The sequence below is a fragment of the Sander lucioperca genome, chromosome 4 (assembly GCF_008315115.2).
Source record: "Sander lucioperca isolate FBNREF2018 chromosome 4, SLUC_FBN_1.2, whole genome shotgun sequence".
In the NCBI taxonomy this organism is placed as follows: Eukaryota; Metazoa; Chordata; class Actinopteri; order Perciformes; family Percidae; genus Sander; species Sander lucioperca.
Window position 1 is genome coordinate 32,293,818 of NC_050176.1, and position 130,917 is coordinate 32,424,734.

The following is a 130,917-nucleotide window of genomic DNA, read 5'->3' on the forward strand; positions in this document are numbered from 1 at the left end:
CTAGCAGCTAACGGCTAACGGCTAACGGCTATCAGCTAGCAGGGCAAGCTAGCTACCGGCAGGATCGAGACAGGGACCAGGGTAGGTGAATTTAAACAATGTCTGAGTTGAAAACGCATCTTGTTGACACATAAGGGCCCTGTTCATGTGGCACAGACATATTAATTGCATTTTGTGTCAGTTAAGAGGCACAAAGGCACTCTAAAACTTGCCCCGACAACTGCTGTTTTAGCTCAGGGGACTCTTGTACATGTAGCTGCAGCTTCTCCGTGTTGCCTGCACTGATTCGGGTCGGGGGTTTTTCTATCGAAAGTACTCACGTAGCTATAGCGATCAAGATTAACGTAAAAATTGGCCGGAATTCTCCTTTAACTTTCGGTACGTAAATGCCAAAGAACTACTAAAATAAGGAGGCATTTACAGGTGAAAACCAGCAAATCAAATTGTCTGTCAGTGCTCTCCAAAAAAACAACCCCTGGTACTAATGACCTATATGTGACACTAACAACCTTATTGCAACACATGAGCGTTTTCTGATTTTTCAAAACACATGGATCTGTTTTCTGATCTATGGTTAACAATTGGGAAAGATTTTGGTTGTCATGGTTAAAAGAAACAATGTTGACTGTTGGTAGAAGACTGGATGCGGACTGAAGTTTGGGGTGTCAAAGTCAGCTGCTTTAAGTCATTAGGGGTGGTGGGATAAATCTCCCTTATTACCACCACTGAGGTAGCCATGGCCATTAATCCACAACTGCTCCAATTGTGGATTCCCAATCAGATCAGGGGTTTGCAAGTTTACTCGTAGATTGCAAGTGGCGGCGGATTCCTGTTTCATGAATGATTATCGCTTGCAAATTGCATATAAATGAACAAGGCTCATGCATGGGTCACAATGATTAGCCTCAGACAAGCCCCAGATTGTGGTGCCTCAGTAAAACTTCCCTGAATAAATAAAGGTTAAATAAACTGGGTGGTTTAAGTGTTTAAATGCTGTCATTTATTTGGCGAGGAAAAACAAATATATCTTGAAAAACAAACATGGATGTATGAAATGAAGTGTAAATTACAACAGTATTTTGCCTATAAAAACTATAGAGAGGGAGATATTTAGCGTAGTCTGCAGATTCTCACTTCTTCTTGTTTTTGCTTTGCTTCAAGCAGTTCAGAATCTGCACAACTTTTTTCCTGTAATAACCACAGACCAATAGAAGAAAATATTTTCTATTGTTCCACTCTATAAGACTAGCTGTGGTAATGACTAAATAGAATCTGGAGTGTCATCTCCAGACAGAAGTAGAGGAAAGAGTGTTCCTCTCACATTACCTACTGCTACATTGGCAAATGATTAGGCTGCTGAAAACATCTCATTATCAGTATTTATGAGGGAGTGCGCCAGCCAGAGTAATGACAGCTTTACTCCAAAGTGGCACTCTCTCTTCCCTTCTCTTTCTCTATGTGCACACACACTCTCTCCCCTCCCTCCCACTCTCTATGTCTTACACACACTCCGTTTATTTGTATGCCTACAGGAGAGATATAAATCATGCAGATATAGATAGATTCAGATACTGTAAATGTTATCTCACTGTAGTACATTAATGCATTATTCTCTCCCTCTCTTACCCTGACCCTCCTTGCATGGGCCACTTTTAAAGAGAGCTTTTATTCCCCGCTGTGTTTGAGAGCCTGTCTGAGTTTGCATGTGTGTGCTACCATACTGTATGTCTATCTTTGTGAGAGTGAATTTTAGGTTTTAAGATTATGGACATTTTTGCCAGACCTCATTCTTAAAAGAGGTTTTTATCATTTGGTTTTTGAGTTATAGTGTTTAGAAAGAATATTGTATTTAGTCAGTAAGGGTCCTAGCATGTAACAAAAGTGTGTGGACATAGGTATGTGCATGTTAGTTTGCTTATTTCTTTACCAGAAATTACGTAACATCAGCTTCAGCAAGATTATTGTATGAAGCTATATCCATGTCCAGCCAGAATTACGTTCCCATGCCATTCAACAAACCTGCATTCTCAATTACATTTTGAGGGAAACGTATTTTGTCCCGGATGATGTTTGTCTTTGACATATGACAAATACGTTTATATTTGGGTTCCCCAGGGCTCAATTCTTGGCCCCATTCTGTCCTCTTTATATATGCTGCCTTTAGGGGCTATTATAGGAAAGCATAAACTGTCATTTCATTGTTACGCAGATGATTTGCAAATCTATTTGCCTATTAAAGCAAATGACAGTGTCGCACTAAACTCCCTGCTTAGTTGCATCACTGATATTAAGCTGTGGCTTTCAGAAAACTTTCTTAATTTGAATGAAGATAAAACAGAGTGTATTATTTTCAGTACTTCAGGCACGCAAAATGGTCCAGCTTTGAGTTTGGGAGCTCTAGCATCCTACACTAGGTCAGCTGTCAAAAATTTGGGGGTTACTTTTGATTGCAGCATGAAATTTGACAAGCAGATCAGTGATGTTGTTAGAATGAGCTTTTTCCAGCTTCGTCTCCTGGCTAAAGTTGAGCCTTTCCTCAACAGGCACGATCTAGAAAAGGCAATTCATGCCTTTATTAGTTCTAGGTTGAATTATTGTAATGCTCTTTACGTTGGTCTGAATCAGACCTCCATCGCACGTCTTCAACTTGTGCAAAATGCAGCTGCTCGCTTTTTAACAAACACATCTAGACGTGCACATATCACTCCTGTTCTCTACACCCTTCATTGGCTCCCTGTGCGTTTTAGAATCAATTTTAAGATTTTATTGTTTGCTTTCAAGGCCTTAAATGGTCTGGCCCCGGAGTATTTGTCCGAAATTTTAACTTTGCGGGAGCACAACCGGTCATTGCGGTCTTCAAACCAGCGACTTTTAGAAGTGCCAAGGTCTAGATATAAACGGTGGGGTGACCAGGCTTTTGCAGTTGCTGCTCCGAGACTCTGGAACAAGTTACCCCCTGATATCCGCACTATTACAGATGTAGCTCTTTTTAGGTCCAAACTTAAAACGCATCTGTTTAGTCAGGCTTTTAATACGTAGCAGTGGTGTGACGATTTCATTCTTCTGTTTCTCTGTAACTATTTCTGATTTTACATGTTCTTTCTTTATTTTGTATGATATAGCGCTTTGGATACCTGCCGGTTATATATATAAAAGTTTGATTGATTGATTGATAATCAAAGTCCGCTTACGTACGAAACTGAAATACAACAATGAAAAGGAAAATGGCTGACTCTCTTCTTACCAACTCTCTTTTTTGCAAACAGAGTCACAGATCGGTTACCCGTGCTCACTGTTAACACTTACTGCCCCTTAAGGCAAATCTGTGATTTGTAATTTTGGGTTATATAAAAAAGAATTTAATTGACATATTCTGTGTTTCAGTACAGCCAAACACAACTTTCATTTACATTTTTCTCTGTTAATTAAGATCAATAATAAAATATTTTATTCAATTGCAGCTCATATATGCACTTCTATACTTTGACTATGAATATAATTATTATTTTACACATGCAAACTTGTCAGATAACATAAACATTAATACAGAACTATAAGAACACCTGTATTATTTGTTCAGTTACATTGGCATTCAAATGAGCACTTAGAAGCAAGAGAAAAGTGGCTTTATAGATATACATCAGCGTTTTGGGAAAGCTTTTTTTTCACCATCCACACCACCACACAACACCAGCGTTTTTAGATGTATCTACTCAGGAGATTTTTTGAAAAGCTCAGTTTTGGGGTGTGAAAAACTTAGTTTGGACAGAAAGCCAACAGAGAGGAAAAGATAATATTTTAAATTAAACCGGCTCAGTGTGGACATAGATTACCATTCTCCTCAAGATCTGTCAAAATGTCAACTTCTTTGTTGGAGGCTTCAGTTATAACTTAGCGAACTTGTTGAAAATCTGGTTTCAGTCACAGATACATTCTATCTCTGCACTAATCATTTTTTTCATCTGTAGACTCAACCCGAGAGACAGAGGAGATTTCTTATTAGTTTGGATCCTGTTGCCTGAGGGGCCAGACAACAATGAGATATTTGACCAAACAAAGAAACCCAATATTTCATCCATCGATTAGGAGGGCTGAGCACCATATTGGACACATAGGTGGCTACAAAGAAATTAAAAAGCCGCAACAAATGAATGGAAGAAATCAAAACTGGGGCCTCTTAAATCTCTTTGTCTCTCCACCACAAGTTGAGTGTCTGTTTGTTTGTTTGTTTGTTTTGTATCCCCCGGGTTGAGGGCGTGTTGGCTGCCTGAAGAGGAGGTCACAATAGTATACATGTGTGGGCCATGAACCCAAGATCTCTCTAGACTGAAATTGGTGATTTTTTGGTGCTTATGAGTGATCTTCAGAGTACGGACCTTTAATCTTGTTTTTATTTAATTTGATGTTTCTTTTGAGCTCATGCTATTGTTTTTTTCTCTCTTAAATTATTTTGATATCTGGGATGTTTGATAGTTTGGGGCATCTCATGTGCATAAATTCAATTAGTATATACACTCAGTTGTCAGTTTATTACATAGACAGTAAAATTAATGGACAAAGCAACGCCGTAGACTTGCAACGGAGACCAGTGAAGTCTATTAGAAGCACTTTTCCGGTGATGGCTGAGCGTTACTGCGCAGCCTCCAACTGAGCTTGATGTCGTAGATGTGATGTGAGCAACCTGTCTGAAAGTTGTAAATCTTCTGGTAGCTGTGCCAAGAGAAATCTCAATCATTCCCAATCTTGCAGAGACGGAGAGCATAGGTATATGTAAGGAGATAACATAGGCACAGGCTAAATATTGCTAGCTAAAATGCTAGTTAACATTAGTAATTGAACTAAAACAGCTAATGTAAGTTGAAACTGCCTGCAAGCTTCTCCTGTACTGTATGGTAATTTGTCTACTATGCGACAGAAAGTTGCGTGGTTATGACACAATCTTTAGCCTATTTTTACAAAAACGTCTGCTACGGAGCCATGACGTGCGATACAAGGTAATGGAGCCTTTTATACATTGTTGTCTTTCTTTAGAAATAAACAATGGACAAATAAAGTCTTTAAACGCTTAAGATGTAAAGTTATTCGCTGTCAAAGTGACACCAAAATGAATGGCAGTCAATGGAATGCTAACGGCAGGTGATGGCTTGACAGCATCAAAATGGCTCCATAGGTGGTACGCTTTGTGGAGGCTCGCGGGGGTAACCCTTGGTTTATTAGGTACACCTAACTAAAACAAATGCAATCTAATACAACAGTCCTACAGTAAATCTTGCCTTAATGAGTGTATATACTTTTTGTTTATAACTTTGGTACTTATTTAGTCAAAATTGTAAACACTGCAATGATAGCTCCTCCAACATTAGATTTCATCAGTGGGCATGACATTTTGGTTCAGTGCTGTATAGAGAGGCAAAGTCCCTCCTCTTCCGGTGTCTCCCAAAGGACCTTATTTTGGAAAACAATATGTATGGTAGTCAACGGCAAGAGACAAAAAATGTTTTGATCCCGTCTGAATTGTGCCATGAATTACACAAGTACAACTTTGTCAATTTAAAACATAATTTTGCAAGTCAAGAAAGTTTGTCGTAGTACCCTTTAGTTTCGTGTGAAATAGCTTAGTGAACTACATCTGTTGTCTTGCACAATATACTGCACCTTGCTTGCTAGCTAGGTAACTATTAGCTAGCTATGTTCCACACACAAATGCAACGTAATCTGTGTGTTTTATCCAGTGACTGCCGGTCTTTTCATCAGCCAGGAAGCTAATGAACGAGACCCGTTGCTTGTGTGAGTACATCCCCGTATGAAACACACAGGCATCATAGCTTTAGCGAGAGAGAAAGTTATGTCACTTACACGACTTTCTGGTGTGTAGTCCTTCTAAGTTTTAAAACAAACTGTGACTTACTTGACTTCCAGAATTATCTTTTAAATTTACAAACATCATATTATGTGTAATTCATGGCACAATTCAAACAAGATCACAAAATTATTCATCCTTTGCCTTTCACTATCATGTATATTTTTTCGAAATAAGGTCCCAAAGTGGTCCACTGAAAGGGGAGGGACTTCGCTTCTCTATACGGTTGGTACTGTAATTTGATTCGTTCAGTATGGTTGGGTACTAGAAATGGTTTGTAATATAATTTCAATTGATGCCCTATGAAAGAGAGCCGACTAACGTTAGCTAGCCCCTGTCAGTGACTCAGCAGGTATTGATATAACATGAACGAAAATGTTGTGTAGTTGAAATTAATGCTAACGTTAGCAAGCTAGGCTAGTAACGCACCACTTAAGCTAACAGCACATTTCCCAGCAACGCCAGCTCTAAAATGTCAGTCAACCGCTGCAATGGAAAAAAGGCCAGAGGCTAAAAGCTTTAACACAAATATGTCCAAATTATAGTTTATGACTAAACTTAATTTCAACTTAATTTTTTTTTAAGTTACTAGACATTGATGACATTGACTAGACATTATATGTAATCTGTACAAAGACTCTATTACTGTAAAGTAGAGATGAACAGACACAACTTCACAGCTACCTTTCACAAAGTGGCAAAGCTTTCTTAATTTCATCTATATTTAACTTTGACAAGAGGGAATGAGTATGTTTGTGTTGTAAATACTAAGTGTGCAGGCTATAATATGAATTGGCTGCAACTGGATACATGTGACTAGGGGGCAAATGGATCTAATGGTAGTCTTAATGCTGGCCTTGAATAATGAGGCCTTTGTCTAATAAAACTGGAAAGCCTCCAAATACCTATAGGGACCTCGGCTAGTTAGAGCAATAACAGTCTATCAAAAGAGAAAGCAAAGTGATTACTTAGAGGGTAATAAATACAAGGTCCATGCTGGGGAGGGACTAGGGGCTAGAGTAAGAGAGAAAGAGAAAGACAGAGACTGGGACAAAGAGAGACAGGAAAAGAGAAAGAAAAAGCTTACTAGATAAACTACATCTCTTCAAGTACTGTACTGTAGCAGAAATCTGGTCCAAAAGAAGATATACGTACAACCAACATCCTTATACATAGCAAAAGCAAGCTACGGAAAAAACTCAGGTAGATACGTATGAACATTTGCAGGTACTGAATCATTCAGGCCGAAGTAAATTTTTAGTACTACAACATAAGATAGCTTCCATTGAGATGGAAACATTTAAATAGACATGCATTTTAAATTTGAGGAACTTGCTTATTGTACAGGTGACAGGTAAAAAACATCCAATAAAAAATGAAAATCAAAACTTCTTAACAGGTAGAGAGTTTTTTTCGTCTCCAGGATACTTTGAAAACTACTTTAGACTGCACTTGCAAAATAGTTTAAAATTCAGGTGTAATGTGCTGCAATAAAGAACCACCAAACAAAGAACACAATCAAAGCTACTGTGTGCATTTCTATGACAGCCAAGGGCAAACACTACACTTGTGAAAGAACATGGAGTTCTAAAGGAAATATTGTCCCTTATTCAAAATGACAAAATAGTTCAAGTTTGCATGTCAAGATTGTTTTTTAGAAACATTTAAAAACCAATCAGGTACACTTTGATTGCTTAAACAGAAAAGCAAATAGGTAACCCTGGTTTTAACACTCACAAATGTGCACACATACAGGAACATGAAAAAAAAAAAAGGTTTTCACTGTCTTCCCCATTCCCAGCATGTCTTAAATGGTAGACTAGTGCTGACCTGAAGCAACGGCTTTAGGGCCAGAGAACTGGACACAATAACACCACCATCAATTACAGCCCTGAGAGAGGAAAGAGGGAGTCCAATCAGAGAATTAGAGAGATGTGGGGCAGACAGGTGGATCGACAGCCTCAAAGCGGAGGGAGAGGGTGGAAAAGAGGATGACAGAGAGGACAGAGGAGAGACAGACTGCTGGTCACCGCTCTAACTAAGTGACTGGATGAGGATAATAAAGAGTCAGTCACACAGAGTGAGCGGTGGCCTCAGAGGGGGGAGAGAGGGAGGGTTTGGAGCAGAGGGGTGACAGAAGTAAGAGATGGACTTCATCAAGACTGCTGCCTGATGATCAGGGTTCAGACTGTTGCTCTGTTTCTGGCCCTGTGTCTTCAGGCCATGGAAAGTGTGTGCGTATTTATGTGTGTGTGTGTGTGTGTGTGTGTGTGTGTGTGTGTGTGTGTGTGTGTGTGTGTGTGTGTGTGTGTGCGTGTGCGTGTGTGTGTGTGTGCGTGCGTGTGTCAGTGTGTGTGCCCTGGCTCAATCTCCAATGACTGGTGAGCGATTCATTGCCCCCCACTAGAGTGACCAATGCCTTTCCACTGCAGGCCTTGATCCATTTTAGCTAATGTATTACTGGCGGAGCATTGCCATCCGCTGTCTGCTGACTGGGCTGGACTGACCTAAACGCATTTGCCGAGCTGCACTGGGCTTTTCTTAAGATTTACCAGAGAGGCAGCACAGCCTTCATCAAAGCAGATCCAAAGGCGTTTCTTCACCGTGTTCAGATTACACATACAAATTTTACCAATTAACCTAAATGGGCCGTACTTTGCTGCAATTTTTGGATTTAATTTTTACACTGCTATAAGCTATTGAATATTTGTTAGAGGGAATAGGGAATGACTATATATGTATTCATTTATCTTCTTAATTCAAAATGCAAAGGAGCAAATTCTTTTTGATTGTCAATTTGGAACTTAACACAAACACACACACACTTCATAAGTGGGTTGTAAAACCAGGATTCTCTTCATGTGGCTCGCTGTGCAAGGAGAAGGGGAGAGGAAATAGAGAGACAGAGCGACAGACAGAGTAGGAAGAAGGGGGCGCTGGTCTGTCTTTCCTTGGGGACCAGACTGCTCCTCCTAGCTGCCCATTAAAAACAGAATTCCTCCACAAACTGTGTTTTCAGTCTAAATCCTCCAGGGTGCTGCTTACCAAAGCACAAGACAGTCACACCACGCCTGTCCTCTCTTTTCTGTCGTGGCTAACATTCCCTTCCTTGTTGTGCCTAAGTCCTGTCTACTATCAACATGTGGCACATGTCCTTGACAAGTCAAGAGGATCCTTCACCATAGGAGTTGTGCAGCAGCGTCAACCATGCTCCCCTTTGCCTCTCTTTTCCCCTTTTCTTCCTCATCCTGCCTCCACTCTTTCACTCTCCCTCTCTTAATATTGAGTTGCCGGGGCAAAATGGGGCCTGAGGAATCTAATAACTGTGACAGTGGGACTTTTTTGGCATTGTTCCTGAAGCTGTGCAGACACACACAGGGTTGTCTGCTGACTCTAATGAAAGGTTAAATGAATAGGACAAAGTGACAGGAGATACAATAAAGAAACAAGAAGGAGGAGAGAATGTGTGTGCAAGCATGTGTCCATGTCCCTGTGTGTGAGTGTCTCTGAGGCCAGCCTCCCTAGCTCAGGAAACAATGAGGACAGCCCCTCCACAGCGCCACAATATTCAAAACAGATTGGTCTGCCACAGGGTGTGTGTGTGTGTGTGTGTGTGTGTGTGTGTGTGTGTGTGTGTGTGTGTGTGTGTGTGTGTGTCTGACTCACTGGGACACAGATGCTGAAGTGGAATTCCAGCATGGGGTTCTTTGATAAATGTTAAGGTCACTGGCAGAGGGTAGGGGTGGAGGCTAGATGGGGAGGAGAGGGCGGGAGAGCGGGTGTAGTGGGGAAGGAGGCAGAGGGAGTGACGAGGGGGGACGCATGTCTCGTCTTGTGCCTCTCTCTGCCTGTGCCTGGGTGGAATGCGGAGTCACATGAAAGAGGCCCTCTTTCTCTCTCCCTCTCTCTGAGACTCGTCTCTTGTGTCTGTTTCAAAAGCGCCACTGTCCCCCTCCTGACACACTACCTGTCAGTAGATTTCCCCTCAGCTCCAAAAACACACAGCCACAGATGCATGTGAAAACACACAGACACACAATCATATGCACACAAGCATACACACACATACAGATGTGCCCTTCACACAGTTTAGTTTCCCTAAAACAGGAAAAGTGAACTAAGGCCCAAACAAACACACTAAATCCTTAGACTGCTTAATTACTATGATTATCACTGTGAATAGCAACTTTGTCGCAGCAATCACAGGTTAGGACTTCTAACATGTCATCCAGGTTTGTGGTGATGTATTGCATGGCACAATCCAGTTCAATAGACGCAGCATAATCAATTAAACCTGCATATTAGAGATTGTGAAGTAGATTGAGACACTGACTGAGAGTTAAAGATGTAAATGTCCCAGTCAAGTTTAATATGTGGCTAATATGTGGCATCAGATTGACAGAGGAAGTTTTTAATAAGATTGCATCAAATCAGTTCTATAGAGTTAATTCATGTGTTTCTACCAAACCGCGAGGTGAAGGCCCACGGCAAACATTATGAATGGAGACTACCTTGAGTGGTTGGTAGCAGGTGTGAGTGGCCGTGGATAGCTACAAAGCTTCTACTGGCTCACATCCCCGACTCTCAGAAAGAGCATAAAGTTTGCCGATTTTTCTGATCTGATGCCTTTGTCAGCAACACGACATCATTTGTCAGTGCCTTCTGAAACTGTTACACCTCACAGATGTGACAACAGTATGGCAACGTTTAGGCACAAACACAACTTGGTTAGTTAGGGAAAGAGCATGGTTTGGTTTAAAATGACTAGAAAATATTGTGTTTTGGGTAACAATTACTATCTCATTAAGGGCAGGGGACCTGGTCACAGAACGATCGTTACGTACGGTAGTGAATACGGAAAGACAAATTATTTTTTGATTCTGTTTGAATTGAGCAATGGTTAACAAATATGATGTTCAACATCTAAAAGATAATTTTGCAAGTCAAGAAAGTCTCAGTTTGTCATAAAACTGTTGAAGTATAAGACTGAAAATACATAATTAGAAAGAATACACACGTCTCTCTGAAGCTTCGATGTCTGTGTTTCATACCGAGATGTAAAGTTACTCACACAAGCAACGGATCGTGCTCATTCTTTCGCTTCTCGGCTGATAAAACTTCACTGGATAAAACACATCAGGTAAGATAATGTCACGTGTTGTGGAACAACAACAAAACTAAGTGGTACTGCGACAAACCTACGAGAAACTGTCACTTTCTTCACTTGCAAAATTATCTTTTAAATTGACGAACATCATATGTGTAATTAATGGCTCAATTAAAACGGGATCAAAAAATAATTATTCTCTCCCTGTTCACTACCACATATATTTTTTCCGAAATAAGGTTCCATGAGGTCCACCGGAAGGGGAGGGACTTCACCTTTCTATGCAGCTCTATAAAGACATCAACCAACTTCCTCCTCTTCTTCAGATGGACAAGAGTCATAATTCCCATGGCCACTATAGGGCTTTGTCCCTTCAACATCATTTTAGGGGCATTTTCTGAAAGACTGATGCTCACTGTTATATGCACAAATTCCACTGGGCATATGAATACATAAAAGCGTTCACAACGTAACTGAACGCACACACAATGCACTGACATCCTTCACTGATCTTCTTCTAAAAGTAACATCCACAGTCAATAACACATTTCCTACAAAGAGCCAAACTGCATTAAGAGGCTAGATCATACACTCAGCCCACAAGGTTACAAGTTTGCCTGAAACATAATAAATACATTCAGATATGAATCATTGTCAGTTAAAACTTGAAAGTAAAGTCTTGAAAAACCAAGGTCTACTACTACTACTACTACTACTACTACTACTAAGGGCTGCTGCTCCCCCTTGATCCAGCATAGATGGGATTTATACATTGTTTAGTACCAGGGGTTGAATTGGGATTTGTTATGTGGTTTCAGGGTTGCTAGCTACCAAAGATCGGAGGCAACCTGCCACTAACTATCTTGCCTTAAAGTTGTATTATAATTTAGTAAAAGCGAAACATTGTTTAAGCAGAATATCAGAGCAATTTACATTTAAACATGTCAGTTTCTGACCTATTTTTTTCCCTACCTTGCCATCCACCTATCACTCTCTGCCATCTGTGCTGTCTGACTTACAAGCGCACTGAGGCAGTTTCTTCTTCTTTTTTTTCCATTTTATGGCGGGTGGCAACCAGTGTTAAGGTGCATTACCACCACCTAGATTGAGGTCGCTGATGTGCTAGGGAGCTTTTAAAGGTCCAGTGTGTAACGTGTTTAGTAGGGCTGAAACGATTCCTCGAATAACTCGAATAATTCGATTACAAAAAATCCTCAAAGCAAAATTCTTTGCCTTGAAGCTTCGTTAAATCAATGTAATTAAGGTTGTACAGCTCACTGTGTTTCCGCACGGAGGATAATTACTAGCGCACACAACAGGTTGACGCTTCTGTGGACACAAGACCGTTTATATTCTGTCTACGCACAAGACTGACGGCCCAGATTACAAATGAACGAAGACGAAAATAGCGAGGGTCTAAGAGAAGAGACAGGCGAGAGAAAACGACAGAAAGTTTGGGGTCATTTTAAGCTGCAAACATGCTACTACATCATCTCTGTAGAAAACATCCAGTCTACTCATCCATTCCACGGAGCGAACCCGACACAAGGTAGCTAACTAGCGTCTGCTGCTCTCGTCCACCGTGCTGTTTTACACAACTAGCCTACAGCATGCTACTCTGCAAATAACGATGTTTTACCAACAAGCTAAAACGAAAGCTGTCGGTTTGTAACTGTTTATTAGTTTGCTACTAATCTTTGGAAACTTAGCTTCTGCCGGAGACAAACCGGCTCCTCCCCCCAGCATGGCCACTTAATATGCACGTCAAAGACGTCATCATGCCGGTGATGTCTGTTTCTTTATTCTTTCTCCTCACTCAGTATTAGCCTTCTGAAAATGTGTCCCCCAGAACAGTGTAGTTGAATGGACCTGCTGTAAGCTTTGTACAGTCACATTTACCCTCTGGTTAGTGAACAGCTCTTTTGCATATCCAGTGCAAAGAGCCAGAGGCAAGAAGGGGAAGGGGGTGAAAAATATTAACATTTGGGCCACCAAAAATGTACTTGGAATTTGGCAATAAAAAATGTTGCTTTTTCAAAAAAAACTTTTTTGTTTCCTTTTTTTAGTACACAGCAATAATAAATATTTACTATTGCTGTTTACTAAGTATTTCTTACTAAGTATTTCTTATCCGATTACTCGATAAATCGATGGAATAATCGGTAGAATACTCGATTACTAAAATAATCGATAGCTGCAGCCCTAGTGTTTAGTTGTTCATTATCAAAATCTGTGTTGCCCGTTCACAAACTTGTCCTTTTTCATGAATATTTACCTCCACCATCAATTCCAAGTATTCCTTTTAGCTTGAAATTTTGCATTTGCATTCGCATGAACTGGGGTAGATGCTCCATATTCATGCGCCATCTTGAAATACGTTAGCTGGTAAGGGACATACAGGACATACTGCTCTGCCTTTCGTGTTTTCGCTGTCACATGATAAACTCACAGGTGCTGCTAATGCTGCTAATGGGTATCGTAGCTTTCCGGCCCCGGCAAGTTTGAAGAAGGAAACATGGAGGACCACACATATCAAAATCCAAATTTCAGGAACAGGAGTCTTCTTCTTCGCCCAGAAAAAGAAAAAGGATATTGAAAAGAGCAAGAGACCGGCTTTTTGAAGCGTGAAGGCTACCGTAGCTGTAATACGTACTTTGAACAGCGTGGTGCAAGAGAGTTGATTGCGATATATGATATCAACGCTAGATGGGAGAAATTCCTACACATTGGACCTTTAAGGAAACACATTGACAGAAAAAAGGAAACCCTGTGAAAGTTCTGATGTTCGCAAGTGCTTACATCAACTCATTTATGACTCTGTTCTCTACAGGTATGAAGAAAACAGTCATTGTTTGAATTATTAAGACAGAGAAAAATGTAAACATATATACATTGTTAAAGATGTGCTGAGTTAAGCGTCACCTGATGACATAGAAGAGCATAGGCCTATGTGCCCGGGACAGCCCTGGCCCAATTTAACTCCCCAGTTTCTACACATCGACACACAAATAATGCAAGTAAAATGCAAGCTGTTACTCAGCCTGTGGAGATAGCTGTATTGATTAAAATAGTAGCATATCTGTTCATAGTAGCATATTATGTGTGTCAGATATCCTGCTATTGTTTTTATGCTGCTATTAATTATTGTTTATTTGCACATTGAGAACTGCTCTTATTTTTACTTTTTTTATTTTATAGTTTTTTTAATATCAGGGAGTGCATCACAATTGTGTTGTATTGTTGTCTTTCACAGCAGTATAAATTACAATACAGTCTTAAGTCCTATGATGGACAACAAAATGCAGCAGAAACGCCTCCTGTATAGAAATGCATGGATTTATTACACTATGCTACACTATCTGGAAAAATAATTTTCTGTTCACTCCCTATTATGTAATAGCAAAATGTAAAAAACAGTTAAAACATATAACCTACTGTACAGCGCATGCCAGATATTTCCTAAGTTCAAAGTCCTCTCTGAACATTTTGCAGAGTAACTCAAATCCAATCCAATCAACACATTGAAAAAAGGTTGGTCTTTGTGGAAGACAAATGGGACACATGTCATCAACTAAGTACACAATGGCATATATTGGTTGAAATATTCAACATAGCATTGCATTGCTCAATTGTGACACATTTATGCAATCACAGGAGTGTCCCCACACTCACTTACTTAATTCTGTCAGTGTACCAATGCATGACTGAGAGTTCAGCCAACACTCAAATCTTATTCCAAGATAGTTATAGTTACTGCATATAAAATAAAGGTAACACACTGTCATCCTTCTTCTATGAGCACACGTAGAGTCCTCTAATGGACTTTATAAGCTTGTCAAATCACTCAGTAATGTGTGCATAATGACATTTTCATGTAATGCTTTTGCCATTCAGGACAGACCCACCAATACTTCCTGGTTTAAATTGCTATGGTATTCAGGCATAAGTTACAAGGTGTAACGTGTGTGTGTGTGTGTGTGTGTGTGTGTGTGTGTGTGTGTGTGTGTGTGTGTGTGTGTGTGTGTGTCTGTGTGTCTGTGTGTGTGTGTGTGTGTGTGTGTTTGTTTTTTCTCTCTTTCACACAGGAGTTGCTCTGTAATGGACTGTATGGCTAAACATGATGCTTCACTCTTTGCTGTGACACTAACGAGACACAAAGTTATGACCTTAAGCACCAACTGCAGTAGGAGGAAAAGGCCAGGCAATGCAAACTGGTCCTGACTGGCCTTACACACTGCTACAAGCAGGCCAACAACAAAACGACCAACCTTGGCTGCTTTTCTGAGGCAATCACAGGAAGGCCAGTGGTCGCCACACTGCCTATGACAATCATGGAAATAAAGGATCGGGAGGGTGAAGTAGAACCTCTGGTACTTCGAGGTCACAAGTGAAAGAACGAGAAAGTGACTCTCTTCTTATTGATGCCAATGTACCTGGAACACAGATGGACAGAGGTGCAAACCCTTGCAGAAGCAGTGGAACAAGGAGTGGGAGCCCAGATCTATAGTCGTAAAAGCAGCCTGCCTATTTCCACGCAGACACCATTGCCTACAACATCTACCTGGTACACATCACGTGCTGCCACAATAAGACTAGGGCAGGAAAGGAGAGCATTGCATCAGGGAACATGGCCACACTTGATCACAGGTAAGTATCTTAGTTGTTGTATTTGTCAGTTGCTGGAAGACGGTGGAAACTGGGTTACAGTATGTTATAACATCCATATCTGCAACAAGTACTGAGGTTAGAAGGTTATTTGGCTTATCCTGATTAGCTGAACCAGTATGTAAATATGTAGAGCCCTGCCCAGCCAGAGTAAATGGACAAGCCTATAGACCCTGTTATGGTCCTTTAAGCCACCATGGATCCATTTTTCTTATTTAACAGGTATTATAATTGCTTTTACCAAACAGTATTGAGTAACACTGTGTGACTAATAAAGCGTACTATGGTGTACTGTGATAGAAGCCTGAAGAAGAAAATGTGTGGAATGAAGTGTGAAGTTTACTTGGTTCTTTCTTTGGACAGCACATAAACAGTTTTTAAATGAGAGAAATTGGGATTGAGGACCCAGAGGAATCATTTCAAAGGCTACTCAGGTAAAAATAACACTGTCAGGCACAGTTACTAGCAAAGAACTAGACACTCAGTGCAATAATTCCAAAGTCAACATGCTACGTCTCAGTCCTCAGGAATTTTTCATGAGCCACCACTTATCTTGTCATATCATATTTCTTCCACCAGCTTTTTTGGAGGGAAGAGAAAAGACACCTTTAGGGCAAATTATTCTCTTTTAATCATATCACTCCGTATGGCTTGAGGAGATCTTTCCATGCCTTTTGAGTCACTGAAGCATGGGCCACTAATGCACACACACCCACAAAAAAAGAAAGCACACAATCATACAAACAGACATCCACATATACAGTATGTATTGGAACAGCAGCAGTTAGGTGTCTTTTTTTATCTGAAAGCAAGAAATAAGACTCTGCAGGAAAATAAAAAATACAAGAAGAAATCAAGGAACAAAGTGGTGTCTAGAGTTTCCATCACAAGTGAAATCCCAGATTTTCTCACTCACTGTTCATGGAACAAAATCGAACAACTTTATTCTGGAGTACAGTCAGTGCAGGAGGGAGCCATAAAATATAAATTATACCACATAACTCTATACCTCCCAACTGAGCCATTTGGTTACAACTATACTTCTGTTCGTTACACAAGTCCAGCGTCTCTATAGCGTCGACATGAGTTATATTCTAGCCCTGCTGAAGAACGTATGGATTACAAGTGAAATGTAATTTCCCTTCCGATCGGACAGTTGCCACCCAGTGACACTGAAGTGTTTATTTTACACAGTTGCCGGTAATTAGTTCTGGACAGAATCAATTAAGGCCACCTCCAAATTACAGCTGAAAATGTAGGAATCATGACCGTGTCTAGTAGGAAGAAAGAAAAATGCAGCAGAGGGTTATTTCTAACGGCTGAGTTGTGCTAAAAGTGTTCTATCATTTCTCACTTTAAACAAATAAAGACAGAGGGAGTGTGTGGCTTCTGCACACACTGGGTGTGTTCATTTACGAAGACCAAAGTTTTCCTTATCCTTCCTTAAGGAATATGATAGTGTTTGGATACCCATGTGAAATGAAGCCCGTAGAAAAAAAAGACATACAAAATGTAACACGTGTAAGTACAAGTATCAGTTTACAGTTCAAACACAGCTTGTAGCACTGAGCCTGATTTAAATCTCATTAACTTGCCATTTCCAAGAGTGATCTATATTCACACTACAGAGACAATACTATCGTTTAGCAGATTATAAACTGTTGTACAAGAGGTACAAGACTAAACACATCTTAAATGCTAATGTGGTAACAGCTATTAACCCTATTCAGAATTATTACGCTATTTATTTCTCTTTTTTTCACAGGAACACTGACCAAATTTCATAATGTATTCAGAGGAAACTGGAGAGTTTTCATGAGTGTAAGTGTGTGAAGATTTAGTTTCTTACTTTGTGTGCTGAGGTACAAAAAATATAATTATGTCTACTATATGTATATTGTTTTAAATCAAGTATGTCTCATGCTGTGCTCTTTATTAAATTAGGACTCCTGCCATCCAATTTGTTTGAACATTTCACAGTGTCTCTGTTTAGTCGCTAAAGCCTGCAGCTTCGGTTACAGAGATTTTCATTTCAAGCCACCACTAGGTATATGACCCCACTCCCCCTTTCAAAATATTACCTTTTCTGTCACTGCCAAGACACACTATCAGTCACTCGAGAGATTATTAGGGCTGAGGACAGATGGAGAGGAGCAGAGCCGTATGGGTGCATCAGTGACCCACTCCTGGATAAGAATAACACTACAAGAATGTTGCTTTGAAGTTGTTGATGCTGAATATCTATAACTGTTAGCGCGAGTGAAAGTACATATTTCCCTTCATCTAAAATAAATGTTTGTTTTTTTCTGCCTGCTCTGCCCTTACACACATTTCCTTTCACCCGTGCATCACTGGGGTTAAGCTCTTAACATTAGAGCGCAGCCTCTTCATGACTAAAATTGTACAGAAAAGGCGTCTGAAAATGAAGGTCAAGTAGTGATTATCTCCCTCAATTAATCACATAAAATATGGAAATAAGCAAGTACACAAATGAAAAGAACGGAGAGCAGCAAAATACGTATATAAATGTACCAAATGGGATTTCAATAGATCCTTTATACAATTAGCACCAATGCTTTTCAAATAAAGAGGTAGGGAGTGAGAAAGTAAGAGAAGCAGGGGAAATGGAGAGGGTGGTGGTAGAGGGAGAAGAGGAGGAAAGACTTCTCGATGTGAGCAGTAATCAGAGGAAGCCAGCAGGGGGGACAGGGAGGGTTGGAGGGGTCAGAGCGGAGCACCACTAAGCAGCCTTTCTCTTCATTAGCAGCCTCTCTAAGGGGGGCGTCACAGGCCTACCTGTCCAGCAGCTTATTGAACCGACTAACCAGTGGCTCCCACCCCACACACACACACTCTCACACACACTCCACTCTCTGATTCCCACAGACCCAGAGGAATCACGACCTAGCTGCAGTCTCGCTGACAACTTTAACTTTTTCTTTAACCTCACGCAGCAGCGCTAAAGGCTGAATCCACTCAGTGCATAACGAGGACATTTACCTCAACATTTTCACCATTATTTTATGTGGACTTTTGTTGTCCAACCTTTTCTGTTGTTGCCTTTTTTAAGTTCATGTATTTTCCTGCAGCAACACACCAGCACGTATTCTCTGCCAATAACTCTGAGAATGTACTGAGTATAATTTTCTGACACACAAGAGAGAGAGAAACAGAAACACACACATAAAAAGAAATGCCGGCATTTTAGCTTGTGTGACTTGTGCCGTAAAGGAAATTTGAATTGTACAGATCCCGGACTGGTCTGGCAGGGAGAAAGCAGCATGGAGATAAAAGTAATGAAATGACACTCCAGGAATGTAAATTGGCATTCTTCAGTGTAGTAGCAGCACCAGCTCAGGCTCATGAAACATCCCTGACACACACTCAGACCAGGCCAAAATACTGGGCTACCCATTAATCTCACACACATCTCACTGATGAAAGTGTGAAGGTACTTTTGTGGTGCTTTTAAGTGAAGCCATTCATCTCAATCTCTCTCTCACTGTATCTCTTTTTCTACCCCTCTCCCTCCATCTTCCCTGTCTCCTAAAGCATTCAGATATGTTCACGCAGAAATGTCTTACACTGACATGAAATGCCTCTGTGTACTTCTGTTTGTGTTTCACCGTCGCAGGTTGGCCAAGAGTTCACTGGGTATTCCTTTAGAAGTACCGTAGCACATAAACAGGCAATGAAACAAGTGTATGTAGCAACAACAAAAAAAGAAGTCAGATTACAGTGTTGTTCAGCTCCAATAAACAGCATCGTAAAAAGCAACAATATAATGACCTAAAGCTTTTGTTTGCATTGACATCTAACACAGCCAAACGTGTCTGTTTTTGTATAAGACACTCTAAAAAGACTTCCACAAACAGACCAAATATTAACTGAAACAAAACAGTGAATATTTCAAGAAATCAATAAAACGTTGCATTAAATACAGCATGCACTACAAGAAGGAATTCTGAAGAAAGGTGAAGCAAGATTTTCAGCAGAGGGATTTTAGGCCTGAAAAATAACTTGAGAAATGTTGTTGCCATGCTATGAAATGAAGCCTGATCACATTTATTGAAGTAAACACATACAGTATAAGGTATGTTTATTATATGTGTTTGCTATCTAAGGACATTGCACTAAATCGCATTGAGTTGTAGCATTCAGTGGTTTGCATAGGTTTGTAAATGTTAAGGCTAAAATCTACAGGTAGCATAAAGTGGCTTACGACATAAATAAAATGTAAACAAATAAACAAAATGTTTACACTGTATCTGGAGTTTAAGATTTGCCCCTAACGTCACGTAAAGGTTTTTAATTAATATATAGGGAGCAGAGAACACTTTCAAGGCGTGACGAAAACAAACTATATTAAGTGACTGAAGTAATAATTCGTTGACTTAGCCTACTTGGAATGTCACAGATTGTAGGTTTTATTTCTGATTATGGCCTTAATATGCTCCCAAATGCTAATGATTACTATTGATTTTGTAAAACAAAGAAGGAGAGGAAAGGAAAGAAAAAGCTAAACTAGCAGAATAAATTCTTTTTCTTCTAAATGTAGGCAAATACGCAAATGAGCCATATAAATCAGAAAGTGTGGGACATGAAGTTACTCATTTAGACTTGGTTAACTTTGCATCTGCTCTGATGAGTTCAGATGACGGAACAGCACTGAAGTTGTAGGAAAAAAAGACCCCAATTCCATAATATATTATTGTGGTATGTTTCATCTTAATAACTTAAGTAAGCACGAGCTGAAAAATCATATTTACCATTGCTGCATGTTGTATCTGACAGACCCTGGGGCTCCTGGCACTTTTCAAAGTTGGCGTCCTCAAAAAAGTCTGATTTCGCCCTCAAGTGGGGAACTTTCTCCTCTTCAATACTGCACGCTGGCCGAGGTGGTTCACCGTCGGTGTTGCTTTCACAAACGTATCTTTGCCGTTTATCACAGTTTTTAGTATACAACAATGGGAAAACTGTCACTCTTTTTTTTTATCCCGAAGAGAGAATCAGTGTGCCCGGGCGTCTTCACTGAGAAAAACGCGCGGCAGGACGTTTGGAAACGCGTTGGTCTCACGGAGAGGAACGCACGACCACGACACTCTGTCCCCTCTTCTTAAACCGTAAACTGAAGAAGTCAAGGAAACAGTAGGGATAGCTGACAAGCAGAAGCTGTGTTGTAACGGCTTGTCCTACCTTGAGAAAAACGCTTAAAAAAACGCCTTCCTACACTCCCCCGATGATTTCCTTCTGCAGAGTCAGCGCAGTGCGCCGAGGAGAGCTGCGGACAGTCCGGGCTAGAGAGAAGGTGGCTGTGAATTCAGTGTTTCACATGCCGTGTAGGACTGTAACCCGAGTGATTGTGGGTCGAGAGAGTTTCTGTGCCCGATGATCTGATTTACGATGTTGTGTCAGGAGAAAGAGTCGCATCTTTGTGCGACAAAAACGTGCCAAACCCCTCAATAAATCGGCAAAGAGAGGCGCATTTACAGCACGAGGATTACTTTCTCTCTGGTGCTTAAAGTTCAGATGTATTGTAGTCAAAATAATCTGTATTTTAAACAATATCACCTGTAAGAAAATCTATCAAATGCAGCCAAACAGGAAATGAATAATACAAAATAAATACAAATGTTTTTGAATTTCTTGCCATCTTTTAAACAGTGTGTGTAACTTTTGCGGGCTACAACAAGCTGCATTTCATTAAAGTAAACTTTCACTTTTTTCACTTTCTCTGCCCTCGCGGGTACAGCGCACGCCTCATGCGCTTGGAGACACGCACACGTGTTTTAGGCAGCAGCAGGAAATACTGCAGGGATGTGACACTGATGATTTCCTAAGTTGTGTCCCTCACATCCCAGAGAAGCGGGCGCGCTCATTAAAGTTTCATTGTGCACTTGTTTTTATGAGGATTTGCTCAACATTTGACTGAGACATCTCAAGAGTGAAGAGTTAAAGGAGCGAGGGGTGCGCGTCTGCGTGTGTGTGTGTGTGTGTGTGTGTGTGTGTGTGTGTGTGTGTGTGTGTGTGTGTGTGTGTGTGTGTGTGTGTTTTTAAGGATAGAGTGGAGCAGAAAGAGAGACATACAGTACAGCGGTCCTCAGAGTGGCTGCCTGCCTCATGCAGCCTGGCTCCTCCACTGGGGTGAGAGGCAGCAGAATCCCAGTCAAGCGTCTGGAAGCCCCACTTGCATGTTTGGTCAAGGGGTAAATAATAGATCAGGGATTAGGCTTGTAATTCATTCCAGGGTAACAAGCTACTGAGGTCCCAGGATATGCATATTCACTCCTTGGCCAAGGCCGTGGGAGAGCGAGGACCATATGCTATGTTTGTCAGAAGGCTTACATCGCTAATTAAACGAGATATTACGTACTTATATGAGCAACAAAACAAAAATCCTTTAAAGGACTGTCCAGGAAAAAAAAAAACAAGGTGATTGATTTGTTGTTTTGTTTGGACTTCCAATGCATTGATGCTGCTTTACTTTGACTCAGGAAGTGTTTACTATTCAGCAGTGTTGATTAACCATATGACGCAGGGGGCTGTGGATTAGTAATATGACATAAACTGCACATTATAGAAAAACATGACCCTTTTTGCTTTGCTGTTAGCATGTTGCCAAACTATCACATGAAAAATCTCTGTTGCAACAAACACAAGAAGTGCGATAGCATAGTTATGATAGTGGGTGTGTGGATAGCCATATAGGACCCACTGTTTTGCTTCAAACTATTTCATTAGGTTATAATTGTTGGAACAATTGTGCTTCTGTACAGGGTTGCTGAGTGGGCTGCATGGGCAGGGTCAAACATCCCATTCTCTTATTGTGGTGAAGCAAAAAGTTCATTTAGAATTGTAATGTTCTGATAGAGGTATAGATCTAAGCCCAGGTACAGGGTAGTATGTGTAAGGGGCAAAATTATATTTACTCTAGTTTGCAACAGCAATTACATGTAAAAAGAAATGTATTTTAAGCAAATAAGTGAGTGAGTGAGTGAGTGTTTAACCGCAAATCTTTCATACAAAAGGTATCTACAAAGTGTTGACTGACAAAGTAAGTACAGTATCCACTCTTCTGCCATATCTGCTCATAGCAACTGATGCACAATTGATGTTTTCTATGGTTATGTTTAGGTCATTTGTTAAAGTGCTCATATTATGTTTTTTGGCTTATTCCCTTTCCTTTATTGTGTTATATATTTTTTTGTGCACGTTATAAGTTTACAAAGTGAAAAAGCCCAAAGTCCATCCCAAAGGCACTTACCATCTCCAACAGAAAACACTGTTCACACACTGCTCCAAACAGCTCTATTGTAGTCCAGCCTTAACTTCCATGACGAACGTGCGTCACTTTGTAATATGCTATAATGCTCACCTAGCTGCTAGCATGCCACTCCCTCATACTCTGCAACTGACAAGCTAGCAGTACTTGCTGCGCATGTGCAACTCCCAACAAAGATGGGATAGAAGTGGGATGTCTCACTCTGTAGCTAAAACAGAGAGCTCAACACACAGGGTGAAAAGAGGAGCTGCAGCAATGTGCACTACAACAAATATATGGTGTTTTCTGAAAATTAAATCACATAAACCTATTCTGGTACAACCTCTAAATGCAATTATGAACCTGAAAATTAGCATAATATGAGCACTTTAAGTTACATTTGGTTAGGGAAAAATGGGGGTCTTAATTAAACAAAAGTCAACACAAAGTTAAAGCATGAGACATGTTTACTGTGTTAACATTTAACCGCAACCACGATCTTATCTAAACCTTTACCAAAATGCTAGTCTTCCATTGCCAGACCTATGTCCACAGCACTGTGAAGCAGGTCTGGCTACACCACAGATACATTCTGGTATAGGAGAAAAAAACACACTCCGGGTTGATTGCATTTCTTTAAACCAATCACACACAATCGCACTAAGTTCTGGACACAGTGACGGTGGCTCTGCAAATAGTCTTGGGAAGGAACATGTTTGGTGGAACATTTGCAGTCTGCAAAAGAAAACGCTACATAAAATATTAAGGGAAGTAAACTGTTCACACAATACAGTAATGTAAGCTATTTAAATTGGCTGGTTACATGGTTAAGCGTTACTTACCTTGTAGGGGCCTATTTGGTAACCAAATACATGCAGTGACCCATTCAACCCTGTACAGGTACATCTGTGACGGTGTGACATGTTGACATGCATTTTGCTTTAGACATCAGAGTTACACCTATTGTACATATAAATGTTAGTTTTGGATTATGGCACAACAAAAATCATAACTAGGTATTGGTTAATTTAACACGTTTAATAAAACTAATCATTGCTTTCAACTTTTAAATGAAATGGAGCAGGGCACTATGTACTTGAGCCAATAATTGAGTGATATTTGCTTACTGATATATCCATGTCAGTGTATATGTCAGCCAATAAATAAGTAACAAGAAATTGCAATACAAAAATGCCAAAGATACTGTTGAGGTAATTTACATAATTTCCTAAGGATGCGTTTCAGCCGCTTCATCTTGCTGCTGAGAGAACAGATTCCATTTTATTCTATTTTCTTCTGTTTTATGCGCATAAGGACAGCTCTTTGCTCTGAACAATGCCAAAACTTGGGTGGCTGCACAGCATTACTGTGCCTGAACACATCCTTCATAGAAACTGATCGCATAGCGTGTCCACCACAGAGCAATGACAAGTTGGTTTTTCAACTATAAAATATCACATACAGTACATATTGTGGTGCCAAGTCTTTAAAAATCAAGCATAAACAAGCAAAAATGTTGGTGGTAATATCGGTAGCCTCAAAAAATATACAGTATCACACGAGCTCTACTGTGTACCAGCCTGGCATTCAAGTGGGCATTAAATATATACTGTACTAGTAACTAGTAAAGGCAGCTTGATAGAGAAGGAGAGTACATGTTTATTTGTCCCTGTGACAGGATCCCACTGTTCACTAATTATCCAGCGGGACCACTGATAATGAGCTATTGAACCTGCTACTGAAGTGTTCCACCTCCTGGGAAGGCCATCAGCTGCTGCACTGCACTCGCAGATCCATCAAATGCACAGAGGTCCTCCTGTTCATTAAGTTCCAGTCACTACCAAAGCATAGACAGGTCCAGAAAGGTCAGTTTAACCATCTTGAGAGCCGTTGAGACTTCTCAAAGAACTGGCTCATAAATTGTCTTCGCAAATCAGGAGGCCGTGTTTCTTTATTACTACTACCAGTGATGGGACATTTCTGATAGAACATAGATGTCACACTTATGGTAACTAACTATGTTTTTTTTTCTCTTAGATAAGTTTATTTGCCTTAAAAGGCTTCATACAATCTATATAACATACAAAAACTAGATTTTTTTTTTACCCTGGAATTGGATAAGCAAAAATTTAAACAGCAATTATGATCATTTAGGTATCAAATATTTGATAATAAAAAAGGAAAACATTTAATCAACAACTGTAAAGTAAAACTGTATTACAGATACAGTTTTATGTCTCTATTTCTTACTTTGATCCCTTCAAATGCATAGAGAAGGACGCATATGTTGGAAATAAGACCAATACTTTTCTCATCTAAAAGCTGTTTTCCAACTGGACAACATTTACTCAGGGCGATCAATGTCCCATGTCCTTGGTCTCCTCTCTCATACACAAGGGAAATATGAACTTAAATACAACCTCACCACCTTAATTTACCCTTTCACCAAGCAAAGGACAAGCTCTCTAGTATAGAAGCCCAAGGGAAATAGCCTGACTCCTTGTTCCCACACATCCTGAGGGGGCTGACCGGGGTTGGGATGGCACACTAGTTGGGTTAGCTGTGAGTGAGGGTAGCCCTGAGATTCATGGCACTGTGGATACACACAAACACACACGCACACACACACACACACACACACACACACATATACGCTGCTGCTGCTGCCTCTAAGAGGTGCGTCTTGTGTGGATCAATTCCTCCTTTATGAGGGCTCTCGTCTGTTGAGGATAGGACCAGAAGGTCATCAGATGGGAGTCAAACAGAGGTCCGTACGCCATCTCATTGGGGCAGGGGTTAGGACACGAACAAGGGGGCTTGTGCACACAGCATGTTGGGGGGCTTTTGCAAGGTCAGTGGCATCACATGCATACAGGAATGCACATGATTGCAAAGACAGTGTAAGGTTTGTCATAACTGGGAAGGTTTGAGCTAGAATTGTCTGATTTAGGTGCACAGATATTGTACAGTATGTCTCAAGGCTGAAAAGAGGGAAGAGAAGTGGTAATCAATGGATTCCCTGTCCTGGGGTTTTGTAAGGCAGTCCAAGGTCTCACAGGATTCAGCATGAGGATGGCTCACATTTGAGGTCAAGAGTGGCTGATATTTCTCCCACGGACTCCAGCGAGTGATATAATATCCCTCATCGGATCATCGTTTGAATAGAAATGTGTACAAACAAGCTTCAAAATTGAACATTAATTTATTAAGCAATTTTAAAGATTTGTCATGGCCAATTTCAATTGCAAAAGGCACCCAGTGTGATAACAGCTAATTATGATCTAATTTTATTCAACAAGAAAACATTAGACATTCAACAAATAGAGTCATCAGCCGTGCTACAAAGTGGCTGTGTTCAAAGACTTATTTTAACTCGCACATGTTGGAGCCTGTCTCATTTCACTGCAGGGGGGGGTGATGTTCTACTAAACACTGTGCAGGTTTGATATCCCAACTGGCATTTGTACAATCAATGTTCCTTTAAAGCTGGGGACTTGTGACTCTTTAGTGTCTATTGTCATCTCCAGCAGTTCTCAGGTTCTTGCCTCCCTCAGCATCAAAGCTAGGCCACATTAATGCAGACAATATCCCCACTTACCTGAGGCGGCAGGCGGAGACTGTGCTTTCACAATTCTCCATGGTGTCATGTTTTTCCCCGGGATGTGCCTCTCTTCCTTCCTCTGTCAGCATCGGCACAGCAGGGCTTGTCATTTGGTTCTTGAATTTTTCATGCAGGTGGATTTGCATGATCACAGTTCTGTGTCACTTCTTCCCCTGGTAGATTAAATGCTGCCTAGCACTTGAACTTCCCTGTGACTCCGTTGAGGCAGAACAGAAGTGAGACAAGCATGGTTATTGGGATTGTCACTGCAAGAGCTGTCTTGTTCTAAGGGGTGGCTCTTCACATTTTAACAGTTGGGCAATTAGACACGAGAGGCCCACAAAGACGACTTCAAACAAGGGTCGGTTTACATTTGCTACTGTATTGTTTACATGTGCGGCTATATGTCTGAGTCAGTCATAGTCTGTGGCATTTAGTAAAGAAGTTAAACCATGCTGTGAAATTTTAGTGACAGCGTATGTCATTTGGTTGGGTAGGGCACATAATATCAGCAACAAAACCATCTGTTTAATCCAGCTGTACGCAGTATTCTACATATGAACTAGTGTTATAAGTGATATATCTCTCCATACACTCCACAGATCATAACAGCAACTCAAGACGAAAATATCCTTTGAGCTATGATTTATGTCAACAGATATCAATTTTAGAGATCTCATTTATACTATACTACGAGTATGACTCTTGGGTGAGTCTCTTTTCAGTTGCAAACCCACAATTCCCATGACTGCCAGGAAACAAGCTAATGATCGAGTGTTCAATTAAAGATTATTTCTTCACTTTCCTTTACAGAGACTGGTTCTATATGGTACGTTAATTAAATATGCTATCAAAATAACATTTAACAGTGTTTTTAAAGAACATTGAGCCAAATGACAATACTGCTGCAACATACTTATCTTAATCCATTATAATCATTTACATGTTATTTATGTAAGGGAAATGTGTTTTGAGTGTTTGATCTTAATGATGCTTATCTACAGTGTGCATCTTTTGCCCAAGTATAATCTGGCCCCAAGAAGCAGGTTTAATAGACAAATAGACAAAGTAAATTAGAAGACAGACCAAAAATCACTATCACATATGCAGGTTTTTTTTCAAATTGATTAAAAGATGAAAAACTGATTTTAACCTGTTTCATACATCCAATAAAAGCATTTAGACGAAAGAAGTGAAATCAAATAATGACAGAGGTTGAGGTGAGTGTGGAAATGCAGGAAGCACGTCATTGGTGATATCAAAGAGATCTGGATTAATCTGTCATTAGTAGCAGACAACAAACACTTTAAAGAGGGAGATACAGTTTGCTTCAAGACATAAAAACAAAAACACGAAAAAAGCTGCAGCAGGCACTGTTAAACATGGTGGATCATGCCTGTGTGGAACATGTAAGCAACTGGAAATGACTTGGGCCAAATTATACGCATTTGACGATGAAAGAGGAAAGACGAAAAAAAAAAAAGATCCCTTTGAGTTACCAACTTCCTCAGAGAGAATTGTGTTAATTTGACTTCCTATTGACTGTATTTTGCCATATGAGCTGCCTCTTAATTAATCCCTTTCAAAGTTTCTTAATATAATTTAATTTAAGTGAATTTAATTTAAGTGAATGACCTTTGACCTGAAGATGAAGGTGCAACTGCAGGAACCAGACTTAAAATCCTGTTGCAGATGTATGATGGTCATTTCTCACGACAAGGGAGAGAGACATAGATAGAGAGATAGATAGATAGAGAGAGAGAGATAGAGAGAGAGAGAGAGAGAGAGAGAGAGAGAGAGAGAGAGAGAGAGAGATAGAGAGAGAGAGAGAGAGAGAGAGAGAGAGAGAGAGCGAGCGAGAAAGAGAGAGAGGCTTGTTCACAAATACCATGTGTCAGTTTGAACGTCTGAACAAGAAACAGTGGGCAGGCAGATGTTGCGCATTATGTACCAGTCTACTGCCTCTAAAATTGTTCCGCAAATGAGGATCTTAATGAGAGGCTGTGTTCGTGGGTCAAGGAACAGCCTAATCATGCTAAGTCAATTGCATCTTTTCTCTTTCTGTGTGTGTGTGTGTGTGTGTGTGTGTGTGTGTGTGTGTGTGTGTGTGTGTGTGTGAGGCAGAGAGCAGATGAACCAACATTTGTCTGACTGAAGAGGAGTGCCAGTCATCATATTTCTTCATTTTCCTCTCTCACCCTGTGCTCCAAATCTGACTGGACACTTAAGTACATTAGCCACACAATATGGAGTTGTCTTGTCTCACCAGCAAAACAGATGTCAAACACGTGTCTTTGTTCATTTTCCCTTGCTTGCATCTTGTACTCAAAGCTTCCACTGAGGATTCAGAGATACAAAATGTATTGTGCATAATGTCTTTGACCTTACAATAGATCATTACATGTAAAACCAGGCAAATATCAAATATCAACAGGGGTGAGATACAGTAAGTGTGTCTATTAAATGAAAAGCAACATTTTAAACATTACTGCCATATAAAGATCAATATCATATCTTAATGTTATTTCTCTTTGCTGTAATTTGTGTGGCTGTTGAGCTTTGATATAACAGCAGGGATTTACAGCCTTGTTAAACAGCACTTACAGACACAGATCATTCTATGTAGTTTGTGTGTGTGGTGTGGTGAGGTGTGTGTGTGTATGTGTAATAGCACAAAAGCTACACAACACCTCACCTGTAACTTTGACACATTGTGATATTTCTCTGACTGTCTGAATTTTTTGTGACATTTTATTATTCCACCTTTGATTTTCAATTACACTACTGTTATTTTTAAGGCTCTGTATACAAAATGTACAATGTATAAAATATGGACATGACATATATACATCTTCTTCTTCTTCTTGAAAGTATGTGCTCGTCAAAGCCCATAAGACTGCTTTAACATTTTAAAGGCATTATATTTAATTTCTTAAGGGATATAAATGTTTTATAAATTGTTTTGATATTGTATTACTCCTAAAAATACAAGTGCATGTTTTAATTAAAATCAGATTTTATGTAAAACAATAAGTAATAACTTCAAAGTACATTTTAGATGTGTGTACAGAATAATAAAAACTCACATTATTAACAAATTTCACTGATTATTTTGTAACATTGACTTTTTTAATGTAGATCCAGTATTTTGAATATGCCCTAATAATTATGTTTGGAGGGGACTTGATATCCAAAGGCTTTTTTCCCAGAAAGCATCATGATTTTTCATAGCAGAAAAAGCATCCACAGTATTAGATGATTAAGATCATTTAGAGCTTATAGATTTGACCCATGGTGGTTCGGCCTTGATCTTAATCGTTCCTCAGAGTTGGTCTTGGTCAGCTAAAATGTGCTTCTGATGAGAGTCCAGTGGGAGGCATGGCTGATTGAAGAAGTCACCACCAGGGCGATTTTATGTCAAGTTATCTGGAGCCTATAAAAATCATATCAAATCAAATCATGATTATTTGTCACATTCACAACAACCACACACAACACTATGTGCAGTGGAATTTGTTTGTGCCTAACTCCAGGAAGCAACTAACAAACAGTAAAAAAAGAAAAGAAAAATAGAATAAAATACTGTAGAATAAAATAACCAAATTAAATAAAATGTGTTACAAAAGAAAGAAACAATAAAACAATATATCAGTATGTTTCAGAAAATTGAAATAAAACAGTGAAACAATGAAAATAGAATGAGTTTCAAAAAATTGAAAAAATATAGTCAATGCTTATAACATATTATTTATATAGGCCTATTCCAGGCAATGAATAGCAACAGTGGGTGCTGTTCTTTGAATTGAATCACTGGAGTGGTGTTTAATTAGCCTACATCAAACCCTGCATGCACACAATTTAGATTATTTGTTTAAAGATAAAGAAACACACATTATAGCCCAATTATAAGCCAACTGTAGGCTTACAGATTACATATATAATCAAATATTGTATTAACCTCTAAGGTTAGGTTTTTGGTCGCGTTTAATAGGCTAATCTTGTACATAAAATTGTATTGTAGGCCTATATTTTAAGTGTGTCCCTAGTAACCATAGACTACAGTCTATGGTAAAAACATAGGATTTGTGAAAAGTGTACAAGTTTGAACTGAAGTGTTTTCCTTAATAAGCCTATACAAAACTTAATTATGTTGAGGACCACTTGAAACAACCATAATGACTGCTTATGGTACGCGGATCCACCTTTGGAAACCAGTGCATTCGGATTCCATAGACAAGGATTCGGATCACTACTGCCGTACGTCAACTCTAGCCGTCGTACGATGACGTAATTACGTGACGCGGAGGGACAGCAACGGAAAACAGCGGGCTTGTTTGAAAGCAGGAAAGCGTTTCGGTAGTTATTGACAACGGTGTGATTCACTGAGAAAGTTTGTTTTGGTTTTCTATAAAAGGCTACAAATGGTACGTTTAATTGATAATTAAACTCTGGCGTTAAAGCATGTGGTGACGTTGTTCTGACGTATCTCGGAAGACTGTCAACAGCAGACAAGAAACGGAAAATATGAATGTTTCTAGTGGCTAACGTTAGCTAAGATGCTACAGTAGCACTAGCTAACGTTATGTTGTATTAGCGACGTGCTGTAAAGCTTCTGCTACGGTGTTGGTATCTGCTTGGTTTGGAAGTTACCGAAACGGGTAAGAGACAAACTGTGTACATTTTTTCTAAAGAGCGTCCTGTGAGCTTGATTGTCTCATCCTGCGAGTCTAAAGACTTTTCTTTTACTGTCTATGCTAAAGACATGTAACGTTAACGTTACTGACTAGCTAGCTAACGTCAGATGAACAGTACAAATCCCCACTCGATATTGCATTCAAAAAGATAAACTCGTTTCCAGATGAACAGTGTCATCGATGATTAAATACGAAGGGCTTATTACATGATGACAACTGTATACTCTTTTTATCCACTGCCACAAGTTTTCAAAGTGTGACTGACCTGACCTGACCTAAGTTCTTATTTTGTTTCCTTTTCAGTCCTAAAATGTCCTCCAAAGACGACACTCGCATCCTGGTTTTGGAGGAACAAGTAAAGAGTTTATCAGATGAGTTGATGCAATGTCAGGTGTGTATGAACTTGTGTTCAAAAGAGATGTGCACACACTGCTGGATTGTGGTATCTGCTATCTAAAGAATGTATTATACTATAGTAAACACAAATGTTTAACGCTTCCTAATAGCATGATAACATGAAATTGCTCTCAAATAGTGACATTTATTGAGTGAACTAATGACAGCAAGTTCAATCAGCAAATTTCCAGTCGTGTGTTTGTTTATTGGGATCTCCATTAGTTGTTGTCATTGGTCCAAAATATTAAAATAAAATACATGCTATAATATTCATCAGTGTTTTCACTTACAGTTCATACAGTAAACAGTAAAGTAACTACACTACCATTTCACCAACCCCTACATACTGTATACATTACAAATATATGGCATGCTGTTCTAGTGAGATATGGCTCTATAAATTATGGTTTTCTTCATAGCAGCGTCTTTGCTTGTGGTAGCATAATGTGATCCCTCCTCACCTTGTTTGATAACTGAGTTGACAATTGTTCACTGAGTGAACAGTGTGAATACTATTTTCTCAGTTGTCTATAATTATTACATGAACTGTTATTTTCACATATTTTAAATTTTCGTGAGCCTAATGAAGCAATGAGTAAAATTCATTGCTCTTACCAGTGTAACATTTTTGTCTGACTACATGTACATCTTACAGTTGCCATTGCCAGAACCTCTTGCTTCACAGTACCCACTAAATATCACACCATTTCTCAACTTACTTACCAATATATTTATTTTTTGAACAGATAAAAACATAATGTGTCATTGTGTAACATAATTAAAAAGTATTTCTGGGGAGATACGTTAACAATGCCTGCTGGAAAGTACATTAGCCAGCTGTTTCTGTTTCACCTCCACACATTTTAACTCATAAGACATTATCTAATGGTTATAGTTTTGAAGGTTTAGGACTAGCAGTTGAAATTGAAAAGCATATCTACTATCAGGGAGATAGTTATTATTTAAAGATTAGTTGATTTTACTAAGTTGCATAAGGCATAATTTAATTGTTTAGTTGCTACTACTGATTAGCTGCAAAAGTCTGTAAATGACCTGACCACACAAAGACAGTAAATAATGTGCAGCAAATATCTGCTTCCAGAGTACCCCCCCCCATTTTTCTATTTATTTAAATAAATACAAACACATAGAAATTGCTCGTGAGCAGATTTGAGAACCTTTCATCTTCACTTTGTAAGTCAGTTATTGAGGGAGGGTGTCCTTGCATACTCACCACCAGGTGGTGCCTAATAACATGAGTAAACTTAACCCAGTATTTGTCACTCTGAATATTCACATTACCTTGCTATACAGGTATGTAGACAGCTGTAGGGTTCAGCAGATGATGTGTTACATCTGAGTTTTTATTAGACTGTAGATGTCACCTGAAACGTGCCAGGAACATTTGTTGTGGTGCTGTTTGGCTATAACCACATGTGTGCCTGTTGTCTGTATATAAAGTTGTATAAACCTTTTCAGAGTTTATTCAGAAAAAGAAGTTTGACACATTCAGACACAAGGCATCTTTACAAACTTGTGTAGTGAGTGATGCAAAATGCATGCATGCACCTACGTAATTCAATAAACCAAAAAACGTAATTCATTTGTTTCCAATTCACTATACCGAGTATGAATAATTGACAGCTTAAATGCTCTAGACCCAATAAAACCCCCCACTTATTACAATCTCATGTATATTTTGAGCCCTTTTTCATTTTAAAATTAGAATTTATTAAACAATTTGTTGCTAACCATATGTATGATTTTCTTTCTTGTTTAATGTTTTCTAAGGTGTTTCCAGTGTTGGGGAAAGTAAATGAATTTGTATTATTAGGGGTGTTTGCTCATCTAATAACCCAGAAAAAAGCACAACTAACTGCTGTGCATCACTTATTTAATAATAGCACTGAGTAGACCTTTGTCCTACAAAGATTATGACTAGCAAATAAGAGCACATTTACACTGTAAACATGTAACATCCATGTTAAAATGTTTTTTTCAGTTGTAAAGTACTATACTCCTACAAGTTTAGCACTGATATTTTGTTCACTTCAGACAGTTCCTGCTGCCCTACATTGAACATTGAAGCCATCCTTGGTGGTCTTGTCTAGAGTAGAACATCAGTGATTCTGTCGATCTAATAGGAACCTTTAGTTGTGCAGTGTACCATTTAAATAGTGGCATTTGAATATGACTGATGTCTTAAGTCTCTGGCAAGATGTACTCCAGGACAGCCATTAACTACAAAGAGTCTCATCTGTCGGCCAGCAAATGTCCCTCCTAGATCATGCTAATTTTATTAATATGTGGCTGAATTCCAGTGGCTTTCTTTGGTATGTTCAGCCCATGGTGTTTTAGTGTCTAGTTTCAAAATGAATAATTCAGCCATCATCAAACACACATTCAATGCATCTTTAAGTACACATATGGCAGAGGAGAGATCTTGATGAAAGTCCTGACTGAACACTTGTCTGTGGAACGGCTAATAGCAGCCAAAGGCCAGGCAGAGGGAGACCACCTATTTCAAGTCAACCACGCTGCTTAATTTCATCGTTAGCTGCATTGCAGGGCTGATTTGCTGAGATCTCTATCCTCCTTTCCCCTGCTCCCACTCTGCACACACACACACACACACACACACACACACACACACACACACACACACACACACACACAAATAAATACAGAGACATAGATCTACAGTCCTTCCACTTATGTGTTCAGCTCATGGTCTTATCAAGGTCTGCTTCTGCCATTTTAGTAAATAATTGATTAGACACTATTTAAAAGGGGGTTAAAATTCATGTTTTAATTGGAGACCAGTAGATTCCAGTGGGAGGGATGACTTTTATCTTATGATGATGTGAACATAATTTATCAGATAATTTTATATTAAGTCGATTTGGTATAATTCTGTCTTTTAATGTCAGAAAATGTAGTTTTTAGATGTCCCTCATTAAATGTAATGTAGCTTCAAAATGTTAGAAAAAACAGAGAGACAATTTGAATTGGAAATGTGTCAGGGGCTGGCTGGGTTTCTCTACTTGAAGATGACTCTCTCTGTCATCAGTTTTGAGTTTCTTTGGGGCTAGTTACTTTGGAGCTGTAGTGGAAAACATATCTGGAGCGCAATTGATTAATAAAGCAAATGCAAGCTCGACTGCTGTGTTTTGATTTGGATCCCAGCTCTCCCCAGTCATAAATAGTGCATAATGACAAGTGTCAATGCCGGCTCCCCTTAAGTCGAAGGTCACATCTCTGCGATTCCTGTTTAGAGAGGCTTATGATTATGGAGGGCAGGCCAGATCAAAAACTATTTTGTACAAGATATTTAAATTATTGATTGACTACCCCTTCTGTCGTATACTAATGTCATTGAGCATCCTATTTATTTTTTTGTTTTTCAGTGTGAAAAGTACTGTGACTTGTAGCCTAAAAGCTATTTATCTTAATTAAGAATAACAGCTGTTGACTCGCTACATCCTTTATTTTCACAGGCAGACAAGGAGTTTGTGTGGTCCCTATGGAAACGCCTGCAAGTGGCAAATCCAGACTTGACCCAAGCTGTCAGTTTGGTGGTTGAGCGGTGAGTAAATTAATCTTTCAAACTGCTACCTGAGAAGCTCAGTAGCTGAACATTCCTTTATCTCACAAGTGAAGAGAAATATGTGTGAAAGTCGTTCAAGGGGTGTTTAAGGCACCTTGGCCATTCTTCTGGGGTTACGACGGAATCGGGTGCAGATGCTGATTTAAGCCTTCTTATCCCCGGTCTAGCAGTTCAACCATGGAAACCCTTTTAATGAAAACACTCCTCCTCTGCCGCACCCGTTCTGGACAGTTGAAACACTCCTGCCAAATACTTGTCTTTATATCGGATATATTGTAAGATTGAATATGACTTCTTTTGCAGGGTGGCTAAGCTGCACTAAACACAGTGGCATGGGAACTTTCAGAAAAGAACAGCGGCACAGGCCTTTTCACAGTTGATGCACAGTTGGGAAGATTAAATATATTCCTCCTTATTAGGATTTCCTTTTTTTTTATATTATATTATATTTTTATATTATTATATTTTTATATATGACTTTAAATATCTTTGATCACTGCAGTTTGAACACTGTTTTTTTTCCCACTTACATATGTTGAATTAAATGAAAAGCTTTATTCAATACTTGGGCTAGTTTTTTTTTAAAGATATTTTTTGGGCATTTTTTAGGCCTTTATTTGTATAGGACAGTTTAGACTTGAAAGGGGAGAGAGAAAGGGAAAGACATGGAGCAAAGGGCCGCAGGTCGGAGTAGAACCCGCGGCCGCTGCGTCAAGGAGAAAACCTCTATATATATGGGCGCCTGCTCTACCAGGTGAGCTAACCAGGCACCCCTTGGACTAGTTTTTTCCTTTTGAGGATACCTTAGAATGATATTTCTCTATCATGGGTGCATATCACGTACATTTTGAAGCCTATCAGTTGTTTGTAGACCTTTAATAGGGGTAAAACACAGTGCAGTAGCGTGCAGACTCAGAGTTCCTCTGTACCTGTGCCTCTCATTCCTTCTCCACACCCTCTTCAGTTCCTTTATAGCCCCATAGTAAACCCATCAAAGTATGTTGGTCCGCTGAGACTCGTGGGGAAACATGCACCCAGAGAGTGTATGTGTATTGTATCACCTGATGCGCAGGAGGATATTGACATGGTAATTGTGTCGACTCCAGTCAAGCGCTGGTGCCCACTGGGAACCGCCATTCACCCTCTCCTCCCCTTCCTGTGTGGATCTTGTAGAGTGATTGGTTGGTTGCTCAGGACATGGTGAACACAGCCCAATATACAAGGAGATGTAGCTAAGTCAGCCTGCGTTCCAGCTCCTCCAGAGACACCAGATACTTATTTCAGTGCCTACCAGGGGAGAGGGCTGATCAGAAGAGGCAAAGAGACGAGAGAAAAGGCCTCACAGATGGGAGGTGTAGAAGGAGCAAGTGGTGAGTGGAGGGAATGGGTGGCCCCTGGTGGTCTAAAGCAGTTGAAACAAACAGGTCCCCTATTGATGCCTTATTTTTGCCTCCCTAAAAGTTCATTATGATAAAAGAGGTGCTAGTGGGCTATAGAGAAACGTTCAGAGTTTGGTGCAGCAGCAGGATAGTACAGTAGCTCACATTTTATAACTGATTTTCCCATTTTCTTATCGATAATACTTTTCTTAAAGAGTAGTTTGCATAAACATATGCAAAGAAAGAGAACACTAGAAGAAGAATGGAACACTAATTGCTTATATATAAAGGGATCTGAATAGAGATATTTACCAAGTACAGCAGGTGCACAAAGAATTAGGAATTGATAGTAGGTAATTGACATTTTTGCAAGACTTACAAAGTGCAGGATTTAAACTTAAAGTGGGAAAGTATTGTGGAACCCATGTTAAATAGTACTATCAAGGCGCGCCTGGGTAGCTCACCTGGTTGAGCATGCACCCCATGTACAGAAGCTCAGTCCTTGCAGCACCGGCCGCTGGTTCAATTCCGACCTGCAGCCCTTTGCTGCATGTCATTCCCCCTCTCTCCCCTTTCATGTTTTCAACTGTCCTATCAAATAAAGGCCTAAAATTCCCCAAAAAACAAAATAGTACTATCAGGGCATACTGTATGACATCAGACCAATCAAACTAACTCAACCCCTGTATAGATAGACTTCTGTAAAGTCTGCTTGTCTTTGTATCTCTATCTACTGTACATCCTCTGTGATTCAAAGTTATAAAACAATTACAGTATTGGGGATAGGGGGACGTTTTTGTAGGCCTGATGTACTTTGCATTGTTGTAACCCTTCTGCCTCAGTCACTCAATTGTAGATGATTATGGACACACACCTATCTGTTTTTCTTTTCTCTTTCTTCTAGTGAGAAGCACAAAGCTGAGAACAAGGACAGGAAAGTGTTGGAGATCCTTCAGTCCAAAGACTACAAGATACAGGAGCTGGAACAGGTAGAATACAGTTTGGTCTAATCTATCTTTCTCTGTTTAGCAAATGTCTGTTAGATCGCCGACACATTAATGGAGGTGAGTAATTCAACCAGGTCTGAAATATTTACTTGACAAAGGCTACTAGTTGTATGTAGTAGGATGTTTCAGAAAATCAAGTAGAAATTGCTAATCAGATTATATTCATAAACTAAATTATTATAAAAGAATAATTTAGTTTATTATAAAAATAATAATAATAACCAAAGTTGTGTGTTTTTCTAACTGAACACCTTAAACTCGCTCTCTCTCTTTCTTTTGCACCACCTCTGTATAATATTTCTTGATGGTATGATGGCTGATGATAATGACAGCACTAATGTAATTTACTCCAAATCATCATCCCTTCACTGAAGCTTCTGTCAGTCTCCTTCATTAGCGTCCCCTCATCCAGAATCGTGTTCATTACTAATGAGACTGGCTGTAATGGAATCATCAGCTTGCTTTTTTTTTAACATAACTCTCCTCAGCCATTTTATCCAGTCAATACAGTAGCTATAGTACTCACTCATAGGAGCACAATAAATGTGATTACATCAAACTTTATTTCAGTGTATTATTTGGGCCTTTTAGTTTGAGGGCAATGCAATCAGCCAACATAGTGCACTGTTTTCTCACATGTTGTTCACACAAATGCAAAAGAAAACAAAAACATAACAGCGACTGCCAAGTACTATTGCAAAGCCCTCTTGATGTGGATTTGTTATAAATATTTAGTCAGTGTTTAAGTTTAAGGTTCAAGGATAGGACAGCATCAACAATGCTACAATAAATAGGCTTTTATATCGTATGAGAGAACAAACCCGGTGTAGAACAATTATTTATAAGATAAGAACTTAAGATCAAGTGTTAGGCACTCAGTAATGAATATGTTAGATATTTCTATTTTATTGCAATATTTGTACTGTAACTACTGTGTTGTAGTTGCTGTCTCTATAAGAAAGGCCTGCTGTTGTATATTATGCACAAGAAAATTAATTTAGTTGTTCTGTGAATGCCACTTTAGAAGTGAAATACTTTCTTTTTACATTCCAGATGGGTACACTCAAAAATTCAAAACGTAATTACATCAACAAGGCTTGGTTGAAAATGTTATTGATCTGCAATACTGTAACTGTTATTAGTAGCTTAAACTAATGGCCGGCAGGCAATAGTCACACATTCTTAATCTTTTTTCTCACACTATACCATTTCCTCTAGTGTGTCACATTTGCGAACCAACCTTCTGCACTTATTATTAGAATTGAGTTATTCATTCATTCATTACTTATAATCCAAAGTAGGGCTGGGCGATATGGACAGAATCAAATATCACGATATTTTTGACCAAATACCTCGATATCGATACCGCAACGATATTGTTGTGTTGACTATTGGTGCTTTCACAAAATATTTACACAATGAGTTTTTGATAAATAATCATCAGTAATGTGGATATAATGACTAAGTGGGTAAAGGCAAATAATAGAACAGTTACAGCAGTCTGGTAAGTTCAGAAAATGACATCACTTTACTGTAATGCAGCCTTTAAAACCAGGAAAAGACAACACTTATGCCATATTACGATATTACGACTTCCAAAATCTAAGACGATATCTAGTCTCATATCACGATATCGATATAATATCGACATGTTGCCCAGCTCTAATCCAAAGTAGTGTAAAAGTATGTGTAAAAATGTGTAAACCTATCTACGACTAGTCAGCTGATCTGATGGATTGTAAATTGACTTTCACAGTAAAGCCAATAAAAGGAATTCTTCCATTTTCATATTTGCATGGTTCTGTTTTCTATGCGTTTGGAAAAGTGTCTGTTTCTCCTCTTTAAACTGTTGGTAATGGAACTTGCAGGCTAGTTGAGAATCTCATGAAAAGCCCTGAGCTCTGTGCTCTGTCATTTGGCCCTCTGACAGTCATCATCTGGTCCACAGTCTTGAGCCATACACACCCAAATAGTGATGAACTGGTCTCTCCTCTTTCTTTTGGAGATGTGATGGTCCACTGAGTCAACACAGGATCTTACACTGCTCTTAATATCTCCACTCTCCAACTTTGATGATGTTTTTTTTCTTCTCTAGTCTTGTTTTTTTCCATCCACCTCTTCGTCTATATACTTTCCCTTGCTACTCCTTTCCATTTTTGGAACATAATTAGCTTTCATTTTTTGAACTGCACTGGGAATTTTCAAATGCTAATCTTTCTGTCCTAGACCTCTTAACTTGGCGGAACCCCCCTTTTTTTCTCCTCTATCAGTTGAGCACTACTGGGGTTCAAATTGTTCTTGCCTAGCTCATTATCAACGTTTGAATTTATTTTATGCTCTCCAGTATAAATCTCTATTAAAGCCCCTCTGTTCTTAGCACGGCGAGCTAGGAGTAGCGGGGAACGCTAAATCCACTATCTGGATATATTTGAGCGATTTCCCTCAACATGGCAATTAATTGCATCCCAGAGCACAGTGTTATTTGAGAGGAGGCTGTACCCACAGAAGGCTGTGGATTACCAGCCAATGCCAAACCCCAGCTGATGCGGTGTTAAGACGCCAGCCTCCTCCCACTAACGCCACAAAGGCTGCCAAAAAACATATGTGAACACTCTGGTTTGATGGACCTTGCGAATCATTAAATTGATCATCGTGGAGCTTTATGATATTTTGTGACTCACGATAGATTTAAAAAGAGCATCAGTTCGATCTTAATAGTCGAGTGTGTGTGGTAGCTTTCTGTTTAACAAATATGTCAATTGACAGAAAATTAACTGTTTTGATAATGAATCGATCGTTTTAGGTAATTTTTCAAACAAAAATGCCAAAATATTTGGTGGTTTCTGCCTGGTAAACTGAATATCTTTGGATCTGGAATTGTTTTTGGACGAAATAAGACTTACTGTAGTCACCTTGGGCCCTTGGAAATTGCAATGGGCATTTTTCATTGTTTTCTGATGCTTAACAGATCTAACGAATAATCAAGAAAATAATTAGTAGAATAATCTAGTGTGAAAAATATCTGGTGAAAGTAATCATAAGTTGCATCCCAATTTCGTTTGCGACAACTGTAAGGGTCAAAAAAATTATCGCAGATTTTTTTTATATTTAACACTTTTTCTACCTAATATTTATAGTTTTGAGTAACCAGGTTTAATGCTTGGTACTGTAAATTTAAACAATCCAGATCCTATTTTTGATAATTGTTTTCTAAGACATAAATCCATAATATAACATGGGGCCCTCTTTTTCTGTCTTTCTTTGTTGCTCTGTCTTTTTTTCTGTCTCGCTGTCTACAACAGAAAGTGACAGGGCAGCAACAGGAGATTAACAACTTGGTACAGAGGAGGACGACGACAGTGGATGAGGAGAGTGCCTTAATGAAGAAGGAGCTGACAGCTCTGCGTGAGCAACTGGTCAATAACAGTCAGGAACTTAAGGTTGGTGGAACAAATCTCCGTGGCAGTCTGGGCCTCGGAGTCAAAAAATCTCTTTTCTGTGTGGCACTGAACACGACAAGCCCCTTGTGGCTGTAGCCACAGGCATTTGAATCCTTTAGAAGAGTAAGATGGTCTTTGTGTCATCTCTTGCTTTGTACCTTCGCTCTATCTCACCATTTCTTGCTTTTAGCTTCCTTCCCTGCTACTGACAACAGAGAATACGTAACAGCTGTAAAGTGTGTGTGTGTGTGTGTGTGTGCATGAGAGAAAGAGGGAGAGAAAGGAAAGCAGGTTGTTAACTTGCAGATAAATACTTGATGACATGCTTCAGTGGGAAGAAGTGAAAAGTGTGCATGTGATAGTGTGGCTTCTCCCTAATTATGCTTAGTTGGGACCTGGCTATGATTTATTGATAAAAGGAATGGTCCTTACACAGTCTTGGTGAGGTCTCATGGCGAGAAATTGTGGGGGGACAGCATCAAAGGAGACCTAGGTTGAGTCTAATGGGTCTTGCAGCAAGCACCATTCTCATTAGGAGCCTGCCATTAAAGCCGACACACTGGCCCCTGTACCTGCATGAGCCCAGCTCTTGCGGCACGGCTCGGCCCACACCAGCCAACATCTGGCCGCGTGGGCCCAGTCATACAGCACAGGTGACCTTGGCCAATCAGCGGCCCATGCAGGGGGCTCCCGCAGCAAAACCGGTCCACTGTTTACATATTCATTTCAGCCTCAACCCCATGGGTTGCTTCTCTTTTTGTTCTTCTCCATCTTTCTTTTTTTCTTTCATTTTTTCACAGTTTGAATTGCTCCTTTTTCAATTTTTTCTCCTCCGTCGCCGTTGTTTATTTGGCCCTCATGACCCCCCACTCTCCTCCTTACACACACACACACACCTCTCTTATCCAGGAAATGAAGACGGAGTGTAGGAGGAAAGAGGAGGAGAAGCGGCAGGTGGTGCAGGCTCTAGAGGAGGAGAAAGAGGGATTAACCTCCCGCTGGGCTGCCCTGCGAGCTGACCTGGAGGAGAAAGAGAGGCAGGCCAACAGCCAACGAGACCAGGGGGATGCTGCCCAGAACAGAGTCAAGGTATGAACACGGGGACAAGTCCATTCAGACACACACAAAGTTATACAGGAAGAGCCCCGTCCTCCAGCTTTCCCTTTCTTCTGCACACCTTGAACTCCCTGATCCCTCATACCCTTTCCTCCTCACAATGTGAATATAAAAAGATCTCTGTTGAAAACCACACAATTTAAATATGCAGGGACTATATTCAAAGGAAGGAAAAATTATGATTCAACATGTGGTAGATAGAGCTTTCTTTGTTGGGGTGAAAAAAATAAATGAAGCTTACCACAACGGATCTTTCGTGAAGTCATTTGCTTGTGTGGATGCAAGAGTTTGTAGTTGTTGTGAGGTAATTTATTTTTCTCAAATGCAAGCAGGTAGTTTTCAGAATCTGTCTATTGCTCCAGTCATTGGTATCAATCAGTACTTCCCATCTCTGTGGACATTTAAACTACAGTGATTAGATAGTGACAGCAGTGTTGCTTTTTAAACATTTACCAATCAAATCCCAGTCAAAGTCCTGGGGAGCTTTCATTTCAACCTGCCACCTTTTGCCATCCACTTGTTGTAACAATGCTAGAGTCTCAGGACATATGAGCAGCAGAAGAGCCTCACATTACATTCATGTTATGAAACATATTGCTACGCTAGTCAAATGGAGTCAGACAGAAAGACTTAAATAAGTCAGAGCTGCATAGTAATTACACTTGGACAGGATGAAGCCAAGCAACTAGTCTATGCACATCTATCATAGCCTAAGACATTCCACCTGTTCCCTGATTTTTTTGTATCATACATTGATTTAAGAGATGGCGATAGAGAACATGGGGTGTGCGGTGGATACATCATGCCAATTTGTTTTACATAGCAAAGATTTGTCAATGAATTTATAATTTTAATCCAGTGCATGCAAAGATAAGGTACACCTACAGACCGGGGGAACAGAATACAATAATAAAATGTGCTAAAGCTAATACAAATTTAGTGATCCCCCTTATGTTCACTTATTTAAACACGTAAGTACCTTATTGACTGTACAAATGTTGTCTAAAATAAAAGACATAAAATGTTTTATCAAAAACTAAGCATTTTGTTTTCGTGCAGGGTAATCATTTCGTCCTCCCATGTATAGACACCAAACCAACATGATTGCTGTTGATGTACTTTACGCGGCATCCTTTCATGTCCTTTCTTGTAATTCCCCAAGTCTAATTAATTTTGCATATGGTTAATACTGGCTCAGTGAAACACTGTTCAATTACATATAATCTGTCAAGGTTTGGGGACCTTTGTGTATTTGATGCCATGCAACCTGCCCTGCTCTAATGGTTTCTTCTTATTAAGAAAAAGCTGTCACTAACACCTTGTCTACACCTGCTGCACAGCGAAAGCAGCAAAGTAGCAGCAGCTGCAGTCCTACATCGCCACTGGATCTGTTCTGCCACAGTGCTACTGTGCAGTGCTTACAGCCCAATGCACAATCAATGTAGTTACAAGTGTGAATTTGAAGTAAATATATTTGCAGCCTAAAACAATGCTTTAGGTTGCTGTTACAAGCTTAAAGTGTGACAGAAATATGAGCTGTTACTTGGCCAGTGTAGACAGGTTTATGGATTAAAACAGAATTAATTAAAAATGATTAATAAAACAGAGAAAAATGGCTGAAACATGTGCAGTGTGAACAACCAGTATAAGATAGGGTTTGTTTGATTCCCAACATTTAAACTTTGCTTTGAAACCTCACTAGTCTCTGCTGCATTTACTATACATGGACTAGTACTCAATCCACTGCAGACACATAGTGCTCTATGTTCCTGAAATAGAAATAAACTATTGTTACTCTTCTACACCAGGAGTTGGAGGAGGAGCTACACAATGCTTGGCAGGAGTTGTCCAGCTTGCAGAGCCACAGTAGCAGTCTAACAGCTCAGCTTTCTTCCAAAGAGAGGGAGGTGGCAGCAAAAGAGGGGCAACTCCATCAACTTCGGTGAGCCCTTCCATCTTAAGCATCGCCCAATACACCTCAGTGTCTGTTTTCTTGTGACAACCACATCTGAATTGGTTATATTCATGGGTAATGTAATTTGTTAAAGGAAGCATGCTTCTGACCTGTGTAGACATATGTATATACATTACTTCACATGTGTTACTTTGTGGAGCGGTTTGTATATTGCTCTCTACGCTGTGAGGCTTGGGGGTGACCGATTTCTTCCACTCTAGCTCACCTAAAGCCACTTGATAAGCCCTGCATAGTGGATGTGCTTTAAAAGAAGGAGAAAAGGGAAACAGGGCAGGCTTTGACTAAGCTGTAGTCGATATGATAAAAACTGTGAGAACCGTAGGAGCCTTAGTGGTAATCTCAACCTTTTTTTAACTACTTTTCTGTTTTAATGCCAGAGGCACTCTGACATGTCAGTCACCCTAGGACTTAGATACCATTCTTTAGGTTTTAGCTAGGTGAATAAATATATCCTTTTAAGTTAATGGAGCATTTTCTCGTCATTCCCTGCGACACAAAACAAAGTTCAAAAATAAACTTTGATGCTGACATTGCTATGTTGAGTGTAATTTAGGCATGACTAAAGAAAGATCTGATAAAATTATCATCCTTGGTTCATCATAATATTCCAATTTATTTTTCAGTGTTGTGATTATTTTTGTAAGTGAATTACACCTTTTACTTTATTTACATTGAATTACATTTTATTTTAACAGTTGCAATGCATGTACAGGTATGTATGCATTTGTATAATGTGTGTGTGTGTGTGTGTGTGTGTGTGTGTGTGTGTGTGTGTGTAGTTGTGAGTTTGCAGAGGTGCAGACCCTGTACAGACAGAGTACAGGGCATGCAGCAGAGCAGAGCCTTCTGATCAAGCAACTGGAAGGACTCAACCTAGACACTCAGAAAGTCCTGAGAAACCAAGAAGAGGCACATACTGCTGACACCACCTCCTATCAGAGGGTACACACATGCACACACACATGCCAAACCTCAAGCTCATCATTATTATAACCACTTTATTGCACTCCACTCAGGCCTCACCCGCTGTGGTGATTTATTTCCAAGCTAGCTGTAACCTACAATTATTTGACTAGTGCCAGAAAAGAAGGACTTTTCTCACCGTATCCTGTTACTGTGAATGGGTTCTCAACCTACCACCCCTCTGCCTGATGACTGTACCACTGTGCCATACACATCACTACACAGGGAGGGGGACAGGGAGACATTTGGGGCAATTGTGAGTCATAAAACATGAAGTTTAAGGAATATGTTTGGTCTCACTTCATATTATTTAATTCTTTTTGTTGTCTTTTTATCCTTTCATTTTTCCTTTTTGTCCTTACTTAAAGGTCCAGAGTGTAACGTGTTTAGTTGTTCATTATCAAAATCTGTGTTGTCCGTTCGCAAACTTGTCCTTTTTCATGAATATTTACCTCCACCATCAATTCCAAGTATTCCTTTTGGCTTGAAATGAACTGGGGTAGATGCTCCATATTCATGCGCCATCTTGAAATACGTTAGCTGGTAAGGGACATACAGGACATACTGCTCCGCCTTTCGTGTTTTCGCTGTCACATGATAAACTCACAGGTGCTGCTAATGCTGCTAATGGGTTTCGTAGCTTCCCGGCCCCGGCAAGTTTGAAGAAGGAAACATGGAGGACCACACGTATTCAAAATCCAAATTTCAGGAACAGGAGTTTTCTTCTTTGCCCAGAAAAAGAAAAAGGATATTGAAAAGAGCAAGAGACCGGCTTTTTGAAGCGTGAAGGCTACCGTAGCTGTAATACGTACTTTGAACTGCGTGGTGTGAGAGAGTTGATTGCGATATATGATTCAACGCTAGGTGGGAGAAATTCCTACACATTGGACCTTTAAATGATCTTATGTATTTCTCATTACTATTGAAATAAGATAACATTCCCATATGAACATATGTCAATCTTCATGTCACCCAATCTCATGATTTTGTCTTATCTTTCTCCATTTTCTCATCTCTGGTTGACATGAGCCATTCTCTTTTCAGCTCCCCTCCTGCCCTGCGTTTTTCAACCTTTTGTGTCTTATTTGTGTTTGTTGACAGCTGTACAAGGAGTTGAGTCAGTGCTACCAGGTCCTCGTGTCTAGTGAGGCCAACCTCCGTCAGAGTCACCAGAAGCTCAGCGGCCTGCTGGCTCAAAAAGACGAACATATCCTGCAGCTCCAGGCCCAGCTACAACAGCAGCAGGAGGAACAGAAACAACTGCAGCAGCAACAACAGCAACAACAGGCTCAGCACACACCCCTTTACCCCTCACCAAACAGACAAACCAACTTTAAGGTAAGCACCCTGCTTATTCTTCACCATCTCCCTGACAGAGCCCTCTCTTTTTAGAGTTTATATCAAGTGCATCAGCACTCCAGGCTAAAAGTGGTTTTCTATTAGGGGTGTAAGAAAAAATCGATACACTTGAGTATCGCGATATTTTATTTTGCAATACTGTATCGATTTTCAAAAAGGAAATATCGATTTTTTTTTTTTTTTTTAAACGTTCAAAACTATTCATGTAAGACAGTGGTTCACGTTTATGTTGTGTTTAAACCCCCTAACGCTAGATGGCTATGCTGAGACGCACCACTAGTGTCCTTGCCTAACAGTGCCTAGCGTGCCTGGCTTTTTGCTAGAAGCTAACAATATAGCTATGGCTGAACTTTGGCCTACTTTAGCATATACAAATTTGCTCACTAAGAACCTGTGAACCACAATCCCAAACTGGCAGTTCGATTTTCTGTGTACTGAATTGTTTACATAAAGTAAACTTCTTTGACTTTTATGAACATGTCTTTTTTTAAATATTAGTTTTTCTAAAATTATACTTTAAAAAAATCGCAATATCTTGCCTTACGCACAGTATCGAAATATATTGCAATATACTGAATCGTGACCCATGTATTGTGATACGTATCGTATCGCCAGATTCTTGCCAATACACAGCCCTATTTTCTATGATGCCTTCTCTGTTGCAGAAGTTGTTGAACCTGTCTGGAGCTAGTGTCTAATTGTCCTAACGTACAGAGACAGCAATGTGTAGGTGGATTAGTTGGCACAGTTATGACTGACAAGCCCAAGCATGGCCTGTGGTGGTGGTCTTTAACTGAGAATCACTCTCTTAATATTGCTCTAGTTCACCCTTGATCTATCCATCTCTCTTAGCACTGGCATCTTTCATCTTGTTTCTATCCTTCCACCCAAGTACCTGGAAGTCCTTTTAACGCACTCCTGTCAGATAGCAAAGTTAGATAAGAGGTGGAGAGATGTGATTTAATTGGGGCCCAGTTATGTTCTTGAAGATGATGTTAGAGTTACAGTTCTACATCTGTCAGTCAGCAGGGGTTTGGTTTTAACTCACTACCTTTGAACTGTCACCCTAAGGCAATAGAGGCCCTAGTATAAAGTCAATGCTGCAGCCATGTTTTAAGGGGGCTTAGACAACTCCTAATGCTATGGTGGTGTTTCTGGGACCACACAGTGTCAAAGACTAGAATAGTAACAGGTACTGTATCTATATCTTGTACTCTTCAGCCACACAACCTCATTCCATCAACATTGTAGGGCAATGCACTTGTTATAATGAGTTTCTCAATCTGTTCCGCGGTATGACTTTCACTTCAGTTTAAATGTCTAATTGCAGATAAAACCACGCTGGAGCTGATGCCGCGGAAGATAATATTTTTGCAGCAGTAATTTCTGTGCCTCCACAGACTGTAATTGTTTAATTTGATTGGTTGATATTTTCTGACAGTGCTGCCCCCAGACTGGAAGTTAAAAGATATCAGCTCAAATGTTAAGTGAGTTAGAATCGCCCTGTCTCACTTAACCCTGTTAATTTAACCAGCGGTGAAATGTAAATGGATCATTTAGTCAGTAATTAAATACAGTACTGCAGTGTTCCCCCAGTAATTAATACTACATTTAGAGAAGATGCAGTTAGTGCTTTGTGTGTAGTGTGGGCTTGCATGTGTGCATACATGCATGTATGAACACTATGTATGTAAGTGTGCATATACATAATATGTGTGTTTATTTTATCACACTAAACATTAACTCAACCTCATGTCTCTTCCTCACCCAGGTCAGAATGAAAAAACTCATCACAGATTTCCAGGGCTGCGATTTAATTATAAAAATACCATGGATATAACCAATGCTAAGAATTAATATGAACTTTTGTTTACTGAACACATGTAGCTGCTGTCTGGCTGATTTGTTTCTTTAACTTTCTTACCCACTGACATCAAAGTGAACAGATCAGGTATCCCAAGGTATAGCACTCAGTCAGGAGGGCTTTCTGTTTCCCACTCTGTAATTTCACTGACAGGTTGTGCGTATATATGAGTGTTCGCGTGTGTCTGCGTAGGTGTGTGTTTGACTAAAAGTGTGTGTATCCGAGCACATAATCGCAAATTCTGTAACAACTTCCTCCCGAACACCTGTTAAATTCTAATGCTCCGGTTGTTAAGGCAGATTTGATTTTAATGTTTCGGTGGAAGTTACCATTGGAGCTGATCAAAGTGCTGATCGCAACGGGAACACAGGGGGGAGATGCAGCGCTCATTTGAATATGGACCAGAGCGACGGCTTTGAACACCCCTCCCGCAGTGGTTTTGGGGGGGGGGGGAGAAACCGAAATAAAGGAGGAGGGTGGGTGAGAGTAATAACACCCATTGTGTGTTATACTTCCATGCTGTGCACCAAGATTGACTGTCTGTTCTCTTCTGTCTTATGTCAAGTTAACTATTTGCAGGAAGCTTAACAAGATTTTATTAAGGCTTAAACATAAACAATGTCTAGAGTAACCAAGCAGTTTTGCCTTGCTGGCAGTTAATATGGGTCACGCTATGTTTTTGGATACTGTTACCTCCTATATCAATTAACCTGCAGGGTCAGCACTAGGTTTCAGCTCCACATACAACACTCTTACAACATACAACATTCTTGTACATAGGTCTTAACTAACGATCATTTTAATTGTCAATTAATCTATTGATTGGTTTTTATGATTTATCATTTAGTTTAAAAAAGGCCAGAAAAATATATTTGAAAATGCCCATTTTCCGGAGCAAAAAATACTCAGTTTTAAGTAATTTAAAATAAAGAAAAGCAGAAAATCTTCGCATAGGAAAAGCTGGAACCAGAGAGTGTTTTGTTTTTCTTGCTTCATAAATAACTTAATTAATCCATCATCAAAATGGTTGTTGGTTAGACAACAAATCGACTAATTGTTTAAGCACTACTTGCACTGTATTTTCAGAAGTGTTCTGTATTGTGTATGGGTCTCTGTGTACTGAAAACAGTGCGATATCTCCATCATGTCAGACAGGAAATGGCCTCATGCCCAGATCTTCTAGCTGGAGGGCCTGGACGATCTTCAGGCACCTGGGTGACCCCCACGCACAATGAGATGCAGTCTGAACAAACTGCCAGGTTGCGAAGGTTTGGGATGCCAGGTTGGGTGGTCACCATCACAATCTCAGGACGAGGAAGAGAGTCCTCATTAGTAAAGAAAAAAATAGCTAGAGCAAACATTTAATCATTTGCAACTATCTCCCTAACTGCATCATTGTATTTATACTAGTTTATTGTTTTGGCTATTGTCAGAGCTGTGCGGTGATTAAAGACCAACATTAGAATCCATAGCAGACCTCAGGCTTTCTGGAACCTTCACCACAGTAAATGAGTGGTAAGTTGCTAATTGTGTGGGCAGTCATTCAAAGCACTGGTTATTCTCTCATCAGCATTGAAAAGGGAAAATTAGGAATGTTTATTCACTCCAGAAAAGTTTTATATGAATATAAGAGAAAGAAGCCGCTGTGTCTTTTAAATGTTTACTGAAACTTTTTTTTTATAAGTAAAATAGGCCTTTTTCACAGAAACATGTTGACATGTCACAGTTAGAAAAGCACAGTGTAAATAATAAAAATGAATTTTGGCTGAATTCCATTTAGCAGCTTCAGTTTCAGGGTGCTGGTACTGTGCATACTAGTTCAGTGTCACACTGGGACCCTTGAATAGAACAGAGCCACTATTAATGGTATTAGTAACAACTGTGCTATTCCTACTATGATAAGCCAAAATCTCTTCTGTGAAAAAGGCGTGTTTTCACACTAATATAAACTCTAATTCTCATAGATATGACCTCTCATTATGGCCAAGCCACCCCACTGACTACAACTTTCCTTTTTTTTTTTTTTTTTTTTTTTTTAGCATGCTATACATACAATGTTGATAACACACTAGTCACAAGTTTTATAGACTGACCCTTAAGCACGGACGCAATATTTCCCAAGGTGACCAGTCTTTTTTTTTTTTTTTTTTTTTTATAAATTAAAAGAAGCCCACATGGTGCATCTCCCATAGCTTGTTGAGATGTTTTTTTTAACATCTGCTTCTGGCTTGTTATTTATGTTAGCCAATCTAAGCACTTTAAGATGTATAATTAAAGTGCTAGTTACACACACACATACACATAAATACACCCACCATTTTGCGGGGTCACATTTAGCTTAGGTGATGCGTTTCTTTTGATCATCATCATCATTAATAGCAACCATCGAGTGAAAACGATGAAACCATAATGCTGTATAGAAACATGGAAATTCATTTTTCAACCAAGAGCTTGGCAAACAGAGTGGAGTCAGTCAGAGGGTTCTTTGTGTATTTTTATATACACAGTAATGTACAGAAAGAATAAGGATTGGGGGTACTTTTTGTCCTCTGCTGATGTTCAGTAAAATGTGATGGAAAGTCATATAGTTTTGAATTGTCTTTCACGTGGGTCTTGTTTTGACTCTGGCTGCTCTTCAGTTTTACACTCCTTTAGCATAACTGGCAGGACCTCCCTAGGAGTATGTTAAAAATGTAGTGCAACCTGCTGCTTTTATACATTGACATATGCCTTTTCTCTTTCTCTGGACACATCAGTAATCCTTTCCATATGAAAACATTGTGTAAAGGTTATAAATTCAAATAATTAAGAATAATTAAAGTCTGATAAGTGTTTCATGACTTATAAAGCTATTTTTGTCATCTCATCTTGTGTATACTCAGTGTGTTATCAGTATTATCGGTGTTGTCAACATGAGTTTGTGTATGAGTGTGTGTTTGGAGCTGGGCCGTGTCCAGGGCCAGAGACATACTAATGACATGGACTCCAGTGGTGTGTTTTACCAGCTCAAATGCTCTCATTAGATGAGAACCTCTGTGTAGCACAGTTTGCCTCATTAATGAAGCACAGCCATGTGCCGCTGTAGATACATGCACTCACTCGTTCAAGCACATACACTCAGGTCAAACAGACTGTGTGGGAGGACTCATGGCTGTGTACATGCACATAAAAACATACACACCCTACATCCTACTCACTGTATGCTGTCCTTCTATTAAGTCCCTCTTCACTACCAGTTAACACACGCTCACACACACACACACACACACACACACACTCACACTCACACTCACACTCACTCTTTGAGGAATCACCACCTTGAATGCAAATTGCACCTGGCCTGGTTGGGGGGCATGCACCTTCTAGCCCTCACTTCTGAAGCCTATCCAATCACTTTCACAAATGCTGTCGCTCCACAGATGTGTGAGTATGTATTTGTGTATGCATGTAGTCACGAGTGTGTGTTTATGTCTCTGTGTGTGTGTGTGGCGGGGGCCCCTCCTGATTATAGCTGCTCCATAATTAACAGTGATCAGATTTGTTTTGTGGCATAAATGGTGCATGTGTAGAACATTAGGCCTGGCAAGTCTCATTTCACATTCAGCTCAAGGGCTCGGCAGCAGACGGGTCATGAGCTTCAGGGAGCACAATCACAAGCCTCCCTCCATATGGTCCTGCCTGCCGCATCCTCAGCAGCGAGGGCCGCGAGTGCCAGACAAGTTCCCCCAAGAACCTAATCGTGTTCAGTAATTACCAAGACAGGCTTTTCTCTTTTTTTTTTTTTTTTTTTTTTTTTTTTTATTCCTCCCTCCCTCAGCCTCCCCACACTCTCTTGCTCTTTTTTCACTGCACCTGCATGCTCTCTTTCAATCTCATGCGCTCTCCCTGTCCATTGCTTTCACTAAGCTGCTTGTAATATTTTCTCCCTTTTGCATCTTTGCACCTTTTACTGTCTCACAGTTGGCCTCTTTTTTTTGCTGGATGAAAACTAGGATGGGGATAAGAGAGATTTTGAGAGTGAAAAAAAGTTAATCAGTTAATTTCTAAATTGCTTTATGTGGCTGATGCCGAAAAAACTCAGTCCATCCTCCTGACTGCCTGGAAATTATAAATAATTGTAACAGATGCGCCAATATGGCCGGCCTCCAATAAACGAGGCCCCAGATAATTTGACCAACCCCCTTTGACAGGCCAATTTAATAAAACATGAACAAAATCTTCCTCACTAATAATTTATCATCCCCTCTCCTCCCCTTTGGTTAAAGTTGATTACCCTGGCAGTTAACAAGGTCACGCCCAGATGCCAGGTTTCTGATAATGCAATCAGGACTTGTTGGGAAAAAAGGTGATGACATTCCGTGCAGGTTTTTTTGCACTACCTGGCCTACCAGGAAAACACAGTTGTGAATGCCTCTGTTTGTCAAAAGGCTCTAATTTGATGTGTTCAGTAGACGTGTTGTTGATAGCAGCAGGTGCGACTGTTTTTTTAGTGTTTCACACCTTTTTATTAAGGATTTAAGAAAAGAAAGGTGAGGATGTATGCAGTAAGGTGATGAAGTCAAGAGCTATATGGGTGAGTGTTAACTTCAACATAAAGGACTCAGGCATCAACTAAGTGTGCACAAAGTGTATATATGTACATGCCCTTTGACTATAGAGTGTATGTGTCTCTAAAACAGATCTTAAAGCCATTCATTTTGTACATACACATTACCATGAAGGACTGTTGCTGCTGTTTTGCAGCAGCAAAAGTGTGAAGATAGAATGTCATTTAAGTGACATTTTAAAATCCATACTTGCACCGTTGCATTATAGGAATGTAAATGTGTCAGTGTTTGCCTTTGTGGATGTGTGTGCATCACAACCTACTTCTCTGTGGGTGGGCCCTATACTTTATCTTTGTCCCCTTCAGTTTGTTTTGGTAGTCCCTGCTGTGTGCTGAGGTGTGCAGATGCTGCAGGTTAAGAGACACTGATAAATAGACGGGCCATGATAGCACACACCACAATGCTGGAGGTGGTGGATAGCTGTACAACTGCCACATGACATATCTGGTTATTGACTTTGGCATATGAAATTGTCATGTGCACAACCAGTATGCATGGTTAGTCAATTGAACTACTTGAAACTCTGTCATCTTGTGATTTTCTATATTTCCCTGAATTAATTTTGTCAACTGCCCTTTATTAACTCAACAGTAGAAATGTGGCAGAAATTATGACATTGTATTGTTGTCCATTGAAATAACTGTTAATGCACAAACTGATATGTCCACCTCTCCTATAGATTTCTCCCTGTATACTGTAATTTGTAACCGTAAGAGGAACGTAGAAATTATACAAAGAAGCTTGCTTGCTTTTCAATTTCAAGGTGTTTCTGTTTTCTTGATGTTTTACCACTAGGTTGCTGACATGTTTTTATGTAACCTCACCTATCCTGATATCTTATGTCTGGATTGTAATCCCAATTTGTGTTTTGAATATGTGTGTTTGTCTAAACTACCAATATTTAGATTAATTCCTTTTGTTTATATACTGTTTTGGTTAAACTGGGGCTAGTATGTAATTTTAAAGTGAAATGAAAAACTAGGGGGAAAAACATTTTTTCTAGATATCATGACATCATGTCACAGATTAGGAATCATTAATTACTAGTCCTTACCTACATGAGAACATTATCCTTTTGAATCGGACACATGTCGAACATATTTAGAATAATCTGAGTGTTAAATTACTGTTAAGCTGTACACACAAACACTTACATATAAACATGCGAGTTTGAAGCATATTAAGGGCAGTGATACTTGTTTTCGTGTATGTGCTTCACAAAACAACAGCTGCTCAGCAATCCAAGTCATCTTAACACACCATTTTGTTTGGTCACTTTACTGTTGTCCTCTTGCACCTCTAGGCCTGTCTTTCTCACTCACAACACAAACACACCTGCACTGTCTCTCTTTTCTTACAGGCAGTGGTGTCAGAGCAGGTTGATGCTGCAGCTCAGAGGTCTAGCCCTGATTCTGACTGGGCCCCCACCCGAGGCTCAGATCCCAGGCCAGAGGATAAGACCCTTCAGCAGAGATCCACCAGTACCTTCAGTGGACAGCGGGTAGGTTAGCACACACTACTGCCAATTATGTCAAAGACAGCACGTGGGTGAGCAGCTTACATGCCCTCACTTACCCATTACCACTTTGCTCAGATAAGATCAAAGCCATAGAGAAGGGATATGAAGGAAAATGTCTGTTGAGAATCATGTGATTTATCAGACCCTGCTTTTGCCAACCTTTGTCCTGAACTCCCCAGCACACACACACACACACACACACACACACACACACACACACACACACACACACACACACACACACACACACACACACAGAGATGCCTTTCCTACTGTGACCAAGCCGGCGTGTGCTGCTGGTTTCACGCATGCCTTGGGCTCAGGCACTGGCTAATTTACCGCTTCAACAGTACATTATGAACAAGAAAGAAGCTTTTGATCTTCTCAGTATTCCACTCATAAGTTTGGCAGGACATGTTTCTAGATGGCTTCACTTTAAAGCTGGCCTGAAGACACTTTGTTCAATTTATACAGCTGTCCTCATTATAGCTTCAATGAAGGTGCTTCTGTTCAGGCATACATGTAATATAATCATTTTGTACAAAATAAATAAACAGTATTGACATCATTGGATATGCTTGCCTTTTCTGAAGGCTCTGTCATGTTTTCCCTAGGAAACGCACGCACACATAATCGGACTATTGTTATGCACCTACTATTAATTATTTAGATTCTTGTGCCGATACTTTAAATTAGAGTGGGACTATAATGCATTTTTCACACAATAAATTTTTGATGCCTTATTATGCTGAATAAAAACATTAATCAGAATCTGATTTATAAAAGTGTAAATCAGTGTGTTTAACACAGTGTTCATGTGTTGTTCTATCAAAAAAAAAAAAGAATGCTTAGCCCTCCTTTCTTTTACTACTTGGGCTCATGAATCCTGCATTGGGCAACAATTCACAGATGACACAAAAAGTCCATAAGTACGTAAGTTAATTAACATAATTAAATTAAATTGGATTAATGTTTAGGATAACCTTTTAGATTTAGTTTTCCCTGTTCAGTTTCATTTTGAACACTTTCTACTTGTATTCCCTGAGTGATGATAACAAAGCAGTCATCTCTCTAAGGCTGCTACAGTAGGAGTGGTCTAACATTGTTCACTCAACCGGCCATGTGGCACTGTGGCATGTTCATCATTCAGCCAATACTAGGCTCTCCCTATTAAGTCAAAAAAAGAGTTGTAAAACCTAAGGTCATTGGCTTTAGGTAAGTAAACATCATCTCAACTCAAAGTATGTTAAACTTTACTGTTAATAAATAAGTGAAATTCTTTTTAAGCAGTTGTCGCTGTTGGCTGCTTAATATCCAAATGTGATGATGCTCCAAAGAAACCATGAACCTGCTATGCTTCATTACACTCCATTTAAACAATAATACCAGCCTGCAAGGTCAAAAGCTGATGAAATGAGCGTTCTGTGCAGCCCACTGCTACCACCTAAGACACAATTTGTAGCTCATTCACTAAGTGCCCAAAGTGAAACGGGGTTATTGGCTGAGGTGACAAGCAGTTCACAGTGGTACATGACTCATAATTTGCTACATATGGTAAGCTGATGTTTTGAGGGAGGAAAAGTTTTCTTTGAACTACAAAAGCCTGATTTTAAAAAACAAACAAAAGTGAATTAACTTATGAACGATTAATAAGTTTTATTAATTAAACCACATTTGTTTAACAAATATTTTTTACTTTATTTCAGTGGTCCACTATGAGCATGATGTAGTTCAACTTTGAATCAAACCTTGCTTGGTATCTTTTTTATAATCGCCCGTGGCGCCCAACGCGGTATTCAGGTTTTCGTCCCTGTGAAGATCACTTGAGTTCACTGTACCGTCTTAAGGAAACGCTTGTGGCGGCAAGGTTAAGGATGTATCATTCGGCCCTTGCTTAGCCGATTGGGGTTTTACTATCTCAGGGAAGGGCAACCATCACCACTGCATCACATATATGGGAGTAAAAGCGTGCCAAGGCTTTGCTCTCAGATGCAGAGTCTTGCGAGCACTGCAACGCCATGCTGGTTGGAATTCTTGAGCGTTGCTTGTGAATGTCAGTGGACTCAAAAGCTGATCCCTGCCTTTTCAGCGCCATGGCAAAGCACAGGGATAAGGTGGCTTCAACTAGCTATTGCTGGGGGGACATGGTGGAAGACCTCAATGCAGAGTTTCCCTCTCTGTTGAGTCAGAGGAAGACAAAGATTATGATAACATGGAGCTCCTCTGCCAAGGAGAGCAATAGATGGCTTAATTCACTTTTTCCCATACAAGCTATGTACAAGTTATGCATCTATTTGGACAGGACTAAAGGATTTCGGAAGGGTAACCAGGTCTTTGTATCTTGGGCCTCTTCTCATAAACAAAAGCCACTATCTCTCCAGCGTCTGTCACATTGGGTAGTGGAGGCTATCGTTTTTTTCTTATAAAAGTCGTTGATTGCAGCCTCCGGGGAGCCTTTCGACTCGTTCCACCGGGGGTATGGCTTCCTAATTGAATTTTTATATTTTTGTGCTCCTTTTAATAGATTCTTTTGTGAGATGGAGTCCATTTGCTTTGTGTTTATATGTGCACCCATGCGTTTACACTTCAATGTATGTCTGTCTATGTATGTGTCTTATCCTGTGCTTGTGTGTGTACAACGTTCCTATTTGCCCGGGAACCTGAACAAGTTCAGCTTTGAGAGCTCCAGACGCACACATGACACACTGCTGCAATCATAAAGAAGCCCATTGATGACAGTGACCCCTCTCTCTAGGAGATGGAGAGAGAGAGGGTGGAGGAGGGAGGCAGTCGATGAAATGTTTTTTCTTTGCTCTAAAGCCAGTGACACTGACCCCTCAGTAACTAAGTGTTTTACTCTTGCTTGCATACAGACTCTGTTTAGATTCAGGCCTCTCTCCTCATTTTCCTCTTACTGTACACCCTCCTCCCCCCGTCCATCTGCATTGCACTCTCGTGTTTTCAGAGCCATTACAGAGTGTGATGTACAGGTCAGGTCATGGCTGCCAACCAGCTGCCGAGCTGAGGTAGACAGTGGGCACATCTTTCTTTGCCTCGTGTTCTCTGCTTTCTATCTTTCAGGCCCATCTTGTGGAACATTAACAACAATGTCACAAGATAGAGCTTCCCACACAAACAGAAGGCATTTATGTGTCTCGTGAAACTGCGTCAGACAGGCGTCTAACTGGACCAGAGAGAACATCTGCAGCAAAACGCAGTCATTTGTCAGTATCGCCATGTCATCTTCCCCTGTACAAAGCACTCTTCTCTGGTTTCTACATACAGAAGAACACTAGTAATGGGAAATTCAGCTCATTGGTAAATAACCCCTCCCCAAAATGTACTTCTACCTGAAAACCTATTTAGAATTCATCCTAAATAAGTCATACTTTATAGTTAGTCATCTTTACTTTTAAGTTTAGGGCTTTTTGTTGAGTTGGATTCCCCTTTTGGCTTCTCAGTTTCCCCGATGCACATACAGGCTAAGCCAGTTGGCCTGCCACTCATCAGGAATATGCAGATCAATCTGCTAATTAGTTGCATAGAGTCATTAAGGCTGAGTTAGAACACATGGTTGGCACCCATGCAGGATTGATAGCAGAACCGGGCACACCAGATCACTGGAGTCAACTGTAACCTTAGGGCACATTCCCAAACACACGTGCATACTTAGACTTTCTTGTCACAGACAAAGGATTTTATGAATATAATAGTGATAAAATGAGGATTAACATGTCAAGTTACATTATTTATGTACTTATTATCTTTATAATCCTTAATATTACGGCAATAATTGCCTTAATGCCACATGTAGTTTTCATCTCCTGTGCAGGATTCAAATTGCATACCCATGCACAAGGAATCTTACAGAAAATGTGATGCAGCAGACAAAAGCCATTGCATACATGGATTTTACAAAAATAGTGCAGTGCCCAATCAAAACGTGCCTGTTCGGAACAGGCTGATTGCTTGGCCTCCTCTATTGCTGCTTGCAGCTTTCTTCAGAACTATTTTCCCCCGAAATAACTTACAGAAGGCCCCCAATGCACTGATATGTAACTGAACTGTATACCATGACTCACCTTGTGCTTTTACTTCAGAGGAAAACATTGTACTACTACATTAACCTGTCAGAGAAATGTTACTGGTTATCTTGCAGATTCAGATTTTATTCACAAAATATAACAATAAAAATATGATGCATTATTATTTATTAAACTATCTAGCATTATACATTATATTAGAGTTGAAAGCTCCACCTTAAACAAACGTGAAGTAAATTTGAATACATTATGCTCATAATGCCTGTCTTTCACTTAAAGTAATCATTTGAATGCAGGACCTTTACTGTGTGGTATTAATAGTTTTACAATTAATAGCTAATAGTTTTACTTCAGAAAAAAAAACTTGAGTAATTCTCCTACCTCTGCCAATACCAACATTCCCAGTTAGGAAAAGGGTGAAAAGTAAAGCAAGACGCTGTTTGCCTGGGGCCCTCATATTATTATATTATGAAAGCTGTAAAGCCCTGAGCTCCGCGATTGATTTTTTTTTCACCCTTTATTGTGCGTCGATTAGTTTTATTTACAGTTAATAAACATTAAACGCGTCACGTCCAGGGGGCAGCTCTAGTTTATTCACACAGCAATAGTCGACAATAGTACCCAGTGGCCTCCATGTTTATTTCCGTACGTCAGCGTGCTGCATGTGACGTCTTTTCTTCTTTTGCGCATGTGGGTTCAACATCCTGTTGAACTGAGCGCCTGGCCAGACAGAGACTCCTGCCTTTAATAGATAGATGCAGGCAGGACAACATTGTTCACTGTCTTCTTTAGTCTGAAGCAACTTCACGCAATAAATCCTCACAGCCCACAGTTTGTTTGGCTGCACTGTAAACAAATGAATTGCTCTTCCTCTGCTGAGTAAGCTCTCAAAACATGTTTGCTGCCCCCTGTGATTGATATATGTATCATTTCGAAGGGTTCGAACACTTGAACCTGTATAATTAAAATGCACTTGCTGTTTCTACCAAACTGTAGTTCTATGACTTGAATAGACAACAAAGCATCAGAGCACATTTTTCGAGGGTGGGGGGCTTTTTGATCCACCATCCTATCATAAACTTCCTCTCCTCCACTCCTCAACCACTTCAGCCCATGGACTGGTGTACGTTTAGTCAGTCACATTGCATATTTTAGCCTGCCATCTGGTCAGCCCTGACTGGCACCACAGGGGGCCTCCTATCCTCCCATATTCATATTCCACTAGCATATTGTTCCCACTGCTTTTCTATGGCGCGGCCCCAGCACTTCTCCAGTTCTTTATTTATTTCTACAGAAGAGGCTGGCTACCAAACTGCACCTCCCCTTCTTCCCCCCTAATCGGCGGCTCTTCCAGTTGTCCTATCAAGTGTAACCTGGAGGCCCCTAGTAGAGCAATTAGAGCGGCCTCCCTGCTCACCTCTTGTAATGAAGCCTAGCACATTCTGGAATCTATAGCCCCTTTAGTCTCCCCTAATGGGACATCATTATTGTCAAAGAAACAATGTAAATGGAAATGAACATACTCATTAGCCAGTCGCAGGGAGAAACCTTTGCCGCTCTCAGCTTGCAACTCCCACTTCCAAACACACAGACACACACACAAAACTGAAAACCTCCTCCCTTAAGCTTCTGCGGACTGCTGCTCCAGCCTGCTTGCTTTATTCCTCTGGTAGTATGTTTGTTTGTGTGTGCATATGTGTGTACTAAAGAAGACAATGTGCATGTTTTACTCCAGGTGAGAGGGGAATGGAATGAACATGGATGATTCCATTATTGGCATTCACTCAGTGTTTCTACAGATGTTAATTGTTGCATGGGTATGTGCCTGTAAGTGTGCTCAAGTTCTCACCCCAGTGCATCTTTGCTTCCCTGTCCCAGGGGGCACCAGTGCAGCGATCCAGGTCTCTGTCCCCAGCCAGCACTGTGGAGTTGGCTAGCGGGAGGAGAAGAAGGGCAGAACAGAGGATTCAAGACCTTGAGGGGCTGCTGCAATTGAAGGTGACTAGCAAACGCACAAAAATGCACATAATATCCTCTCCTTTTCTCATTTACATGAATCAATCTATCCCCAACGTTTCTTTATGGTTTATAATAACTGTATGCCCTTTGTTTTGTGCAGCCCCCATCATCCTTTCTGTCTTTTCTGTCTTAATCTACTGCCTCAATGTTTTCCCACACACCAGTGGCTGTGTTGACTGCCAGTGACTTTGAAATTGTATTGTTTGCTGAATTGGACACATTCAATGACATAGTGGTGTCCAGCTGATAGTGTGGAGCAGTAGACAGGCATAGTTGAGCTGTTTCTTGCTCTGGCCACTATCTTACATATGATTGCTGCTATCAGCTGCTAGGTTGTAGGGAGGTTTGCAGCTCTGTAAGAGTCACAGACTCCAAAGGGTTCAATTGCACTACTCCTCCATGACCTTCTCTTACAGTGTCTCTCTCACACACACACACACACGCACACGCACACACGCACGCACGCACACACACACACACACACACACACACACACACACAGACACAGATATATGTGCACGCACACAAACAGAGCGTGCGTAGGTAGTGAAGCAGCAGGAGAGGAGCTGCTCTGGTGAAAGTGGATGCAGCAGAGTTTTTCCCTTAAACGAATCAGCTTTATTGGTCTTTTAACCTTCACATGCTCTAGGACGTCTTTCTCCCACTATTCTTCATTCGCTGCAAGGTATATACACTTAATGTTCACCTCTCCCCTATGTTTTCATTTAAGTCTCAACATTTGACTTTCTTTTTTTTATTTTATGTCAGCAGAGTATATTTTCCATTGCCATAATCCCTTTATTTTATTTGGACCTTTCTCTAAAGCTGTCCTCCTTGTTGCCTCTCTTTATCCTTTCCATCTTTCATGCTGACCAGTGAGTGAGTGATTATGCAGAGGTCATCTCCCTTTGAACACAATTCCAGGAACACATTAGGCATCATTTTCTTGTCAGATCTGAAGTGTCTGAATTACATCACTGGCAGACACCTAGTCAGACGTTAATGCTCAACGTAGATACAGACGACGCGCATGACTGTCTTAGTTAATAGTGCCATTTACGTGTCTGCCAGTTGAGGGGCTTTTAGCAAAGGTATGCAAAGAAAAACCGTGATTGGCAACTCAAATCTGTGGCCACATTAATGAGAGCATTAGTTCAGAACACGATGTAGGGGTTATGTCCTTTGCTTGGATCTGGCATTAAGCAAAATACACTCCATCAGCTGCAGTTGAGAAGTCAACCTCCAGCATCTTTCAATACAATACTTCACTCTGTCCACTCCGTTGTTCTCCAGTTGATCCTATCCAATTCTTTCCAAAAGAATGCCAGTCAAATAAATTGGGTACGCCAGCCTGTGCCATTGACATTTTGACCTTCGCAACTAACAGCAGCAGACAAACAAACAATTCTCATAATAACGGCCTCTTTTTTTTCTTCCGCACACTTTCAAGTAAACAGTAGCTGTTGCTTTGTAATTATTTTTCAGCTTGAGAACGTCCACAGATGTGTATGCTGGCTGAGTAAGGGGGTGTATTGATCTGTGGGCAAGGGTCTGTGGCCTGATGTCCACAACTGGGCTGCCCAGGGGAAGCTCTCTAAGGAGCCTGGGAAGCCATGATGTGGCTAATGCCCTGCCACTTGCCCCCCCCCCTCCATCAGTCAGCCTCAACTCTTCTGTGTCCTCCCCCAGCTCCTAGTTCGACCAGTTAACACTGCCCTGGTCTGGCCCCTTTCATTAGAGCCTTATTTTTGAGAGGTTGGGGGCAGCTTGAGGAGGCCGAGGATGTCTTGCAGATGTCCTCTGTGAATAATCCGCACCAGGAAAAATCCATACTTGTCACATTGGCAGTGTGAATGTGCTGTGTGTGTGTGTGTGCACCTGTTGTGTGTCCGGTACATGTTTGTGCGCTCTCTCCGTTCTCTTTGTCCTTGTTAATAATAACAGGGCTGAGGGCTCGCATTTCCCTCTCTGCAGGGCAGCCGTGTCATATCAGCAGTAAACAAGCTCCTTCCCTACAGAAAGCGCTCGACAACTCTCCCCAGCCTTAGCCACTCAAGCAGAAACCTGTCCTGCGCTCTTCCTTTCACTTTCTCTTTTGCTTTGCTCTCTCTCTTTCTTCTCTTTCTAATTTCTCTGCTCCCTCTGTTTCTCTTTCCTCTATTTTCATCAGCTGCCTTTCTCTCTTCCTTCGCTCTTTTTCCACCTCTGTTTGTTCTGTCTTTTGAAAGTGTTTTCTCCATCGCCCTCGCTGTTAAGGTCAGTGTGATGAGGAGGAGGGGTGCCCCTGACAAGAAAAATCTATATGTTGTCTTCTCTTACTCCTTCTTTAAAGCTGGAGCCCAATCTTGCAGTGTTTTAATAGCTGTCAACAACAGTGTCAGCAACAAATCCACCGCTGCTGGTATTTGATGTATTTGGTTAAAAATATTGTGATATTTGATTTTCTCCATATCGCCCAGCACTACTGTGTGTGGTGTGTGTGTGTGTGTGTGTGTGTGTGTGTGTGTGTGTGTGTGTGTGTGTGTGTGTGTGTGTGTGCGTGCATGCGTGTGTGCTTGGTGTTCTGTGGCCCCATTGACTCAGCGTGTAAATGTCGTCCCTTAATGATGTCTCTGTTGTCCAGTGAGAGTGGAAGCACTTGTCAGGGAGAAAAGAATCTGAAACTGCTGGTTTCTGTCAAGCAAAGGTGTTTCAGCTGTAGACCAGTTAAAATACGTAGATGGTGAGGAGCTTCGCTGCTACACTGCTGTGCCAGTGTAAATGAAACTGACTCCCTATTTCAGTTAAGTTATGTTTCATTTGACATGAAGAAAAAAAAGAAATCTTGTCACTGTGCCTTACAGATAGAGGAGAATGAAGAGCTGAGGAGGGCTCATGATAAACGCCGTGAACGCCTGTGTCTGATTCAGACCAACTACAAGACAGTCAGAGAGCAGCTGAAAGGGATGGAGAAATCAAATGGCATGTAAGTACACGGTTGAATGTTTAGTAACAAACTCTTGTCACACAACACAGTGGGAAAATGTGACAAAATAATGACTGTACACTCACACAATGCACAGGAAGTGTTGGTGTACACACATCAGACTCATAAAAGACTGAGGACCTCTGCATACACAAAGTAACTTGGATAACTTCCAGCTCCACCCAGCAGCAGGCAGTAAGAGAGGTTTCAAAGCACATACTGTAACTCACCTTGTCTTATGTTAAAAGCCCTCGTGAAATGCTACTACCCTCTGAAACCACTCACAAATCGTCTTAGGGACTCATTGCTCTCCACATGTTGTCTGACAAGACCTCAGTGCTGGATTTGGGAAAGTGGGAGAAATTCCTTCCATTGCCTTTGAAAAGCTCTGAGGTTTTAAGCCCAGTCAATTTGGGCCGTTTTGTGCCAAGTGTGTGTGTGCGCTTCTGCGTCTCTTCTCCCTCAGTGTTCATTAGGATGTGAGAGCCAGAGGCTGGAGGTGTCTGGTCCTGGGGGGTGCAAGGTGTTTGAGAAGGCCTGTGGAGGAGCAGAGACATCCATTTCCTGCTTCGACCTGTTATCTTCACCATAAACCACAGGATATTTACACAAAGCTGAAAAAATGTGCTTGAAAATGTCATTAGTATAAGGGTCTTTTTTCTCCATTGTCTCCCCCAGCCTGTTCCCACTTTTTTCTGTCTCTGTTTCTTTTCTCCAACAGCATCATTGAGTCCAGTTTAAAATGTAACTAATATATATATATATATAAGTTGCATATGTTTGGTGGTCACACAGGAGCAAAGTGTTGACCCTGTCGGCTGTTTTCTCTCTGGGTTAATTAAAGAAAACAGCAGTGCAATGTGAGCCCGTGTGAAAGTAGAGTGAGTGAGAGAACGTGTTCAGCGCTAGGCTCGACTCGGCTCATGTCAGCTCAGCGCGGCTCAACACCATGTGTCTGAGACAGTGGGAACAAAGACAGAGTGATGTAGGGAGAGAGAACTCTCAGAGTCAACACCAGTTGTGCCGTTGTTTTACATTTTAACAGGTTATCAAGGACTTTCGTCAAAGACGTGAGAGGAAAACATGTACATGTTTGTTTGTATGATACAGGGCTCTAGTTAAGAGTAAAGAGCTAATAAGACCTACAAATCCATAATAATACGTTTGTACTATCAGTGTCAGTGTATTTGTATTTCATGACTGATTTGACATAAAATTGATGCAATAGGCAGCTTTGCCCTTTTCAGTCAGAGCCCTCCATGGCACCAGCCAGTCACTCAATGTTATGATCCTGGCATTCATTTGGCATTAAGCCCCATCCTTAAATAGCTTTTAAACCCACTGGGGTAATGCCAGCCTGAATGAGAGACAATAGAAAATGACTTAAATACTCCCATTAGTGCCGGGAAATCAGAACCCTAACAAGTCAGTGGGGATAGGCGTCGAGTCTCATTGCATTTCGAGCTTGTTAGGGATTTCCCTGTAGCTTCCATGCTGTGTTGTTGGCTTTTTGGAAAGAAGCGGGGGGTCGTTTTTGTTCCCCTTTTGTGTGCAAGACCAAAAGATAAGACTGCGTTGTGTGTCCCCCTCACCGCCCTTTACCTGCCACACACATGCAGTATGCCTGTACTTACAAATACTTTTTATAAACACAATATATGTCAAATAAAACTTATTATTGTTGGACACTAACATCATTTTTTCTATAGCTTCCAGATTTTAATTGGTTGCTGTACGGCCAGCTGCTGAGTGACGTCACTAGTGTGTGTGATAACCAGTCCCACCCATAATAGAACTACCAGCCAATCAAAAAGCAGACGAAGGATCCATTGGCTCATCAGCATGCAGGTGGTGCCCAGTTGGCCAGTCCCAGTGAAACCACCCTGCCATTCACCATTACCACCATATTTTCCCAAAATGGCATGAAGGAGAGGGGGGAAAAGCCAACTTTTTATTTATATTAGAGAAGGGAAAAAGTTTTTTAATCAGACTGGGGATGATGGGGGTGAGCAAATAAAATTAAAGGTTATTAAAGCATCCGTACTCTGATCAAAGTTGCGCCCATAAACAGATTCCCCCTGAATCAGAGCAATTAGCCGCAGCAGCGTGGAAAAGTTCTCTCTATTTCCTCCTGCTTAATAATGGAAACTAGGATACCATAGGGGAGGAAGCACTGAGGCCTGAAGAAGATAGCTCTCTCATGGCTCCATGTTCAACAGCTTTTAGGCCCACTGTAAACAAATTAAAATGTATAATGCTTTACCGTGACTTAATAAAGCTTCATACACCTTTCATAAGGAATGCAGTTGATATACTGCATACCTAAATATCACACACAGAAATAATTAAAACAGAGCTGTGGGTAAAATCATGTACTTTTACAGGCTATAGCTCAGGCTGAATTCACTGTGTGCTTGCTGTAGAATGAGTAAACGTGTATCAATCTCTGTGACTATACAGTAAGATTATCCATTAAGTATTTTAGCACTCTGGGAAACTAACCCAAGCCCACAGATAGCACACATATACACTCACACACAAATACACTACAGAGATGTTCAAGGACTCCAAATTGCTCACAGGGCCATTAGCAGTATTAAATGAAAACATTTGCTATTCCTTAGTAGCCTCCAACTCCCAGGCACCAGGGTTTAAGTAGTATTAGCGTAGTGTGGCTGTGTCTACCCCACCAATAATGACCACAGGAAAAGGAGCCCTCCGCAATACCAGTGACCCTCCTGATCCATTTCCTCATTGATTGAGTAAAAAGGTGTGTGTGTGTGTGTGTGTGTGTGTGTGTGTGTATGTGTGTGTGTGTGTGTGTGTGTGAGACAAAAACAGTATTCTCTTCTCATCTGCTACTTTTTCAATCTGTGGATTTCTCACTAAAAGCTGTTTTAGTTTGCAAATGAAAGGCTTATTGGAATTGAATGTGTTGGGCTGAGACTGATTGATGAGTTGGGTGCGTGCAGGGATGCGTGTGCGTGTCCATGCGTGTGTGTGTGTGCGTGTGTGTGTTTGTGTGTGTTAAAAGGGAGGTTCAATGGTGGGAGCAGCCACTGAGCACAAAGTGTCATTAAGTATTCATAAGTGAGGTGTAGACATTTAAATGACCTCGTTTGCGAGTGTATTTTTGCCATTATTTATTTTTGCATGGCACACAGGGAATGGTCCAGCGCCCTGCCACACGGGCAGTGCCCAGGGCTTTAACAAACATGCATACGTGTGTACATGATTTGCCACTGAAATGTCAAAGTCAAGGCTGCTCATTTGAATACTGCTAAAGATGGCTGAATAACAAAAACAGAGTGAGACTAAGGGGCCTTGTTTCCCCATGTGAATTGGCCAGAGGCAGCAAGATAATGTACAGTACCAGCCATTTTCCCTTGTTAGTATATTTGCTTCATGTCAGGGGTCTTCACCGTTTTTTTAGGCCAAGGACCCCTTAGCTGAAAGAGAGACGGAGCAGGGACCCTTTACTACATATATTGTATAAAATGTAGTTGCATAATAAACTGTACCTACAATAACGTGTAGGGTGGCCCAATGCCTATACACATACGTTTTTATGGTGCATACAATACTAAGCTTTTAAAATAAAAATTGTTAGCATATTCATATATTTATACATCACGTTTTAATGTTAAAATGTGGCACAGTAAATCCTTAAGCTTATCTGTATATGTGGATGGCTACCTTATGGCTACCTTAGCTGTAGGCCAGTAAGCCTATCATCAATGTTGTGTGCAAAAAAATATATATCTTTACTAATAATTCATTTCATTTCATTTATTCATTCATTCATTTGCGTGTGCACGTCCGTGTGTGTTCCCAGGCCAGGTGGAAGGATGCAGCGTGCAGAAGCATGGCAGCTAAGACAAGAGAACAGTGATGCAGTTTGGAATGAGCTGGCCTACTTGAAAAACCTCACCAGGAAACTCTCCATTGAAAAGTAAGTCCCCTGCTGTCAAAGTCGCCTGGCTGAATCATAGATAATATCAGCACTGGATGTTTGAGTGTGCATACACACATTCAATTTAAAACACTCTCTCTCTCTCTCTCTCTCTCTCTCTCTCTCTCTCTCTCTCTCTCTTACACGTGTACACACATACCGACGCACACTCCAACTGTCCCTTCTTGTTTGTGGGTGTTAAAATTTGAGTGTGCCCTTCCCAACTTCACAGCATCCACCTAGCCCTCCACATCATTACCAACCAGCGGGGGCCAAAGCAAGATCATTAGACTCTGTGCTCATTTGTAAAATTGGCTGCCCGAATATTCACACATAAAAGTGCAGGAAGTAAAATCACATTATCAGAATCCCTGGCTGTGCCTTTGTGAAATAATTGCATTTTTAATGGAACATTTATGCCAAACCATAGTCCTGTTGCTGGTGTTATTAAGTGAGTGTCAATAAGATACTCTACATCTTATAGTCTGTAAACTGTAGTAGTGTCATTCGCTCAAATCTTGACTTTGAGTTTGGTGTTTTATTACAGTGTGACTTTTCTGCAAGAGGTGCTTTTCATTGAATTTCTTCCTTTGTTACTTAGTTTTTCCTTCTCTCTTTCTTTCCTCCTGTCTTTGTCTTTAAGTCTGTCTCTGGGTGTAGTACAGCCATTGTCTTGTTTGATCTAAAGAAAGCCCTTGTAACCGTACCACTAACACTGACCCTCTATGATGCTACTCAAAGCTTGGCCTAAAGCCACAGTCTTCCTCTCCCCAATCTCCCCTAGCCTTCACCTCTTCCCTCCTCTATCCTATGCCTCTGTACCCTTCTCTTCCCCTCTTCCTACTTGTCTTCCCAGTTCCCTCCCTCTGGTCCTCTGTGATGCTGCAGTAGGCCAAGGCCAGAATTCTAGTACTTGCCCCTCACCCCCTCCACTGCTTTCCCCTCTGCTCACCCCCTGCCCTGTCCTCCTAATCCCAGCTGAGCTCATTATGATATAGCCCGGCTGCCTCTCTCCAAGCCTGAGCTGTCCGAGCTAATTACAGGCTAGCAGCCCTAGTGCCGCCGATGCTGCCTGTTAAGGGATGTCCATCCGCCTGCCTTCCCGGCCACGACTAGAGCTGAGCAGAGTTGAGGACTGGATGGTCTGGGGATGGGGCGAGGGGGGGGTGAGCAGACTACAGTGAACACGCAGGGTCCTTGAAACTGACCTGCGAGGGAAACCACGTGGGATGGAGTGTGGCTGGCCTCTTTCCTAGCTGTGTAACTGACCTGTCCTCCGGGGTTGGTGTTGATCCCCTTCATGTGCCCCTGACCAGCTCCACCTCATCTCCTCCATTCCTGCCCCCAGGGCCCCTCCTTACCCGGGTGGCTGGTGCAAAGTAAACTTGGCTGGGATCTTTAAACTTCAGAAAAACTCTCTGTACCAGGGCACGCATCTGCACACAGCTCAGAAAAAAACATACTGCCCATCTCTATTCCAGTCATCGCTTTCTTCCATACCTGTTGTTGGAAGAAACAGGAACAGATAAGGTTGTTGGGACTATGGACAAAGCCAGCTTAACCAAACAGCTTTACTTCTCTGCAATGCAAATTTCTGTTGAGAGGCAACAGAAAAGGCAAAAGTGTGTCCCTCACAGTGCAACAACAACAAGAGTTTGTGAAAGCATAACTCCCAGGAAACTGTTGGGAAAAGCAGTTGCAGCTTGTTGTTCCATTGACCGTGTTATAATGATTGTGCTTGTGAAGGTTATGCTAGATAAGTGTTAGCAATGATCCACTAATGGGTAATTAACTCCTGGAAGCTGAAGAATTTAGGGCCAAATAAAGGCCCCTTATAAAGCTTTGAATGCCAAGTGGCTGGCTTTAGAGGAGAGTCTCTGTTTAAACTCATTCTCATTTGCGCTCCCTTATTGTCATGATTTTGTGCACAGATGCTCCCTATCACCTCCTCCAGAAACAGCACTTGTAAAAGACCGTCTTGAGGCCCAAATGACCGTTTCCCAGAATGAATATTGCTGGGATAAGTCCTGCACAGTGGGTCCCCACAGTGTTAAGAGAAGGTTATGAAGCCCAGGCCCCCCTCTAATCTCTGCACTTGAGTAAGAGGTTGAGCAATACGGTAAAACAGGTCGGTTTGTTAGCTGATTTACTGGCTCCCCATGGCTCATCCTAATGACTTAAGGATGCAGTAAGCAACAAATTGCTTATTCTTTGACAACCTTTTACAAGAAAATTGTGGCAAACTATTAGCAGGATGGTTTCTTGTGTTGTGGGTTAGTGTTCTGAACATTGTTAAGATATGCATATTATTTGGTCAGTACATTTAAAAAAGACATGCACTACAGGGCCACTACTTTCATGCACCTTTTGGTCTATTTTCTCTCACTTTAAAAGCTGTTGACAAGAATTAAAGGTATCCATGGCAAACTGGTTTAGAAATGTAATGACCAAGTTGAATTTGTCTAAAACACTTAATGTTTTGATGCTAGCCATCTCATGATTTCAACTTTTCTTAATAGTATGGGACTGCCATGTTTCTTTCATTATTTAGTCCACAAATAATCCTAGAAGAAAAATAGCCTCTTCTTTATATAGTGATTATGCACTGACAGATTCTGACATGAAGACCCACCTCTCAACATTTAACCAGTTTACAGTATCTCACAGATGCACGCTGGAGTGCTTTTAAGGCAAAAGGCACAAACAAATAAACTAGTTGACACCAAGGATGATTTTTGATTGAGATTTCCTTCTGGTTATAGTAGATGGTTGGCAAGCAGCTACGGGCAGGGTGGGCTAAAAAAAATCATCATCATTTTATCTGCCTCATTATGCATCTGTCTGCGGCACTCCATGTCCGTGCTTGTTAATTGTTGTTAAAGGTCTGCTGGTAAAAAAGAGGCAGGGATTATTTAGGCCCCATAAACAGAATAAACACATGCAGTGCACCCTCAGACTTAAGATGCTATACTCAGACGACATCAAAGCATAAATTAGCTAGCGATTACTGGGGAAAAAGCCTTTGAGATCATTTGCATCTGCAGCAGCAGTGCAAGCTCCTCTATAGAGAGTGACCATTATGGATGTGAACCTCCCCAATAAGCGACGTTGACACTAATTAAGTTTAATAAAGTTTACCCCGATGTTCCTCAGATTCCTCTATTTTTTTCCATTTCATCTTGATTTGCTAAAAGGTATTAGAAGTAATGAGAGTCTTTTGCTCCCCGGACCAGGGCTTAGTTGGAGGAGGGACACATTTGCTCACACAAACACACACACACACACACACACACACACACACACACACACACACACACACACACACACACACACACACACACACACACACACACACACACACACACACACACACACACACACAAAAACAGAATGTTTTATGCATGTTTTAAAATCCGACAACTAAGGTTTTTCCTTCATTAATTATTTGGTAAATTAATTATTGTGTAAAAAAAACTTGCTTTACACTTGGTTCGTAATTATAATGCAAGCTTCAGTGCACCATTAAGTCTTACTTAGTCCCATAACAAGATAAAATTAGAGCACAAAAAAACTGTTATTTTAAAGAACCAAACCTCAGAAATACAATTCACACGTACAGAAGGGAGAATGTAGTGTGCCTATCTCCTCTCATATTCAAATAGTCATTGACTGCGGAAGTTGTGTTCCTCATGTTTGATAAATACACCATTATGATATTGTCTTATTTTATATCAGGATACCTAGCAGCATCAACAAGCCTCTTAAACAGGGAATATTGTGGACATCCTAGGTTGTTTCCACCAGTGGTTATTACATGAATCCCCATTCACCTCTCATATCAGTGGCCTGTGGCTGGAGAACCTACGGTAACTCTTAAAGACTTGCTGTTGCAGCTGCCGCTGCATCGCCCAGAGCTGAAGTACAGCACTGAGCCATGTACCAACTCCACCAGTCACCATTTTTGCTGACAGCAGTGGCTTGTCCACAAAAACTCCCTCCATGAATGAACAGCCCTCTAGCCTAAGTTTAACCATAGGGAAATCTCCCCCTCACACCCCCAAAAACAAGATTCTTTCCCCAGCTATAAAAATGCCAGAGGTTTTTTGTTTCTCACCCTATTCCCTGCTGTTCCTGTGTATTTTTATGTTATGAGGAGGAAGCTGGCATGTTAAAGCACAATGGCTACAGATGATGTTGTGTTGTACACCCTTGTGGATGGAGGCTGGCAGTTTGTGCTCTGAGCTGTGTTAGGTGCAACACCGGTAGAGTCAAGATCAAATGACATGGAGTGGATAGCTTAGGGCTGAAGTTCTAGCGCTGCACGAGAGAGACAAATGTTTTCAAAAACGGGCCAAAAGAGCGGCGTGAGACACAAACTTACATTTCAGACCACATCATTACCAAACATAACACCCGTCTGGTGCCTTTAGTTTGGTTTCTGCCAAAACTTCTTTTACTTTTATGCCTTATGAGTGTTATTCTACCTGAGGTGTGGCGGCATGTTTAGAGGGAATTGAAAATTGTCCAGCTAGCTTCATTTAATTTATCATTCAGATTAAAAAAAGAAAAATACTTGAAATACTCTATATGAGTTGTGGCTGTAGAGAACCTCTCCTCTGTGATAACAAGGATATGACAGGAAAACATGGTTTCATTTGAGATTGCAGGTTACTGAAGGTAGTCTAACGTAGGGAAAAGGTGTGGAATTTGTTTTGGGTGGAGGCGGCTATAATGTGATGCAGATCTAAAACATAGCTCCTTGTGGTTGGGATTTAGCTCAATACTACCGCAGCCTTACAGTGTTGCCTAAACATCCTTTTGAATTCTCAAAGCTACTCTTTTCCCATCATCAGGACCCCAATAGGCTGAAAATAGTAAGCAACTGTTTATCAAATGATGTACTTAAACAAGGAAGCAAAGTGTGGGGAGTGAGACTGTAAGGGGAGATTGGAGCAAGCCACTCATGGAAACGGTTTGTGCAGTCGCAAATTAAATCGTAGTTTGGAAATTTGTTTTAACGTGTTGCCTAAGAAAAAGAGAAAAAGCTGTACATACTGTAGAAAGATGTGGTTGTATTTACCGGTGTAATTAAATTAGCACTGACAAAAAGCCTTGACAGATGCTGTAATTCCAAATGTGTTGTTTTGACACAAAACAAAACTCTTGGTGCTGTAACATTGTGACTAACATCATGTAACTTTACAAAACTAAAGCAAATGTAACAAAGTGACATACAAATTGGCCTACAAACCAAAGCTTTAATATATTAATTGCTTTAGTTTTGCATTTATTTTTACTTTCACGAAATAATCTTGGCAAATATTGAAGATAAATCACCAAATTAGTGTTATTGCTCTAACATCCCTAACTCTGCTAATTCCCTATCTATGGCAGACTGGTGCACACACTGCAACAACTGAGTGTTACTGAATAAGGTTGCAATAGTCTTCCATCTCCAGAATGTTATGATGTGAAACTGGAGACCCCTGGCCAATGAACTCCATCTGCAATCTAATCCCTTCTCCATCCAAGAAAGTATGCTCATCCTTTAACAAAATGGAATGTTTTGCATATGAACTTTGCTTTAGCGTCAATACCATCAGCATCCGAAAAGGCATAAAAGAGAAATATGAGATGGAAGAGGCTCCTTTCACACACTACATATTTCAGCTCATTTGTCCCATTAACAGCCTGGACACATAAGGCAGTGCTGGTGCCTCATCGACTTGAGTTCATTTATGGAGGAAAATCTATAGAGGAGCGACACATATCCATCTGCTTCCTCACCCCCCTAAGGTATAGTCAATTGTGTACTTATTTAAGCTGCGGTCAGCCATTAGACCAGGCCTCTACTAGACTGTGTGGGCTAAAAAGCTAATTACTTTCCTTCCCTGTGCTATGGCGATAACTTTTCCCCAGTCATTTTCTTGGCAAATGTATGGAAAAATATCTTGGTTGAGCTATTCAAAATTAGATTGGTTGAAACAGGTGTCTAGTTTGAGTTAATTGCCATTATGCTCATCATAGTTCACCGTAGCCACAAATGCCCTGTTTATCCTCAAACATTTCAGAGTGTATCGTGCATGCTGCACTTGCTGCATGCCTTAAGAAGTCAGTCAGAAGGAAGACCTACTGTTGTAATGAGGTTAACTGAGGGAAGAATGCCACCAGTAGCAGGAGCTTGTTTCTAGTGTTTCTCTCTGACTCTGTGGAGCAGAGGGGAGGGGAATTAGGTGTATGTTTCAGGTGTGGTTGTCTCAGTGGGCTTGTGTGTATCCTCAGTAGACTTCAGTTGGGGTCCTAATAATAACTTGAAAGTGCAAAGCTCCGAGCATGGCTCCACATAATTAGCCTTTAGCAGGAATCAAGCTAATTGCAGACAGGTAATTGGGCACACTTTCCAGTCTGTTTGTCTGTTATGATACACACACTAACTGGATAAGATTCCAGTTAAAATGTGAAATAAAAGTTTCTACAATGGAGTCCACAGTGGAATCCAGACTGAGAGAGTGATAGTATTTGTGGAGATTGGGTTGGTAGTGGTTTCATATTTATTTCATATTTTGTTATGCCATTTATATTTGTAGATGAATAGATTTGACATTAGAGCTGGGTGAAGAAAAGTTCATTATGTGTGTGACTGCAGAGCCGGCGTAGAAGAGGAGCTGGACATGCTGAGAGTCCAGGCTGCTATGGACCGGGCCACAGTGAAGGAGCTCCACTTGTGTCTTGCTAGTGAACACCAAGGTAAACCCTCTTTTTCTTTATATATTTTTGGAGACTTAAAAATAACCAAGTAAACATGAATCTTTAGAACCACTTTTTTCAATTTCATTTTTACTGTTGGTGTGGAAATATTTTGCGTAAATTTAATTTTTATTCAATCCTTGCATTCATTTACTGTATTGTTTTCTATGATGCCAAGGATGTTGCACAAAGATTAAAAAAAAATTAAAAATTTTAAAAAAAACTTTAAAAAAAAAAACTGGAATGACCACCTGTAATGGTGGAAAAGGATGCTTGTGTAACATGACCGCACCTTTAAGTCTTACTATTACCTCTGGGCCATGTGTATTAGTGAGCAGAATTAATTAGACCACTCCCAGTGGAATTAATACGACAACTCAATTAAGACTTGATCAACTCCTCGCAAGTTGATTGAGAGATCAAGTAGTGTTCATCTTGTCTGCATATATCATTCCCAATGTTAAAAAGCACATCACTTTCAATCTAATCTGCAACCTTTTGTCAGACGATGACCACCGCAACTGCTGGCCTCAGTTAACTAGTTCAATAACAAATCTGTCCTAGATCACTTTCATTTTCTTCACAACCAGTGATGGTGTCTATTGGAGATTTAAAGGAAGCACGTGATTTAAAGGATGGCAGTAATTAAAATCCTATTGACAGTCTAGTACTAGGAAATAAGCTCTTTTGAAAGGACAGAGTTTTGCATCTTGTCAGACAAATAATGACTAAATATAAATGTTACACATGTTCCTGTATAACTGCTTTCTTGTCTTTTGAGCTATCATGTACAGTCATTTTCAGTTTCCATCGGGTAAAAAAAAAAAAAAAAAAAAAACTGCAGAGAGTAGCACAATGTACTGCTGTTTTTATTGTAGTACCACTAATGTTAAAGTGGTATTCTCTCTCTATCAAAATGCACTCTTAGTAGTACCATACCAAGCTTAAAAAACACATCCATTGAATATGTTATATATCAAGGACATAAAGCATTTCTGTTTTTTTCTCAATGTGCATTATTGCTGAAATCATTGTTTTTAAAATATAAAACTCACTTAAACATTGTTTCACAATAAGTTTTTAGGTTTATATAGTTGTCAAAATAAATAAATAAATTGTATATTGTGATTTTGGAGAAGATAATCTTACCGTACAATACCAGTTATGTTTTTTTCTTGAAATACGGCTGTATCATCTTGGATCTTGAGTTAAAGTAAAACCAACATTATTAAGAAAACATTGTGAGTGGTCACAACATTTGCCCCTGAAGAACCTCTGTGACCCGATCAAAGGTATGGAGGGTTGAAACGCTCACGCCGGGATCAGACTAACGAAAGGCAGCAGATGAAAGGAACAGGGCCTTTGTGCTGCAGCCCATGAGGAGACGTGGGAGGGACGTTAATGTATGCTGCAGTGCCAGGACCTCCTCAAACTGTGGGTGACTAGGGAGTCACCACGTCTTCTTATCAAGGTAGTGCTGAGGTGCCAACTCCCAAGCCACCAGCACTGGAGCTGGATAATTGTCTCCCAACCTGGTTATGTACCCAGCGAACAAGGCAGCCCTCCTGTCCTATTTGGTGCTCTGTCTGATTGAATGTGACATGCTGGGAAGACAAAAGCGCAGGCTAATTCAAAGTAACAAACTTCCCTGGGCAAAGCGTCAAATGTAAAGCAAGGGAGCAGCAGCTCCTCACAACATAACCCTCACACTTTATTACTCTCCCTTCTATGGCCTCTTTATCCAGCTCACTCTCCAAAAGATCAACTGACCTAAAAGTCAAGGTCCTGAATACTTAATCATCCAGCCTTATTGTAAAAAATATATATTTTGGTCGTTGTGTCATAAATGTTTAACAGGAGAGAATGAAAGGCAGAAAGTTTTATATTTTGTGTTGCCCTTTGAATCTAGGTGAGCAGAGGAGATATTGCTACTTTTGCATGTATATACTGTATGTCAAACAGTGACACTGAGGCTTGTCGACTTGTGTATGCGCACATGAATATGTGTGCATCAAATCCCCAAGCACTTTGACTCCTGCATGCATTCTGTTGTTATCATAAAGACTAAATCATATGTTTGCCAAGGCCACTACTGAAGTTTTCAGAATAAAGCAGCATGTTAGTCTGCAGAGATTAGTTGTCCATTGGGGAAACATAGTGGACTACAAAGCAGTGCAGCCTGGGGCTGTGTGTTCACGAGGGATTCAAGCACTTCTCTTCGTTTGTTTAAGATCCCTAGAGAGAGGTTGCACATTACATGTACCAGTGTGTGCTTTTGAACTATGTTTTCCTATTTCCGTGTGGACTACTGAATAAAACACTTTTCTGTTAATCAGGAGGAAAAAGGGCTATTCGATAAGATTTTATAAACAGGAGTTGGTTTTTAGCAGTGTGAAAATGTTGAAGTCCCTCTGAAAACAGCATCAGTGATTTTGCGTTCTCTCCGATTTGATTGACAAAAGAAGAATAAAGAGAATAAAGAAACTGGACCGTCGGAAGGAAATTAGACCTTAGAAAGGCTAATTGTTAATTTAATGTACCCTCTTTATTATCATTCTATTGATTGGGCAGCCTGAGTTTGACACATCATGTCACAATAAGGAGCTTTGTTCCTCTTTGCAGAATTGCTTCACAAAGTGCCAAAGGAGCGCCAGGTCAAAAGCAGCACTCCGAAAAAGCTTTCTGTTTCTTCGGAGCGAATGGAACAGTCATTTAAAAAGGTACAGTACCATGCCGTCACTAAGTGTTCTTTGTCATTGCCAATAAAAGAAACCCGACAGAGCCATGACTACACACAATGCCTCTCAGAAAATGTGTTTTCTCCTCTATCAAGAATGATTCAAAAGTGTTCTAACTCTTTGGAGAATTGTTCATGTAATCATTTCCATGTCAAGTGTCAGTAGTTTTTTTCACAGTTTAAAACATTCTACAAACTAGAAGGGCACTCAGAGAGAGAGAGAGAGAGAGAGAGAGAGAGCGCAGACCTTTGCCAAGGCATGCCCTATCTCACAATGTTAATGTTAATCCAGTGTGAATTTTTCCAGTCAGGAAATCATTTTCCCGATTATTCTGACACCACATGAATGCAGCACAAATGCCCTATCTTGCAATGTTAACGAAAGTGAGAAATAATTTGTATCTGCCCCGTGATTGGGATCCTCTCTAAACAATTAATGAGTTCTTCCTTGGCCAATGCTACCCCTTTCCATCAAGTTTTATGAAAATCAGGCCAGTAGTTTTTCCATAACACAGACAAACCAACAAACCGACAAACCAAGCCGAAAACATAACCTCCTTGACAGATGTAATAACCACAAATAGTAACTGTAGGGGTGGAGTAGAGAAAACTGTACTAACTTATCCCAGAAAACTAAGGTAATTTAACATAGATGTTGTATCGGAGCTGTTAGTAGGTTGCACATGTTTGTGCACACTTGCTTTTTAAACCTTTTTTAAGACTTTAAATGTTGCCTTCATGGCAGTGAATCATCAAGAGTGGGGATAGCCATCTAATTTTGTTTGAAAGGTACCAGGCTTCACCAGCAGGCAGAATGAGAACCAAATAAAAGGGAAAAAATTGCCTGGAGGCACAAACCCAGCAGGCATGCCCTGTTCTCTTAAACAGTCTCCACCAAAGATCTAACAAATAGACTAAGTGCTCCTGGTTGATGAGGATGATCTGGGTAAGGGGGTGCCAGTCAGATGTCCATAGCCTTGCCAGGCTGGCGAGGGAGATGTTGCTCCCCTCATTGGTTCAGCCATACACAGCATATATGCATTGGCACATACACCTTAGAGAAAATATCTGGGGAGGAAAACCACTGTGTGCATGCTACCACACACAGGTCAAATCAGGAATTGGCTTTTCTAATAGAAATGTTGACTGATAACATGCTGTAGAACAACAACAGGCTGAACTCCGACTTGGCATGTTGTTGTTTTCACTAGCATTGCAAAAGCAGCATATTCAGAAGTTTGAGTATTTATGGTAAAAACTACAGATATGCAAGGAGAAAAAAACTATGTTGTACCACTGAGGCCCCATATTTCTGATTCCTTCAGATTGAACAGCTGGAGCGAAGGATGGTGTCCCTGGAGGAGGAGACAGAGAGGCTGAGGGAAGAGAAAGAGCAGCTACTTCAGGCCAAGGAAGACTTGGCCCACAACTGCCGCAGACTCCAAGCCTCCCTGGATCATCTGCAAACCCAGGAAGCTGCCCGTGAAGAGGCATCCCAAGCCCAGGCCCTGGCCCAGGGGGAGCGGCATCGCAGCGAGATCATGGCTTTAGAAGGTCGGCTGGCTGCCTCTCAGAAAGAGTCTACCAAGCTTCATCATCAGTTGCTGAAGCTGAGACAGGAGCTAGGGATCCTCAGAGCAGCTAGGGACTTCTATAGGAACCGTGCAGCAGCACCAGTGCGGGCAAGCGGGGCTGCTAGCAACATTAGTTGCAAGGTCAAATTCAAAACAACTAGCCTCAGAGGTCCGCTACACCAGCACAGCCATCGAACAGTCAGCCCCAATCAAGCCATCAGCTGGCAAGGCCGCAGCCCCAGTCCCACTAAGGACGAGTGGGAGGACATGAGCGTAGATAGGTAATGATACACACACACACACACACACACACACAGATGCACTTATTCTCATAGCCTCCCTCCTCATTATTTTTAGGTGGTAGGAGTGGAGCGGGTGGGCTGGTTGAATTGTGAGGGGCCTACGCAGCATCGAGGGGACAACGTGCATATGCAAAGCGTAAGCAAATGGGTGATTGAATTCCATCTTCTGTCTAGTTGGTATTCAGGAGCCAAAAGAAGAATGCAAGCAAGAATGATAGAGAGAAGGAGAGAGGAGGGGGAAACTACTGTCAGATCCTTTGAAATATCCTGGGACGCCTTGCTTGGAGCTTATTGACTGAAATTTGCATGCAAAATTAGCCACCTCTCCATACAAAGTTGAACTGATGCCAGAAAAGCCCAGGGATAAGGGGGCCGCCAAAGCCTCCATACCTTCCAGTGATGCCATTTTCATGCACTAGTCACGCTACCCCGAAATTGACAGTTTGGCAGTTTGATTTAATTTACTGGTCCTTTGCATATTCACTAACCCCCCCTTGACAGCGCTAAGGATCCCCCTGCAAGTACCAAACCCTTCCCCACCCACCCACCTCCTCCACCCGTACACACGCAACCATAGATGCATGGAAGCTAACCCCTCCCTGTGTCTAGTCATGTGGGTTATCTTGTGGCATGTCAATTCACAAATGTGTGTGTGCTACTCTTATTTCCTCCAGCCACCCCCGTAACCCCCTCTCAACACATACATTCACACTAACACACTTCCTTTCCATCTTACCCACCCTCCTCTTTCCCCTCCTCTACTTAATTTAGTTAGATACATTTTGAATGACCTGACTCGGCTCAGTACCAGATGTCTACAAGCTGTTTAACACCCTCTAAATTAAGAACCATCGACAGTAATTATTTCATGTATGTTTTATGCAAAAAAGCCACTGAGCCAACATTTATTGAGTGATGGTCGAAATTATTTGATTTCAAACACTCAGAGCTATCGCTGATATTTATTTCCCTTCACTTTCTCTCCCTTTATGCCTCTCTCTATCCGCTCTCTCTTTTGCTCAGTCCTACTAACTCCCCATCTCTTCACCAACTAATTCATCAGGCTGTAATCCACCCCATCTCAATCCACATGAGGCCGTTTAACAGGGACTGGGTGCAGCTATGCCCAGCTTTCCTAATGCCTCTCCATGTGGCTAATAAGCAGCAATCTAATATATACACTTTACCTGAGAGGTGGATCTAAGTGGATTTGTGAAGAAGGGGTCTAAACTGAGATGTTGTCTTATTTAAGGCACCTGTCAACTGATTTGTTACTGTAAAGCCTTCTGCGTCTCTTTCCTCGCAGCGGTCTTCTTCAGCAGGCGCTCCTGGAAATACAGTTTCTCTGCCTAAGGAGGTTTGGCCTAAATAGTGCCAAATAAAGATGTCAGACTCGTTAAGGCTACTGACAAGTCTTTGTTTTTTCCCCCTTTTTTTTTAGCGCTGCCTCTGGCTCCCTCTCTCAAGTTTTGAGCTGCTAAAGGCAGCTGACCATTTTGAGCAGATCAGCAGTTTTGGTAGAAAGCAGGACAGAATGAGAGCAGGGGGGCATGGGGAATATCCTTCTGAATTGTATTGTATTGTTCTGTTATTAGGGATATTGTGTGTGTGTGTGTGTGTCTGTCTGTCTGTCTGTCTGTCTGTCTGTGTGTGTGTGTGTGTGTGTGTGTGTGTGTGTGTGTGAGAGAGAGAGAGATTGCGCTTTTAATCACTGCTGGAACACACTGGAAAAGGAAAGCATACACCAACATAAAGTGTCTTGGTGAGGTGTTGGGCTACCACTTGCCACCAAAACGTGTTCAGTGTGCCTTTTTTTAGATTCTCCAGGTCTCTGGGCCTCAACTGAAAGATGTGTACAGTAACAATGTGCCATTCTTTACCTGGTATTCCTTTATTTGGTGTTTTGATGATGGTGGTGGAGAGGGCTGTCTATCACATTGCTGAATATCTCCCATTGGTGTCCAACTGGGTAGAGATCTGGTAACTGTAAAGGCATATGATTTTTTGTTAATGCTCATCACACCATTCAGTGACCCCATGTGTCCTATATTGATGCATCTTTCATCTTTTCTCAAGATTTGACCCACACAATTTTGCATCCAACCTGTATCCACAGACATGTGTTCATGTAAATGTGTAAAACACAACCCCCCCTAAAGTAACGCCATAACATGCCAGCACAGCATCCTTAACTTTGATGTTACTGTGGATGCAGTAACCATAGCTGTTGTCTGATTGGCTTAATTTTCACTGTAGACAGTATCAAATCATGCTAACTGTAGTATTTACACTCACACACATACAATTTGAATAGTAGTAATAGTAGTAGAAAAGTACTTTCAAATTAATAGTTAGATGACTTTAGAATTCTACTCACACACTCAAGAAAATTCAATTCAGACTTGTTTAGCAGTCTGCCCAGCATGAAGCAGGTAGCATTTTTTCATCAAATGCATGTAACCCTGGTCTTAGTGGTGGCGATTAGTGATCCTCAGCAAGTCCTTGTGCCCCGTCCAGACCGGGTTTAACCCTAACTAGCCCCCAGCAGTGTCATGTTCCAGTTAGATCCTGTCTCTGTGGTCTTTTACCTCTGCTGCTTCTCCCAGGCCCCACCTTAATAAACGCGCCAGCGTAAATGTCACTGGCTTCCACCTTCACGTCAAAGGTCACTGTCAATAAACCTGTGTGTGTGTGTGTGTGTGTGTGTGTGTGTGTGTGTGTGTGTGTGTGTGTGTGTGTGTGTATATATGTGAGTCCCAGGAAGCCCTTACCGTGTGTCCATCAGATGCAACTTTGCTTGGCTCCGCTCAGCCGTGCCTCTCACACACGTCTGTCACACACAGAGGGCTAATGAAGGCCACAGCCGCTCTCATACATGTTGATGCATTCACCATCAGCACCAGACACTGCAGCTTTTCACTTAATTTACACCCACATTTACACTTCCAGCTCAGAAATTGGATGGGACATTGATTTTCTGTTGGAAGGCGCGGGGGGGGGGGGGGGGGGGGGATGCACATATTTTTGCTTGATGTCAACTAAATCAACCATAAAAGGTAAATTGGATTTTTGTCCAGTGGTGGTGCTTTCAGAGACAGGGTTGTGGGTTCAACTTCTGGCCTGTAATAACCCCTCTCACTTTTCTCTACAGTGACAGCGGTCAGGAGTATGTGGACAGTCTCAACAGTGTGACCTCAAGGACAACGCCTCACAGAAAACAGGTTAACAGAAAGGTTGGTCTGTGCTCATCCTTAAATTAGTTTTACATTAAAACAAAAAAAAAAGGAATACATGTCTTATTTTTATTTTATTGGTTTATTTGATATGGACCATGCATATTTATGAACATTGTTGTAAAAACACCATGTAACTATGCCAGAATTAGTAAAAATAACTACTTTTCATCTGCAGTCCCCTATGCAGGTAACATAGGACTAACATAGAGACAGCCAGCAGTCATACAGCACTCATTCACTAAACATTAAAAGGTACACATAATGGTGACATATACATTGACAAAACAAACAAAACAAAACAAAAATACATGATGACAAAGAAATGATTCATCCACCTCTATACTGCACTCAATTTAACAGTGAAAGTCTACAGCCAGATGTTAACCTTGGGCTAGTGTATATGTTCCCTTGCAGACTACTTCTGCAGGGGTAACATCCGAGTAGTTTGAGAGCAGGTACAGGTTTTGTTTGAGTTGTTTCAGGCTTGTTTTAATCGTGCAATTATTCCAGTGGTGTAAGACCATCGTCAAAAGTATTTCTGAATGCTTAAAACTGTGATTCCAAACTAGCACTCACTGGTTATTAAACCATGAGCTGTATCAGCACAGTATAAACATTGTACTTCTTGATCCTAATTTTTTTATGAAAAAAAGATTTGATTTTCAGCATATTCAGAGTAAATTGTTCCTTATTTATCAAGAAAAAAAGCTGTAGAGGTACCTTACCAAACATAATTGCAAGCAAATTTTAGTTTAATGTAAGTCAGAAGATTCCTATGTGCAGTTATTTACAGCAACATTACCATAGTCATAGAACTAGTTAGGACTAATTGCGATCACAGTAACATTGAAACAATGTGCCTTGTATAGTAATTTAAGTAATGTACTCTTTACTCAAAAATGTCCTCAGTGTGCTCATTTTTACCGTAAAGGTAATACAATTATTGAGGTGTATGTGATTAGTCAGCATATGGATAATTATGAGTTTCCTTTAATCTCTTCTCCCTTTGCTCCTGCATTTACAAAGTTTTGTGTGTCGTTGTCAGTGCTCCTTCTTTTTCATCTCCTCTCCACACCACTAAAATCAATAGGCCTGGACCCTTGCTCTTGTCTATATCAAACCACTTCGCAGCAAGACATGGCAGCCCCAAACCCCAGTTCCGAACCCCAGAGAGATATGTCTGTCAAGAAGAGAGAGGAAAGAGGGGGATCTTTAAAGATATTGTCTCCCTCTCGTTTCAAGAGGAGGGGAGCTAGGTAGAAGGTGGAGACGAAGAGAGGGTTGTTGTTGTACATGTAGCCAGGGAGCTGTCAGGACCCTTACTCTCAGATCCCCTTAAGTTTCCCTGCTCCTGATCCGCTAAATGTGCCCATCAGCTCCTCCAGGGCTCATCGCTGTGACAGCCCTGGCCCCTCACAACGTACTATGTCACAGACCAAAGGGTTCACCTCCCCATCTCCTCTCTGCAAGGCACTGTGTGATCAAACCTGGCACTGATCAAATCCTACCTGACCCCATATACAAAGGAAACAGGCAGAGAAGACGGAGGGGTGGGGGATTGCCTTCTTTGATGTCACTACTACAAACGATGGTGCAGTTGGGAGGTGTCACACATACACACGCACGTACACACTTATGAGTGCAAATGACTACACACCCACGTCATACTGTAAGAGTGGATCAGGGCTTTCAGACAGTGATTGAACAAAGACAGCATTTGCAAGCATCTGTCAGAGGTAATATCCGTGCCGAGAAGCGTTCACGTTGAAGTCGGCTGAACACGCTCAGGTGAATTATTAAAGCACAGGGTGATTTGTCTTGTCGCGTTAAACTGAGCACACCCTGTGATCATGGTGTCATTATGAGCTGCGTCTCAGGAAGCACAACATGTCAACCGGTTGTGTTACATTTAACAGCTGCGTTTCATCTCTGTCTCTGACGTTTCTGTTCTCTCAGTCCTACAGGTGTTCACGGATCTCAAACACAGCGGCACCGGCAACAAAATCCAACAGAAAACAACCCCATGTTCTGGCCCAAGGTAACATAAGTTTTACTTTTTCACACCCATGCAAAACTACACAAATCTAATCGACTATAAATTGAAGCAGGAAGAACACTCAATGTATTTACATGCTGTCGATTGGAAACAAGTATTTAAGAAGTTTACAAGCTTTGGTTTTTATATGCGGGGGTTCAGAACCTGAATTGGTTATAAATGGAAAATGTTAATCATTCAAGTTGTTAAATATATCACAGTTTTCACTTGTGCATACACAAAGACACTTTTACATAAGCCTGTTAACTCCCACCAGTAGCTTCTAAATAGGGATTTGTTCGGTGCACTTGTCAACTCTGAGGTGCCGGTGTGTACTTCCTCCTGTTAGACGATGAACAGCATGAGCCCTGGGACCGAGGGACGAGAGGAGAGAAAAGGAGGTGGAGGAGAAAGAGGATGCTAATGAAGACCCAGCACTGCTCCTCCTCTTCTCTGCAGCTGCGCATCGAGTCCCTACAGCGTCACATTGACATACTGCGAAGTGCCAGGAAAGATGCTGTGCTTTCAGCCAGAGAGCTGCAAAGGGCCAATGAGAAGATAACGGCACAGCTCAACTCCCTCACTGAGAAACTCTGCAGCAGCAAGCAGCTCACACAGGTAACTTGGGAAAAACAGGGACATGAGTAAAAGGGAAAGCCAGTTATAAGTGTTGGGAAGTTTCTTATTAGACAAATAAATAAAAAGTCTTTGTCTTTCTTTTTGTGGTTCTTTTGTATTTGCTGGGGGCTGAGAGTGCAGCAGTAGCAGGTCCTTTGCCCTTATCATGCTTAATAAGTGTGGCTGACAGGCCTACCCTCGCCTGTGGAGGTCAGCACCACGGAGCAGAAGTGAGGAGGAGAATCTCTCTCTCTCTCTCTCTCTCTCTCTCTCTCTCTCTCTCTCTCTCTCTCTCTCTCTCTCTTTCTCCCTCTCTCTTTCTCTCTGACTCTGCTGTTGTCTCGTCTCACTGAATGTTTCAACAAGCCAGTTCCCCACAACAATCTGTGTCACTAGCAATTACATTTCTCCAAAACCGCACCTGTGTGCTCAGACACACACAAGGGGACTTTTTTTTCACTGCCACACACTCATTTAGTTATTTAGTATCTGACTCCAGGTAGGAAACTCTTAGACTTGGCACACCCTATAAATAAAACACCAAGCACTTTGGCCCTAAACAGTACCTTTCCTGCCAGGGCCTCCTTGTGCACCCCAATACACACACATACACAGACACATAAATACACACACACCAACACCTCGACAGATACAGTCGTTAATCGGACAGGCAGGAGACTTCTTTTGGTGAATTCAGACATAGCAGCAGCCAGCAAGGACGCCTGATTAGGTGCATGTGTCTGTATATTTACTGAGTAGAATAGCACAGATGCAGTATATTGGACTTGTTCACAAATTTCAGAGTCTAGCTAGCCCTCATGGTGTTGCGCCCTAGGAAGTGGCCCTTGTGCTCCCACCCAGGCATCTGATTGCTAAGGCCCAACGAGACCTCAGACTCAGACACAGCAGTAAAGGCACATGTGTACGCACACACATACACAAACACACACTGTTGTGTGAATGAGTGGACAGAGAGGGAATTGTTGTCTTCCTGTTTGTTTCCTCTCTCCTCCTGCAGTATTAATGCCACTCCACCGGAGAAAGTTGGAGCTGACTGGCCAAAGCCTTGTCTTGTTGCCCTCTCTGGAAAGGGCAAGAGGTGATGGACTTTGGGCTTGTTCCAGCCGGTCCTTGCCAACTCTCCAACTAAAACTCTCAGCTTGTAATTGGCTTAGGACAGCCTCCACAGGGGCCATCATGTGAGAAGTAGCATGGCAGTTTCTCAGAAACTTGTTTGTGTTGCTGTGTCTCCCTGATCCTTCAGCCATTCCATCCTTTCCTTGTTGCTTCCTTCCTTGCCTCCTTCCATCATTAAATCTTATTTCCTATTCCCCTTCCCTCTGTGGTCTTTGTATGAGTTTGGATTTTGAGTTTTTAATAACTGCATTTGATAGCTGCTATTTAAACAACATTTCGCTGCTCTCCAATCTATAACATGAGAGAGAAATAGACCTGAAGTTGAGATGTGTGATGGTGCTTTGTCATGCTGCACTCAGGTCTCCATGTCCCAGCCTAAGGGGAACGTGTGTTCAACAGCACGGGGACACTTTCATCACTCAGTCACCAGCACCACGGCGCTGACAGATGTCTTTATCAGCAACAGAATCTAAGCCTAACTCTCAGACCTGCAGTGCAAACACTTGTGGATGCCTCCCCTTCTTCACAACATATCGATTTTAAAGGATGATTCCTTTTTATTACAACTTGGGTTGGTAATGAAGACATTGCTGACTGCTGAGAATTGGGAACATGGCAATATCCCTGCAGCAAAGTCCAATATGGCAAATATATAACGAGCAGTCAGACAGTCATACTGGTTGTAAACAAACCAACTGTTTTTGCCAGATTATCTAAACCACTTTATTTGGAGGTTAAAGTGCGAAAGTGAGTGTGCCCCCGCAATGTGAGTATTGATCCCTCATTGTGCAGGTAAACTTTGTGTCCTCACAACTACGTCAAGTACTGTAGGTCAAAGTTGAAACAGAAAGTCAGTCTGTGAGCTGTGATGGATGTCAAATAAGTGTGTCTAACCTTGAGTTTGTCTGACCAGCCGTGTTTCTTGCCGTCTGACATTTAGTAATGTTGCCATATTCCTAGATCTCAACAATTAACTTTGAGATCTAGGCATATGGCAACTATTCCGTAGATCTAAATGTTATTATTACTGAAATAAATAATGGCCAAAAACTACGAAAATAAGACTCAAGTTGTAATAAAACGGAATTATCCCTTAAGGTGGCATAAGAAGCTTAGAAAACTCAGGTGACAGGTGAAGCATGCCCTCCTATATCAAACAAGTCTAGCGTTTGACAAAATGTGCTAGTCATGCGTATCATCCAAATACAGGATCATTTAGTTGCTTGGATTATCTACCTCGCTCAGTCATTACTTCCCCGTTGACTTCACTTTGCAGTGTACTGTGACATCGCCTTGTGAATTTACCAGCCTTATCTCTTTACGTGTGGAGTGTCCTACCCTCCTCTAACATGTAAGAGGCTGGGATTATCATAGGATTAGGGAGTGCAACAGACACAACTGACTGAATTTAAAAAGCTTCAGACTTTTTTTCAAATATGTATGATAGTTGCACTACAAATCACATACAAAGTCTGGCCAACAGGATGAATACAAAGTGATTGCTAGTGTTTCCCTTATGTTGACAACTTTGATAGTGCATCCGTATATGTGGGGCTATTTCAGCAGCCTCTGTTTCCTTATTTATCCGCTAATATTGAGGATCACTTGGAACAGCATCAGTGAGGCCGCTACTCAGATGGGAGAGAGAGACAGGCGTCCTCTCTTCCAGCCTTAAGGACCACCAGTCTATCAGTCCATGTCAGTGCCATCTCTCACCAGAGCTGAAAATGGCCTGTGAAATCAAAGCCTGTCTTACAGGAAGTGTCATCAATGCCACCCCCTTATCCGTGCACCACTGCCACTGCAGTCATAGCCCCACTTTTCCTTCTCCACTCCTCCCACTCTATATCACTCCTACTTCTCTCTCTCCCACCCCCGCTGGGGATATGGCATGCGCGTCTTCAACAGAGCAAAGGAAACCTAAAACAAGAGGGATTCTATTAAAAGGTGTCAGCCAGCAACCAGATATCAATAACCTCCATGTATGCAGAGCAGAAAGCAAACCCCTGGGAATCTGCGGTTTCACTTGGGTGTGTGCGTGTGTCTCCGTGTGTGTTCCAGCATTTACCCCATGTGTGCAGCATACATCTTCATGTATCATGTCTCCTATTTGTGCCATTAAGCATTCTTGATGTTGAAATGATAGCAGGTCAGCTAATTGTGGCAGTATTGAACCAAGCTTACAGAGACGTGTGTCTGCCCCATATTTTCTAAATGAGCAAGCAAAGAGATTTTTTTTTTAGCTCTGTTGCACACGTGGTTAAAAGTGTTCACCTCAGATGCTCATGTTTAGAATCATTGATACTCTGTACATTGTACATGATCATCTAGTGCCATTATCGTTCATCACTCTTAACCCAACCACTAACCAAATGCTGAACTCCCTCTGTCCCAAAGTACTCTCTGATTCTGCAGGATGGCTTTATTATGCATGCCAATCACAGTGAGAATTAGGCCCTATTGACCAGGCAACGGCATCATCTGTCTCCTAATTAGCATAAAAAAGGAGCTTTATCACAGAATAGATATTAAAGCAGAGCCTGTAGCTCTCCTGTGGCTAAGGCATACAGTATTTCCAACATATTGTGTTTACTTTGTCTCTGCGTCTATCATATTCATGTAATGTGAATTTAAAATTAAGACTTAATAATATATTTTTGCATCGTAAAGGTGAGAAAGCTGGGATTTGGTTTGACTCAAAGTTTTTTATGAAGTGAATGTCAATTAACAAGAAGTATATCACATCTCCCATTACTTTTTACTGTAACTCTCGACATCCTGTAACAAAAATGTAGGTTTTCCTGGTTTAATAACAGTTGACGAAACTTTTGTTTTTAGTTAAAGTATCATTAGCAGTAGCCTAGACCACCAATTTTTGTCTGTCGGTCTGCAGAAGCTGACCTCTGACCTGGCTGGTAAGGAGCAGCAGAAAAAGGTTCTGGAGATGGAGCTGGAGCAGTGGAGGCAGATCACATTACCCCAGCAAACTGTACCACCAGCACCAGTAATCACGCAGTGCTCCTGCCAGGGCAGGATCATGCCTGCCCCGGATAATCCGTCCCCCCAGGCCCTGGAGGCTGAGGTCAAACAACTTCAAGCCAGACTTAAGGTTAGTGGTTATAAATTACAAGGAGAACTCTGGGGTTAATGAATGACCCTCATGCTTTGTCTAATTGTGCACGCCTTATGAGATAAATCTCTTAATAGGATGATGGTATTAAGGATTGTGTTTCCAATTTTGTGCACTATGTAGCTTGACTGAATAATACCATGAATAACAAGAAAATTGTGGAATTTTGTGTGTGTGTGTGTGTGTGTGTGTGTGTGTGTGTGTGTGTGTGTGTGTGTGTGTGTGTGTGTGTGAGTATTATTGCTGTTTGGCTCAAAGAAAATATTTGTCAAAAAATCCTACGTTCATTTTGGTCTGTACAGGCAAGTTTATGGACAAAAGTAAGTTATAAATTTTCTTTTTGTTGCCTCTTCCACTACCTGTTATGCAGTATCGGTCTTCCAGGGTTGGAATGCACATGGATTTATGTTTTTCAGTTAGAACAAAAATTTGCCTGGTATTTATCATTAAATCAACACCAATATTTCTGAGTCACTTTAACACCTCACTGGTTTGAACAGCCTGCTGTCCTTGAGGAGTTTAGAAACCCTAAAAAAGGCTGTCAAGGTTTTATTTTTAAATGCATATAAAAAAAAATCATCATAAAAAAAAATCCTCAAATTCTTGAGCCTTTCAATTTTCACTCCACATCACCTGAAATTGCATGTGATTTCGACATGAATTAGCATTTCTTATCATTTGATCTTATTACGGAGTACCTGTCAGAAAGATGAGAAATAGGGAATAACAGTAGAGACGTGCCATACATCATAGGGAATGAGGTGTGAGTGGTACCACAGTATTATCACCCTCTCCGCAGCCAGCTCATCAGTGTCACCGAGCAGATTGCTGCTGTCGTTACACACAGCCGAGGAAGTCATGTCAGGTGACAGCAAAAGGGAGAGGCGAGGGATGCTCTGTGGGGTTGAGCGCATTGTCAAAAGCTTGTACTGGTACAGTTCCCACAAGAGATACAGGGCCCTTTAAACCAAAGTGAACATGCACATTCAAATATCCATCAGTCGAATGATCAGAAGTCAAGCTGTCGTCATGAGCCATACAGTATGTCTTAATATGTCACATGGCAGAGATATAAGAGATAAAAACAATTTTAATTTTATAATAATTTCATTTTAATTTTTTAATAATATTAACTAAATGTTTGCTGCTGGATTTTTCTATTTTATATCTGTTGGTCAACATTTTAATCAGTTTATATATATAGTCTCCATTAAAATATATTCTGTAGTATAGGTCTATACATTGTTATTTTTACTATTACTCCCCTTTATTTCATCCACTTACTGCTAAAATACTGCTTTCCTTTTAACCTCTTTTAGCACCTTCCACCCTCCTGCTGTAACTATAATGAGGATGCATGCTGTGCCTGACCTGTCATCAGCCGTGTCGTGATAACCTCCCCCACCCCTATCACACGCACTCAAACACATTAACAAACACACACACCGTGTGCCTTCCCCCCAGAGTACAAGTGCGGAGGTCACAAGGCAGGTGGCAGCTAACAAAGCCCTGCGAGGCCAACTCCAGGAGAAGGAGGACAAGCTCCGCCAGCTGCAGGACAAGTTAGTTTCACACCTTTTTCTTCATTAGTATTAGTTCATTCTCTTTGTGTTTCTTTCTTACAGTTGCTCTGCAGTACAGCTCTTAGTTTTCCTTTTTTCTTTCTGCAGCCTTCTCTCTGTCTTTGTCTCTCCGTCTCTCCTTGTCTCTGTCTGCATGTTTGCACATTCTCTGCAGCTCCCATCTGTAGTGTTTGATTCCACCATGTGGCAGCACTCTGTCTGCTGCATTCCACTTAGGCATGCTACTCCTCTGCGTGTATCATTTGTGAAATTATGCATGTTCTCATCAGCAACTGAATAAAAATGACTGATGGAATTAGTGTGTATGCACATGTTTGCATGTGGGTGTCTTGTGTGTCATGTAGTGTGGTGTTGCTTATGTGGGTAGCTGATGTGGAGTGCTGATCAAAGCAGCGTATTGATTGTTTGTGTGCCGCAGGAGGGACCATTTTGGCCCATGACACTAAAACCCACACAGCATCACTCTGGCCTGTGGGCCCCAAGTCCTAATGAGTTACATGGTTCACCTACTGTAGCACTCGCTGCATTACATAGTCAGAATGCATAGCTATAAACAATTCACTCAGAGAAACTGTCGAGAATTGAACAGTGTTGTGAAAGGCGTATATCATCATTCTGCATTAGGATCTCATCTTTGAACTGAGAGAAAGGTACAAAGAACAACTTGGCTTTCTTCCCTCTCGTTCTCTTTGTCTCATATGCTGTGTCCTCTGCCTGCCTTTCTCAATAATGCATCCAGGGCATGTGTATAATCACAGTGGCTATGTGTTTGTGTGTGACCAAAGCACAGCGGATCACAGCCAGACAGAGTGAACATCCCTTAGCTGAGTTTCCACGACAGCCTCAGCCTCTCCTCTGGCTCTTGTCACACACTCACTCACGCACACACCCATGTAACTCGCCGTCTCTCTTTGCCTACTTCTCCGTTTGCCTCCATGGAGGGACCCCTTCTCAGAATGAAAGACATGTCTAGACGTCTCTGAAATATACATCTCAGCACACACACAGGGAGCAAGGCTGCTTCGCCTTAAAGAAGAGATGGGGGGAAAAAAAGAAATGAATTTCAAAGTATACCGGCATGTCCTCAGTCAATATCCGGCACTATGGCCCTGCCTTATTTATGAAGCTGCTTCTTTCATCTTTAGCCCTGTTGTCTATCAGCCACATGAAACAACCACCCGCGCTTCATTCTTAACAACATACACAGAAATGTGCGCTCTTGCTCTCTCTTACGCACACACACTTCAGACCACTGACTGTTATCATTACAGTACACGCATGTTTGATGAACAATATTGCAAACAAGCGCAGAACAAAGGGAACAAACGTGTGAGTGATTGGGATATAGTTTGAGGCTCTCTTTCTTTCCACTAATACTCATAAATAGAGATCACACGCTCCGACAGAAGCACCAGATATCCTTCATTCTTTTTTATCCTCTATTCTTTTTGGGGTGCAGAAGGAGAGAACATCTAAAATAAATGTTGTCGATCTAATTGCCATTAGTATTGGGGCAGAGGGAGCTTGCTGGGGCTCTTATTGCTGCTCTCCGTCTTTAAGTCAACACCAGACAGTCATCTGAAAGGTTCAATATGGGTTTTCTCATTAATGGCCAAATCCATGGGGTAACCAGCCAGCGCTACTTCCCCCCCAAAGACCCCAGGCTAGACTCCTCTCTCATTTAATTTAATGTCACTCCAATAGGACAAGCTCACATTTATTTAGCCAGTCTACCCTCAGGCATTCATCCACCTAGGGAGACAGGGACATTTACTTACACAAAAGCATTTGCTCTCACGTTTCGTCATCTGTTTATTCAAAACACACGAGCCATGATGCATGTGGGAGCTATAAGAACCACTACATCTTTGAAATAAAAAAAAAATAAAAAACGGTCAAAACCGTTTTAATTAACTGCATCCGTATGATCTTTATTCTATTTGTTCTAATTCCCCAAGGTATAGACAACCATGAAAATGCCTTACTGTATGTTTGCCTTTTATGAAAACAGAATAAAACATACTAACATACTGAGCCCATTTAAAACAAGTCCTTTCTATAATATGTGTGTGCAGAATGCTGGAATATTAAGCATGTCAATATGGCAGGTTATTGAAATAGGAAGTGACGGGGTGCATGTTTGCAACAGTTAAGACATGAATAGCCTACAATACAGAGACCTTGCCTCTCTTTAGGGAAGTATTATCAGCTCAGTACAGCACACAAACAAACAATATTTTTTAGAGCGTATTCCCTTCATAATCAGTCTTTCCAAAGCCAAGTTCCCCTGCTGACATGTTTTTTATGTGACTTGTGTAATGCTGAGCTGAAAATAATAAACATTTAAAAACTTGATTACAGCCTTTCACGTAGTGTCACTGCTGATTCGAAATGCCGTTTGTCAAAAAGGACTCCCCAGTCACACTTAGTGTGCTATTCCCCACCAGAGCACTTGTTCTAATATGTGCCAGTTAGAATTATATATGCATCCTTATTTCACCCCCCTCCACTTACCCAAACAGCATGCCAGTGTATTTAGTTGTCATAATGAGCTGTCATGACTGATGCACTGCATGGGGACACTGTGCCTGCCAGCTTTGTGTGTGTGTTTGTTCTGCTATGTAGAAACTGTGTGTGAGTGTGTGCCCATGCATGAATATGAATATCTGTGTAGAATTCACACTCATTTATACTTTATACCATATTTGTTTTTTTCTTTTTTTGTGTGCGTTTCCAGGGCGAGCCACACAGAGCGAGATGTGAGCATGAAAAGGCAGCTGGTGGAGGACTTGAAGACAAGACTGAAGTTCCTGCAGGAGATGGAGAAAAGTTACTGTGGACGGGTGGAGGAGCTGGAGAAGAAGGTACACCAAGTACACCACAGCTGACACCATCATCATGTCATCCAATTAGTTTGGTAGAATTTTCAAAGAAAATGAGGTATCACAATGCTCAGCATTTCTCATATCCCAGATATTGTGTCTCCTGGGTGACTAAAAAGGAAAATAATGATTGTATTTACTGTTAACTTATAGACTAGATGTTTACTTCATTGTGCCTTCATCACAATAGAACTGCAGTGCCCCCACCCAATAGTTCAGCTTTTTTACCTTCTTGTTTCCCTTTTGTTCTAACTCATCTCTACAGGTGAAGACTTTATCAGAGGAGGCCACCAACAGGAAGGCCTTTGTTGATTCTCTAAAGAGGAGACTGAATGTTGCAACCACAGAGAAAAGCAAGTATGAGGCCTCCTGTAAAAAACTGAAGGAGGACCTGGAAAAAAAGGTAGGAAATCACAGGCCCCTGAATTAAATCGAATCAAAATCATATCGTGGAAGACTTATGTCAGCAAATATTGTATTGTTGTGCAAATAATCTATATAATATCACATTGTGATAAACCTTGTGATTTACACCCCTACAAATCAGATCACAGCAGTATGTAATTAGTAGAAAGAAAGAAAGAGGTTTCAGGACTGAGGAAAAGTAACTTCTAGCCATGAATCTTTACACCCCAGCTGTACAGTTTTACCCCATTGGACTTTGTAATGGTTATTGTTGTACAACTTTTAAAGCTATAGTGCGTAGTTTCTGTCGTCCCCATGACGAATTCTAAGAAATGACAACAACACTGTCGGCGTGTCCACATGATACGGCCTTTAGTGTTTTTTGCCCCCAACGTCTCCTCCCCGGCAGCGTGGCAATGGTTATGTTTAGGGTTAAGGTTAGTGTTAGCTGCCTGGAAGGCGCCGTTGGAGGCAAAAAACACCATCGAGCACATGATACAAGCCTTCTGTGATCGTGCACGCGCCCCCACCTCTCCTCCACGCAGTTGCTAGTAGTCAAGGAGGACAGGAGGATTAAAAAAACATGATGGACTCTTCAGAAGAGGTAATTATCTTCACTCAAGCTTCTGCAAGGGAAAGTCACCGGGCGACACAATCTTCTGAACATAGCCATACTGAGAAATACAGACGGAGTTGTGTGGAGTAATTAATTATTAATTAGCTTTGTATCAACTCATTTGGCAATGGCTTGAATGTAACGGACGTTCATTAATATCAAAAAGTTACACACTAAAGCTTTAATCACAGATGGTTAAATAAGTATTTTTCACACTGATCAACAGAAAAAGACACAAATGTATAAATATATAAAAATAGTATAAAAATGTGCAAAACTAATTCCAAGTTGTAAATAATGAAAACAGTTGTTTGTTTTTTTAAATACAAAATTAAGTTTAAGGTAGGGTAAATATTTTCATAGGCAATTGTATGTTGTATGTAAAATTATTCTGATGGTAAAAATGAAACAATCCTGTTGAAAATTGATGCAGCCTAAGTGTTGTTTTTAGTCCATTTATTCTCAATGTCCCTAGATTAAACATTACCACTAGAGTCGGCAAAGTAAAAAAAAAATAATAATCAAATTCCACAGTTACTATAATTGCCGCAAATGTCACACTGGCCTATGCAGAATCTCAGCTTTCTAAAGATTGTTTGCCTTCAGCTGACTAGTTCTGCCTGCTATTTTTCTTTACAGGAGCAGCGCATGCATGCCTTGCAGGCTCGTGTGGGAGCCAGTGAGCAGGCTTTGGCTGCACTGGAACAGACAGCCACTGAGCAAATGGAGGGGTTGACCCAGCAGAGCTCCCATGCATTGGACAGGCTTCAGAGACAGCTAGGCCAAGCCTACTCCCAGCTGGAGCAGCTTCATTCTTTCATCAAGGTACTGTACTAACTGTGATGTGTGTGCCTGCAAGTTCTTCACCTGTGAATTGTAATGATTCTGGGTGTACCACCCCCAAGGTTAATTGGGCAAAAGGTAAAGGCGGGGGCCTTGGCATGCTTACCACTGTAAATAAAATAAAGGCTGATGGCAAACCGAATGTCACCTCCCTGGTGATGCTGTGCCAACCAGATACTGTATAGCAAGGCTCACCTCTATGCACAGCACCCACTCTAGGGTCTGGACTGTCCTTTTCCAGAGTTGCCAAGGTGGTTGTGGAAATACCCACAAGCCCCCAGTGGAGTGCCAATGCAGGCCAGCTGACAGTCTTGCCTGGGCCCAGGACGAGATCATTTTAGATATGCCCCCCCCCCCCCCCGCGCACCCAGATCTCTCCTTTTCCCTTGCTCTTCCTCTCCTGTTCCTCTCCTCTGCTCTTCCTCTCCTCTGCTCTTCCTCTCCTCTCCTCTGCTCTTCCTTTCCTCTCCTCTGCTCTTCCTCTTCCTCTCCTCTCCTCTCGTCTCCTCACATCTCTCGCTGAAATTAAGTGTGTGATCAGTCTCTGATCCATCCTGCTCAGACTCTCCGACGGGCAGCGGGCCCCTCCTGCATCACTGTGTCTCTCTCTCTCTTCTCTCTTTTTTTTAATTATTCCATAATTGAATGAATCCCCCTACCCTGGGCACGGGACAACTGACCCGTTTGTCCCCCCCTATCGGCGGGCGTGTGGCAATGTCTTGCCATGTTCCCCAGAGAATAAGTAAATGCAGCTGGGAGCGAGTTGCTGCCCCTAGTGAAGAAGTTAAGTATCTCAGTGTTGTTCATAAGTGGAAATAAATGCATCGCTTTAAAATTTGCCTCTCATTCACCTATGCAAAGCTCTCGCAGAACCCCAGCACTTGGGGTTCAGTATGTTGCTCAAGGACGCTTTGACATCTAGTTGAACCGCCAACCCTGCGATTTGTGGACAATCCACTCTACATTACCTCTAGATGAAAAGTGAAATCATCAAGTGAACTGGTGTGGTGTCGCCAATCATGCAAGCGTTGTACCAGACTGTTGAGGTGTAGAGGGTACTTAACCTCAAGACGAAGCTCTCAATTTACCTGTTAATCAACATTTCAGGCCTATGTGGTCTAGGTAGTGATCAAAATAATAAGAGCAGCTCATTTGATTACAAGATGTGTATCCAGAAGGAGCCCAGAATAGAGCTGTTGCTCCTCTGCATTAAAAGGAACCACATGAGGTGGTTCAGGCATCTTATCATGACACGTCAGCTTGATGCTTCCCTGTGGACGTATTCTGGGATTCCATGTCCAACTGGGAGGGGCTGGACAAAATGACCTAAAATCAAAATCACGTTTCATTGAGCATTTTACCTCGATAACGATTAACGAAAGATTTTTTTCTTGTACTTTAAATATGCTCAACTATTAAAGGTAGAATTTTTTTTCTAATGAAAGCGTGCATATCTTATCTTTATGAATTTAAAATAATTCAAGGAAACACACAGATGCACTATTATGGTTATTTATTGAATAATTTAAATCACAGCACACATTGCTTGAAATAAAGACATGTTGTGAAAAAAGTTTTTTTTTTTAGTTATTAAAAGTAAGAAAGCAAGTTTCTAAAAAACATTTAGAAAATAAATAACTTCACCGTTTCAGTGTCTAAACGTAACTGTCTTCGCGGCATGATGGTCACGTTTTGTCAACTAAACTTTAGTGCAACGGCCACAAAAACGACCAGAACCTCACTTTGATCGGTAACTGGCTCATAGTCACCTTTTGTCGACTAAACTTACTACTTCTGTGTAGGGCTGGGCATCAAGAACCGATTCCTACTTGGAATCGTTTCAAAAATTACGATTCCAGTGGAATCGTTTCTCTATTAGAATCGTTTGAAATCGTTTGGAGGATTTGGTTTCAAATCTGATCATGGGTTCCAAATTTAACATGCACAAGTTTTAGTTTCCGTAGTGGCCAGGCGCTTGTTGTGTTGCAGCCATGGAGCACAGTAAGCAGCGCTCTAGTGTGGCTTTATTTTACGTTGAAAAAGCTTGGTAAAACTGCAACCCACCATTGAATCAAAATAAAACTTTCCTCTTATTTGTGAAATAAGCATGGGACCCGTTTCAACTCCACCCCTCAAAGAATTGGAATCGAGAATAGATAACAACTGGAATCGAAAGGAAGAATTGGAATTGGAATCAGAATTGTTAAAATCCAAACAATGCCCAGCCCTACTTCTGTGTCGTCTGAATGCCATAATGTTTTCAAACGATGGACACTACGTTTTTCTTTGCTGCAAGCTGCTCCTGTTGCTCAGTTGACTCTGTGTTTAAGTTCTTCTCCATGTGTTGTTTCCATGAGGCAGACTGGACGGAGCAGAGTCACGTGACTGCACACGCGGTGGTATGTTTTTATGAGGAAAGTACATGAAGACACACACTGGGGAAAGTATTAACAAGATTTAAAAAAAACTAAATAACTGACGGTTAGAGGTTCTAAATTTCGGTTTACTTTTCTATTAATCGTCCAGCCCTACCCAGAACACACTGGAGAGATCACACATCCCACCTGGCTTGGGCAAACTACAGGAGCCCCCAGGACCGGCTTGGGGATGTGGCTAGGAAGAAGAACGTCAGCACTGCCTTGCTTAGCCTGCAGCCACCACAACTGGATAAATGTCAGCAGATGTGTGGATGGATTTGTATGTGTCTATGTGCCATTATGCATTTCCACTTTCTTCCAATACATAGGGAGACACAGGCCATCACTGTGAGAATACCGTGACCCAATGGGAATGGGCACTATTGTCTTTGTCTCGGCCTAATCCATCACCTTGAGGTGTGTTTGTGTGTCTGTGTCACTCTGCCTGTGTGTCTGGCAGAGACTGATAAAGTCTGTCCATCAACTCTGTTCAGCTGACACCTGTCTATCAAAGGAGGAAACGGTTTGGCAGAGATAGATAGTGATGGCACACACACACATAAATCAAGTGGCAGATCATGGACACAGTTTAGTGGCAACTAAACTGCTTTTGTCCTTACCAACCAGAAATTACTGAAAGTATTCTGGTCCTTGTATGGCTCACTTGCATCTGAGCAGAATTGGAGGTTGATAGGATGTTTATTCTTGTTTATTTTTCCTAACCTCTGATTTCTTTTACACATCTTCTTTTTTCACACATATGCATTTACATAGTAAGAAGAGACACACTTGCATGCAATCTATATGTAACCTACAAATAGAGGCTGCACTGCATGTGAAAGCACACGTGTATAGAAATGCATAGAAATACAGTTCACACTCATATAACTCCTCTCCTCCATTCCCATAACCCAAGGCTGGTGCGGCCATTGTGTTGTTGTTGAGGATTCACATCATTGTTTCCCTCCCGATGGCTCCTGTGATTCCCTATAAGAACACCAAGCCCTTTGATTGGACTGCCTGACGTCCAGAGGAGATTTACTCTTGTCATGTATTGATCAGGACCGGAGGGCTGTGTGTGTGTGTGTGTGTGTGTGTGTGTGTGTGTGTGTGTGTGTGTGTGTGTGTGTGTGTGTGTGTGTGTGTGTGTGTGTGCGTGTGTGTGCGTGTGTGTGTGCGTGTGCGTGCGCGTGCGTGCGTGCGTGCGTGTGTGTGTGCGCATGAGCTTGTTGTTTTGTTCTTTGTGCCTGTATATGCTGTGTGTGTGTGTATTTGTGTGTGAAGATTGTTTTTTATTGTGTGCCAGCAAACCCTTTTGGCCCCTGCACACGCCCCAGGCTGTAAGCATTGCTGTTGAACTGCTAAACAGTGGCCCTGCATGTAGTGACTACTCCACAACAAACACACACACACACTAAAGGTAGTTATCTTGCAAAGAATATTTTGGCTTGTCATCCCTGTTGGAAAGTGCAACATTGTACAGAGGTAATTTTTTTTTTTTTTTCTGAAGATGTATGAGTATTTTTGTTATCACTTTAATTGCTGTATGTCTTAGATACAAAGTACCACAATGATGTAACAACACATTTACCTGTGATTACCTTATATGATCCCTTTCACATACCCTTTCTGTTAAAGGTGCTTGCATAATTAAATATCGTACTCTAGTTTATAGGGTATTTGAACAACTGTTAACAGCAGTTGTTTATTTTTTTTACATTAGTGCCTGCCTAATCTAACAAAATGAAAGCCTTTCTTTTTCTTCCCGCTCTGCTCTTTATGTTTTTGAATGGCCCTTTGTGTCCTCATGTGTGTGAAGAGGTTCAGAGGTAGCTAGTTATTAAAGAGGATATCTTTTTGCTGCTCATTTGATCCCCCATCTCTATGCCGTAATCCTCGTCCTGTCTAAATTGCTCCTCTGGCAATTGTGATTGTGTACTAGCCAGGCTAAGAGCTCTTAGCAAACGTACACAGACCCTCCAACCCCCCCTCCCACCCTTTGTCTCTCCCAGGGCTGAGAATGAGTGATAAATTCACCCCTTAATCTCTTTCTAGATTCTTCCACATGCAGGCTTTAGGTCAATTGAATGTAACCCTTGACTAGTCACAGTGAATATCTATTAGGCTGTAAATAAAAGAATAGGATCTCCGACTGTTAGTTAATGAGCTGTGTATTCCTTAAGGGTAAACACACAGCTCTGATCACCAAAAAGAGCTAAAGCTGGCTCCCTTCATTAGGAGGTGGACGATGGTTATTATGATATTTGCTCGTCCTCTTTAATCAGTCTTATTTTGCTTATTTACACCTACATGGACGTAGTAGGCCACCTATGAAACTGGATTTGAAATTCAATTCAATCAAACTGGTCTCACTTCTGTTATTTAGAAGGAGCAAGTCGAAAAGCATCTGGACTCGCTGACTCCAAGGACAATTCACACGTTTCTTGTTTTATTTTAAAGTCTTACGGTTTATACATTAGACGTAAGTTGAAAAACTAGTGTTTGCTCTGTGAGTAAATGTATTTAACCCTTGTCCTCTTCACTTTATCATTATTTTAATCTGTATGGGCTTTGTATAATGTGATCGTGTTGGTGTTCTTACTTATCTCCTTTGGATTTCTGAATGCCTGTGCTCTGCTTGTGTATATTTGATGTTGCTAATAGACAAATAGCAACCCTCCACGTACTCCAGCTGTGAGCCTTAAACCACTTATTCAGTATTCTCCTGTGAGAACCACCACTTGCTTTGTAAACTGCACCTGGTCCACCTGTGTGAAATTAAGAGAGAGGAGCTGAGATGTTTGCTGCAATTCAACATTGTTCATGTGTGATTACCCTTGTTACTGTAATGCACTTGAGTGTTTTCGTATGTTTGTACTTTTGTTTTTGTATGTGTGCACACACTGTACTTCTTGCTTGCTTGCTTGGCTATATTGTGTACTGTCCAAGAGTTTTTTTTTTATTTTGTTTTTGTGTACAGCAAGTTCTCCTGTCTCTATCTTTCCCTCATCTGACCATCTATTCCAAGGTCAGCTTTTCAGCAGGCTTACAAGGGAATGATACAGAAGATTATTGCCTCGATCAATAAGCTCAAAATGAAGCAAAGGGGAGTTTACTTTATTGACTTTCTCGTGTACAGTGGCAGTTTTAACATTTAATTGTCTCTCTGTATTTAGAGCAAACTCCCATTTAGTGCCCGACAACTGTGCCATCCCAGGCCTGCCTCGTCTCGCTTCCCATTCACTCGGGCAACATTTGAAACAGCCCCTCGTAGCTTAATTATTGACAGTGTTATGCTGCCCTGTTGTACTGTGAGACATTGAGAAAGCAAATAAATAAATGAATGGCGTTTTTTTTCAGTAGCTCTCTCTTTCTCTCCCTGGTGCATGATTCTCTGTCTGTGGAGATTTTAGCAAAACTTGGGGTACGTTTGGTATCAAAGCTGTGTTCCCTCAACTTTCAATCGACAGGGCAACAAACCCTCAGGTCCACATTCCTACAAGGGAGCGTGAGGCGAAACCGAAAAAAAATCTGAGTGTGTCAAACTCAATATTCCTCCATAATGTACTAGGCCTCTCTGGCGCATGCTTGATCAATTTCATTTATTCATCTGGCAGGCAGAGCTATCCTTCTTGTTTTTCTACATCCATTTCATCATCATCCTCTTCTTTTTTTCTTCCTTATTCTCCTCACCCTTCAGGCCCTGGCCAGTGAAATACTTTTAGACGTTCAAGAGGTCAAGCAGCAGTTGATGAAGAGGAGGAGGTTGAGGCAGTCCAACGCTGTGGCAGCAAAGGGCAGCCTCTCAGCCAAGTCTATGATCAAAGCCAAGTCCATCGCTGCCTCCATCCTCAATATGTCAGAGAATGATCTCGCAGACATAATGGATACTGATCAGGTAAGGCCAAAGGACAGTAGGTCAACATTTCATATAAATGCCAACTTTAGGATCTATATCTCTCTAGATTACGCCCAGAGCACTCAACATACCTATAATAGATTTTCTGTACTGTCAAATTTAAAAACATCCTAAAAGTTTTCAGCAGGTTCTGCTTTGTGATTGCACCAGAGGACTGGGAAAGACATTACATCATCAATATCAACTTGTAGCTTTGCCTCTTTTTCAATTGAGACTAAATGAGGTGCTACAGTAACTTTGGCTTATCCTGTGGAAACAAATGCTGTAGATTGGCATTGGTGTGTAGAGGAGAGGAAATATGTAGAAACATAATTCTTCTGTTCTAAATTCATTTCGCCTTTATCAAACAGTATAGTAGTAGCCTTGCTGGAAATCTCTGCTTCTGTCTGACCTTCTCTTATTAATGGGTAGATAGATTCTGGCAGGTAAGCAAGGTTGAATACCAAGTAAAGGTGAACCACACACCAAGGTATGTCACTAATAAGTTGGGAAGTTGCAGTCCAATAGAGAAGGATGTGGCTTCATGTTTAAAACCGGTGTTCTTACTCTCAACAAGATCAAAAACCTGTCAACATCTGCAGCACCTGTCAACTTGATACAAGATTTAATACCGCACAAGTTGAGTAAGTACAACTCTTTTCATCGAACTGAAAATCCTTGCTATTGACTGTCGGCCGCTTGCAAAAGTCTGAGTTTCACACTCTTTTCCAACTTGATGGGCCCTTTCTCTACCATAGATCATACCCAGCTATGTCATCAATTAGCAATCCCATGTTACAATCAACCTCCCATCCCCAGGGACTTCCTCCCATCTATCACAAGATGAGAGAGGGCGCTCTAGGCACTTACTCACACTTGAAACCAATTTTAGCCCTTTGCAGGCCAGCTCCACCCAGAAGATGACAGGGAACAGTTTCTCACTTGATGAAAAGTCCCCCTTATCAGAGCTGAAACCTCTGCGTGTAAAACACTCTCCTTGCCACTTGTTTTTTTTTTCTGTCGTATTAATGGTGGTTAATGGCGTGTTGCTTGGTGCCTGAACATGGTGGGTGTGTTTTTCCTGTTTTGTTAATTGAACATTCATACATCACAGCGCTGTTGAATATGCACACACGCACCAGAGAATTGTAAATTTTGTGTCACAGTGAGGTTTACAGTATAGGTGTGTGTTACCGGGTGTAATTTTGAATGTCAGAAATAGATCCCGAGATAAATGGTTTGTTTCTGTACGTGCATCTGTACAGAGGTGTATTAAGGTGGGTGTCATGGAGAAACTACAGTATTTAAAATGTGTACTAATTGAAACTCCTGCTGGACACATTCAAATATCTTTATGGAAGTGTGTTTCTATATGTAGATGTTGGTCAGCTTGGGCTTGGATGTAACATAAAATCAAGTGCATCCTACTTAAACCAGCCTGAACTTAACTATACTTCACTAGTTGTGAGCATTTAAAAAATGGATATATGTTTGACTACAACTATCCACATTCTGAACTGAGGCTGGTTTGTGACACATTGTTGGAACAATGGTGAAAATGATTTAAAAGTTTTTCAGAGTTGAGGTGTCATGATACTTGTTTCAGAATTGGAATTTCTTTTCCCCCTCACTCAAAGTAATGTATGGAGCTTTTGCACAACCTTTGTAGATTGTAGATGTTTTTCTGTAGACTTGAGGACGTGACATGAGGTTATCAGGATGTCCCAGCAGTCTTCAACAAGTCCAACAGATAGCAAGTGTATTCATTTATTCACATGGTAGTGCGCTACCAGTGTGCTGAATGAGCGCTAAGGGCCCAATGGGATTGCTTTTACTTTTCAGTTTTACTTTTAAATGAGAATACTCCATTGCTACTTTTCTTTAGTTTGGCAGATTTCTCTTGTCAACAATATTTGCTGAGGTTTTTAACATTGTGCACTGGTACTTGCTTTTGAAATCAATGCATTTTGAATTTCAGACTTATCAAAATTTCTACATGAATTATTCCTGGTTGTGGTAATATTTTAGGAGAACTTTGGGACCAGATGACCTCTGTGTAATGAACACCATCTTTTCCAAAGGCTGCATATTTTCTTTCCTCCAGAGCATTAGTCTTGGGTTGTTGATTTGTCCCTGCAAAGAAACCAGAGCTTTTGCTTGAGGTATTTTTCTGAACAGAAATGTGGTTGTCACAAGGCTACAGTATTTGTGCAGCTGGTTCTGCAGTTATAGACAGCATAACAATGAACATGTTTTCAGCTATTTCATGGGAATGGGGAATTTGTTCACTTTTTTGTGTGCTTTTAATGTATTAGTTGATTTTTAAAGCTTTTAAAAGTCAAATAGAAACTTACAGCTGCTCCTTACACACAAGCACATACTGTATACAAACAAACACAAAATCAGTGTATGGATATAGATGCAAAGAAGAGTCAAAGTGTGCTCAAACATCCACACATGCTTACACACATGTATCACACTGCACATTGTTTATTTGCCTCTGTCCATTCCATAGCTTTCAACAGAGGACCAGAGAGGGCCGAGCAGCTCCAGGCTCCCCTGGCAACTTGTTGTGGAGTTAATGACCCAGATGTAATAAGGCTGTAATTGCCAGGCCAGTTTGTTTTGCACCTAATGTTTGATAGAGGGTCAGTGCTTTGTTATATATCTACCAAGGGTGGGCAAGCACTCTCACGCACATGTACTCCTTCACACACCATGTTCACCCCTGCAGAAGGCTTGAAAACAGTAGTCTCCTCTCTCACCCTCTTTTTCTCTCTCGCTATTATAACCGCACACTCCCCACCCCCAGTCTCTGCCTACTTCTCAGTTACTTGGAGCACCAGGCACAATAAGGCATACACTGAAATTAGCCTAGACCAACTGCTATCACCTGGGATCACACATAGAGGGTACCAGGAAGCTGGGGAACACCAGTGAGAAACGCATGCTTAATCCAAATATTATAATTATTGTTATTATAATAAATGTTATTATTATACAGATTACACACAGGCCTGAATTACACACACATGCTCACTACCTATACATGCACTAATGGAGAGATGTCAGAGTGAGATTGCCAATGGAAAGGCAGTTGGGGGTTCGGTGCCTTCTCAAGAGCACCTTGACAGTGCCCAGGAGGTGAACCTCTAGTCCCAGCCAGCTCACTGAGTATCTTTCTCAAGAGGAGGCACCTCTCCAGCTACCAGTCCACCACCATACTTGGATGGACCACTACCATGGATATGGCCAATGCCAAAATCTTATATGTCCCAGATAGGGCTTCAGCTATCGATTATTTTAGAAGTTGAGTATTCTACTGATTATTACATCGATTAATCGAGTAATACTTTTGCTTTATTAAAGAGCAGTAGTAAATATACAATAGAAAAAAATAAAATGAACAACTAACCCAATCAACTAACCAGCTCTGTGTCATCGCAATGTGGACAGTGTTTGACTCCCCGGGTTTTGCGTCATGTGGGGAGAGCTTTTATCTCAACCAGAAATCCTATTGATTTACTTTTAATGCTAACATTAACATTACCTTGTGTCAGGTCCACTCCCTGGACATGCGTAACATTAGACCGGATGCTTCCTGCTGAGAGGCTGAAGCATTGATGTTGTGCTACTGTAGTAAGCTAGTACTCTCTCTTCCTCCATTTTGCAATCCGCACCATCTTCTTCACGTCATCTGTACACAGCCTGTAAGCGCATTGTGTGACAATCATCCGTGTGAAACACAATGGGCTGTATATAGTTATATGGATTAAACAAAACTTTGATGCAAATAATTTGCGTCGTTGATTTTTAGTAATTACTCAAAGTTACTCAAGTAATTCGTCTTAGCCCTAGTCCCAGCCAGCTCACTGAGTATCTTTCTCAATTGTGTAAAATGTTGTCCAGCAGAAAGGAAATGAATTCTTCCCAATAATCAATGCACTCTGCTTTTTTAAATATAAAGGTTAAAAAGCCTTTATTATGTTGATATTATATATTTTTTTTCTATGGTACTGAATATTCTTCACATTTGGAATTTATGCCACGTGTTCAATCAGCTGCTTTAGGCAAAATAATAGAGATAATATGATTGATAGGCACTGTACACCTAAGTTTGACATTGTTAATAATGTTCTCATCTAAAGGTCCTTAAATGTAGGTTGCAGATTTTTTGACTCACTCACATTAATATTGATATGAATATTGGGTGATCTTCAGAGCGCACTGGTGAAGTCAGCATCTGAAGCGGACTCTATCAAAGTTCACATAAAGTTTGCATGAGCCCCCTTGTGGACTTTTGGCATTGGACAGCCCTTTGCTGTCCCAGACTTCACAGGACTGTGCCCGTTAGGTCCGTTTGCAAGCGCAGGGGCTTTTAGATTCAGCCGCACACACACTTTTCTCCCCCTCCTGCCCTCCCTGGGTCCCTGTGGGGCAGTACAAGGCTCGTCACATCATTTCAAGCAGCAACACCTGGGGTTTGAAGTGAAGAGGTAACACATTAGTGCTGAGCTGTACATGGCCGTGCAGTCGCTCTTCTTTCTGTTCATTAACAGTAACAAGGCTACCACTCTGTTAGGTCTTTATACATGAGTAGCATGCAAACGTATAATGGCATACCTTGCCACTGAGTCTCCAGAGAGCTTCTTCAAGGTCCTCGCTGGTGTGATGCTACAATTCCGCCCTCAAGCAGGAGACTCACAGAGGCCAATCTAAAGATACAGCAGCAGGTTCTCTATCAAAACATCAAGTATCGCTAGTCTGATTCATTTGAAATATTTATATTTTCTCCATATACAAAACGCTAAGATTCCTAGGATTATCTTTTAGACTCCTACCTGTCATTGAAATAAATGTATTTGCTGTTGTGTTTGCAGGGGGCAGAGGCCCGTTCAGAAAGTCCAAGAGACCAGGAGTGGCTGGACCACCTGAACCACATCCTCCAGCAGAAGGTCAGACTCATACCCATCTGCAATAATGATAACACAAGTCACACATACAAAAGCTATCAGCAGCCTCCCTTCACTAGCACAGCTCTTATTTGAGGTGTAGATTTGTATAACAACTGTTGTCTAGAGCAGTGGTTCCCAACCTTTTTTCCTTGGCGCCCCCCCTACTTATGTCTAAGAAAAGCTGAGCCCCCCCCTCCGAAACCGAAGTTGAGGTAACTTTCCCTTACTTTCTTTTTTGATACAGAGGAGTTATCAGCACTTTTACGTTTCTTCGCCATGTTTCGTTCATAAAATAGTGATGCCGTGGCGGCAGGAAAAACGAGGATGATAGCAGCTAACAGCTGACCTGATGACAGCAAGGGTCCCAGGTTAAGAGCTCCCGGAGGTTTGGCCTACTAAGTAACCTGCCTACAAGTTTAAGCGAGAACAAAAATATATAGTTTTTATACAGACTTTTGTATACATTATATATTCTAGTGTATTATCATAATTTCTTTAACATGTGCAAATATTTTTTTTTTTTACCTCAACCTCAAACCAGATAAAGACTCGCGCCCCCCCCTGTGATCTTTGCTGCCCCCCTTAGGGATCCCCGGACCCCAGGTTGGGAACCACTGGTCTAGAGTGTCAAAAGGGAACAGAAAATTGGCAGAAACTTTTTAAAGTTTATGGAAACAAAGATAGTGTTATTCTTACTTGGCAACACTTTGCACTGGTTTAATTTCCTTAAGATTCCTTTAAGAAGGAAGACGGCCAATGTTTTGTATTGCTTTATATAAGCAAAAAGGTGTATTAATTTGTTATCACTCCACCACTATTTAATCATTTTCTGTCACTTACTCAGTGTCGGTGACATAGAGAAAGTTGAAATGGTCGAAGCGGAAACAAATTATTTCATTGCAAAACTTGTTTATTTTAAAATTGGTCAGATGTTTACATTTATTTCTGAAAAGCTATACAGTATATTGTCAAAAGTAGTATTACCAAGGTAAATGTATTAAAGAGATATTTTGTTATATATTGACTTTTTGCTTGGAAATTTAGTTAAAGCAGCCATATTATGCTCATTTTCAGGTTCATAATTGTATTTTAAGGTTGTACCAGAATAGGTTTACATGGTTTAATTTTCAAAAAACACCATATTTGTGTTGTACTGCAGTGCTCTCTCTCACTGCTGCAGATCCTCTTTTCACCTGGTCTCTGTTTTAGCTACAGAGTGAGACCTCTTTTCTTCTTCTTCTGTACTATCTTTGATTGCACTGCACATGCCCAGTAGCTCAGATGTAGATCATGTCAGCTAGCTAGCTCCATAGATAGTAAAAGAAAGGCTGTTTCTACAACTTTGGTCAGTTACAAGGCAGGATTAGCTGGGAGACTTCAAAATGAGGGCGCACATGTAAGTAGTTCTTTTGTAGATTATGGTGAACTTGTGTGTGTTGTAGCAGTGCTTTGCTATTGAGAACGAGGTAGCATGCTAGCGTTAGCATGCTAGCGTTAGCCATAGCGTTAACATGCTAACGCTACGAGCTAATGGTTGCGGTTAGCCTGCTCGTTTCGGCTTGTGACGTCACAAGCCGTGCCGATTTTGAACAGCTCACCCAGAGACTGAAGGCAGGACACATTCAGAAACTGTATCTCACTCTAAAGAGCATGGGTGGATTTTTTTCAAAGTTTGTATGTGTGTGGAAGCACCAGAGACACAACATAACACCCCAAATCCCAGCAAAAGTGATTTTTTCATAATATGGGCACTTTAAAGAATAATTAATTCATGTTCATTCAAGTTTAATTTGTATTTAAGGATTGAATCATAGTGTAACTTTATGTATCCAACTACGAATAATTACAAAGCCATAGGCTGTTAGACATTTTTTAGTGCAATTGCAAGTAGCTGTTTTTTTGTCTAGATTCCTATTATTACACCAAATATTTTAGCCTAACATTACAGATATTTGGCTTTGTTAGTCTTCAGTGTAGAAGAATTTGGGCACCAGTTTAACCCAGATACAGTAAATGGAGGAATTTTTTGTTCCAACCCCAATAATGTGTCCTGATCCAGGCTCAGAAAACAACAATGATGCAAAAGATTAAACAAAGAAAAGCAACTACATCCTTACTGTGTGTGTGTGTGTGTGTGTGTGTGTGTGTGTGTGTGTGTGTGTGTGTGTGTGTGTGTGTGTGTGTGTGCGCGCGCGCAGCCACTCATCTGTGAGTGCTCTGCTGGAGCTTTACTTGAGTACTGTCAACGTCTGCTCGCTGTGATATGTGTATGATTGAGAGTGTCGACTCTGTGTATGTGTGTCTTTCTTGTGTTCCTGTCAGCGGCTGCCACAGGCACTCATGCGTCGCCTTCGCACCACGACACACACCAGACAGTGTTCTCCTGTTCCCCAGATCTTCTTCTGACCTTTCCACCTTCCTCTCCCCCTCCCACACACACACACACACACACACACACACACTACTGAATCCATGTTTTCCCTTCTAGCTGGACAGCTCTCAGTCCCTGTTCTCTGTCTCTCTCTGCCATCCTCCACTGTCCTGCATTCCTCTCTCTTTCTCTCTCTCTCTCTTTGGCTCAGACCCCGAGGCAGCTTGTTAGTGGGGAACTAAATATTGATTTGGCGGGCCTGTCGATGCCGAGAGAATGAGCTAGTGTCCACCAGAGACCTCGGCACCGGCAGCCTGCTATCGACGTTTTCCGTGGGCAGAACAGGGGTGGTGGAAGGGGGAGGGAGTGGATGAGCTGGTGTGGGGAGTGGAGGAGGAGAAGACTGGAGTATGACAAGGCTGAGACTCGCCCCTAGGTCTCTGTGGGGACCGCTGGGACCACCGCAGTCATCCCCCCTCACTGCAACAGACTTTTTCTATCCTCTTTCAAGTCCATCTAGTTCTGTTTTTTTTTTCATTTATTTATTTCTATTTATTTATTTTTTCTCCTTTCTCTATCTCGTCTGGTTTTTAAAAGCGTGCTGTCGTATCAGGAGGACACCAGGCTCTGTCTCTGCATGTGTCTCTCGTATTTCGGTTGTTTTTTTCTGACAGGCTGGTGTGACATCTTACATACTAAGAGACCAAGGGAAGGGTCTATGAAGACAATTTCAGCGCCTGTCTATTAGTTAATTAAGGTAGATCTCCTGATGTTGACGTTTTGATAACGTTATGATAACATGTCTATACTGCACATGTCCGCTAATGCTGAGAAGTGAGCGTTTTCTTAGTGAGGGAATAACACTTCAAGAACTCATACTCTATCCTCTTTGCCTCTCTACTCTCTGTCAAGGCTTATGAAAGGCTCACCAAGCAGAACATCTGTGAAGTGGAATGGCCTGGCCTGTCACCCTGCCTGTGACACTAATAACACACTCCCCTAATAGTGATATGATCTTACCCCCGAGCTGCACTCACACACACTTCTTTGGATTAAAAGACACAGTGACAGAAATAGACCCAGTGAAAGGAAAGAGAGAGGTCCATGTCCTTAACTGGCTGGCTGTCACTGAAAGAGGATGAGGATGTGTCCAACTGTGTGTGTATGTCTGGGTATGTGTATGTATTCGTGTGTGCATGTGCACTCTCACGACAGCCTCATCTTGTCACTGTCAGTGCCTAATGGAGCTGCCAGTGGGACAGCACTTTATTATCTCAGTGGCCCTGTCAATAGCAAACCCATCACTCACTCTGTGTGTGTGTGTGTGTGTGTGTGTGTGTGTGTGTGTGTGTGTGTGTGTGTGTGTGTGTGTGTGTGTGTGTGTGTGCGCGTGCGTGCGTGCGTGCGTGCGTGCGTAGATGTGAAAGAGCTGAAGAGTGGTATGTGTGTGTGCATCTGTGTCTCTGTGTGTGGGCCATTGTTCCCCATCGCTGTCGTGCGCTGCCTAACAAGAAAGAGAGACATCCACAACACATCGGCAAACGTTGCAGGCATGGAGATAGGTGACGTGAATGTGTTGAGTTACTACTCCGTTGATGCCAAAGAAGTGCCATAGATTTCTGGAGCCCCCTCACCGCTGCCTCACACGTCTAATCAAAACCAAATGAAACATTGCATTCATTTCCTCATCTTTCACCTCCACTGGTGAGTTAATGAAATCAAGCCCTGCACCTCTCAGTGGAGAGCCACCATAAGCAGAGCTCCATAGCCAGAATTGAGGGACGGTGCTATGTAATAATCATGAGCAGGCCAGGGGGTGTACTGTATGGCTCCATCGCAACCCACCATGAATAAGGCCAGCAGAGAAGATGGAGTGTCCATGTGGGCCATGGGGTCCAGGCACCGGCCCGGGGAAGCATTGATTTAATTGCCTTTGGTTTATTTGTGGAGTCCTAATTATTGACTGGAGGTAGAATTTAATGGGCCAAGTCTTTATGAAGACAGGGAAATGACTGGCTTCTGCTGCTGGCCAATAATGAACAGGAGGACCATGTGCATGCAAGTGTGTGCACATGCATGCAAACACACACGCTCCCTCCAGATCATTTTTCAGACTCATTTTGTACACACACATACCCATCTCAAGCCTCATGACAGCATAATAACATTTAAAAAGTCATTGACTCTGTTGATTTCTTTATGAGAGGACAGTGGTTTGGTTTACTGGTATGGGGTGGCGCTGAGGGCCTGCTAATATTTACTTCACAATCACACCCGAGGGAGACATACAAGCATCACTTCTTATCAGCCTCCAAACTATAACAAGCAGGTGAACATTACATTAAGACACTAGTAGAGACAGGCTGGACCAATTTCGACTGGACTTATTATAAAACAACAAATGCGTTAAATGGATGAACTACAGGGCTGAAATTTTTCCTGTAATTTCAAACCCTTATTGAACTTTGGGGAGGGGCTGCTGCTGCTTATCGCTACGATATTAATGACATCATTTATCTAGTTAAATAACCGACTTTATTCATGTCACTTCTTTTCAAAGCCTCTCACCATATGGGTAGTTCCATAGGGCATTACATCATTAACCCTCGGTATTAAACATATCAAAGGCTCCATGCCTTACTTACAGTGCTAATGCAGCGAGAAAGTTTTCTATTGTTGTCAGTGCTGTGAGGGTGAGGGGTAGTGTGTTGTGTTGTGTGGCTCATTATGCCTCTGTAACGACAAGGAACAGCTCTGAGTCCCACACTTCTCTCTGAAGGATAGTGACTCTAATTAAGCCTCATTTAATGATTGAGCTAATTAAATCAGCCACTCTTTTTCTGTCTCTGTAAATGTGTTTGTATGTGTGTGGAGGGGACTCAAGCCGAGCCTTTGTACTGTAAATATGTCACTGGGACAGTTGCAGGGACCAGGAGGGTTAATCCCAGGAGTAGACTGGTGTTAGTGTTGTTGTTAATACCAGAGCACCCTGTGAGTTATCCTGTACGTTCAACTTGCATTTCACATCAATAGAAACGGCAGATACAGCTTTTTGCTGCTGTTCCTTAGCCATTAAACTGTTGGGTTGATTACTTAACCAGGCAAGCTACAGTATATCAAACAGCACATTTCAGGAGATCAGTTAAAATAGGCCAGGTGAATAATAGTATTATTATTCTTGAGTCATGATGCTATTTTGGAGCTTTAAGGTTGCTGCCAGTTTGATTGTACCCGAGGGTCGTCCTTTGGAGCATAGTGGACTTTCGCTCTTTAAGTTACTACAGGAAGAAAATTAAGGATGAAAGTAGACATTTCGTCATTGAATAAATGACGAGATGTGTTAAATTCCCTCATGTTAGGTAACAAGCATTGAAAGGGAACAATTCTTAACACCTTCTTGTTTTGTATGTGACAGTTTGCGGCAGGCACAGACACTTCTGTTGATTGTAACTGCTTACCTCAGCCAATGAGCCATACTGGTAATCACGGGGTGTTCTTGATTGCTGAATTCTATCTAAAGGTTGCATCTGTTTTGTATGGATATCACCTTTCTATATTTATACCCCAATCGTGCCTGAATCACCTCATTTTCACACCTAATGAGTAGGAACCTGAAACAAAGACCCGGTGCTTTCCGGTGTTTAATCTTGGGTGTATTTAGGTCAGATCCCTAACAAATGCATGTTGCGCACTGAAATGATGTTTCCAAACAACGTATCAAGAAAAGAAGAGATTTTTAATTACAGTATTTGTGGCCCCAAGTGTCCAATTCCCTTTCATATCAGTCTCTAGTGACCTAAAGGGGAGAAAAGAGAGGGATCTGCTCCGCTGCAGGGGTAGGTAATTACGAAGGAGAGAATAGGCTTGTCTGTGCTTTAGTGATTTTCTTACCTGAGCCCCTCTTTGCAAATGTGACATATTCATTATAGGAGATAATCAAATGCAAGACTTTTTAGTATGGTGCCTTTGTGCTTGGGCTTTTTTTTAATCTATTTATCATGCTGTTGTTGTTGTTATTCCCCCGTTTGATAAATTTGATTTTCAAACAAAAGTGAGAAGATCAAAGATCAAAGAGCTGTTTTTACCTCTCTGTGATAAAACTACTGTAACTACTTCTCCTTTACCTTGAATAGTGGCCTAGATTGGAGACGGCTAACCAGCCAGGGACAAAGATTTATAGCAGGAATCCTTCACCACTGTGAAAACGCTCCTGTCGTGCCAATCAGATCCAAAGCCTTACTTTTTTATGGTGATTATTAGATTAACCGGTAGTGTACATCCTTGTTTATTACAGTGATAATATACACTGTACAACTATAAGGTATGCTGTTGTTACAGGTAGACACTCCTGTAGGACTTTAGGACCCAAATGTAATTTTTTTTTAAATTGTAGTTTTAATTAAGCAGCAACAGCTACCTAATTATGGCTGTTACATTTATATTGATAAGGTGGTAAACTAGTGAATAACTGAGAAAGAACACTCAATATTAACATGCTGAGGGCATGCAGAAATTTGAAAGATGTACCCCGTTATATCTCTTTTAGGCTCTCTGATTCCCCCTCCCTCTTCATTCTGACTCATTTAGATATCCAGCAGCCTGACACAATCTTTACAACTACTCATAAATTGGGCCGTTGGAAATAATTGCGCTAACCCGTTCCGAGGGAGAAGACAAAAGAGCTGGAATGATCGATCTTTTAAGAAGAAGAAAAAGTTGATGTGTGTAATGCCACTACCAGACAATGGTCACTGGAGTGCTTCAACTTTGAGCTGCTTCTTGCCTTGAGGTGTGCCCCAGGCTGTAGAATAGCAATGTCATTTAATTGGCTCATAAAAACACCTTTTGCTTGCAGCTCTTGTTCTTGTCTTCACACACACACACACACACACACACACACACACACACACACACACACACACACACACACGCACGCACGCACTCACTCTTACACACACACTTGTCAGTGTCAGTGGCTTTACATGTCAGTTCACTTCTGAAACATGTTCATGAAATCACACCTAGACAAAAAAAGGTCTGCTCTGCAGGGCCTGTTGAATAGTAATGGATGTGAGTTAGCATGGCTTAATGCTACAGTAGCTTTTTTAGTGTTGCCATAGGGGACAAGGCCTCTTGCAAAACCGCGGCTGCGTTGCTTAGTGCTGGCGCAGGCTAGCTCTGCCAAAGGGGACAGGGGCCCGGCTAAATCAACTGTAGCATAACATTAGTGCCAGTTCCTAACACTGCCTTAAGCAGCCCAGGGGATGCGGTAGAGCAGCTGCATCACAGCTTACCTCCAACCATCCTGCAGGGTTTTGGTCCCCAGCAAATGTGGCAGTTAGATGAAAGGAAAGGATAGTCCTGATTGTCCCGTCCATGAGCCTGTGTGTGAGTGCTTGTGTTTCCTTGTGCCAGAATCTGCTGATGTGAGTCACACACACCATAGGGAGGTGAATCTGAATGAGAGGTATTTTATCAAACGCAATAGAATCATTTATCAACCAAGAGACCAAAATGTTCTCTCACTGTACTTGGTGACATAAATCAACTTTAATGAAGCTTTATAAAGATGTTGATGCTGTTGTATTTATGCCTATACAGTAGGGTTGTCAACGAATATTCTAAATTCGAATATATATTCGAGTAGTTTTTAAAAAACGAATTTCGAAGGTGAAAATTAATATTCAAATTAAAAAAAAAAAAAAAAAAAAAAAAGTGGAAAAAAACGCTCGCAGTAGCAGAGCCTGTGCTTTGCGAGTGGGCCGCCTGATCGGGTTCAGGGACAGGTCACAGGAGTCGCACTGTCTGGCACAGCGTCACTGCTGAAAGTTGACTTGTCTTGCATGGAAATGGCAGAAAGTGCAGAGCCCAACTCGACCGCATCAGAGAAAGCGATTTTAACCCCCCAAAATCTAAAAAGCCATGTCTGGAAGTACTTTGGATTTTGGTCGGTAGGAGGTAAAATAGTTGAGCCGCGAGATAAAGTTGTATGCAAGAGATATGCATGAATAAAGGTTAAATGCACTGCTTCCACTGGTTTGATTATTTACCGTTTCATGTCAAGGAAAAGCTCCATGTTTACCACAGCACAGCTCGCTCAGAGCGTTCAATGTTGGTTCTATATCGGCCACTGTGAAACTTCAATTAATGTTAATAATATTTGTTTCAATCACTGAATGAAGTCTGCTATATTTGGGACAATAGTCGCGACCTTAAATTGCTTGCACAAAACTCTCGATCAGCACTCAAAATGTGTTTATTGTTGTTCATTTTAAACCGTTATGCGCACAGCCGCACATTGCGCAGAGAGCGTGAGGGCGAGAGAGAGAAAGTGCTCGAATGAGCGAGCGAGCGAGCGTGAGGTCTGCGGTCTTGGCCATCATTTGATTTACTTGTTTTTGTGTAGGTAATACATTGTCAAATATGTTTAAACTTAAATAGACTACCTATACAAGTAGTTATGTATCTTTGTATTAATTTGTCCTGTTATTGACGTAATGCGCGTCATTGACAAAATGCGCATGCGCAACCAGATGTTCGAATAGTTCGAATATTATGTGTTTTTTTAGAGGGAATATTCGAACGTCATTTTTGAGCTATTTTGACAGCCCTACTATACAGTACGTTACACAGTTTTTGTGCACCCCCGTGGATTAGGGGTTAAGACGCAGACCATAAAACACAACATCCCCAGTACTCTCTTCCCCTTGTGTCTTGTTGTCTCTCCACTGTCCGAGTTAAAGACTTAAAATGCCCTAAAAATACTTAAGATGAAGGAATGGAAAGAAGATAGGGTTTCCTTCATAGTTTTAACATCTGTTTCAAGATTTCACTCATCTTAGGTTTATCTAGATCATGTTTACCTGTTGGTGTTGTTTACCCATATTCCCATATTGGTACTTTTAATGATCCAGTCTCCCTCTTTGCTGTCCCATAGAGCCTTGTGTTGTGGCTGTGTCTCTATTTTAGTGGGTTTGTTTGCATAGTTAGTGGCTCTAAGTGCAATTAGCTGATTGGGAAATTGTGCGCATGTGTGTGTCTGTGCAGATGTGTGTGTGTGTGTGTGTGTGTGTGTGTGTGTGTGTGTGTGTGTGTGTGTGTGTGTGTGTGTGTGTGAGACAGAGAGAGTGAATTCTCCCTGGAGGACAGAGGCAGAGGGAGTTGTCTCAGCAGTTACTTCAGTGTAGTGGTTCTCTGAGGAATAGCGCTGTGTGTTTGATGCATCCAGTGCTGTTGGAACTGATTCCCCACAGCACACATGCTCAAGTACGTACACACACACACACACACACATACACACTTCACGGCACACGGGGCCTTATGTTCTCTGCTCCTGTTACCTTTAATGAAGAGGAGAGATGTGTCAAGGGGCAGCATGACTGTGTGTGTTTTTGTATGAGTTTCTGAGGTTCTCACTCTCTCCAGACATATTGGAAATTGATAAGACGATAGTTTCAGATGTCCTTAAAACATGTCAGCTGCATACCTAATTTTAATATGAGTTTGTGTTAATCACTTCAAAGAAACATGATACCTTGTATTCCCTGATGCAGATGTTATTCAGCAAAGTTTGTTACAGCACTTCAGACTTGTGTCAGCCTGTTTTCTCTGTGTATGGTTCAATAGCTTATGTTTTCACATTCTCTTTCAAGAGATTAAAAGTGAAAGATTTTATGATATTGAAGTCCCTATTTTCAGCTAGGCCAGTCCACATCTCATCTTATGCCATGTGACTTAGGAAACTGCTCAGGGAATGAATTTGTTTCCCTCGCTTGAAAAAGGTGCTTGTAAAAGGCTGCACATAACTTAAAGTGAATATCTATAGGCTATACAGAATGAACGCCTGCTTTTGATCAGGCGCCCTAATGACCATAAAATCCTTGTGTTGATTCAGAGGGAAAACAAAATTAGCCAGAACTCTGAGCAGAAGCCTGCTCACCTCTTTTTTTTTTCAACAACAACTAACCAAACACATATAGTTCCTTCATACTCAACCTTTGTAATCCTGTATGATTAAGTGGACATATATTCTCATCCTTTCACATTCCCAGCATAAACACAGTCTAGTAAAAACACAACAATGCTGTAAATGTCCCCATCGATGCTCATGATGTTTTTGTTATGCCTTGAGGTGTGTCTACTGAAAAGTGATCGCTCTGGGGAAAGCATAGTGTATGTTCAGCCAACCAAAAAAAAGGGGACTGGTCGCAATATTCCTGTGCTTAAAGGATCAATTAAACATTTTTTTAAGTCTATCACAAAACACTACTCACATGCCCACATGTACATTAAAATAGTTTTTGGATGCTGTAATCATTTCTCCTGTCCATATTGGCCAAGAAGAGATCCCCCTCTGACACAATTCCAATGTATTATAAGGTACAAAATCCACAGTCCTTTTCCAATGCAAAATTTATTCTAAAATTTACCTAAAGCTTATATGAGATTTCTCATTTTGTTTCCTCCTAAGGGACCGTTATTTATGGAATGGACCACCGGAGGAAAATAGGGGAGGGCCATGTCTTTTTATTCTTTGTTGAGGTGAGGGTCACCCAACGTTTTTTAGTCTGGGGGGGGGTCACCCAACTTTTGTATTCATGAAAACAGCAAAATTTCAAAGTGGCTTGTTTGGTGCATACTTTTCCATGTAGCTCTCAGTCTCGGCCCCCCATCGCTAGCAGATGGGTCTGACCCAACAAAAATCGCAACATGACAGCAACACGAGTTTGGAGTTGCTTTCTTTGAGAATGCAACCCTTTAGCTAACTGCGCCACCTGTTGCCAAAGTATCGTCACTAACATGAAGATGGAATATAATGAAGCTGACTAGCTCAAAGGTTTCACGTTGCCTCAAGCTCGAGCACCCACGGAAAATACTGAGCATCCACGTGTGCCAGACTGCCAGTAGGCTACATTCATTCAGAATTAAACATTGCAGTTGGTGCTAAGTGGAGCGTGTGAGTGCTGATCGCGGTTACGTGTCAGTTAAACTTCTCATCTCCAATCCTATCTGTATTTGTGAGAAGTGGCGCTGTCCTGAGTTGAAAGATACTTTACGGCTTTATTATCGAGACAATAGTCATGTGTGTTTGTGTCGGCCGCTGTCCGTTTCCTTAGGTTCTGAAATGCAAACATTTTTTGACTACTTTTTTTTTTTTTAAAGGGCGTGCGCCCATGAGCACCCACGTAGGAAAACATAAATCGGCGCCTATGATAGAGGAAGACTGACAGATCTAATATACATATTATAATTTATTTACAAGACTGTCAAAGGGAGACGGGTATCTTTCTGCCCTGTCAGACGCTGCTCTTCCTCTCCTCTGCCTGCTCCGTGGCCGCGTGTGTGCGAGTGACAGCCCGGTCAGCAATCTCTTGTGGAGTATTATAACTTTGAAAAACCACAGGTTCCAGTTAATCTTATAATGGATATGTGTGTTGAGTTATTTAAACAAACGATCGCCCCTTGTCCACGAGTCTCCTGAGAGAGCTGCAGCCAGCTCACAGCGGGTCTGTGAAGGTGGACAGGCCGGGTAGCAAGCCAGCGACCCCGACAGGCACCCGCCAGCTGTCACGTCAGACTGTGGAGCTTCTAAACCAAATTTGCAATTAGCCATCAATTTTCGTAAAACGGCCCATATTTGATAGTTGATTTCTCGCATAAAAAAGTCTCAGAAGTGAATTTAGTAATGAAATAGCAGACGAACAATGTATAAAGTTTCCAGTTGTTGTACACAACAGCAATCCAGTTGTTGTGATTGTTGCAGCGCTTTGCACACCAACACACTTTGAATTTCTGATTGGGCGGGCCAGCTGTCAATGCCGCCCACAGCTCCGCGCCTGGGTCCCAGTGATTTGAAATTGTGCAAACGACAGCCTTTTCAAGGCATTTGAGAAGGAAGGAGTGGTAGCATGCAAACTCCCAAACTGATGCTCGTCTGAGAAATGAAGAATTTTGGATAATGTTCAGCTTCGGCAGCTTTACCTATATACTAAAATATACAATGACTGAGGAAGCCTAGTGACGAGTCCATAGCAACCAGTTAATGTGTTGAATTTGTTATTACCCAGTGTGCTTTGTTGAATTGTCTAAATGTTTTATTGTTTTATTTCATATGAATACTAGTTCACTAGAGGAGTAACTTAGTATTTGAAGTAATGCAGTGATACAGGAAGTGTGCATTCCATGCTTATTGTGTTTCCACAACAATGTTAGTGAGTAAATCTACTGAAATGGCCACCGAGGAGTGTGATGCGTAAGATGAGAAACATGTATTGCTGGTGAAGGGAGGGTCAAGTCTATTTTGACTAAACATCCCGAAACTCCTCCGGTAACCCCTTTAATAAAAAACGAACAGTCCCTAAAGTGGGTCCTTGCTGAGCTGCAATGGAGGGATAGTAACAGAATGAAAAGGCTGATTTGGCAGATGCCCTCTTGATTTATCTGACTTCAATCTTGGAACCCATCAGCTATCGGTCCGACAACAATTTAGTCTTTGGGGGGAATGGCTAATATTTCCACTGTAGCCAGCAGATAACGAATATCTGGGACAAGACTTCCTCTTTCGTGCGCCAGCCATTGTTTATAGTCCGAGTTGATACGTTTTGTAGATCTTTTATGCCCAGACGATATTTTGGCTAATCTTTATAAACAGATATCTGCATATGAATGCAGATCAATAAAAGCTAATAAAAAGCTAAATCCTTGTCAGATGACAGCCGATGGGTTCCGAGATTGCATTTTGGCCAATGCGTTCCGCGTCTTTTGCTCTCCTCACAGACTGTTTACCTGCATGCAACCAAAGTCCACTGAAACATGATTGGTCAATACTACAAACAAACTACAAACGGAAACCAGAACGCTTTATACCATAGTCTTGTCCCGTTGCTGACACATTCTGCATTCATGCAGATATCTGTTTATGGCGATTAGTCTGACTCAGACTACTGACGCCTCATATTAGCTTTAGCTTAGTTTCATATTGCCAGACCATATGCGCAATGTATGTCTGCCTACACCGCTTATCTATTCTGGGATAGGGAAAAAAATGCTCTAGCTTATTTCTATTTCCTTAAACAAATCACACCCGTCCTGGGTGGCGCTAAGCCCCGGATGCAGCGACCGTGCCCTTGGAGAGACATCTGCTGCTGTGTAGCCTGTTTTATAAATTGCTTTGTAAAAACACTCAACATGGACGGTCCCTCAAAAGTTTGAAAAGTCCTCAGGCCCCATCTGAGGTTCTGTTGTTTCACAAAACAGCACATAGTCTCTCTGAAAAGCTGCCAGGTGTCAAAAATCAGACTCTTTTTTTTTTTTTTGTTTTTTTTTTATAGTGGTCCATTTGTGTGTTTTCCTCATTTTCTCTAACCCCTTCTACTACTGCCCCCACACCCTTTTTCTATCCATCCCCTCCCCTGCAGATCCCCTCTGCCGGCCAGCTAATGGAGGCTCTGCGCGTGAAGATGAAGGAGAGGAAAGTGCTGACAGAAGAGCTGGCCACGCTCGCAACACCAGTCAGCGAAAAAGCCTGACTCCCCGGGCTGAGGCTGGGAAAACTGTCATCCTCTTCTTTTTCTCCCTCCCTTCTTCACTCCCTCCCCGGTTCCTACTCAGTGGGAGCTTGGCTGAGCCAAGCTGAGCCGGGGCAGCAGAACCAATATTTGTGAGAAAAGCGCTGTCGACTCACTCTGGGCCACTGGCTCAACACAGCAGCCCGGCTTTTGTAAATGAGCCCTCGACATCTGTGTTAGCACTCAGTGCACTATGTCTATCAGACAGGCCCCTTTAGGGCCAAGCTAATTTACAGTGCAGCCACTCTCCCCCACTCTCAACGCAGACCTGGGGTGATAAGGCAAATGCTTACGCTAATGTTTAAGTTAGACTTTTTTTTTTGCCCTCTTTTACCTCTCTCCCTAATTTATTTGGCACCTGAAGGACCTTAGGGTGCAGGGACTTGACCTAGCAGTGCCAAGTCGACACTTTGAGAAAGTCAAGAGTGCAGCACAGAGCAAAATATTCACTGAAGAGGTTACTACACTGCTCTCAGAAAACATATCCAATGATTGAAGATCTGCATTTTATTCATCAAATGCACTGCAAATATTTATTTCTGAATTTCTTTGTTTGTGGATGTTTAAAATATGTTATAGTTCCTACTCTGCATTTGTTCTGTTTATAATTTTATATGGTAATAATGTATACATATTATGATTTTCTTCTGAAAAGCTCTTCTTATTTTCTAAATAAAAACCAATTTCACTTATTTTTGGCTATATTTTGTTCTTCAAAAACGGCATTATTGTTGGAGTTTCATGGTCGTATTTCTATGTGGTCACTTGTATTTTTTTTTCAGCAGTTCACAGGACTGTCAGTCAGTGTGTGCTTGTGACTGAGGATGCTCTGGTGGACAGCAGGGTTCTCACACCTCTCTCATGATTGACAGCTGACTGTTGGCATGATTCCTGTCTGTAACAAGTGACCCCTGCTGTTGACATCATTAACAAGGGTCCACATGAGCACACGTACACAGCACAGCACAGGGGTGTATTAGAGGAGTGGTTACATCCTTGACATAACTACCTCCAACCCCTTTTATCTGTTTTCCTTTTCCTCCCGCTCTTATTATTCATTTTGAATATTAAACCATGATCCTGATCTTCTCTGTCCTTGAGTTGGCATCCTACACTAGAGACCACACGCTCTTTCCTTCAAGTCATCCTTTTTTCTTTTTACTCCTTCCCATACCTCTCCTAGCTTTTGTTTTCCTCTTCATCACTTTCTTTTTATTATGTATAATTAACAATGGTGTGAAGAGTCCTCCATTCAGGAATTAAAAAGAAATAATTCCACTTTTTAATCCCCCCTCCCTTCTCAAATATATGCTAATGATGTCGTTTTCCTTTATCTTTGTATAATAAAGGATTAGGCCAGGACTGTCTCTAGCTGCAACTCGGGGACCAATTTAGCTGGGATCCAGGAGAGACAAACCCTTGTGGTTAATTACCATTCATTAACATAGTTTGCATCTTTTCTTCCTCTCCGATACCCAGGAGCCAGCTATTGTCAATATTTGTCCCATATAAATTTCTGCAGTTTTTTTTCTCCAGTCACTGTCCTCCAGGGTAATGCAGCTAATGACAAACATTAATAACTCCGAGAAATCCGGTGGCGCACTGGGTATAGAAGAGCAAAGCATCGGTGCCACGCAAATTATCTCGGAGCCCCCACCCTTTGCTGTCTGACTGTCTCTATTTCTCTCTCTTCCTTTTATGCATAGTCAACATGTTTGCTCGCCGAGCCCCGGCCTCGGCTGACACACTTGTGCTATTTCTGTGACATATTCAAATGCGGGCCCCCTCAGCTGGTACTCCCTTGGGTTTAATTAACCTGGCCTTGCCTCTGACGCTCCCTCAGTGAAGATGTTAAAACGATCTTGAAAACACCCTTCAAACACCCCCCTCCCCCTCAACACACACACACACACCATGTCTTCCACTAGGCGCTGTATATGATTCATCTCTTTATTTTTTGTGTAGGAATGGCGTGCCGTACCCTTCTTTTCTTCTCTTTCACTCTCTCCTCGTCTTCCACCCTTCTCTTCTTGTACAGCTCTCATTAAGAGAGGTTTCCTGTGGGAATTACTTTGATCAGTAGTTCCAAATGCAAAGTTTTACTCCCTTCCCCTTTTATTCATTCCAGCACAATCAACTCTGTGTCATTTCGTCAGTCTTTATGTCTTTCTCTCACCTCGACTTCATTTTAAATCCAACTCTCTTGTATTTTTGCCTTTCCACGGATTCCTGCAGGAGATTGTTCCTGGAGGGGTAGAGGAGGTCAGGGTCACGGGTTGACTTTGGGGTCGATCGATGATTTGTGTATGTGTATGTGTGTCCCAAGGCTTCTCTGTGGTACTTTTAAGTTTCCTCAGTCTGATGTGAGTGCGTGCCACTTGGGCAGGAAGGCGGGTAGCCCTCAGTACAAACAACAGTCAAAGCACAAACTGAGCATTTCTGCAGCCTCCAACTGATGCACAATTAGTCCTTTCAAATCTCGTCAACCAGCTGTGGAGTGAGTAGAAAACAGCCTCTGGTGATTCCCTTACTTCACTGACACAGTTGCACACCCCAGCTATTGCTGCCAATAAACCAGTCTGCTTTGATTTCACACACACAGACACTTGGCACTGTCTTAAATAACAAGGTACTTGTGACATAGCCAAATGTGTTTTTGACAAATGTATAATGCAACATGTTTACAGTTTTCATTGTGTCTATCCTTCATGTTTGATGCACTGGGAGAAGGTTCAGAAACAAAAGGTAGATGCTGTTTACAGAGTGTATGACAGAAATCTCACGCTTTTGTATTTATCTCTGACTGTTGGGTGAAATTTTAGTCAAGAGCCAAATTATCGTTTTAACTTTTCAATCACAGATACGGCTCTTCAATACACCCGTGTATAATTTTCTTATCAGATCAGATGCCACCTTAAAAAGAAAAAAGGAATCACATATGCACATATGCTATGTATACAACCTCATTGATCTTCGCTTGAACAAGTCCCTTATCCTCCTCTACAGCACTCCAGACATGAAACAGGAGCAGATTATGGGTGGATGCGGCCCGCCGTGGGAAGCTAGGGAGCAGATAAAAAGGGCAGCTACTCAGGGGACTAAAGCTATGTTTTGATGCTGTGTGATAAAGCAGAGGCATAGGGCAAGAGGAAGGGGAAAGTTACAGGATCTATATATATATATATATATATATATATATATATATATATATATATATATATATATATATATATCCTCTGGCTTCCCTTTTTGGATTTCTCTCCCCTCCCTCTCACCTCTTTGTCTTGTCCATTGTAACCAAGCTGTTCCTGCACTTTTCTTGTTCTTTGACACTCACACTTTCTCCATCCCAGTGGACTGTCCAAAGCCTTGCTCATGGCAGCTGTCTCTCTAAAGCCATGGCCTGAGCTCCTGGGGAGAGAAAGAAAGAATGGGAGAGGGGTTGATCTGGTCTCTAATCCACCTTCTCTTACAGCGTAGGAGGGAAGCTGCAGTTCTCAACATCACCTCAGAGAGAAGCGACTCTTTGAATGTGACTACCTGAACCCTCTGGTGTCCGTATGACTAATCTGGGATGTTGTCTCAAACAATGTAGAAAATGTGGCTTCTAATATCACAGATCAGTCAAACTGTCATTCTTGGGTGTGCTATATTGTTGTCAAATATTTCATGCTTTCAAATATGCCAAGCTTCTAAGCAGGGGATTGTTTTTTTTTTTTGTTCATCAGTTGACACACTATCCATAGGACCATTTTGTTATGTGCATTCAGAATAAAAACAAACAGCATCAGTCTTCATTGGTCCTAGTTGTTATAAAATAGGCAGCCGTCCTTTGTTTTCTGCCCCAGCATATATAATAACACCTTCGTCTGCAGTGTATAGCTCCTCAAAGCACCTCTCCACCTTGACTAACTTTTCCAAGCGCTCATTAGCGGACTGGCTGAAGTTTGGAGGGTATGAAGCGGGCTGGCAGATTACCCCCTGTAAAGTAGCACACCTCAGGTAATCACACTAATGAATTCAAGAATCCCCCCACTCACCCACCCCTTATTCCTTCTCCTTTTTCCTTCAGTTACTTTCTCTCTTTCTTCCACAGTGGCGGGTCGGTGCAAGAAGTGCCAAACAACAAAGAAGTGTTTGTTTGCATAATATTAGCACTGCACGCTCGCACACAGTGGCGGGGGCCTGACTGCAGGACTAACTGGAGGCTTCCCATGAACACAGGTGGAGCAGGGCGAGCATCAGTGGGACCAATTAGAGCAGAGCACAGGTACATTAGCATGTTTGAGTGGAGTGGGATGGTGTGGGGATTGGTAGGCCTTTACGAAACACACAAACACATGACCATGGCCTGGTGTGTGTTACTTATTTGTCTCTAGTGACACAACTGACATATGTGTGACAGATGACCCCCGCTCTGCTGTCACAGCTCATCCTGTCTTTTCCATCTGCACCTACACACCTTTTACCTCACAGATGCAATTGCAGTTTTCTTGCAATACAAGGGGCTTTCTTTATGATGAAATATTAACATGACAATTTGCTTATGTTTTAAAGATTAATAAAAGTCAGTTTCTTGTGGGTTGTTGCCTCAAAGGTGAACAGAAACAAGCAGGAAGATGTGATTCACAATGTGTTTAGTTCACCAATGCAAACAATGAATGTAAATAACTGAGTGCATGAGCAGGTGCAAGCATTTAAAGGGACCATCTTGCAAAATTACCATGGTAAAATTAAGGTACAAATTAAAGTAAACAATTAATTAAGATTAAGGTTAAAAACAAAAATAATAAGGATCTCAATATGCCCAGGAGTTCTGGGTCTGCCCTGTGGTCTTCTCCCAGTTGGATGACCCCAGAAAACTGCTACAGAGTGGATTCCTGATTTCTGATCCTACCCATCCCAGACACCCTGCAAAGGCCACTTGTACGTCATTCTTGTGATCAGTGCCCAGAGCTCATGATATAGGTGAGGGTTGGAACTCAGGATTGACGGTTAGCCTAAAAGAAGTTCTGGCAAACTGGCGACTCAAGAAGGAAAGGCAGGGTAAAAGAGAACTGTTGACCTCAACCAGAAATATTAGGATGATGTAAGTAACGCTTTGAGGAATTCTTGAGGCCAGCCGACGTGCTCTGTGGAGGAGATAAAGTTGATAAGGCTACTGTTGGTAGAGCTCTGGATTTTGTTGGGCTGTCTTGGTTTACATGCCTTATCAATGTCATGCAGAGATCATGATCAGCGCTTATTGGTTGGCAGATGTACCTGGAATATCAGACTGATCAGCCTCTCCAGGAAATATTAAACCAGGGTACTGGAAGGGATGATTTGGCCAATTGCAGATTCCATCCTAGTCGAGGCAAAGCAGACCCTCTTTACTTTTGCAGAGATAAAAGAGGGAGAAGTGGGAGTTTGGTCCTGCAGTCTACATATCTGTCTGTGATTTAAATGAACACAATGTTTAGGCTTGGTTGAGGAGTGTCCAGTTTGGTGACCTTCAGTACTGTGTCTTTTTGCCGACAGTGTGGTGTATAAGTAGGCATTCAGCTCTAAATCCAACATTTACGGCAGAAATAAGATTCTAATATATAGTAGTACCAAAAAAAAATATCTGGATATAATTATTACTGCCATACATGTTAAAAAACGTGCCCTCTGTGGACATGTCAGTAATGTGTGAATCAGAAACTCTGACTGTTCCAACTGTGTGATATTCCAACTTTCAGTCGGAGCTGATGACAAAAATGAGACCAGTGGTCAGTGTAATAAAGTTAATGGTAACAATCCCATATTTCACATGAGCTCAGCCTTCATCTGTCTGCACAGTACAGGTGAGGTTTATCGTCTCATGAGTTAAGACAAATGGACACTCACCTCAGGCCACACGCACAAATACAGATCACTAAGCCGTGGGACCTAGCACTTTATCAGAGCTGCCCGTCGAGGCCAGTGGGCAGGCAAACTTAGCAAAGAACTGCACTCAGGTCACTGCCAGCCAGTTTGATGTATCACTCGTACTTTCTCTGGTAGCCAATCAGACCTACTCAGACAAAACAACAGTGGTTTTCAGGGTTATCCTGCAGTATTTGTGATAAACCCTCAAACATTACATATGCTGCTTTCACTGTGGAGCTGGTCTGATCTGATAGGGTCATACAACAAACTGTGATGATATGTGTTGCATGCAGTTTTCACTCTGTTACAAACATATGCATCATCATTGCTGCATTATTTCCTACCACTAGGTGGAAGCAAAACATTGTAGATTGTGACTTATTGGGCAGACATAACAGGCATATAGAGCTGGATAACGTATAACAACAGGACCCTTTTTGACCCTTGATGTAATTTTTTTGATGTAGACATTTCTTTGGTGGTATCCCTTGTGAGTAAACTGGATTCATGCATCAGCGATTTATATAAATTCTGATTGAATTGCCTTTGCAATCCATTTTCAGGCTTACCTTTTGACATTTAATTAAAAGCACTATTTTTGTTTGGTGTCTTGTATGTGCAATATAAAGAGAGAGGGAGAGAGAGAGAGAGGGAGGGAGAGAGAGAGAGAGAGAGATGGTAGATAATTTTTTCCTTCTTCCACATGATGGCGCCACTAACATAACAAATGATTCTCTGCATTTTTAATCATCACTACCATGTGTGGTGGAATTTAATCATTACCTGAGTACAGAATTAAAATAGAACAAAAGCAAAACAACAAAATGCAGCAATCAAACCGCAGTGAGGATAAAGATGGAGTTATGCACTTGAGGAACAATTGAATTGTTTAATAGATAAATATACTCACAAAGAAGCTATGCCATCCTAATAATATTAAACGCACATGCACATCCTGAACTGTGTGGACCCAGTCTGTGATCTAATGGTGTGGAATACACCTCCCACAAATGTACACTGCACACAATAATTACAGTAGTTTATTATTGTGTACCCAGTTTGTGTTTGCATTTCAACACCCAGCAATTACTTATCAAGATCAAAAGATGAGCTGTACTTAAATGCTTTACTAACAATTGAAAGGGAGAGTGAAAAGATGAATGTAATACATATAACATTTCACAGCTCTACTATATCTTAAAGGTTGCATCTCTCATTGACTGTTTAGAGTTAATTTCCTACACAAAAGCATCTTCGAATATACAGTCTCTATTTGTTTTATTTGGACATATTTTACAGCCGCAGATAAGACCATATTTAGGATTTGATAGCCCATTTGGTGATCGTCACTCCGAGTCTTATTCCAGGGCTGTAACAGTGGGCATATGGGATGCGTCTCTGACTGTCTGCCCAAGTAGTCCCACCACAATCGACCAGCCATCTGGCGGAGAGGAGCTGCCTCTGAGCTGATAAATGTGTGCAGGTGACTTCTTAACTTTAATTCAGAGCCATTATTGTCATTAGTGCCGCAGATTCGTGCAGGCTTTTAATCTTATCAGCCAAAGAAGAAGGTTATGCCTCGGATTGAGTTTGGGTGTGAGTAGCCAAAAATGGGGCCAATACATTGCGGTTAAAAGTGTGAGTACAATACCTGTATGTTGGTTCTATTTTTGCTTCTTTTCAGCAACTGAAAAATGAATTTTTGCTTCCTAAAGGACATTTTTTTAGATACCTTTAGGTTCGAAGTTTTTTCCGTAACTCATTCCCAGAATTCCCTGCTCTTCCTAAGTCCTCAGATTTCGAAACGTTTCTGAAGCCTCTCTCTTCATTAAAGGGGGCAATTTCTTCTATTCATTTAAATATTTATAACCTCTGTCAAGGCTCTTCTACTGTACTTAAAACAGTTTGGGAGACAGACCTTGGAGAGGTGATTCTGGATGATGTTTGGGAGATTTTACGGAGAGTGCATAAGTCTTCAATCTGTGCTGGACACAGCTTTATGCAATGTCGAATTCTCCATCGAGCTCACTACACTAAAGCTCGGCTTGCAAAAATATTCGGTAGAGTGTCTCCCCTATGCGAACGATGCCAACAAGCCACAGCAAATTATTCACACATGTTTTGGAGCTGTTCTTCTCTGACTAGATTATGGTCTGAGATCTTTAGTACTTTATCCAAGGTAATTGGAAGGGATGTGACTCCTAATGCCTTAACTGCTCTGTTTGGTGTATGGCCTTTCCCACGTACTCTTTCCCCAGCTAACAAGGACTTAATAGCATTCACAACTCTGCTGGCGAGGATGTTGATACTACTGAAATGGAAATCCCCAGTCCCACCTAACTTTACAAACTGGGTTAGGGAGGTGCTTTATTTTCTTAAATTAGAAAAAATAAGGCTGACTTTGAGTGGCAAGACTGTCTCATTTGAGAAGTCCTGGAATCCCTTCCTGTCTTATGTCAATAGCACAAGATGTTTGATCTCTGTGCACTAAGTACTGCAATGAGTTGTGCCTGTGAGTGGGTTTTCTTTATTTTTATTTATCATTATTACGGATTTATTTTTAATTGGTGCGTATGTATGTATACATGTGTGTGTATATGCATGTATATATATTTATGATCTGCCAACTTAGATGGTGTTTTTTTTTATCCTATTTCTCTATTAGTTTATTTTATTTATTTTTAGTATTATTTATTTTATTTATTCTTTTCTATTTTATTTACCTGTTTATTTATTTATTCTTGTGCTCTCTTCCTCTATTAACCCATCTTTTTTTTTTTTTTTTCTTTACTTTTCAACTATATGTCCCCATCTGTTGGGGCTAGGTGCCGGTGGGAGGGGGGGTGGGGGGTATGGTATCTGTCCTGTGATATGTTGAATTTACATCTGCAATTACTATTGTATGGAACAGTATTGTTTGCCTGTTTGTTTTATAACAATGTAAAATCCAATAAACAGATTGTTCAAAAAAATATATAAAAAAATAAATAAGTGTGAGTACAACAGCAAAAATGTGTACATTTCGCTACTGCACATTATCGTTAAGCCCTCATATATGTATTGTTCTGTTCTGAGGTAACTTTAAAGCCCACATCCACTATTATCTGTAAATCAATGTCAACACACTCATCTTTCATTTTGTTTGAAATAAACCAGGTTTCTGTCCTTAACATAGTGCAGTAACAAAATGTGCACATTTCTGCTGTTGTACTGAGTTGACTGATTGATGACACTAGTCAGGGATGGCACAAGTTCATGATTTTATGTGTTGATATACTCGGATTTGGACAGTTAGAAACTTTGTGGAAAGCTGCCTTCAGCTTCTACACACAGCTGGAAAAAAAAAAAAATAACAAAACAATGTCACCACGAGGTCCATAATTCAAGTGCTCAGGAAAATGGAAATGTGAGCATCTACAAACTCCATCTGTTGAGGAAGATTGTATGATAAGATCCAAAGTTGCAGAACATCTACAGTACTAATGGACCTTGCGGTGAGATTGTATTGTCAACTTCTGTTTCCAGGGTGAAGAATGAACTTTCAATTTGGTCATAAATTCAGTTAATAAACTAACTTCCTCAAGCTATAGTAAAATATAAACGTCAATCCTATTCAATTTTTTTGTGCTTTTTGCTTATTATTCTCGTTTGACCACACTGATGTTTTCCTCTCAGCACTCTAAAGGTTTAGTAGGTGTGTATTTTCACGGCTCGTTGCTTTCTTTTAAACACCAATGTGTGAATTGTTTTTGTGTGTAAATCAGCATTTTTGCACCTGGACCATTCTATTGTTCAATGTGGAGTCAATTTCACTGATGGAATGTGAAGAAAGTTAGTCACTAAATTCATAGTGGGTCTTCTGTCTCTCTGTTGATGGGCGCTGTCCAGGGTGCTGGAGAAGTTGGGAGCTGCTGAAGCTGTCAGGCTTCTTTGTATAAGTCAGAGTGTCATTAGAGGTGCAAGCACCGAAACAAATTGTATATCCCAAGTGTTTTTGTAGTCTCTCTGTATTCATTTCTTGCCAAGGTGATGGTAGTCTATATCCAATTCATCTAATTTGAAGTAAAGACAATACCTTTAGCACCACCACTGCAAAGGGAAACATACATTTTAGTCTTTAACCAACAAACGTGATCTACAAACCTTGATATTAAGGTTAGCAAATGTTTTACTTTTCTCTGCATTACTTCATCCTAATGTCAGATTAAAGCTGAGTCTAAATCAGTGGTGGAAGAAATGGAAGATCCTTTACTGAAGTGGAAGTACTAATACCACAATGTGAAAATACTCCACTACAAGTAAAAGTCCTGCATTCAGAACCTTACTTAAGTAAAAGTGTGTAAGTATCAGCAAAATGTAATTAAAGTATCAAAAGTATGTTCCCTGTCAGAATTTTACTATTATATATGAATAATATTACTGTTGCATTAAAGTGTATGTTGCATCTAAATTATTTTACTGCTGTAGGTGTTGAAGGTTGGGCTAATTTTAACTCCTTTATCTACAGCATTGCAACATGTACTATACTGTAAGATCATTATATGCTTGAGAACCATGTATCTCTAAAAAGTCT

The 130,917-nt window shown here is 41.1% G+C and overlaps 2 protein-coding genes across 8 annotated transcripts in view; one reads left to right on the forward strand and one right to left on the reverse strand.

The window, feature by feature from the left end:
- bnc2 (basonuclin 2) overlaps positions 1 to 21,255 on the reverse strand; it is a 168,027-nt gene extending 146,772 nt beyond the window's left edge. For 2 of the 3 annotated variants that reach the window (XM_031276834.2, XM_036000074.1), the window contains exon 1: positions 20,402 to 21,254. In XM_031276834.2, coding sequence (XP_031132694.1) covers positions 20,402 to 20,404 — 3 coding nt within the window. In that variant the 5' untranslated portion in view covers positions 20,405 to 21,254. Of the gene's footprint in view, positions 1 to 20,401 lie in introns of all 3 variants that reach the window. The other variant, XM_036000076.1, reaches the window with a different exon arrangement.
- A 9,546-nt stretch (positions 21,256 to 30,801) lies between these two features.
- cntln (centlein, centrosomal protein) lies at positions 30,802 to 121,144 on the forward strand. 5 transcript variants are annotated; one of them, XR_004897021.1, is made up of 28 exons: positions 30,803 to 31,152; positions 31,492 to 31,579; positions 35,082 to 35,170; positions 37,475 to 37,559; positions 40,880 to 41,017; positions 41,927 to 42,106; positions 43,942 to 44,075; positions 44,888 to 45,050; positions 46,173 to 46,409; positions 54,262 to 54,402; positions 60,342 to 60,461; positions 63,326 to 63,447; positions 67,283 to 67,399; positions 74,046 to 74,146; positions 76,769 to 76,866; positions 78,209 to 78,738; positions 81,911 to 81,992; positions 83,952 to 84,033; positions 84,380 to 84,648; positions 88,679 to 88,894; positions 90,380 to 90,477; positions 93,236 to 93,362; positions 93,646 to 93,783; positions 95,041 to 95,226; positions 101,362 to 101,559; positions 101,992 to 102,049; positions 102,137 to 102,203; positions 106,440 to 106,514. XR_004897021.1 is itself a non-coding variant. In XM_031276828.2 (27 exons), the coding sequence occupies exons 2-27, from the start codon at positions 31,499 to 31,501 to the stop codon at positions 120,411 to 120,413; spliced, it is 3,918 nt and encodes a 1,305-aa protein (XP_031132688.1). In that variant the 5' UTR covers positions 30,804 to 31,152; positions 31,492 to 31,498; the 3' UTR covers positions 120,414 to 121,144. The 5 variants fall into 5 exon arrangements, 3 of the variants coding, with proteins under 3 accessions (XP_031132691.1, XP_031132688.1, XP_031132689.1); XR_004897020.1 differs by having other exon boundaries at positions 101,992 to 102,203; XM_031276828.2 differs by lacking the exons at positions 101,992 to 102,049; positions 102,137 to 102,203 and adding an exon at positions 120,303 to 121,144 and having other exon boundaries at positions 30,804 to 31,152.
- Positions 121,145 to 130,917: the final 9,773 nt, after the last annotated feature.

What these genes read in the sequence shown, in the direction of transcription:
- cntln (XM_031276828.2), top strand. Translation starts at nt 31,499, where the DNA reads ATGTCCTCCAAAGACGACACTCGCATCCTGGTTTTGGAGGAACAAGTA. An exon ending in AGGAGGACCTGGAAAAAAAG is followed by an intron (nt 93,784 to 95,040) that starts GTAGGAAATCAC and finishes TTTTCTTTACAG; the next exon opens with GAGCAGCGCATGCATGCCTT. An exon ending in ACATAATGGATACTGATCAG is followed by an intron (nt 101,560 to 106,439) that starts GTAAGGCCAAAG and finishes TTGTGTTTGCAG; the next exon opens with GGGGCAGAGGCCCGTTCAGA.